The 144,179-nt window shown below is 42.9% G+C and overlaps 1 protein-coding gene across 1 annotated transcript; it reads right to left on the bottom strand.

Annotated features, from left to right (window-relative positions):
- Positions 1-55,421: 55,421 nt before the first annotated feature.
- Positions 55,422-111,939, bottom strand: UBE2H (ubiquitin conjugating enzyme E2 H). Its single transcript, XM_075857532.1, has 7 exons — positions 111,496-111,939; positions 76,495-76,571; positions 74,028-74,102; positions 69,412-69,451; positions 66,786-66,838; positions 61,686-61,814; positions 55,422-56,445 (listed from the first exon to the last, which is right to left on the bottom strand). The coding sequence occupies exons 1-7, from the start codon at positions 111,546-111,548 to the stop codon at positions 56,321-56,323; spliced, it is 552 nt and encodes a 183-aa protein (XP_075713647.1). The 5' UTR covers positions 111,549-111,939; the 3' UTR covers positions 55,422-56,320.
- Positions 111,940-144,179: the final 32,240 nt, after the last annotated feature.

Genomic DNA, 144,179 nt, shown 5'->3' with positions numbered 1-144,179 from the left:
TGTCATACCGTCAAGATATATTCAGCAGACTTATCCTCCTCCTGGTAAGCTTCTTATTGGAGCATGAACGGAGGTTAGGGTTTTGATTTTGTCTTATTATGAGCAACACCTGGGTTCACATAGTGGTGATTATAAGTTTACTCTTTTTTTGTCATGTATATTTCTATGTATATTTATGGAATTCTTGAGATCATTTTACTCGTTATTTCTTCCTTTTTTTTAAATGTATAGTAAAAGTGATCTGTCATATAGCGTCAGGAAATATTGTCATGGGGAAAGGCGCAGAAGTTTCCCTTACAGGAGGCTTTTCACTTCAACCACAGATAGCACAGGAATAAGATGTTTTCTTTTAAGCTATGAGTTTATAGTTGTCCTTTACATAACGGAGCACATGTAGTACTTTCATTTAGTAATATATGTGGTAATAAAATTCAATCCCTAAGAGAATCTCATGTAGACCTTCATGTTCAGAGAGGTTCCCTTTGTTTGCATAAAGTTTGTATAATGTCGGTTAGTCTTATAATGAAAGGGAGTACAATGTGTAATAGCAGTACCAAAGGAATCTGCTATGAATGCAATTTCCTGGTATTAAGCGAAAAGTGTATCTGAAAAGTGTATGTGATGTACAGAAACCCTTTAAGCACCAAGGTAGGTCAAATTTACGCAATATAATTTATGTGCACGTTTTGTTTTGCTGTTTTTACACATAGCATCTCACTTAACGTTCTTATCTCCGCCAAACCACAACATTGACATCTTAGAATACATCCTTTCTTTGTCTTTTACATATCTATTGATTAAGTCCATATTTTATAATGGAGTAATGTGCACAACAATATGCAATATGGCAGATTTGGTAATTTTATTCTTCACCATAAACTATATTTTCAGTATCCAACTCATCTTCTTTCATACCTGAACCTTAATTTTAACCATATGTGGCCCAAAGGATATCTCCAGTTTGGACGACCGGATCCAATACGACCTTGCTGCAGAGAAAACCGGGTTTGCATCGCTCCAGACATTTACATTATTGTTCAACTCCAAGTCATTTAGTATTTGGCCTTTTTTTGTGTATACTGTATAAAAGTTACGTCATTAGTTCATGATTAAACTACTGCACTATAGGCAGGCTCGGATCTTTCCATTTTGTTTGGAATTGCCTTACTCCTTATCTGCTGCTTGACTGTGTTGCTTTTTTTACGTTCGGTTCAAGCTAATTTTTTTTAATTTATTTTTTAAACATTGAATTTTTATTGAAAAAGTATTTGATATAAATATACATTCTAATTAGAAATGTATTAAAAACATATCTATTCGTTATACACATTTAGTTTGCATATAGTATAAGATACACAAGAAATAAAAGGAAGAAAAGAAAATCTAAAAAGGGGAAAGAACAAAATACAATATTTCAAATGACTTTTTTTTTTGTGCTGCATTATTTCATGTGCAGACAATGCATACCTAGACTACAATTGGTGGTACAATCATATTCCGTTATACACTATCAACTGTATGTTGGTACACCACATATACTTTATACATCCTACTGTATTTCCATGATAAAGAGAAGCCTCAGTGGTGAAGTCACTGTGTATATGGTTCTTTTATAAAATGCCATCCCTACATATTTTCATTGATGACATCATTAGTGTTGATAATGTCACTACAATAAAGTGAGTTCTACTGTCCCCAAATGTGTGTTAAAATAAGGAAGGTCTAGCTAGGTATTGAATTTGGTCTATACAAGTGGCAATATTGTAGATCATAGTGATGTGGCATTATATAGCATTACAAAAGTGCCATCTAGAGTCGGATTATGTGCATTTCTTTAAATATCAAAGTTAGGTAGACCTTAACTAGTACTGAGGCCCAGCATGGAAGATTCATAGATATAGCTAAGAGATATTTTGATAAGTGCCTTGTAGCTTATGTGATACAAGTGAAGTGCAAGCAGTAGTTCTAACATGGGTTGAAGCTTATCCTTGATGCTTTTATATTTGGTATAGGCCTTCAATCTGTCAGATATGTTTGAGTATACATTTTCTATACCTCACAGACTTCCATGAAAAATGTTTTATTTTTACTAGTTACAAATTACTATGTACTGAGGAGATAAGAAAACCAACAAAAAAATGATAACCAACAATGTGTCAAAGTTTTGATTCGTCATGTTTTGAACAGTAGATGTCCACGAGTTTATGGTGTAGTTGGATGATCTTACCTAATAAAGGAGGTGAGTAATGTGAGAATGGATCTCTGACTGTGTAATTGTAAATGTTTCTGATGCTATTGGTCAAAATTACAGCCCAACGACCAATTATCTGTGCATCTGCCGATTGAAATGTCATGTCTATGGCCATCTGCTTTTCAGAAAGCTAACCTTCCACCTGCATTACCTGAGCTCAGCTCAACATTCACGGATGTCTGTCACCAGCTGTTGGTCTGTCTTTCAAAAGAAATATGGCTTTTTAGTCACAGCTAGAGCAAAATATTTTAAAATATCTGGAAAATGCATTTATGTAAGGTTAGACCTGGTTTACTGCTGGTGCTTGTTTTAAAACATGAGACGTATTAAACAATATTTTGAAGACCACTCAAAATCAAAAGATTTTTGGTGGCTTTACACAATGCAATTTTTCCTACAATACGGAGATTTTCAATGACATCATACAATCATCATAGTGTGTAAATGTGCTCCTGCTACTGGTAATTATTGTTGTGATCTCAACTGAAAGTGATCGTACATGCTATAAAAATGGGCTCATTAGGCCCCCTCACATAATATATGGAGCCTTCTGTCGGAGGTACATGTCCAGAAGACACCGGACGTACACTTTAGATGAAAAGCTGCGATGTATCTCACTGTACAGGCATACAGTGAGATACATCGCTATACAGCACCGCCTGCCTCTCTTAGCACGATTAAGGGAACCTGGGGAAGATGCTTACGTCACTGTGCATACATGGGCAGTGACGTCAGGAGCTTCCCCTGGGCTATAGTACCCTGGGCAGAGAGGACACTGCGTGCTGCACTCACCCACAGGCTGTACGTTTCCCCAGTGAAGAATGGACGCTTGGATTCATCTGCTGCAGGTGGGCTGGGGCACCCGGTTGTATGCTCCTGCTGAGCTTGGCTGCTTTCACTCTGTCCTGGGCCCTGGGGAATCTACTGAAGTCACTGTCCATATATGGGCAGTAACGTCATAGCTTCCTCATGGGCGGAGACCTCCAGGCAGAGCAACAGGATTCAGAGGGGGAAGCTCTTTGAATCATGATGCAGGAACGAGAGCTGCTTTAAAGCCCTGTTTGAATTAGGCAGTGTGTCACTGGAGCTTCCCAACGCATATGTTAAATATACGGCTGTGTCGTATGTTATACAATTCCGTACGTCACCCATAGGCTCCTATGTTAAAAAATGCACACTGCTCGGTATACTTTTTTGCGGGATTCTGCAAGATGGAATAGTTTAGTCTAGTATGCTGTTCAATTCTTTAAAAAAAAAAAAGGTATACCGACGTATACCAGTTTAGCACTCTTGGCCTCCGTCAGGCTAATGGAAAAGGTACTCTTTTCACATCCTTCAGGCTAATGTAACCCTATGGACTCGTTTATTGTGGTCAGGAGCTTTCCCCGACGTACATGACAAATGTAGTGAAAAAACGTGCTCTGAAGGGGGCCTTAGTTGAGACAGTTATTATGTGTAAACATGATTGGATCGTAGTTGAGATGTATTTTTAGTGCCAACAAGCTGCAATTTCAAAAATATTATAACATGTAAAGCCACCCTTATATGGTGCCAAAATTACACCCAGTGACATTATTGATATTTGAGCCTCCATGTATCTAGAAAATAGGAACTCATTATGAAACAGGTCTGAAATATGAGAAGAGTAATGACAAAGTACGGATTGACAAAAGCATAGAAATAAGGAACCGTTAGGATTTACTTTCTTCCATTCTTTTATTTCAGCAAACTACTTTTTGTTGTACAAGAAATATCTCAGATAAAGGCAAAGGTAGTACAAGGATAGCTATTGCTTGTGTGGAACAAGGGCAGCATCTAGTGGTTGTAGAATATGTTGCATCTTGCTGAAGAATTAAAGGGAAGCTGACAATTGCAAGCCCCATAGTGTAACTACATTTTCATGAAATCTTTTACATGTGATAGTAACGTCAAAAGTTTTTTAGGTGAGTGCTGTGCCCCTTAGTTTCTGATTGGCTCTCCACGGAAAGCAGAGCAAGCGGTGTACAGGCTTAATAGAAAGTCTATTAGTCCTTAGCTTTTCAAAGAGAGCCAAGCAGAGCAAATCATAAACTAAGGGGCACAGCACTCACCTGAGCACTTATGTTCCTCCATTTTAGCGATCAGTGGGGGTCTCAGCACTCAGAACCCCACTGATCAAAACTTTTGACATGTCACTATGGTATGTCAAAGGTTTCATGAAAGTTTAGTTACCCTTTATGATTCACCGCCTGAAAGAACGATTAAAAGTAGTTTATTGTTTATATAAATAAAATTGTGGCTCAACCAGCCACTGATACCAGACCAGGCATAAGCAAGTGATTTGCGAGAAAGAGAAGTGGTATAGAGTGAAACAAGTCTCTCTCACACCCACATACCAACTCTCCTGCTTATGGTATAAATTCCGCTATCGTCTTGCCATTAAATTACTATCTATCTATATCCTACGCGTTTCATCATCACACTCCAGGTGATGCTTCCTCAGGGATTCATAGATATGAATTGTTTAATTGTTGTTCAATTTTTGTTACATTTTAAAGTGATTATATAGTTGCAATGTTAGAGCACTGGATAGCACTGTTCGTGTGCTGATTAATAGCCTCCAGACGCATGCACGGCTCTGATACACTGGCCGTACACGCGCCGAGGAGACTAGAGGCTTAAAAGGCTGAGAGCCCGCCCTCCAAAGGTCATCCCCGGGGCGAACCACCAATCCGCACAGTACACGACAACCTATGACGTGCCGGAGGCGGCGCCCCGCAGATCTAGTAACCAATGAGGGTTCCTGGACGACGAACGCGTCCATGGTAACAGGGGGACGCTAAACGCGGCTCCTGAACTGTCAGTCGACAGCAATACACCATATGGATGTTGTTGATGTAACCCACGGCATTGTCAAAGAACAAGGCCGTGTAGGTACAGAGGGAAACGAGTCGTATCGAGAGCCGTCTCTGACAGAGATTAGACTCCCGGACGTGACACAAGCGGTGTCCCTATCGTCCCATGCCTCAACAAGGGGTAACAGACATAAACAAACAGCGTCCCATAGTATAGCACATAAGGTCAGTAGGATAGAAAGTACAGGGACAACAGTAATATTCTTCCTGTCACCAACTACCCCTTCAAAGGGTCGCACACAACGGCTAAGATAGCGCCTAATGACGAGTAGTCCCACAATGGACATCTAGTGGACTATAGCACGGAGAACACATGCCATAGATAGACTAAAGGGTAAAGATGGTACAAGGCAAACCGCGATATACATCGCGAAAAACGCGATAAGAAACGCAATGAAAAACGCATGGTGTGTACAGAGGTAGATATTACTCAAATAATCAAAAATCACCAGGAGTGGCAATATTAACATAATGTAAAGGGAGGACACAAAGATCCCTACATAGATGCCACACCACGCCATAAAGTCACAGGTGTGACTAAAGGAAACAAGAATAAGAGATTTGTTCGTTAATGCCATGGGGGTTGATGGTCTGCATTCTAAATATCCATTCTGCCTCTTTTTGTAGTATTTTCTTATCCAGGTCCCCACCTCTCAGGTGAGGTCTCATGTGTTCTATTCCCTGGAATACAAGGGCAGTAGCATCCCCATCATGGCAAGTCCACACATGTCTTGATACAGGGGTGTCCACTTTCCTTCTGACATCCCCAATGTGGTCACGAATCCTTCTCCTAAATTCCCTTTTAGTCTTACCCACATACTGTAGACCACATTTACAGGTCATCAGATAAACAATGCCCTTTGTTTTACAGTTTATGAATGACCTGTTATCAAAAGTTTTTCCAGTTTGGGTGCTCATGAAATTTTTGCTACATAGTATGGACACGCATGCTTTACATGTTCCACATCTGTATGTCCCTTTAACACTATTGCCCAGCCAAGTGCTACATGGTGTTACCGGTTGTAGATGGCTGTGGACCAGTCGGTCTCTAAGATTACGTCCTCTCCTATAGGTAATGAGTGGGGTGTCCCCAACCAGGGCCCCCACATCCGGAACCGCCTTAAGAATGCCCCAAAAGCGTTTGAGGACTTCCCTAACCTCTCTATTGGCCGAGTCAAAAGTACCTATGACCCTAATTTGTTCTTCATTCGTTTCCTTCGGTTTGGGGTTAAGCAATTCATCTCTATTGCGCCCCAGAGCATTCTGGTACGCCCCTCTCAACACATCCCTAGGGTATCCCCTATGTCTGAATCTGTTCTCAAGGTCACGTGCGGATACCCTAAAGTCCGTAATGGTGGAACAATTCCTCCGTGCCCTGAGATATTGGCCCTTCGGTATCCCTCTCTTCAGGTTTATTGGGTGCCAACTTTCCCACCGAAGTAGGCTATTGGTCGCCGTCTCCTTGCGATACATATTGGTCTCCAACACCCCTGTATCCGTCTTCGAGATCGTAAAGTCCAGGAAGGTGATCCTCATATCTTGAATCTCCGATGTAAAAAAGAGACCTAATTCATTGGCATTCAGGATCTCCACAAATTCCTTAAATTCCTCCCTGGTCCCTGTCCACAGGATCAAGACATCATCTATAAATCTCAGCCAAAGAAGGATATACGATGACCATTTATCCATCAGGTCACTGAACACAACCTCTTTTTCCCACCAACCCAGATATAGGTTGGCAAAAGTGGGTGCACATGGACTACCCATAGCCACTCCTCTGAGTTGATGGTAGATCTTTTGATCAAATAAAAAGAAGTTGTGTTCAAGGACAAACCTTAGTAGTTCAATAACGAATTGATTGTGGGCCTGGTATTGTACCCCTTTATCCATCAGGAAGTATTCAATAGCTCTACATCCCTGACTATGTGGAATGGAGCTATATAAGGACTCAACGTCTAAAGATGCCAACAAAGTCTCACCATCGCAGCGTATACCCTCAAGTCTTCTCAGCACATCCATTGTGTCCCTCACATATGATGGCAGGGACACCACGAATGGCCTAAGGACCTGATCCAGATATAGGCTAGCATTTTGCGTAAGACTATCAATTCCAGATACGATGGGGCGACCCTTCAAAGGGTTCACCCCCTTATGCACCTTGGGTAGACTATAGAACGTTGCCGTTAGTGGGTACTCCTTCAATATGAAGTTCATTTCCCTATCATTAATAAGGTTCTCTGATTTTGCTGGACCAAGGATATTCTTTAGTTTCTCTTTGAAGGTGGTCACCGGGTTACTGGCAAGGACCCCATAGCAGTCACGATCATCCAGGATGTCGTAACACATCCTGCTGTATTGTGATCGATTCATCACCACTATATTCCCCCCTTTGTCAGAGGGTTTAATAATGATATTATCATCCCTCTCTAGAGATAACAAAGCTGCCATCTCTCTACTGGAAAAGTTAGACCCATGTTCTTTTAGATTAATCAATTTAAGCTGGTCCTCCACTACCTTTACAAAAACATCAATGGGGGTATGGTCACTAAGGGGTGCATATTTAGTTGATGGGACCCTTAGCTCCGTAAATGGGCCCTTGCCCTCCTCCCTGTGACCCTCCTCCCATAAGTCCTCTAGTAGTCTAAAGTGTGGGAGATCTTCTTCCATCATACCCAATTCAAGGCATTGCCGTTTATTATGCATCTTAAAAAACTTTTTCCACTTGAGTTTTCTCGCAAAGAGGTTGAGATCCTTCACCCACGTGAAAAGGTTAAATTTATTGGTCGGGACAAATGAGAGACCCTTGCTTAGTACCTCCACCTCCTCTCCTGTAAGATTACGTGTGGAGAGGTTAACTATCTGAAGTCTATCACTGCTCCCTAATGGGGTACCTATAGCTCCCTTCTGTCTCGCAGAAGGTACTCTGAGATCGGGTGGTTCTTAGCTAAAAAACCACCACGATGCTGACTCTTACCTCTACCTCTAAAGTTTTGACGAGTCTGGTACCTAACAGTCTCGTTCCCTCCCTGACCTCTTCTGGGTGGATTTCTACCAAACTCTGAGTCCGATTGTTCCTGCTCCGATGAGGAAGGATCGGTGTCAGGCTCATGAGAAATACCAGTCCTGGCACTATAGTCAAAGATTCTTCCTTCTTTGAAGTCCACCGTGTCACGTACAAATTGGAAATGTTTCCTTTCTTTTATGTGACACGTGAACTTCTCTACTGTTTGTTGTAAAACAGCCTCTTTTCTTTCGTATTCTGAATTGTTGTTAAATTTATTAGCTGCAGTAATACACTCTTTAAGTTCTTGACTACTACGTGCCAGGTTGATATGTTCTTCCTCTAACAGAATTCCCATGAATCTCAATGAGGATTCGATCGATTCTTTCTCCCACTTTTTTAAAACTCAGGGGAGCGAACCCTCGCTGCAGGGATAAGGGAAATTCTCAGTCCCCTTGGAACAATTTTGTTTTTAATGTATGTCTCTAGAGTTTGGATTTCCCACCAGGATCTAATGTGGTCTTTATATACTTTAGTTAGTTGTCGGAAAGAGGCAGTGATGCTTAGATTATGGGACTGCGATATAAGTTCTTTGTCTGAAAAAACCTCCCTAGCGTCTGTAAACCATTTATCGGTATTGATGTCACTCGTCAGGAATCCTGCCATCCCCACTAGATGATCAAGTTAATTAGTAAATTCACTGAAATATGATGATAAATGTCGTTCCAATATTATTATTCTAATATATGATTCACCGCCTGAAAGAACGATTAAAAGTAGTTTATTGTTTATATAAATAAAATTGTGGCTCAACCAGCCACTGATACCAGACCAGGCATAAGCAAGTGATTTGCGAGAAAGAGAAGTGTATAGAGTGAAACAAGTCTCTCTCACACCCACATACCAACTCTCCTGCTTATGGTATAAATTCCGCTATCTTCTTGCCATTAAATTACTATCTATCTATATCCTACGCGTTTCATCATCACACTCCAGGTGATGCTTCCTCAGGGATTCATAGATATGAATTGTTTAATTGTTGTTAAATTTTTGTTACATTTTAAAGTGATTATATAGTTGCAATGTTAGAGCACTGGATAGCACTGTTCGTGTGCTGATTAATAGCCTCCAGACGCATGCACGGCTCTGATACACTGGCCGTACACGCGCCGAGGAGACTAGAGGCTTAAAAGGCTGAGAGCCCGCCCTCCAAAGGTCATCCCCGGGGCGAACCACCAATCCGCATAGTACACGACAACCTATGACGTGCCGGAGGCGGCGCCCCGCAGATCTAGTAACCAATGAGGGTTCCTGGACGACGAACGCGTCCATGGTAACAGGGGGACGCTAAACGCGGCTCCTGAACTGTCAGTCGACAGCAATACACCATATGGATGTTGTTGATGTAACCCACGGCATTGTCAAAGAACAAGGCCGTGTAGGTACCGAGGGAAACGAGTCGTATCGAGAGCCGTCTCTGACAGAGATTAGACTCCCGGACGTGACTAAATTATTATGAATTTTTTTCAAAATAAATCAATGTTTTAGGTGATTTATAGCAACTTTTAAATTTACTTTAAAGAGGCTTTGTCACCAGTTTATAACTTCCCTATCTCCTACCTGATCTAATAGGCGCTTTAATGTAGATAACCGTTTTTAAAAATAAAAAAATAAATATATATTTTTTTTATTATTAACCAAGTTATGAAAATGTTTCAATTTATGCAATTTTTTTCAAAATGCCCAACTGGGCGTTTTTTTTCTTTTCACTAAGTGGGCGTTGTATAGAAAAGTGTATGACGCTGATCAATCAGCATCATACAATTCTCTTCATTCCAGCCCAGCTTGATTCACAGCACAGGGTTATCTCGCGAGATCACGCTGTGACGTGACTTCCTCCAGGACCTTCACCGGAGCGATGGAAGACTGAACAGAGATCGCCTCCAGCAATGCTAGGACGTTTATCCGAATCTGCAGCAGATGGAGGCTGTGTCTGCTGGACCTGATCTCACCGGAGCCGTCAGTCCAGCTGACCTGACGGAATTGGCTTTGACTGAACGATACTGCTTCTTTATATACACAAGTAAAAACATTTTTTTATTAAAGTAAATTTAAAAGTTGCTTTAATCACCTAAAACATTTATTTAAAAGCAAATTTATATTATTAACCCCTTAATGACCAGGACTTTTTTTTTCCCATTGACAAGACTATGTAAGGCCTTGTTTTATGCGGGAGAATTAGTATTTTGTTCCTGTGCAGTTTGGGGGTACAAATAAATTACTGTGTACACAGTAAAAACAAATTTTTTTCAAAATTATTTGTTTTTGTGTCTCCATATTTGAAGAGTCATAACTTTTTTATTGTTCCGCTGATGCGGTTGTATGAGGGCTTTTTTTTTTGCGGGACGACCTGTAGTTTTTATTTGTACCATTTTCCAGTAGATGCGACTTTTTGATCACTTTTTATCACATTTTTTTAAAGTCAGGATTAACAGAAAACAGCAATTTTTCCATTGTTTTTTATTTTATTTTTGACGGCGTTCACTGTGTGGGTTTTTTTAATAGTAAAGCATTTTGTAAGGAGGAAAAAGTGGGTTTTTCATTTTTTTTTCACATTTATTTTTATTAACTTTATTCAACTTTTTTTTACTCTTTTACTAGTCCCACTAGGGGACTTTAATATGCGATCATCCGATCGCTTTTATAATACACTGCAATTCTTTTGTATTGCAGTGTATTACTGCCTGTCCGTTTAAAACGGACAGGGATCTGCTAGGACATGCCTCCGGCATGATCTAGCAGGCATTCACTACAGGCAGACCTGGGGGCCTTTATTAGGCCCCCGGCTGCCATCGGAGACACAGACACTCGGCGATCTTATCGCCGGGTGTCGGTGGGATGAGAGGGAGCTCCCTCCCTCTCTCCAAAACCACTCAGATGCGGCGCAGGCTATTGAGCGCTGTATCTGAGGGGTTAAACAGGTGGGATCGATACTAATATCGATCTCACCCGTCGGAGCAGGGACGCCCCCAGCCCTCAGCTACCTCTGGTAGCTGAGATCAGGGAGATTTATCGGCTCCCTGCTCTGTTTATTTATTCTGATGCAGCGTCGTGAACAGGCTATTGCATCAGAATAAAGCTAATTAGTGGCCACCGTGAAAAGGCTTATCGGCGGTCATTAACGGGTTAAATAACCTGTTTAATTAATTCTTCAGGTTATTACGGTCATGTAGATACCTAATTTGAGTAGGTTTTTAGTTTTCATGTAATGTATGGGCAATAGAATATATGTTATGCTAAATAATGAGTTTTTTATGTGGACATTTCTTTATTCTATTTTTTTTGTTAGATTATTTTTTTTTAATCCCATGAAGAGAATACTTTTTTAAAAACTTTATTTTTTACTTATAATGTACTCATGTATGCTAATATCTTATACTGTGTCACTTTGACACATACATCTGTAAAGGCAACACATAGAGTGCCCTAACAGCAGGCTTATACTGTAGGACTGCCTTGGTTTTTTTTCTAGGTCCCCAGGGCTGACTGCAGAGGGTTCCCCCAGTCTCTGATCATGTCACCATGTTGCCAGTGACACGATCAAAAAGAAAAGTCCCCTATGATCATGCTTCGGTCACAGATCGCGGCGATCAAAGGGTTAAACAGCTGGGGTCAGAGTTTTCTCCGATTCCAGCTGTATTCACCAGGCTTCTTTAAAGAGGCTCTGTCACCACATTATAAGTGGCCTATCTCCTACATAAGGAGATCGGCGCTATAATGTAGGTGACAGTAATGCTTTTTATTTAAATAAATTATCTATTTTTACCACTTTATTAGCGTTTTTAGATTTATGCTAATGACTTGCTTAATGCCCAACTGGGCATATTTTTACTTTAGACCAAGTGGGCGTTGTACAGGGGAGTGTATGACGCTGACCAATCAGCATCATGCACTCCTCTCCATTCATTTACACAGTGCATAGGGATCCTGCTAGATCCTTATGTGCTGTCCTATACTAACACATTAACAATACTGAAGTGTTTAGACAGTGAATAGACATTCCACGGGATGTCTATTCACAATCTCTGTACTTCATTACTGTTTCTATGGTAGTTACAGCCGAGGAAGCGTGATTTCGTTCTAACCTGTTATTTACTGCGTAATCTCGCGAGATTACGCGTCCTCTGCTGTAACTACCACAGACAGAGTAACGAAGTGCAGAGATTGTGAATAGACATTCCGGGGAATGTCTATTCACTGTCTAAACACTTCAGTATTGTGAATGTGTAAGGCTGGATTCGCACGAGGTCATTACGTCCGTAATTGACGGACGTATTTCGGCAGCAAATCCAGGACCGAACACAGTGCAGGGAGCCGGGCTCCTAGCATCATAGTTATGTACGATGCTAGGAGTCCCTGCCTCGCTGCCGGACAACTGTCCCGTACTGTAATCATGTTTTCAGTACGGGACAGTTGTCCGGCAGCGAGGCAGGGACTCCTAGCATCGTACATAAGTATGATGCTAGGAGCCCGGTTTCCTGCACTGTGTTCTGTCCGGGACTTGCGGCCGAAATACGTCCGTCAATTACGGACGTAATGACCTCGTGTGAATCCAGCCTTAGTATAAGACAGCACATAAGGATCTAACAGGATCCCTATGCGCTGTGTAAATGAATGGAGAGAAGCGCATGACGCTGATTGGTCAGCGTCATACACTCCCCTGTACAACGCCCACTTGGTCTAAAGTAAAAATACGCCCACTTGGGCATTAAGCAACTCATTAGCATAAATCTAAAAACGCTAATAAAGTGGTAAAAATAGATTGTTTTTTAAAATAAAAAGCATAGCTGTCACCTACATTATAGCGCCGATCTCCTTATCTAGGAGATAGGGCACTTATAATGTGGTGACAGAGCCTCTTTAAGTTCAGGAGCTGTTAGTAACAACTCCTGCTTAAAGAATAAGCACTCAGAACCCTTTTCTACAGCGACGCCAAAAAAATGTTGCTGTAGATTCTGGGCTTGCACTGCCCGCCGTCAAAAGACAGTGGGCGGTCGTTAAAGGGTTAATTGTGTAATGAAAAGTTATACAATTTTCCAATATGCTTTATATATCAATTCCACACGGTTTTGAGGATCTTTGCTTGAGATCATTCAATAGAAACTTTTATGGTTTACTAATAACAATCTATCCTAGTCATGTGATGATCACGCAGGGGCAGGACTGATTACAGTTAGGGGAGATTCACACGAACGTTGCGTTTTTGCGCGCGCAAACAACGCAGCGTTTTGCGAGCGCAAAAACCATTTGACAGCTGCGTGTGTCATGCGTGTCTGATGCGCGGCTGCGTGATTTTCGCGCAGCCGGCATCATAGAGATGAGGCTTGTCAACGCCCGTCACTGTCCAAGGTGCTGAAAGAGCTAAATCTTTCAGCACCCTCGACAGTGAATGCCGAACACAACAGCGAAAAACCTGTAAAAAAAAAAGATAAAGTTCCTACTTACCGAGAACTTCCCGGCCGTTGCCTTGGTGACGCGTCCTTGGTGACGCGTCCTTGGTGACGCGCCTCTCTTGACATCGGGCCCCACCTCCCTGGATGACGCAGCAGTCCAAGTGACCGCTGCAGCCTGTGATTGGCTGCAGCCTGTGCTTGGCCTGTGATTGGCTGGAGCTGTCACTTGAACTGAAGTGTCATCCCGGGAGGTCGGACTGCAGGAAGGAGACAGGAGTAATCGGTAAGTTAGAACTTCGTTTTTTTTTTACAGGTTAATGTATTTTGGGATCGCAAGTCACTGTCCATGGTGCTGAAACAGTTTAACTCTTTCAGCACCATGGACAGTGACTATCTCCTGACGTCGCGTACCGATAATTTTTTTGCCGGGATCGGCCAAAACGAGTTTGGCCGAACCCGGTGAAGTTCGGTACGCTTGTCCGGCTTCGCTCATCGCAAAGACACTCCGTTTGGATGTTCGGAAACAGAAAAGCACGTGGTGCTTTTCGGTTTTCATTCATCCTTTTCACTGCTGTTGCGCGAATCACGCTCGTCCCACGGAAGTGCTTCCGTGTGGTGCGCGTGATTTTCACGCACCCATTGACTTCAATGGGTGCGTGATGCGCGAAATACGCAGAGTTATTGAACCTGTCGCGCATTTTGCGCAGCAGACAAACGCTGCGCAAAAAGCACGGACTGTCTGTACTGCCCCATAGACTTGTATTGGTCCATGCGTGCCGCGTGAAAACCACGCGGCCCGCACGGACCGAATACACGCTCGTGTGAATCCCCCCTTACAGTATGTGTATCGGAGCTGTGTCTTCTAATGATTCCTGGACCTGTGTGTCCAACACATGACCATGGACAGAATTACTCACTGGAAGTAAACAATGAAAGTTGATATTGAATGACTGCAAGTAGAGATGGTACAACTGTGAGAAATTGATACAGAAAGTTATTTTCACTATACAAAGAATAACATTTAAAGGACTGTGTCATGATTATTTTTTTTTAAATTAATTTATGTGTTTTTATTTAATAAAATATTATATTGACTTTATTTAATTTTTCAGACACAACGTTTTTTTTTATTAACACTTTCTTACTTTACTTGGGGCTGCCATTTTTTATTTCATCTGTGTATGTGTCTCTTAACGACACATATACAGATGGAAAACGGCAGCTACAATGCATAGGGCACAATGAACGGCTTCCCTCCATTACCTCTGCCATCTGGCTCTGTACTGCGCAGCCGCAGTTCTGAGCCACACAGCAGAGAAGCTGGTTTGTAGGGAGATAGCAGGCGCCATTATGAAGACCAGCTGCACTGCAGGTAAGGTGTGTGTCTCTCTGTCTGTCCCTCTCTCTCACAGACCCCCGCTCTCGTGAACCCCTGCGCCCCCCCCTCACCCCCGGCGGCCCCTCCAACGCCTCCCCCACACCCGCTGTAACTGTGTGTGTGTGTGTGTCTGTATTTAGCAGTGCTGAGTGTGTATGTGTGTGTAGTAGTTTCTGTGTGTGTGTGTGTGTGTGTGTGTGTGTGTGTGTGTGTGCGTGCAGCAGAGCTGAGTGTGTGTCTGTATGTAGCAGAGCTGAGTGTGTGTCTGTATGTAGCAGTGCTGAGTGTGTGTCTGTGTGTAGCAGTGCTGAGTGTGTGTGTCTGTGTGTAGCAGTGCTGAATGTGTATGTGTGTGTAGCAGTGCTGTGTGTGTGTCTGTGTGCAACAGAGCTGAGTGTATGTCTGTATATAGCAGTGCTGAGTGTGTATGTGTGTGTAGCAGTGCTGAGTGCGTGTGTGTGTGTGTGTGTGTGTGTGTGTGTGTGTGTGTGTGTGTGCAGCAGAGCTGAATGTGTGTCTGTATGTAGCAGTGCTGAGTGTGTGTCTGTGTGTAGCAATACTGAGTGTGTATGTGTGTGTGTAGCAGTGCTGTTTGTGGGTCCGTGTGCAGCAGAAATAAGTGTGTGTCTGTATGTAGCAGTGCCGAGTGTGTGTGTGTGTGTGTGTAGCAGTGCTGAGTTTGTGTGTATATAGAAGTGTTTAGTGTGTTTGTGTGTAGCAGTGCTGAGTGTGTGTGCATAAGAGCTGAGTGTGTGTGTGTGTGTGTGTGTTTTTGGCACGTAAAATGCGCAAAAAAAACATGTCAAATACATGCCGTGTGAACCTGTCAACTGAAAAGTCATTCACTTCACTTTCATCATTCTAAGGGTATGTTCACACGCAGTGTTTTCAGCCATTTTTCGGGCCGTAAACGTCCCAAAAAACGACTCAAAAATCGGAAACAGAACGCCTACAAACATCTGCCCATTGGTTTCAATGGTAAATACGGCATTCTGTTCCAACGGAGAATTTTTTACGCGCCCGTTTTCCAAAAACGGCACGTAAAAAGACGCCCACCAAAAAGAAGTGCATATCACTTCTTGGGACGTTTTTGGAGCCGTTTTTCATTGACCCTATAGAAAAACAGCTAAAAAAAAGCCGTAAAAAACGCAGCCAAAAACGCGAGTTTGATAAAAAAAAAATGGCTGAAAATCAGGAGCAGGTTTCCCTTTGTTTAGTAAGCGTGTGAGCATACCCTTAGGCCCCATGCACACGAACGTGCTTTTGTGGCCGCAATTCCCCCGAAAATCCAAGGGAGAATTGCAGACCCATTCATTCCTATGGGACCATGCACACGACCGTGGTTTCCACGGTCCGTGCATCGCCCCGGAGCCCGGACGGCAGAAAGAACGGGCAAGCCTTATTATGGCCGTGTTCTGCGGTCCGGGCTTATTGAAAATAATGCACAGCCCGCGATTTGCGGGCGGCTCGCGGCTGACACTCCGTGGCCGGTCGACTCGAAAATCACGGCCGTGCACATGTGTACGGTCGTGTGCATGAGGCCTTAGCCTTGTGGTGTATCCTATCGTTCTGCCAGCTGTCATTTGTACAATCACACCCAAAATGGCAGCCGGACACTGCCTAGCAATTTGAAGACAACTTTTCCTGGCTTGTAGGAGGGGGGGTGAGATTCCCTCCCACATTTACGGCAGCTGTGAGTCAGGTTGCTTTGCCTTATTCACCTTGCTGTAATTCTGGGAAGTGCTCCCTCTGGTGGCCAACATAGGAAAACATGTAAAATTATTATTTAATTTTGAATTTTTAATACTTTCCACCATGTGGGAAAAAAAAAATACAGCAAAAAACCTAAAAAAATCTAATAGAAATAAGTAACTTACTTATAAAAAAAGTTTCATTTGCAACACATTCCCTTTAAGGGTAAACTAAACTTTCAAAAAACTTCTGACATGTCATAGTGATGTATGATTTTTATTAACATTTTCAGGTCAATTTATTAACATTTTCCTTGCATTTTTTTTCCGCAGCGTGTTCATGAGTTTTTTAAACTCTCACCTACTTGCTGCTACTGTAAATGCTGTGGAATTTCCACACAGAATTTCGTTGTGGAAATTCTGCAGCGTTTACGCTACTTGGGAACCTTGCCTTATGCAGTCCTTTTTGCGGGCAGCGTAAAGTAGTGACAGACACGCTGCTTTCAGGGGTCTGTCACCTATAATCAAAAACTGTAAGTACTAAAAAAAATAAAGCACATTGACACAAAATGGCTCATGCACACAACCGTGTTTTTCTTCAGTGTGCGGAAAGCACACTGACATATTCATTTCTATGGGGCCATGAACACATCAGTTTTTTTTTTGCTGATCCCTTGTTCCGTCCGGCAAATTATCGAATATTTCCTATCTCTGTCCGTGCCGCCATTGAAGTCTATGGGTGCATAAAAATAACTGATGGGACACGGAATCCATCCATATGCTGTCCGCTTTTTGCAGATTAAGTTCTAGGAAACGCCTGGGAAATCCATTCATGCGACCTTCCTATGGGCGCAGACCGTGAAATATGTATGACATACGGAAACAACACGACCGTAATATACGGACATAAGGAACGGTTGCGGAAGCAACTCGGAGGTATTACGGACCTGTGAAAGTGATTAGAATATGTTTAAAAGATAACATTTTGCATGGACTCCATCTTGTATGGTAGGCGTCCATTTTGGATCGTTGGAATCCAACTTTTGGCCTGAAGGAGCCATTTTGAGATTAATAAGTAAAAAGTAATATATTAATCTAAGCAAGAAGTTGCCTTGAAACAATTCTATGTTATGTTTTCTTGAATTGAATGTTTTTTGTAAGGAGCAGATCAATCATTCATGTGAGAATGGACAATGACTATGTTTACCATAGGTCAGCCTTGGAGAAGGGCTTTTGTTTAAAGGACAGGTGTTGCAAAAAAAAAATTTTTTATATAAATTTTCTTTTAGTGCGTTATTAAAATACATTTTATTTATTCGTGTTTTTGTGTTTTACTTTTTTCTTTCTTTTACTTCACTATGGGGGCTGCCATTTTTTTTTTCATCTCTGTATGTGTCGATTAACGACACATACAGAGATGGAATACGGCACATACATCCCCATAGAGAATGCGAACGGGAGCCGTTCCATTCACTATAGTGTACGCCATCTGTGTGGGAACGGCGCATGCGCCGCTTCCACACAGTCCAAAAGGAAGGTCTTCGGCCGAGCAACATCAGGCGCCATTTTCATGTGGACCGGAAGCCGCGGCCAGACAGTAAGATGACTACTTCCGGTCGCGGCTTCCGGACATATGTTCAGAAGCAAGGACTAGGAGCGGAGGGAGCGGACGGAGCGGCAAGTTATGTTTGTGTATGTTCGTGTTTTACTGTGTGATTACCACTGTATGTAAGCCTACTACACTGTGTATTCGCTCAAAAAATGGCCGCACACAGTGTAGGAGGTTTGAACATTCAACCCCCTCCTTTCTCCTGGCACTAGCCAGGATAAAGGAGTGGGATTGTTTGAGCACACTAGAACGAGTGTGTCTTCTTCAATTTTGCAGCATAAAGCAATGAGGTTGCTTTACCACATGCCAATGCTGCAATTTTGGGAATTGCTCCCTCTATTGACCAGTGAGCAGAGAAGGATTTTGAACATACAAGCATGGTCTCTTATGTCATCTTTTCTCTCAGATATATATATCTATCACCTATGATTTGGAAACTGGATAAATCACTGGAGGGCGGGTATCAGTTGACATACCCATTACAAATTTCAGTCTAATATATTTTGGCCCATGATTGCGTTAACAGTTTTTGGTGCCAGAAATGCGGGAGATTTCTCGTCTGATACGCTGTCGATGGAGGCCTGACGGCATGTGCATCAGTGAATATCAAATAATATTATGTACCGGCCGGTACATAAGAAGCTTATTCTTACAAACATGGTTCACTCATTCATTGCCGAGGCAGGATTTAGCGGTCATGACGTCACATCTCCTGAAACCCAGTATTTATCCAGCAGGTATGTTGAAAGCTTTTAATGTGATGAATGATTGCAGATACGTACGTTATCTTGATTTGTTGTACAGATGTGTGAATATATGAGAGAATTTTTTCCGGCATTGAACATTGAAATTTTTAAGATTGAGAACAGAAGGTGTAAGGAGTGAGTGTGTGACCCCCTCCTTTAGAATGTGATGACGTAGTAAAAAAAACTTGTGTAGAAGTAGTGTGAATCCATGGCGTACATCTGTCTGTGTAAGATGAGGAGACTGAATGCTGTGTAGTGAACCTGCAATGAACCGTGAATTGTTATAGGTTTGTTGAAAATGTTATTTATTATTTGACTGTTGTGTAGAAACTGTTAAGGATCAAAGGGGAATGTTATCCTGTTGCCTGCTTGCTCTACGATAGTCGAGTGTCGGGGACGCCTTGCTTGGCATGGTACTATGTGTCCGTAGGTGACACAATCTGTCCGAAGGTGACAGAAAGGTACTACAAACTGCCCGTAGGTGGCAGAATTTGTCCGTAGGTGACAAAGGTTGGTTGGATATTCGTAGGTAATATCCTGTAGTACTTTTAGTACCACAAGGACTTCTGCGGTTAAGTCCTGATAATGGAGAACTCAGAGAGCAGAGCTACAGGGGAAGCCCCGTAGTGTGATGTACAGCCAAAGATTATTGTGACAAACAGGGGAAGGAAAACGCTATAACAAGTAAAAAGGGTTCTGTAATAATGAGGTTCTGTCAGGATTGTAGTAGTCAAATGAATATATATGAAAGTGCATGTGAGAATTGTGATAAGGGTGTATGTACCATTACCCAGTGTGATAGGAAAATTTTGAATGTTACACAAATTACAGTGAAGGCTATTGGTATGGGCACACACCCGAGGCCCTTAAAGAAATAATCACCAACATAGCAAATCCCTGGACTACAACCCACAGAGTGAATGGCTGAGTGGGGAGGATGAGATATATGTGATCAAATGAGTTGATTGTTCAAAAATGTAGGTTGTGTGGATTTTAATAAATGGCTGTTTGTGAATAGACAGAGACAGAAAATGAATTGTGATTGTGACGGGGAGGGGTCTGTGTGATGTAACACGTGTGTTATATAACGTGTGCAGTGTGAAGTCTGAAAAGTAGACTGATATAAGCTTATATATATAGCATGGACTGATGAGACAAGTGATTACAATATTGCACTGATTTTAGATCTATATTGTATGTTCTCATTTTTAATAACAGTATTGTGTGAAATTTTTAGTGTTTTGTGTATAGGGTTAAATTGGAGTCATTCCAGAAAAGCATTGGTCTGAAGAAAAGGGGGCTTATGTGTGTGAGGAGACAGAAGGCTGTTCGCTGGTTGCAGTGATTAGGAATGTTTCTTATATTTGCGCACGCGCTGTTTTCCGTAAGTATACCGAGTGTGTAAAATATTACGTCTGAATTTGTCTGCATAAAAGATAAAAGTTTCGCTGCATATTTATGTGTTATGATGTGATAAGATTTAATGTCGTAATGTTTTGAACTTAATTCAAATGAATTAAAATACAGATACTGTGAGACAAGGGGTCTTGAAGATGTATGTACCCCTACTGTTCCCTACTCCAACATATAGTTTATTGGTTTGCAGTAATTAATATTAGCAGATATATTATTTTCTGTTTTATTGGATAAAGAATTATAGTTGTTCTTTTTGTTTTTACATGTGTATAGGAAGTGCTATAGTACTGCCTAAATGTAATTTTTGAAAATGTATGAGGTTTTAAAAGTAAATGGTTGCAAGGTATCTAGAACATAACATGCTGTTTTGTCAGGAGAAAGTCATTTTTGTTTCAGGCTATTGTGTATTATAGGGGGCCAAACGAGTGCCCCCCAGATAGAGTGCCCGCCCTTATTATGTTGAGATATGTAATTTTTAACCCTACATTAGGAGGGAGTAGTGATGGGACTGATCAGGTACAATTTTGTTTTGTTTTGAATTAATGAATTTGGTTCCAGGAGATCTACAAAATATGTAAAATATATGAGTAATCCAAATTAAATGTGTATGACAGTAACCTAAATTTTGAGGATTTTCTGTGTAGATGGTTCCAGATTTTTTTCAGAACGGTGAATATGGCACTGGGTATGCTGTGCTGTAGTCTCCACCCAATATGAGGTATGGTGTAAGAGACCATCCCCCTCCAGAAAATTACCTGAACATTATTAATTTTATGCAAGATTTTAATAATTTTTATTTGTTTTTGTATTAATCAAGTATTTACAGAACCTGATAAAAGTGAGATTTACAAATATTCTGGATTGTCAGATGAATGTGGAAAAATAATTTTGGTGACCCCGAAAACTCCACCCTTTTGAAATGGTCTATCTATATATGACGTGGGTTTCCAATGTAAATTTGTAATGTAGAGACACTTTATCGTATACAGTATGTACAAGACAGGATACGAGGCACGAGGTAAATCATCCAGAAACCACTCTCACCTTCTTGTTCATCTCAAGAAGCGGAGCTGGAGGTGCTCGCTGAGGCTTGTAACCTGGCAGAAGGTAAGACGGTCGACATTTACACTGATTCTAGGTACGCTTTTGGAATCGCCCACAATTGTGGGCCCATTGGTAGTAGGACTTTTGTTGGATTATCGGGTAAGCCAATTGAGAGAGCAAGAAATGACCCTCCTGGCAAAGAGAGTATGTGCAGCCAGGCAGTGGCGTAGTTATAGGGGTCGCAGGGGCCGCAGTTGCGACCGGGCCCACAAGCCTGGGGGACCCGCAGGGCCCCCGTTGCCACGCAGCGCGGGAATACAAACATACCTCCCAACCGTCCCGGATCCGGCGGGACAGTCCCAGTTTCTCACCGCTGTCCTGCCGTCCCGGGCGGTCTGCAAAATTTCCCGCTGGGCGCTGCAGCTGTATCAAAACAGTTGATTGCTGCTGACAGGCGCCCTGCATACCGGACGTCTGCAGCAGCGATCAGAAGAAGGCAGGAGTCTTGCGGCGGTGTTCTCACTGGAATCGATGCCGGCACGGAAGTGAAACAGTCCAGTCACCTGACCTGTCATCTGACCTCACCGGTCAGGTGACAGGTCAGTTGACTGGACTGGTCTACTCCCGGGCCAGCATCGACACCAGTGAGAACGCTTCCGCAAGACTCCTGCCTTCTTCTGACGGTGAGTGAAAGCAGAGCGGAGAGTGTCAGCAGTAGGGCCGGCTACCTCTTATAAGGGGGTTGTGTTGCACTACCTACAGGGAGCTATCTACCGGGGCGCTGTGTCTGGCGCTATGTACAGGGGGGCTGTGTGGAGAAATCTACAGGGGGGCTGTATCTGGAGCTATCTACTGGGGCTGTGTCTGGCGCTATGTACAGGGGGGCTGTATCTGGAGCTATCTACAGGGGGCTGTGTCTGGCGCTATGTACAGGGGGGCTGTGTGGACCAATCTACAGGGGGGCTGTATCTGGAGCTATCTACAGGGGGGCTGTATCTGGAGCCATCTACAGGGGGGCTGTATCTGGAGCCATTTACAGGGGGCTGTGTCTGGCGCTATGTACAGGGAGGCTGTGGGGAGCAATCTACAGGGGGGGCTGTGTGTGGCGCTATATACAGGGGGGCTGTGTGTGGAGCTATCTACAGGGGGCTGTGTGTGGCGCTATCTACATGGGGGCTGTGTGTGGAGCTATCTACAAGGGGGCTTTGTGTGGAGCTATCTACAAGGGGGCTTTGTGTGGAGCTATCTACAGGGGGGCTGTGTCTGGCGCTATCTACAGGGGGCTGTGTCTGGCGCTATGTACAGGGGGGCTGTGTGTGGCGCTATTTACAGGGGGGCTGTGTGTGGAGCTATCCACAGGGGGGCTGTGTGTGGCACTATCTACAGGGGGGCTGTGTGTGGAGCTATGTACAGGGGGGCTGTGTGTGGAGCTATGTACAGGGGGGCTGTATCTGGAGCTATCTACAGGGGGGCTGTATCTGGAGCTATCTACAGGGGGGCTGTATCTGGAGCTATCTACAGGGGGCTGTGTCTGGCGCTATGTACAGGGGGGCTGTGTGGAGCAATCTACAGGGGGCTGTATCTGGAGCTATCTACAGGGGGCTGTGTGTGGCGCTATCTACAGGGGGCTGTGCCTGGCGCTATCTACAGGGGGCTGTGCCTGGCGCTATCTACAGGGGGCTGTGTCTGGCGCTATCTACAGGGGGCTGTGTGTGTAGCTATCTACAGGGGCTGTGTGTGGAGCTATCTACAGGAGGGCTGTGTGTGGAGCTATCTACAGGTGGGCTGTATCTGGAGCTATCTACAGGTGGGCTGTATCTGGAGCTATCTACAGGTGGGCTGTATCTGGAGCTATGTATAGGGGGGCTGTATCTGGAGCTATCTACAGGGGGGCTGTGTCTGGCGCTATGTACAGTGGGGCTGTGTGTGGAGCAATCTACAGGGGGGCTCTGGTGGATGATTTTTCTATTGACCGGTAGCAGAGTTACACAACTGGAAAAAAAAATCCCCATCATGTAACTCTGCTACCTGTCAATTGAAAAGTCATCAACCACAGGGTCTCCCTCTTGACTTTCATTGTTCTCAGCCTTTTGGTTTGTCCTGCAGCTGCTGCCACCATTATGAGCAAATGTTATACCCAAGATAGGAAAAGTAACATAAAGACGATATAACCGGATCCATAATAACTGTGATATCCAGAAAGTCTAGGGATCCACAGTGAGAATGTGCGCTTGTAATTTGCAAAAGGATCTGGCCGTGATTTGATGTGCTGATGCGGGATATTGGGCGTGGTTAGGGGGCGTGGCTTAAAATGTCCCTCTTTTCCGAATTCGAATGTTGGGAGGTATGATACAAAGTTTTAATGTGCCGTGATGCCGGCACTTCCTGGTTACAGGCACGGTTTTATTTAGACGTCACAGTCACATGGTACACTCAGTGTACCATGTGACCGTGACGTCACAAGAGGGGGCGCTCCAGCCACTGTGGAAGAGCATGGAAGAGCCGATGCGGAAGAGCATGGAATACTGCAGGTGAGCTGCAGAGGGGGCCCGTAATGTATGTGTGTTGTATTGTATTGTATTGTATTGTACTGTCTGTGTTTGCGGTGGAGAGAGGGGCTTTAAATTACAGGGCCACCCTCTCCACCGCAAACACAAACTGCACGACACAATACATTACAAACTGTGGGTAGCACTCTCCCTGGCGGGTCGTGTGAAGACCTCCGGGGGGTCGCGAACCACTCACCGATGTCCTGCTTCCAACTGTATTCGCGTCCTCAGGACGCAGATCCAGTTGAATTTAATCCTGGAGCAAGGAGCTGAGGGCAAAGGAGGAGAAGGATCTCCTCCTCCACCCGTCGTGGGAATGGGGATAAGTAAGTAACTTTATTATTTTTCTATTATGCACATATGGAGGAATTATACTGTATAAGGAGGGGGGCTGATATAGTGTCAGCTATGAGGGGCATTATACTGTATCGGGGGCTGATATGGTGGCAACTATGGGGTCTTTATACTGTGTGCGGGCATCTAAATGGGGCATTATACTGTATGGGGTATTATACTGTGTGGGACAGCTAAGGAGGGCATTATACTGTGTGGGGGCAGCTATGAGGGGTATTATACTGTATGGGGCTGTTATGGGGGCATTATACTGTATGAGGGCATTTATCAGGGGCATTATACTGTATGGGGCAGCTATGGAGGCACTATACTGTATGGGGCCACTATGGGGGCATCATACTTTATGGGGGCATTATACTGTGTGGGGGCAGCTATGAGGGGCATTATACTGTATGGGGCTGCTATGGGGGCATTACACTGTATGGGGCTGCTATGGGGGCATTATACTGTATGGGGGAATTTATGAGGGGCATTATACTGTGTGTGGGGGGGTAGCTATGGGAGCATTATACTGTGTGTGGGGCAGCTACGGGGAGCATTATACTGTATAGGGGCAGTTATGGGGAGCATTATACTGTATGGGGACAGTTACAGGGAGCATTATAGTGTATAGGGGCAGCTACGGGGAGCATTATACTGTATGGGGCAGCTACGGGGGGATTATACTGTGTGGGGGCGGCTATGGGGAAAGTATACTGGCGGGGCTGTTGGGCAAGGCGGCTGGCCATAGGTGCGGCAAGGGGGGCCCAAGCTGAATTCTTGCACCAGGCCCCATGAGCCTTTAGCTACGCCCCTGCAGCCAGGTATCAGTAAATTAGCTTGTCCCTGAATACAACAATGCCACCACTAGGTTTGTAGCAGCCTGCATGATGTGCGCACGGCATGGCATAGGTAAAACAGCAAAGGTACCTATGAAAAGTGCAGCCCGGACAGATTACCCGTTCCAGCCACTGCAGAACATACAACTACCCGAGGTAGGAGTGTATGAAAGGTGCTCGTATATGTGGACCTGTTCTCAGGGTGGCCTGAAGCCTGGCCAGTATCTTCCCCACTGCAGAAGTTGTGTGTAGTGACAGGGGAATAGTGTTCTCCCAAGTAATGAACTGGTGTTTGTACAATGATAAGATATCAGCAGTTCTCCAGATGTTATTGCAAAGTTTGTTTGTTTGATAACTGTATTCAAGAAGTGTTGTGGGAATATTAAATACTGAGGTTAAGTTTTATGTAAAGTTCTGGATCAGCGTGCCTTAGCATTGGACTATTGGAGGCATGTGTCAGTATTATGCTTGTGTAAACTATAACTTCTCAGTGCAAGTATGATTTCATTTGAAAATATTTTTGTTTTGAAAGGAAAATTTTAGAGCAGAGAATTCTGTGCAAAATATATATATATATATATATATATATACAGGGCCGCCATCAGGGGGGTATTAGGGGTACTGATGTGAGGGGCCCGGCCAAACCTAATTGAAAGGGGGGGCCCGGCAACTGCCGCGACTTGCCTTTGGTAGAAAAAAACAGGCCCCTGCAAAGGGGCCCGTTTTTTTCACCAAAAGAATGTCGTGAGCTGCGGGCCCCCCCTCTCATGGGGGCCGTCAAACACCGCCGACCGATCGCGCGCACCCGCAAACTGCCGCGCGTGCGCACACTCGAGCGTCCGCGAGCGCGCACCTGCGAACGCCTGCACTCGCGACAGCCCGCGCACGCACCCGCGGAAGCACGCACCCGCGACAGCCCGGGCGCTCGCAGACGCAACAGCACGCACGCAGCCAAGAACGCCCGCACGCGCACCCGCGAACAAAGCGCGCGCAGCCGCGGACACACATGGACCCAACTTACCTGGAGCCTGGCTGGAGATGAAGGACTAGACGTCTGGACCGAAGGCATCGCCTGGAAGACATCACCTGACGAGGACTGGAGTGGGAGCAGCTCTTCTGACAGTGAGTAAAGTGTCTCAAAGTGCTGTTTAAGTATGGCCCTGTTCACACAGAGTATTTTGCAGGCAGAAAAATTCTGCCTCAAAATTCCTTAAAGAATTTTGAGGCAGATTTTGACCTGCCCACACTATCTTGCGCGTTTTTTTGCTGCGTTTTTTGCCCGCGGCGATTGAGGACAGCAGACAAAAAACGCAGCAAAAAATGCATTTTCTGCCTCCCATTGATTTCGATGGGAGGTCAGAAGCGGAACAACGGCAAGAAAGGACGTGCTGCTTTTCCTTTTTTCCGCGACTGACTCCCATTGATTTCAGATTAAATCAATGGGAGGCGGTTTTGGAAGTTGTTTGGTGCTGATTCTGACGCAGTGTCCGAGTCAATATCAAGGCCCAAAAACTCTGTGAACTGGGCCTTATTGTTAGGGCTTATTCAGATGAACGTGTAATACATCCGTGCAACGTGCGTGATTTTCACGCGCCTCGCACGGACCTATGTTAGTCTATGGGGCCGTGCAGACTGTCAGTGATTTTCACGCAGCGTGTGTCCGCTGCGTAAAACTCACGACATGTCCTATATTTGTGCGTTGTTCACGCATCACGCACCCATTGAAGTCAATGGGTGCGTGAAAATCACGCCCAGCACTTCCGCAGCAGTAAAAACTATGAATGAAAACAGAAAAGCACCACGTGCTTTTCTGTTTACAAACATACAGAGTGTCATAATGATGGCGGCTGCGCGAAAATCACGCAGCCACGCATCATACGCTGACACACGGAGCTGTTATGGAACTTTTGCATGCGCAAAACGCCACGTTTTTTGCGCGCACAAAAAGCACACGCTTGTGTAAATCCGGCCTTAGGGTAGGAACACACTAGGCATGAACACTGCGGATTTTATGCAACACATTTTATTGCGGAAAATCCGCAGCGTATTACAGTCGCAGCCGAATGGATGAGATTTGAACAAATCTCATCCACACGCTGCAAAAAAATGGACCTGCAGTGTGGCTTTTTAAGCCGCAGCCTGTCAATTTATGCTGCAGAATCGCTGCTCCTCTGTTGCGGAAATGCTGCGGTTCTGGCGCAAAAATCACAAATGAGAAAAAAAAGGTACTTTTTTAAATTGATAAAGTTTAGACTTGCCCCGGCCGTAGTCCTGGTGACGCGATCCTCTATTCTTAGCGCAGCCCGGCCTCCTGTCATGACGTTTCATCCCATGTGACTGCTGCAGCGGTCACATGTTCTACAGCGTCATCCCAGGAGGTGGGGCTACGTTCAGAAGAGAGAGACGCGTCACCAGGACTACGGCCGGGGCAAGTCTAAACTTTTTTATCCCTGCAGAATTCCCGCAGCGGACATGCCTCACGAAACCTGCGCCACTATTTGGTACGGTCGCGGGTGCGTGCGATCGCGGGTGCGTACTCGCAAACGCATGCGCGTGCGGTCGCGGGTGCGTGCTCGGGGGTGTGCACGCGCGAGAGTATGCGAGTGCGCACACGTGGGAGTTTGCGGGTGCGCGCAATCGGTGTTTGACGGCCCCCATGACGAGAGGGGGGCCCGGCCGCTCACAACATTCTTTTGGTGAAAAAAACGGGCCCCATTGCAGGGCCCTGTTTTTTTTCCTACCAAAGGCAAGTCGCGGCAGTTGCCGGGCCCCCCTTTCAATTAGGTTTGGCCGGGCCCCTCACATCAGTACCCCTAATACCCCCCTGATGGCGGCCCTGGGTAGCATGATATAGTGCTGGATGGAGTACCGTTAACAGGCGGTGCCATGGTAGGGGGGCCCAGAAAATTTAGCTGCATGGGGCCCCGAAATTCCTGATGGCGGCCCTGCATATATATATATATATATATATATATATATATATATATATATAAAAAGAAGAAGAGTCAGTTTGTATGCATCAGTTTTACTTACTGCCCAGTGTGAATGTTTAACCTAAATTAGTCATTGTTATTGTTTTTCTTCAACTGAATTATCTGATTAAGATTAATTAATGATTATGCGATGTAAGAGATTGTTCTCCAGAGGAAGTGTCCAACCAACTGGGAGCAGAAGGCGTGAGAACCAGATTCTAACAGAATGTGGATGGATAAGGAAGGTAAACCGGTAGCACCCAAGGCACTTTTGATGACATTGCATTGATGGTGCATGACCTCACACAGGGCCAGCTTAGGATGGATGGCGCCCTGTGTGGGATTCTCTATTGCTGCCCCCCACAAAACAAAAAAATGAACCATATATATATATACACATACAGGAACATATATACTATACATACATAGAGGCACATCTTTAATCTTTAGGCATACAGGCAAATATACATTATATATATATATATATATATATATATATACATACATACATATACACACACACACACACACACGAGGCATGCATACACACATAATGGGTCTTATACAAATACATATAGGTAAATATATGGACATACAGGCCCAAATATACCCACGCAGGCACATATATACACATAAGAGATAGTTACCTGCAGTCCTATGTAACACCACAGATAACAGTGATAACTCTCTGATTACAGATAATGTAGTAGATGTTACCTGCAGTCCTATGTAACACCACAGATAACACAGTGATAACTCTCTGAGTACAGATAATGTAGTAGTGTTACCTGCAGTCCTATGTAACGTCACAGATAACACACAGTGATAACTCTCTGATTACAGATAATGTAGTAGTGTTACCTGCAGTCCTATGTAACACCGCAGATAACACACAGTTATAACTCTGAGAACAGATAATGTAGTAGATGTTACCTGCAGTCCTATGTAACATCACAGATAACACACAGTGATAACTCTCTGATTACAGATAATGTATTAGTGTTACCTGCAGTCCTACGTAACACCACAGATAACACACAGTGGCACATGCAATATTGTTGGAATGCACATCCGCCATACATACACAGATAGTGTTAAGAGGTTAGAGGGATTGTCTGGGTTTAAACTTTTTATGTTGCAGCAGGAGAGGAGGGCGTCAAATAAAAAAGCAGCCCATAATTACCAGGGCCGGCGTCAGCACCCGGCGAACCCAAGCGAGTGCCGGGGCCCACTACCCTTGGGGGGCCCACTCGGCCGCCGGGTGCTGACGCTGCCGTCGTCACGGCATCATTGTCCATATATGGACAGTGATGTCAGGAGAAGAGCAGGAGTCCCGGAGCAGAGTGCTAGTAGTGCTCTGCACCGGGACTATGGCTCTGGGGCTGCCTCAGAAAACACTGTCCATATATGGACAGTGACGTGAGGGGCTGCTCCTGAAGCGAAATCCCCACCCAGAGTGTCGGCAATGCTCTGGCTGGGGATTCCACTCCTAGAGGGAACCTCAAAGGTGCAACTACAAGGGAGGGGGGCTGTGTGGAACTACCAGGGAGGGGGCTGTCAAAAAGTTGCATGTACCCCAAAATGGTGCCAATAATAACTACAGCTCGTCCCGCAAAAAAAAGCCCTCATACCACTACATCTATGAAAAAATAAAATTAGTTATGGCTGCAATAAGTCAAGAAATAAAAAAATATGCAGTTGTGCCAGCCCGAGGGGAACATTTCTTCTGTTTCAAGAGGCAATTTATCAAGGACCTAAATTAGGGAACCAGGAAGGGGAGGGCCCAAACATATCCGCTGGAAGCGACGGTGCCCGTATTATACCAGGACAACGCTTTCCCAGCAAAATTCCCCAAACTGCAAAGGTGCGGAGTGTGGACCAAAAGGGGCATAAGAAAGGACGCCATATATCAGTGCGACACTAGCCTGTGCAGAAAAGATTGCTTCATAGCGTAACATAGATCTATGGATCATTTTATTGTTTTTTTACCCCATTATTATACCACCTGACTATGCCCCTGATGTACTCTGCCCAGCTTACATGTACCCCCACATTATAAACGGAAACACCAGCAATACTCAAACAAAACTACTACCAAGCAAAATCCGCTCTCCAAAAGCCAAACGGCGCTCCCTCCGCTCTGAACCCTACAGTGTGCCCAAACAGCAGTTTCCTTCCACATATATGGCATCGTCATACCCGGGAGAACCCTTTTAACAATTTTTGGGGTGTGTGTCTCCAGTGGCATAAGCTGGGCATGACATATTTGCCACTGAAATTACATATCTAGGGAAAAATAGACATTTTTAATTTTCAACATCCGCAGCGCATTCTTTTATGGAAAAGACCTGTGGGGCGTTTTCATTGTTTTGTCCCCTCAGGGGCTTTGCAAATGCGACATTGCCTCCGCAGACCATTCCTGCTAAATGTGATCTCCAAAAGCCAAATAGCGCTCTTTCCCGTCTAAGCCCTGCCGTGTGTCCAAACAGCTGTTTATTACCACATGTGGGGTATTGTTTTACTCAGGAGAAATTGCTTTACAAATTTTGCACTGCTTTTTCTCCTTCAGTCCTTGTGGAAATGAGAAAAAATTTGCTAAACCTACATTTTCTTTGAAAAAAATTTAGATTTTTATTTTCAGGGCCTACTTCCAATAATTTCTGCAAAAAACCTGTGGGGTCAAAACGCTCACTATGCCCCTAGATAATTTCGTCAATGGGTGTAGTTTCCAAAATGGGGTGACTTGTGGGGGTTTTCCACTGTTTTGTCCCCTCAGGGGCTTTGTAAATGTGACATGACCACCGCAAACCATTCCTGCTAAATGTGAACTCCAAAAGCCAAATGGTGCTCCATCCCTCCTAAGCCTGCTGTGTGTCCAAACAGTCGTTTATTACCACATGTGGGGTATTGTTTTACTCGGGAGAAATTGCTTTACAAATTTTGCAGTGCTTTTTCTCCTTCAGTCCTTGTGGAAATGAGAAAAAATTAGCTAAACCTACATTTTCTTTGAAAAAAATTTAGATTTTTATTTTCAGGGCCTACTTCCAATAATTTCTGCAAAAAAACCTGTGGGGTCAAAACGCTCACTATTCCCCTAGATAATTTCCTTGAGGTGTGTAGTTTCCCAAATGGGGTCACTTTTGGGGGGTTTCCACTGTTTTGGCACCGCAAGAGCCCTTCAAACCGGACATGGTGCCTAAAATATATTGTAATAAAAATAAGGCCCCAAAATCCACTAGATGCTCCTTTGCTTCTGAGGCTGGTGCTTCAGTCCAGTAGCATGCTACGGCCCCATGTGGGATATTTCCTAAAACTGCAGAACCTGAGCAATAAGTATTGAGTTGCATTTCTCTGGTAAAACTTTCTGTGTTATAAAGAAAATTGGATTCAAAATTAATTTCTGCAAAAAAATATGAAATTTGTAAATTTCACCTCTACTTTGCTTTAATTCCTGTGAAAAGCCTAATGGGTTAAGAAATTTTCTAAATGCTATTTTGAATACTTTGAGGGGTGAAGTTTTTAAAATGGGGTGACTTTTTGGGGGTTTCTAATATATAAGGCCCTAAAGCCACTTCACAACTGAACTGGCCCCTGTAAAAATAGGCATTTGAAATTTTCTTGAAAATGTGAGAAATTTCTGCTAAAGTTCAAAGCCTTGTAACGTCCTAGAAAAATAAAAGGATGTTCAAAAAACGATGCCAATCTAAAGTAGACATATGGGGGATGTTATTTAGCAACAATTTTGTGAGTTATAACTGCCTGTCTTACAAGCAGATACATTTAAGTTGAGAAAAATGCTAATTTTTGAAATTTTTCGCTAAAATTTGGTGTTTTTCACAATTAAATTCTGAACATATCGAGCAAATTTTGCCAGTAACATAAAGTCCAATGTGTCACGAGAAAACAATCTCAGAATTGCTTGGATAGGTAAAAGCATTCCGACGTGTCAGAAACATGTCAGATTTGAAAAATGAGGCTCTGTCAGGAAGGTCAAAAGTGGCTAAAGAGGGAAGGGGTTAACATTAAAGAATGCTCATAATAAAGAGAAAGTGGGTGACGGATTGGACACTGTTACAGATTATGTGTTTGATGTTTTGAATGCTGCCCAAGGGGGGATGTGCATGTGCCAAGTAGTTGGCCAGGCCTGTTGCCAATATATAGACCAATTTGGCATTAAGCAGAACAAGTATGACTGTAGATAAAGCTGAGAAAATAAAGGAAGAGTTCAGGAAAGCCAATTCTAAAAGATGATTGGAACCTCGAGTGGCCGGATTGGTTGTCATGGCTCAATCCCTCTAACTGGTTTAAGAGTGTTGGGGGATGCATAATAGGGTTGTTTTATTACGTATTGCATTATATTTGCTTCTGAGGCTCATATTTTGAGGCCTGACAAAACTATTTAAATGCTTCGCAGCAAAGGCTAAAACGATTACCCCCCCATCCTGGATCTTTTGATCAAGTGTACCCTATGAGTGAAACAATTATGGGGAGGAATTTTGTTGACATGCCCAGGGGATTAGGTGAAAAGGTTAGGTAAGTCCTCAAGGGGGGATAAGCCCTCCTTTAAATGGAAGGTGTCATGAATTATTTTATTTTTTTATCCAATTGCTTTTAGTATGATATTAAACTAAATTTTATTTATTTGTGTTCTCATGTTCTACTTTTTTCTTACTTTTACTTCTCTACGGGGGCTGCCATTTTTTTTTTCATCTCTGTATGTGTCGATTAACGACACATACAGAGATGGAATACGGCACTTACAACCCCATAGAGAATGCGAACAGGAGCCGTTCCGTTCATACAGCGTACGCCGTCTGTGTGGGAACGGTCTTTGGCAGAGCGAAATCCGGCGCCATTTTCATGTGGATCGGAAGCCGTGTTTACCATAGGTCAGCCTTGGAGAAGGGCTTTTGTTTAAATGATTTAATGTTGTGCCATCTTATCTGCAGTTTCCATCCTCTAATGAGATAAGAAGTAGACACACATTAAAGAGGCTCTGTCACCACATTATAAGTGCCCTATCTCCTACATAAGGATATGGGCGCTGTAATGTAGATGACAGCAGTGCTTTTTATTTAATAAAACTATCTGTTTTCACCACTTTATTAGCGATTTTAGATTTATGCTAATGAGCTTCTTAATGCCCAAGTGGGCGTATTTTTACTTTAGACCAAGTGGGCGTTGTACAGAGGAGTGTATGACGCTGACCAATCAGCGTCATGCACTCCTCTCCATTCATTTAGTCAGCGCATAGGGATCCTTTTAGATCGCTATGTTCTGTCTTATACTAACACATTAATGATACTGAAGTGTTTAGACAGTGAATAGACATCCCACGGGATGTCTATTCACAATCTCTGCACTTCGTTAATGTGTCTGTGGTAGTTACAGCAGAGGAAGCGTAATCTCGTTGTAACCTGTCATCTACAGCGTAATCACTGTGTTATCTGTGGTGTTACATAGGGCTGCAGGTAACATCTACTACATTATACGTTTACCCTGGGTGAATAATCTAATATTCAGCAAAAGCTTCCGCATTTTCTTAGGTTTAAAATTTTGGTAAGTAGGTTTTAAAAAACACTTATTTTTTTTATAATATTTGTTACAAATACTTGTCATAATTCCTTTTGCTAGCAAACCTGTGTAACGGGTTTACTATACTAGTAAATATATATATTTATTCTGTTAGGCGGCGGTCTCTTGGGTCAAAATGGATGCAACTATGGCTGCCAAAAAGATATCTCAATTCTATATGCTCCATTTTCCAACCTGCCGGTCCCCTTTTTTGGAGATATGGTATTATTCATATCATATATTGTTTTTTGTATCTATTAATATATATTGTATTGTCATTTGTGCAACAAGTATTGTTAATAACAGTAAATGCTTTATCCATTGCAAATGCCGTTATTATCTTTAATAAGTTCTTCCGAATATTGGGTTATGAACGTTCTGTACTTCAGGCATAGGGTATGTTCACATATGTTTGAAAAACAGCCGCGTAAAAAAACGGCCGCGAAAAAGAGGTGCAGGACACTTCTTGGGGCGTTTTTGGAGCTGTTTTTCATAGACTCTATTGAAAAAAGTTCCAAAAACATCCGTAAAAACCTCCGCGAAAATCGCGAGTAGCTTCAAAAACATCTGAAAATCAGGAGCTGTTTTCCCTTGAAAACAGCTCCGTATTTTCAGACGTTTTTAGTCTAGCGCTTAAACATACCCTTATACTGCGCATGCTCGCACGCAAAGCCTTCAATAAGTTAATTTGTGTGAACCTTTTGCTTTCGGACACGCCCTGGTATCTAATGCATTTGCGCTTCACACTTCCCTCCATAGACTCTAGTCTATGGGGTATGCATGATAACGTGTCTCGCACGGGTTCATGTCGGACGTGAATAACAATAGTGGGAGTGGGAGAGTGAGAGTGAGAGAGAGAGCGAGCGAGCGAGAGATATACAACAAAGATAAGTATTACCCATTAACCCCTATCCGCACCAGGACGTAACTGTCCGTCGTCGCGGGAGGTTACTTCCCGCACGAGGACGTACAGTTACTGAGTTTTTCCCGGTGCACACTGTCGGCGACAGTGTGCACCAGGAACCGGGAGATCAGCTGTCGCCGAAAGCTGACACTCCACTCTTGCCGACCAGCGGTCCTTTGCCACTGGTTTCAGCGAATTAACCCCTTAAATTCGGCGATCAGGTGCAATCGCCGAATTTTGGGGGTTTCTAACATATCGGCAGACCCCGGTCCGAAATCGCGGGGTTTGCCGATAGTTACTATGGCAAACGGAAGCCAAACAATGGCTTCCGGGTCTGCTATGGACGGAAGCCCATCAGGACCAACCTTCGGCTGGTCCTGATAGGCTTCCTGTCAGAGTGACAGGAAGTCACTGTGTCGTTCCCGATGGCACAGTGTCGGCGACAGTGTGCATCGGGAACTTGGAGATCAGCTGTCCCCGACAGCTGACACTCCAGTGTTGCCGATCAGCAGCTCATCGCCGCAGATTTCGGCAATTAACCCGTTACATGCGGGGCTCGATTGCGATCTCCGCATGTAGCGGGTTTGTAGCGCATCAGCAGCCCCCATGCAATCGTGGGGGCTTCTGATGCTTGTGATGGCACCCGGGGGCCAGACAACGGCCCCAAAGTCTGCCATGTATGTCAGCCTATGAGGATCAGCCTCTGCTGATCCTCGTAGACCAACTGTCAAGAGTGACTGTGACGTCACACTGACAGTTGGAATACGTTACACTACCCAGGTAGTGTAATGTATTCTAGCAGCGATCAGAGCTGCAGGTAAAAAAAAGAAAGTGTAAAAAGTAAAAAAAAAGTTAATAAAAAGTGTTTTATAAAAGTGTCATTTATTATAGGGAAAAATGAAAACGTTAAAAAAAAAGTACACATATTTGGTATCACCGTGTTCGTAACGACCCAAACTATGAAACTATAATGTTCATTTTTCCGCACGGTGAACGGCGCAAACAAAATAAACGGAAAACTGTCAGCGTCGCTATTTTTTGGTCACCACCCCTCCCAAGATATAGAATAAAAAGTGATCAAAAAGTCGCATTTAACCCAAAATGGTACCAATAAAAACTACAACCCGTCCCGCAAAAAACAAGACCTCCCACAGCTTTTTTGACGAAAAAAATAAAAAAGTTACGGCTCAGAATAGCGTGTCTCAGAAAATAAATTATTTTATAGAAACGTAATTTTAGTGTGCAAACGCTACAAAACGTAAAAAAACTATACACATATGGTATCGGCGTAATCGTACCGACTGGCAGAATTAATTAAAACTTAATTTATTGCGCACGGTGAACGCTGTAATAAATAAAGAATTTAAAGCGCCAAAATCGCTGTTTTTTGGTCACCTTAGCTCTAAAAAAAGATCCTGAGGGGCCAAAATGCTCACTATACCCCTAGAAAAATTCCTTGAGGGGTGTAGATTCCAAAATAGGGTCACTTTTGGGGGGTTTCCACTGTTTTGGTCCCTCCGGGGCGTTGCAAACCCGACATGGCACTGAAAACCAATCCAGCAAAATCTGCGCTCCAAAATCCAAAAGGCGCTCCTTCCCTCCTGAGCTTTGCTGTGGGTCCAAACATCAGTTTACGACCACTTATGGGGTATTGCCGTAATTGGGAGAAATTGCTTTACAAATGTTAGGTGGCTTTTTCTCCTTTATTCCTTGTAAAAATGAAAAAATTCTATGTTTCCACAGAAAAATAGGTGATTTTCATGTTCACAGACTAATTCCACTAAATTCTGCAAAAAAACTGTGGGGTCAAAATGCGAACTATACCCCTAGAAAAATGCCTTGAGGGGTGTAGTTTCCAAAATGGGGTCACTTTTTGGGGGTTTCGACTGTTTAGGTACCACAAGACCTCCTCAAACCCGACATGGTGCCTAAAATATATTCCTAAAAAAAGGAGGCCCCAAAATCCACTAGGTGCTCCTTTGCTTCTGTGGCCTGTGTTTCAGTCCATTAGGACACATGGGCCACATGTTGGATATTTCTAAAATCTGCAGAATTTGGGCAATAAATATTGAGTTGCGTTTCTCTGGTAAAACCTTCTGTGTTACAGATTTTTTTTTTATTACAAATGAATTTCGGCAAAAAAATGAAATTTGTAAATTTCACCTCTACTTTGCCTTAATTCCTGTGAAACGCCTAAAGGGTTCAAATACTTTGTGAATGTGGTTTTGAATACCTTGAGGGGTGCAGTTTTCAAAATGGGGTGATTTATGGGGACTTTCTAATATATAAGGCCCTCAAAGCCACTTCAGAACTGAACTGGTCCGTGAAAAAATGGCCTATTGAAATTTTATTGAAAATATGAGAAATTGCTGCTAAAGTTCTAAGCCTCGTAACGTCCTAGAAAAATAAAAGTGCGTGAAAAAAAATGATGCAAACAAAGTAGACATATGGGGGATGTTAACTAGTAACTATTTTGTGTGGTATTACTATCTGTCTTACAAGCAAATACATTTAAATTTAGAAAAATGAAAATTTTTGCACATTTTTGCTAAAATTTGAAGTTTTTCACAAATAAATATTGAATTTAATCGACCACATTTTTTCACTAACATAAAATACAATATGTCACGAGAAAACAATCTCAGAATCGCTTGGATAGGTAAAAGCATTCCGGAGTTATTACCACATAAAGTGACACGTCAGATTTGAAAAAATCATCTGTGTCCACAAGGCCAAAACAGGCTGTGTCCTAAAGGGGTTAATACAAATATTTAACGAGCCAAACATGTGGCAGCAAATCAATGCAAATGTTTCTTAATTATTTAAGAGGAACAGAAAAGGAAACAAAGATCTTGTCAGTGTCAGTTCTGAGGGCGAAAAGTGAGAGAATAGCTTTAAAAAGGAAAAAATAATAATGAGTCACAGTTGTATGGTTAAGAGAATTTGCCAATGGACTACACGGACCACCCTGGCTTGTATTTTTTCAGCGAAGAACGGGATACGGAGGCTTCAGTAGGCACAGGCTCACCAGAACAGGAACGTTAAAGAAAACTTTGCCTGTTGTGATGAATCTTGATTCTGCAGCAAAGTACAGATGGTAGGTCATAGCTTGCTTGACTTCTACTTCAGCTTTTTTTTTTACATTAGCAAACCATGCTTTTTTTTTTTGCATAGCTTAGTTCCTAGAAGAATATAAATATTTGTGGAAGTCATTGATGTTTAGCCTTTGCTCTGAGAACTGTGGCATTACAAACAAAATAAAGGTCTCAATGTTTCCTTTCCAGTGTAGATAGGACTTGTAAGGGTTAACATATCACATAACCATAAGTGGAAATGAGGCCATGGCTTGTTTTACATTACAGTGTAGTAGCATTGCTGGAAGGGTGAGCACACAATGTCCTGACGTTGTATTTATATATCTGAGCTCAGTGTATCCTGGACACCAGCAACATGAGCCGAGCGAGCCGAGGGCCAGGGAAAAGAACTCTTCCTGGGAAGAAGATTTATTATTAAATGAACACAAGACAGGCAATTATTTCCTTAATATAATGGTCATTCCCCTTTATACAAAAGCATATTGTTCTCATTAATATGGCTGGGGCTACGATGTAACGGGAGAGACCATATACTTTAACATGTGCATTGATGTTGTGTCGTGTTAGTTGTCTCACCATGTTTGAAAAAGACCCCTGCCTGGGTCGGCACATCGCTTGTCTATGTGGCGCCATTGCCTTTTACATAGTAGGGTCACCATGAGATTAAGGCCATTGTTATGCTTTCACTGTGTGATAAACCTTGTAGCTACATGGTCATGTCCATTGGACTACCCGTACCATAACAGCAGTGCCCATACACATGTTCTAGCCAGAGACATGGGCATACATCTGTGTCAGCTGTAGTGCCGTGCATTGTCCTGCACGGATTTACACTTCTTAGGCCTCATGCACGACCTTAGATTTTGTCCGTAATTACAGACCCATTCATTTCTATGGCCGACGGACATCTTCCTGTATATTTACGGGAATGTGTCCATGCCGTACACCCATACAGACCGGACACCCATACTTTATATTGGAGCACAGCCCACAAATGTGGGAAGCAGCCCACGGGCGAAAGCAAACGGCCATGTCCGTAATCACGGATCGCGATTACGAGCACGGTCTTGTGCAGGGGGCTTTAAACAAGAATGTACACAAAAGCAGCTGTACAGGAGCTATGTAAACACACCATCTCTTCCTGTGCTATGGATGCAGCCAAAGATCAGCAGAAAGCACTACAGCGTTGTATTCTGGAAAACCGCCAAGAATCCAGGTCTGTTTCACCAAATACTGGATAAGGGTAGATGCACATGCGGCAGATCAGAAATTTCTGCAACTGAAAACCAGTCCCATACAACTCAATGGGGTTGTTTCTGCAGCAAACACGTGTATTTCTGCAATTCTATTCAGATAAATGAGTCGCATGCATTTCTGCAACAGGTCTGCCGCTTGTGAATACACCAATATTGTTTGGCAGTGGGTAGGAGTTGCATGTCCCAAGAGCCACATTGTATGTCAGAAACTGAAGGCAGAAGCCTCACTCTTCTCAGGCTGGGTTCACACGACCACATTAACGTCCGTAATGGACGGACGTATTTCGGCCGGAAGTCCCGAACCGAACTCAGTGCAGGGAGCCGGGCTCCTAGCATCATAGTTATGTACGATGCTAGGAGTCCCTGCCTCTCTGCAGGACAACTGTCCCGTACTGTAATCATGTTTTCAGTACGGGACAGTAGTTCCACGGAGAGGCAGGGACTCCTAGCATCGTACATAACTATGATGATAGGAGCCGGGCTCCCTGCACTGAGTTCGGTCCGGGACTTCCGGCCGAAATACGTCCGTCCATTACGGACGTTAATGTGGTCGTGTGTACCCAGCCTAAAGCTGCACTGTTCTACTACACCAGTGCACACCATCCAACACTTGACTCCCAAGGTGAGTGACTTTTAAAGAGAGCCTTTCACCTGCCTATACATGTGCAGCTGAGTGAGGCATGTAATGGGCAAGGCTGCACAATCCCTGGGGCATTTGAATTTTTTTTCCTATTCTCCTCCGTTATTTCGATTACATTTGGCACCCAATATTTAAATAACCCCCTGAACAGTCAATGGGGCATGTAATTAGAAAGGGGACGTGTAACATCGCTGTGACACTGTCCAATCAGCTACTGCCACAGCAAGTGCTGGATAGAGGAGAGCGTGTGCACAAGCGCAGTCCGGAGCTGTGCGAGCATGCGCGTGCGCACGCTTTCACTCTTCAGCTTGGCAGACAAGCTGAAAAAGACTGTGTGATCTCTCGTGAGATATCACAGTCTTGTCCTTGTCTGCCGAGAGCTGAAGAGTGAGTGAGAGCTTGCGCGCGCACAGCTCTGATGCTGCTGCCGAAGATACTCCTGCCGCCATGGTACAGAAGAATTCACATTCTTCTTCTCCTCTTCTGTTCCGTGGGGGCGGCGGACCTGCACGCGCACACGCTCTCCTCTCTCGTGCTGTGGCACTATCCACAGCAGATTGGACAGTGTCACAGCAATGTAATTGCCATTACACGCCGCATTGAGAGTTCAGGGTGTTATTTAACCCTTTCATGCCGAGAATCTGTAGATACACGTCCTTTTCGCACATACCCCGTGCTGCCAGGACGTGTATATACAGATCTCTGTTCCAGTCGGCATAGCGCTGTGAAAAGCACTCGGACGCCGGCTGTGTCAGTGTCCCCGGCTCCCCAGCAACCTGTTCTCTGACAGCCGAACGGATTGGTTCGGCTACAGAGAATATGATCACCGTTATTAACTGCTTCCTGACCGCCCACAGTAAATTCATGTTGGCGCTTGCTGGGCTCTGTGCAGTGCCGACGTGAATTCACAGTGGGTGTTAAAAGCGTGATCTGGGTGTCTTAGAGTAGTGCGGACAGCCGGATCGCGCTGTTAACCCCTGCCTCTGGTCTACAACAAACTTTCCCGAGGACCGATTGCGGGTGCTGCCATCGGTTGCAAGGCAAAACCGGAGGCCATACAACGGCCTCCGGTCTGCCATTCACGGAAGCCTATGAGGACCAGCTGATCCTCATAGGCTTCCTGTCAGTGTGACTGTCAATGTCACACTGACAGTTTATAACACATTACACTACCTAGGTAGTGTAATGTATTATAGCAGCAATCAGTACTGCAGGTCTTAAAGTAAGGCTTTTTTTCAGACGAACGGGAAAAACGTCCGTGCAACGCGCGTGATTTGCACGCGCGTTGCACGGACCTATATGTGTCTATGGGGCCGTGCAGACATGTCCGTGATTTTTCATCAGCGTGAGTCCGCTGAAAAAAAGTCACATGTCCGTTCTTTCGGCGTTTTGCACGCATCACGCACCCATTGAAGTCAATGGGTGCGTGAAAACCACGCATGCCGCACGGAAGCACTTCCGTGCGAACTGCGTGATTCGCGCAAGAGCTGTCAAAAGGATGAATGTAAACAGAAAAGCACCACGTGCGTTTCTGTTTACAAACATCCAAACGTAGTGTCTTTGAGATGAGCGAACCCGGACAACCGAACCGAACTTCACCAGGTTCGGCCGAACTCGTTTTGGCCGAACCCGGCAAAAAAATTTCCGGTACGCGACGTCAGGAGATAGTCACTGTCCAGGGTGCTGAAATAATTAAACTGTTTCAGCACCCTGGACAGTGACTTCCGATCCCAATATACATGAACGTGTAAAAAAAAAAAAGAAGTTCTGACTTACCGATAACTCCCGACTTCTTCCTCCAGTCTGACCTCCCGGGATGACAATTCAGTCCAAGTGACAGCTCCAGCCAATCACAGGCCAAGCACAGGCTGCAGTGGTCACATGGACTGCGGCGTCATCCAGGGAGGTGGGGCCAGATGTCAAGAGAGGCACGTCACCAAGGACGCGTCACCAAGGCAATGGCCGGGAGGAAAGTCCTCGGTAAGTACGAACTTTTTCTTTTTTTTTTTTAACAGGTTTCTCGATATTGTGATCGGCATTCACTGTCGAGGGTGCTGAAAGAGTTAACTGCCGATCAGTTAACTCTTTCAGCACCCTGGACAGTGACGGACGTCGCCTAGACTCATCTCTATGATGGAGACTGTGCGAAAATCACGCAGCCGCGCATCATACACGGATGAAACACGGAGCTGTCAAGTGGTTTTTGCGCGCGCAAAACGCCGCGTTTTTGCATCCGTGTGAATCCAGCCTAAAACAAGTAAAAAAAAAAAGTTATAAAAAATGTTTTATAAAAGTGTAAAAATAGGTTATAAGTTACAAAAACATAAAATGCTTTTTTAGTCTTATTATAGGGAAAAAAATAAACCGTTAAAAAAGTACACATATTTGGTATCACCGCGTTCGTAACGACCCCAACTATAAAACTATAATATAATTTTCCCCGAACGCCGCAAAAAAAATAATCAAAAAACAACACTAGCATCACTATTTTTTTGATGATCACCCCTCCCAAAATATAGAATAAAAAGTGATTAAAAATTTGCATGTACCCCAAAATAATACCAATAAGAACTACAACCCGTCCCGCAAAAAACAAGCCCTTACACAGCTTTTTTGACTGAAAAATAAAAAAAATTATGGCTCTCAGAATATGGTGACACAAAAAAGAAATAATTTTATAGAAAAGTGATTTTTTTTGCGCAAACGCCAGAAAACATAAAAAAAACTGTATACATCTGGTATCGCCGTAATCGTACCGACCCGCAGAATAAAAGTATAATATCATTTATACCGCATGGTGATTACTGTAAAAAAGACAAAAAACATTGTCACATGTATGTTTTTTTTGTCACTTTGCTTGCCAAAAAAACTAATAAAAAATGATCAAAAAAAAAATCACATGTACCCTAAAATGGTACCAATGAAAACCACAGATTGTAACATAACAAATAAGCCCTCGCACGACTCCGGTGGAGAAAAAATAAAAAAAAAGTTCTGGTGTTCAGAATATAGCGACAGAAATTGTGCAGTGTCAAAAAGCGGATAAGATTGGGCACAATTTATCAGTGCGACATCGGCCACACATCTATGAATTATTTATTTACCACATTATTATACCCTCTTATTATGCCCTGATGTACTCTGCCCAGCTTACATATGCCACCACATCATAAACTGAAATACCAGCAAAACCCCAAACAGAATTATTACTAAGCAAAATCTGCGCTCCAAAAGCCAAATGGCGCTCCCTCCCTTCAGAGCTCTGCCGTGGGTCCAAACAGCAGTTTATTACCACATATGAGGTATTGCCATAATCGTGAGAAATAGCGTTACAAGTTTTGGGGTGCTTTTTATTCTTTATTCCTTGTAAAAATTTAATTTTTTTATATTTTTTCAGAAAAAAAGATTTTCATTTTCACACATATTCCAATAAATCTAGCAAAAGACCTGTCGGGTCAAGAAGCTAACTAGACCCCTAGATAAACTCCTTGAGGTGTGTAGTTTCCAAAACCACTTTTTGGGGAGATTTCACTGTTTTGGCACCACAAGACCTCTTCAAACCTGACATGGTGCCTAAAATATATTCTAAAAAAAGGAGACCCCAAAATCCTCTAGGTGCTCCTTTGCTTCTGAGGCTGGTGCTTCATTCCATTATCACACTAGAGCCACATGTGGGATATTTCGAAAAACTTTCTCGGGTAAAACCTTGCGTTACAGAAAAAAATGTATTACAAATGAATTTCGGCAAAAAAAAAATGAAATTTGTAAATTTCACCTGTACTTTGATTTAATTCCTGTGAAATGCCTAAAGGGTTAATAAACTTTCTGAATGCTGTTTTGAATACTTTAAGAGGTGCCGTTTTTTAAATGGGGTGATTTATGGGGTCTATCTAGTACATAAGGCCCTCAAAGCCACTTCACAACTGAACTGGCTCCTGACAAAATAGCCTTTTGAAATTTTCTTGAAAATGTGAGAAATTGCTGCTAAAGTTCTAAGCCTTGTAACGTCCTAGAAAAATAAAATGTTAAAAAAATCAATGCAAATATTTTGTATGCTACTTTTCATATGCCACAGCTCTGGAATGTTGGCACACCTCATGACCTCTATTTTCCCCATAATTACACATTATGATTCATTTTCATTCGGTCCAGGAAATATGATCCGCAAAGTCCAAGAACAACTACATTAAAGAAAACCTACAGCCAAAAAATAAAACTTGAATACGTATGTGCACTTTATTTTCTAGCTCGGCTCTATTAAAAAATGGTTGTGCAGGATTAGGAAAAAAAATAAAAAAAATATCCTCACCCCCCCACCAAAAAAACAAACAAACCAGCACCACTTTTGGACACTGCAATATCAGATACAACCCTTAGGGTATGTTCACACGGCAGCCTCCGTTACGGCTGAAATTACAGAGCTGTTTTCAGGAGAAAACAGCTCCGGCATTTCAGATGTAATGGCAAGTGCAGGAGGTTTTTCGCTGCGTCCATTACGGACGAAACTGGAGCTGTTTTTCCATGGTGTCAATGGAAAACGGCTCCAATTACGTCTCAAGAAGTGACAGGCACTTCTTTGACGCTGGCGTCTTTTTTACGCGCCGTCTTTTGAAAGCGGTGCGTAAAAAAATTGACCGTCGGCACAGAACATCGTAAAGCCCATTCAAATGAATGGGCAGATGTTTGCCGACGCTTTGGTGCCGTATTTTCGGACGTAATTCGGGGCTAAAACGCTCGAATTACGTCCGTAAATAGGGTGTGTGAACCCAGCCTCAGGGTATGTTCACACAGAGTGTTTTCGGCCCGTAAATGCCTGAAAAATTGGCAGCAGAACGCCTCCAAACATCTGCCCATTGATTTCAATGGGAAAAACATTGTTCTGTTCCGATGGGCCGTCTTTTTACGCGGCCGTTTTGAAAAACGGCCGCAAAAAAGAAGCGCAGGACACTTCTTGGGACGTTTTTTGGAGCGGTTTTTCATTGACTATAGAAAACAGCTCCAAAAATGGTCGCGAAAATCGTGAGTGGCTCAAAAAAAGTCTGAAAATCAGGAGCAGTTTTCCCTTGAAAACAGCTCCGTATTTTCAGACTTTTTTACGAAGCGTGTGAACATACCCTTAAAGGAGTTGTCCAGTTACTGAGAACCTAGCCACAGGATAGGTCATCAGTAGATGATCGGCGGAGGTCTGACACACAGACCCCGTGCCGATCAGCTGCTACGGCTGCCTCTGCGCGCCAGATATTATGCGTTGTATGCAAAGTTCAGTGCCGGAAGAAGATGGCTCCGTACATTGCGTAGCGGCCGTGCTGTAGTATTGCAGCTCTGCTCCTATTCACTTGAATAGGCGCAGAGCTGCTGCTTAGCAGCTATTCTGGACCGGAGCTATCTGCTTCCGGGATCTGGGGGCAGCTGGTAGGTCGTCATTTGTCCATGTCCGGATAACCCAGTTAAACCAAAAGTGGCACGGTTTCTGGGGGGGGCGGGGGGATCTCACAATACAGATGTTGTCTAGGAATAGCAAGAGAGCTCTTCAAAAAGGGATTGTCCGTTTTTTAACTAATGAACATTAAGCAATATTACACTATACTTTCTGAATTAATTTCTCAAGGTTTTCAAGACCTCTGCTTGTTGTTATTCAGTAGGAACATTCGTTGTTTAGATCCAGTGGATAAAATTCTGTCCATGGTCATGTGATGGACACACAGGAATCATTTGAAGATACAGCTCTTATACACATACTGTAACGAATGAGTCATGCGCCTGTGTGTTCATCACATGACCATGGACAGAATTTTATCCTGCTGAAGAACAAGCAGACATCTTAAAAACCATGAGGAATTAATATAGAAAGAATATTGGAAAAGATAAATTTTTCATTATACAAAATATAACATTAAATTTGCCGAAACTGGACAACCCCTTTAAATGAACGTGCTCCCACTAGCGACGAAAGGCAATGTAAAAACCTATAAAGAGACACTATTAGGGTGGGAACACACCAGGCGTAAAAACTGCAGATTTTCTGCAATGGATTTAATTGCAGAAAATCCTCAGCGTAAGGGTATGTGCACACGAGAACTGGCCCGTAATCTTGAGCTGCTCTTCATTGACTTCAATGGAGAACGGCTCAAATTACGTTGCAAAGTGTCCTGCACTTCTTTCCCGAGGCAATTTACGCGTCGTCATTTGACAACTGTCAAACGACGACGCGTAAATGACAGGTTGTCTGCACAGTACGTCGGCAAACCATTCAAATGAATGGGCAGATGTTTGCCGACGTATTGTAGCCCTATTTTCAGACGTAAAACGAGGCATAATACGCCTCGTTTACGTCTGAAAATAGGTCGTGTGAACCCAGCCTTATACAGTAGCAGCCGTATGGCTAAGATTTGAACACATCTCAGCCACACACAGAGGAAAAATGTTCATAAATTGACCTCCGGAGCGGTCCTTTAAGCCGCCGCATGTCAATTTATACTGCGGAATCACCTCTTCTGTTGCAAGTAAAACCTGCAAGAAAGAGCTGTGTTGCGACGGAAAGGTATTTTTAATTCGAAATAAAAATAAAAAAAAAGCAAAAAAAAGCTCATACTTAGGGGGGATTCACACGAGCGTGTATTCGGTCCGTGCGGGCCGCGTGGTTTTCACGCGGCACGCATGGACCAATACAAGTCTATGGGGCAGTACAGACAGTCCGTGCTTTTTGCGCAGCGTTTGTCTGCTGCGCAAAAAGCGCGACAGGTTCAATAACTCTGCGTATTTCGCGCATCACGCACCCATTGAAGTCAATGGGTGCGTGAAAATCACGCGCACCACACGGAAGCACTTCCGTGGGACGAGCGTGATTCGCGCAACAGCAGTGAAAAGGATGAATGAAAACCGAAAAGCACCACGTGCTTTTCTGTTTCCGAACATCCAAACGGAGTGTCTTTGCGATGAGCGAAGCCGGACAAGCGTACCGAACTTCACCGGGTTCGGCCAAACTCGTTTTGGCCGATCCCGGCAAAAAAATTATCGGTACGCGACGTCAGGAGATAGTCACTGTCCATGGTGCTGAAAGAGTTAAACTGTTTCAGCACCATGGACAGTGACTTGCGATCCCAAAATACATTAACCTGTAAAAAAAAAACGAAGTTCTAACTTACCGATTACTCCTGTCTCCTTCCTGCAGTCCGACCTCCCGGGATGACACTTCAGTTCAAGTGACAGCTCCAGCCAATCACAGGCCAAGCACAGGCTGCAGCCAATCACAGGCTGCAGCGGTCACTTGGACTGCTGCGTCATCCAGGGAGGTGGGGCCCGATGTCAAGAGAGGCGCGTCACCAAGGACGCGTCACCAAGGACGCGTCACCAAGGCAACGGCCGGGAAGTTCTCGGTAAGTAGGAACTTTATCTTTTTTTTTTACAGGTTTTTCGCTGTTGTGTTCGGCATTCACTGTCGAGGGTGCTGAAAGATTTAGCTCTTTCAGCACCTTGGACAGTGACGGGCGTTGACAAGCCTCATCTCTATGATGCCGGCTGCGCGAAAATCACGCAGCCGCGCATCAGACACGCATGACACACGCAGCTGTCAAATGGTTTTTGCGCTCGCAAAACGCTGCGTTGTTTGCGCGCGCAAAAACGCAACGTTCGTGTGAATCTGCCCTTACCCACAGTCTAGCGATGCGATCCTCTTCTGAGCGCAGCCCGGCCTCCTGCTGCAGCGGTCACATGGACTACAGAGTCATCCCTGGAAGCCGGGCTACGCTCAGAAGAGAAGGACGAGGTGCCATTACTATGGCCAGGGTAATTCTAAACTTTTTTTTTTCCCTGCAGGATTTCCGCAGAAGACACGCCACCCGAAAAACTGCACCATTATTCGGTGCGGTTTTTTTAGCGGAATTCCCTGCAGCCTCCAGTGCGGATACACTGTGTGGTTTTACTCAGAATATCCGCCACTCGGTAGGGGGAAAAGGGGTCCTAACAAGAAAAATTATTTTTATCATGCCAAAAAATAAATAAAATAAAGTCCTATTCCCCTTAGTGGGATTTTCATATTATATCTGCAGCAATAATTGTAAGAAATAAAAAAAAGCAAATCGAAATATTTTGAAGGTCGGTAATTTTCTCCATTACATGCTCCATTTAATCAGATCACGTGGAAAAATTACTTCGGAGGGTAACAAGATTATACAAGAGCGGTCCTACTGCCCTATAGTGAGTGACACCACTAGATCTGGCAGTGCAACCCACTTATGGGCACATAAGCCCCCACAGCCCCTTGCAAAATGACAACATAGACTTCAAGGAACTTTGTTGAATTAGGTTGGTTTCACACACAGCATTTTTTTTGCCATTTTTGGTGGGCTAAAATGTGGCTTGCAAAAAACAGCAAAATAAAAGGCAAGGTGTTTTTCTTTACATGCGTTTCAGAGCGCTGGAAAATAGCACCGGCATAGACGCACACATTTTAATTAGAAGGGAGGCCATTTCCACACATTGCACATGGGGCATTTCCAGTGCAGAAAAATCAACAAAAAAACTAAATGAGTGCTTTTGCACATTATTTTGATATCAATGGATCATGTCTTCCATATGTGTCAAACCTAGCCCAAACCGTAAATTCTTACATAAAATATGAAGTGCTACTATTCATGTGGTAAAACACCAATTTACCACTTCTTGGCACCAGTGGGTGGCTAGTGGGCACCAAACGAGCCTAGACCAAATAAATCTCAACACGTTTGTACAACCCCATCTCAAGGATTAAGATTTCTTTACTTTTTAACCAGTTGAGGACCGCCCACTGTATATACGCAGCACAGGCTTAAAGAGGCTCTGTCACCAGATTCTCAAATCCCTATCTCCTATTGCATGTGATCGGCGCTGCAATGTAGATAACAGTAAAAAAAAAAAAAAAATTTTAAATGATCATTTTTGGCCAAGTTATGAGCAATTTTATATTTATGCAAATGAGCCTAATAGACAACTGGGCGTGTTTTCTCTTATTTCCAACTGGGCGTGTATTGTGTTTGTAACATCTGGGCGTGTTTACTTGTTTTACTATCTGGGCGTTGTGAATAGAAGTGGATGATGCTGACATATGATGCTGACAAACACTTCTATTCACAACGCCCAGCTAGTAAAACAAGTAAACACGCCCAGATGTTACAAACAATACACGCCCAGTTGGAAATAAGAGAAAACACGACCAGTTGTCTATAAGAAAGGCTCATTTGCATAAATATAAAATTGCTCATAACTTGGCCAAAAATGATCGTTTTTAATTAAAAAAAAAACACGTTACTGTTATCTACATTGCAGCGCCAATCACATGCAATAGGAGATAGGGATTTGATAATCTGGTGACAGAGCCTCTTTAAAGAGGCTCTGTCACCAGATTATAAGTGCCCTGTCTCCTACATAATCTGATCGGCACTGTAATGTAGATAACGGCAGTGGTTTTTATTTTAAAAAAACGATCATTTTTGAGCAAGTTATGAGCAATTTTAGATTTATGCTAATTAGTTTCTTAAAGACCAACTGGGCGTGTTTTTACTTTTGACCAAGTGGGCGTTGTAAAGAAGTGTCTGATGCTGACCAATCAGTGACCCCCAATCAGTGTCATACACTTGTTCCAGCCCAGCTTCTTTCACTGCACAATCACACTGTAACAATGGGCTGGAACAATGAGAAGTGTATGAGGCTGATTGGTCAGCCTCATACACTTCTCTGTACAACGCCCAGTTTGTAAAAAGTAAAAACACACCCAGTTGGTCTGTGACCAGCCCATTTTAGGCCCTAATGACCAAGCTATTTTATTAGTTTTTCTATAGTCGCATTCAAAGAGCTATAACTTTTTTATTTTTTCGTCTACATAGCTGTATGAGGACTTGTTTTTTGCGGGATTAGTTGTACTTTTTAATAGCACCATTTTAGGGTACATATAACTTTTTTATTAACTTTTATTAACTTTTTTTGGGGGATTATAAAAAAAACCTGAAATTCCACCATTGTTATATGCGTTTTTTAAATTGACGCCGTTTACTGTGCGGCGTAAATAACATGTTACCTTTATTCTATGGGTCGGTACGATTATGGCGATACCAGATATGTAGAGGTTTTTTATGTTTTACGACTTTTGCACAATAAAAACACTTTTGAACTAAAATTATTTGTTTTTGCATCGTCGCTTTCCAAGAGCCGTAATTTTTTTATTTTTCCATCAATGTAGTGATTTTTTGGGCTTGTTTTCTGCGAGACGAGACGTAGTTTTGATTGGTACTGTTTTGGGGTGTATGGGACTTACTGATTCATTTTTATGACTTTTTTGGGGGGCAATGGAAAAAAATTGCAATTTCGCCAGTTTTTTGCGTTTTTTTTTTACGGTGTTTACCTTGCGGTTTAAATTACATATTAACTTTATTAATTGAGTCATTACGGTCGCGGCGAAACCATATATGTGTACTTTTATTTATTTTTTACACTTGGTCACTAAGGGGTTTAGAAGCTAATTAGCATAAATCTAAAATTGCTCATAACTTGCTAAAAAATGATCGTTTTTCAAGATAAAAAACCACTGCTGTTATCAACATTACAGCGCCGATCAGATTATGTAGGAGATAGGGCATTTATAATTTGGTGACAGAGCCTCTTTAAGCTTGCTGCCCAAGAGATTGGGCAGCTGAATGTTGGGTATCCAGCAGTCAGAGACTGCCAGAGAAGACAGAAGCAGTGAATACAGTCCACAATTGGTGCAGGTGGTCATGTGACTGTCCATAGGATCACTGGAATTCCAATAGTAGGGGGCTGCTGATGGACTCAGACTAGACTCCGCACAGCCCTAAGGGTATGTGCACACACACTAATTACGTCCGTAATTGACAGACGTATTTTGGCCGCAAGTACCGGACCGAACACAGTGCAGGGAGCCGGGCTCCTAGCATCATAGTTATATACGATGCTAGGAGTCCCTGCCTCTCTGCAGGACAACTGTCCCGTACTGTAATCATGTTTTCAGTACGGGACAGTAGTTCCACGGAGAGGCAGGGACTCCTAGCATCGTACATAAGTATGATGCTAGGAGCCCGGCTCCTTGCACTGTGTTCGGTCCGGGACTTGCGGCCGAAATACGTCTGTCAATTACGGACGTAATTAGTGTGTGCACATACCCTAACAGTGACAATAGGCACGATGACAGGCAGAGTTCCCCTGTAACTGGGGTTGCTGTGATTTATTAAATACAAATAATAATAGCCCCCTAAAGCCCCCTTTTCTGACCCTTGAGAGACAGACCATTATAGGAAAAAAAAATTGCCTTTCGCTTCATTGGAGCAGCGCGCGATTTGAAATGTAAAAATCAAAGCTACATTTGGGGAAATGCTTTCCTTATGTTAAGATCTACGGGATTGTCTGTTCCTCCCCTCACCCATTATATATATTCTTTTTAATTTGCAATATGTTTAAGCTGGTTTCAGACACATTTTAACATGCGTATCTCAGTCATCCCCTCCCAACCTCCCCCCGTTCTACTGAACCAATCATAGATCACCTAAGAAACCTTTAGAGATCTCCGTAGAACGCGTAGCCCCGTTGTGTCGCAGCCCAGTAATACTGGCTTTACATGAAAGCATTCTACTAGAATATGGCAAAAGGGATTTGAATCATTGGGTGATAATGCCCAGCTCAGCACTCCTATTCACCCCAACTGACACACTGTAGACCATGCCGGTCGAGAAAGGAAGATGCCTTCACAAGAATAATCACAGTTAGAAGTACACAAGTCCACAGACACATAACCAAGATTTCCCTTCACTGGACTAAAAGCTCCAAGACAAGCATTCCTTTTCCACCAAGCTTTACAGTTGACAACACATTTCAGCAGAAATTTTTCCCTGCCATTCACTGTACCCAGGTTAGGGGGGAAAAAAGATGCATCCCTAAAAAGAATACCCTTCTACTGTTACTGAACTGAACGATGGCGTGCTTTTCATTTAGGAAGCGGACTTTCACATGGCAACCTCACACACAAAGATGCCAACAGAGAGTTAGCGGTTTCCAGATTAGTAGATATTACAAACAAGGACTGCCGGTTCTCCGCACTGTACCCTTTTTAGCACTCGGAGGTCCCATCGTGTGACCTACAACTTTGAAGCAGAGCCACTGTTTTTGCTAGACGTTTTAATCCCAGAATATCAGTGCTTGCAGTTGCAAAAATCTAACTTTTTGGAAAAGTGGCTTAGGACAGTACCCAGTGGAATGTCACTGTGCTCTTCAGTATGAACCAATGCTATTGCTAATGTTTTTCTAGGACGATCGTGTGACTGCATACCAATTTTCTTAGGTATTAGTCTCAGCAAATAAAGGTTATTCCTGGCATAGTAAAAAGTTGTAAAATTTTCAAATAGACCCTCTGTAGGCATTTATTATGGTTTGCAAGACCTCTGCTGGCTGGCATTCAATAGGAGGCTTCATAGTTCAGTTCCAGTGGATGAAAATCTGTCCTGGTTATGTAACGTACACACAGCTGCAGGGCTGGTTACAGTTAATATATCAACACTGAGTAACCAGCCCTGCCCCTGTGTGTCCGTTACATTATCAGTACAGATTTTTATCCACTGGAACTAAACAATAAAAGGGCCTTTTACACTGCCCGATACAGCTGAGCGCCGATCAACGAGACACACTGTCACACTCCGATCGCTCGTCCCGATCCATTATTATCACCTCGGCAGTGCGTCTGCCTGTTTACACAGGGAGATGAGCTGCCGACAACGAGAATATTTTACTTTTTTAAAACGATACGACCAGCAGATCAAAGCGTTTGCTCGTTCATCTGCTGATCTTTCCTGTTTACACAAGGCAATTATCGGCAATGAGCGTTATATGAACGCTTGTCTGCCCGATAATCGTCCTGTATAAGACCCCCTAAAGTCTCCTGTTGAACAGCAGCAAGCAGAGAAAACTGAAATTGATGCAGAAAGCATATTGGAAAAGTGTATCAATAGAATAACATTCGCTGAAATTGTAATGCCTATTTCATATTTGACTAGACCCACTTAGCAAAAAAAAATAGAAAGACACCCCTTTTGTATATGTAATGTAGCTGCACTTAGCAGAAATACCAACAAGCAGTGAAACATTATCATGCACTTTAAAGTAAGCCTTGTGATCTTGACAGGTCAGCTATCAAGGCCTTTAAAGGGAAGGTGTAATTATTTTTTTCTAGCATATTGCTTATAATATAATCTTTTCCCCAAAATTTTTTAATTGTGTTCTCATGTTTTACTTTTTAATGTATTCTTACTTCTGCCATTTTTTTTTTCATCTCTGTATGTGTCGATTAACGACACATAGAGATGGAATACGGCACATACAACCCCATAGAGAATGCGAACGGGAGCCTTTCCATTCTCAGTTGCGTGTGCCGTCTTTGTGGGAACGGCGCACGTGCTGCTCCCACACAGACCAATACAAAGCTCGTTCGTAGAGCGAAATCCGGAGCCATTTTCATGTGGACCGGAAGCCGCTGCCGGACAGTAAGATGACGACTTCCGATCGTGGCTTCCGGCCATATGTTCAACAAAGCGAAGACGCAAGGAAGAGGAGCGGAGGCGGCAGGAGCAGGTAATTTATGTTTGTGTATGATGTGTGTATTATGTTTGTGTGATGCTGTCTGCTGAGCCCTGTATCTAATCCTTCTAGAACTGTGCAGTCGCTCAGAAAATGGCAGTAATCCTCCTAGAACTGTGCAGTCGCTCAGAAAATGGCAGCACACGGTGTAGGAGGTTTGAAGACATTGAAACCCTTCCTTCTCCTGGCACTAGCCAGAAGAAGGGAGGGGGGATTGTGTGAGGACACTAGAGGAGAGTGTCCACCCCAAATTTGCAGCATAAATCAATGAGGTTGATTTACCACAGTGACAATGCTGCAATTTTGGGAACTGCTCCGTCTAGTGGCCAGCACATGGAAATATTATAAGTTAGAATCTAATTTATAATATTTCCAGACTTGTGAAAAAATTAAAACAATGTGTAATCACTTAAATACTAATGGTTTAACTGAAAAAAATAAAAATAATCTCTAGCGACACATTCCCTTTAAAGTGCACCACACCATACCTGTTTAACACGGTCTACAACCATCCTTTTTAATGTGGCTTATTTCAAACAAGAGGATCACATTTAAATAAACTGCCCAACTGAAACAGACCTAAACACCTAACACATCATTTGGTAAATTTTGACATGATGCTATATTTGATTTGCTCAGAAATGGTCTATAGAACCATGTGCGGAACAAAATTGCATTTAGCTGGAATATATCAACATTGTTGATGACTTTGTTCTACAATTTTATAGGACTGCCGAGTAGATTAATTCGGAGCAATAATTCTATAGAAAAACATTTCTCAATAGAAAAACCGCTCCAAAAATGTCTGTAAAAAACGCATCAAAAAACCACCTGATGCATAAAAACAGCTGTAAATAAGAGGAGGTTTTCCCTTTAAAACAGCTCAGTATTTTACAGCCGTTTTGTTAAGCGTGTGAACATTAGAGGGAAAAAGTGTGAAACGTGAGCTTGGAGGCTTGCAGACAGAGTGACTGGGACAGAGCTGCATCACCAATGTATCTGTTGCTGACAATTACTTCCGGTTTGTGAATTAGGCAGACAGAGAGGGATGTAGCACAAATAGCGGAGCTTTGAAGGGAAAGGCTCCACAATAGGTAATGTCCATGAGAATCTAAGGTATTTATTTTTCACTGGAGTCATGCTTTAACTGGTAATTCCCAGTGACCACAAGAAAGAACAGACAGTTCTAAGGCCTTTTTCACACAGTGCAGGTTTAAAGAAGTTGTTTCAGTTTTTTTTTTTAAGACAAAACCAGGAACGAAACCTTAAAGTGTAGCTAAATGTTTAACAAACTTCTGACATGTCATAGTGACATGTCAGAAGTTTTGATTGTTGGGGGTCCAAGCACTGAGACCCCCAACAATCGCTAGAATGAAGGAGCTGAAGCGCTCATGCGAGCGCTCAGCCACTTCGTGTCTGTTCGGCTTTTTCCGGAAATAAATGTATCGGTGTACAGACTCAATAGAAAGTCTATGGGCCCGTACTCCGATACATCGGCTTTACAAAAAAAACAGAACGGACACGAGCGCTTCAGCTGCTTCGTTCTAGTGATCGGTGGGGGTCTCAGTGCTCAGACCCCCACCAATTCCTACTTCTGACATGTCACTATGACATGTCAGAACTTTGTCAAAAGTTTAGCTACACTTTAAGGCATTCATTTATAAATTTCTTTTGTTAGAGTCTCTCCGCTTCTGGATTTGGCAAAATCTGCACTGTGTGAATAAGGCCTAAAAGGTGGACTCACATGCAGCAGATTTTGTTGCAGAAATTTCTGCAACTGAAAATCAGTTACATTCACCTGAATAGGGATGCTTCTGCAGCAGGAGTATCTGCAAGTTCTATTCAGATGAAATATCTGCAACAAAGCATGCCACATGTGAATCCACCCTAAAGTTGCCCATAAATATCTAGATTGAATAATGGGACAAACTTACTTTAAAAGCTAAATTCCAAGATGAAATTCTGTGTAATTAGAAAAATATGTCATGTATTTGGGAATGTGAGCATATATTTCTTTATTGTGGGCTTAACTGAATGGTAGACCTTAAAAGCATACTAAATTGCAGAGGAATTACTTTAATATGATGAATGGAAGGGAACGTAAAAATCCTTTAGCTACACCAGTACAAACGCCAGCTGAAAAACCATGAATAATATGACACATATTTGAAGTTGTCTCTATATTTGAAAGTAAATTAAGTCATACAATTCACCACCCTCTTTTCTCTAAAGGGAAACAATAGCAATGGGTCACTTCACCACTGGTTCTGCACACCCCCAAACCCTATCTCCAAATGAATAAATTCCTTCAAGATGGAGCACGTCACCATACTAGCAAATTAAACATTGTCATATTCTCAACCCTCTTGGCATTGAAGGGTGATAAATCAACATTAAAAAGGAAAAACTGTAATTAAAAACTGACACGGGCATGTATGAAACCCATTAATAAGGGCTATTTTAAGTTTTTGGTTTTTAAACTAAATTTGAATTAAAAAAAAAAAAAAAGGGGGGGGGGGCAAGGGCAACACCAACTGGTGCCCCCAAAAGCACACATTCCATGGAAGTTTGTAATCTCAAGGTTTTTTTTTCCCCTTGTGCACAATTTGCCTCAATGTACACCATACGGTTTTGGAGAATGTACTATTCCAGCAGAGTCCGAGGCATGATCCACTTGGCAGGGCGTTGATAAAAAGGACAACACTACTTGAAAACTATGTATCACAGCAGTCAGAATTGTTATTTGTTGCTTTTTGCTATATTTGTGGTCTTTTTCCTCAGTTCAAGTAGCGTACAACGTTGGACTGCTCAACTCATGCACACAGCTACCAAAATGGAATGTGGGGAAAGGGGCATACGCTATGCACATTGGGTTGGGTTGCAAAATGATCAGGAAAATCAAGACCTAAAGGGTGATGATATATCAATGCTATTATTCATAAAAACCTTGTTTAGTAATAAAAAAAATTGCTTTGTTTAAATATGAATATTATAGTCTGCTTCTCAGGGTTAGGAAATAAGTCTTTGTATTTGATTTTCGCTTCCGAAAAGCAGATTGCGTTTACTACAACTCCATGTCCTGGGCTTCATCTTCTGAGAAGTCAGACATTGAGCTTTCAGATGAGCTATCTCCCGTGCGCTCTTCTTGTTCTTTAAGCGCCTCTTCTGTTGCATATTTCTGGATGTACTCTAGACATTTAAAAGAAAAAAAAAAAGAAAAAAATACAGCATCAATATAGTACATGCTTGCCGGTTTCCTACATTCTAAAGAAATTTGTCATTTCAATAACACAAAAACAATAATTGCAGGACCTGTTCTGAAGAGAAGACCTCATTACAACACATGTGCATGCCAAATACAAAACTGGATGATAGCGATATACATAATATGGTCAAAAGGATGTGGACACCTGACCCTCACACCTATATGAGCTTGTTGAACCTCCCATTCAAAAAACATGGTAGTTAATCTAAACTTGGGGCCCCTATTCCGGCTAGAACAGCCCCCACTCTCCTGGTAAGGCTTTCCACAAGATTTTAGCGTGTCTGCGGGAGTACGTGCCCTTTCAGCGAAACGCATTTGTGAAGTCAAACACTGATGTTGGATGAGAAGATCTGGCTCGTAGATAGATTTTCCAAGGTGTTCTATGTGGTAGAGGTCAGGGCCACTGTGCAGGCCACGCAAATTCCTCAACACCCAATTCATCAATCCATGCCTTTATGGACCTTGCTTTGTGTAGCATTAACTTAACACTTCACTGAAAATATGGGGCCTAGACAAAACCCTGAAAAAGAACACCACAAAAAGCCTCAGACCATTATCCCTTCTCCACTGAATTTTATTTTGGGCACGATGCGTTTGGTCAGGTAGCGTTTTCCTGGCATCCGACTGCCAGTTCGTGAAACATGATTAATCAATTTAGAGAACACATTTCCACTGCTCCGGAGTCCAGTTGCAGCATCCAGGCATGTGTGAAGCTGCTCAAAACCCATTTCATGAAGATCCTGGGAAACAGTTCTTGTGCGGAGGTCACTTCCAGAAAAAGTTTGATACTGCAACAAAGGAAAGGAGATCTTGACACACCACGTGCTTCAGAACTCGGCAGGCCCTTGCTGTGAGTTGCATGGTCTACCGCTTCATTGCTAAGTGGTTACTTCTACATGCTTCCACTTAAGGTTGGGTTCCAACAGTGCAGATTTGCTGCAGATTTTGCATGCGTTTAAGTCAAAACCAGGAAGGGATCCTAAATATATAAATTAGGCCTTATAGGTCTGCTCCCCTGGATCCAATTCTGGTTTTGGCTTGCAAAATCTGCACTGTGGGAACCCAACCTAAGAATTATTAAGCTTACCGTTGAATGGGGCAGACCTAGCAGATCAGAAATTTCACATTGACTTGAGACAAAGGGGGCATTCTACGACAGTACCACATTTAAAGTCGCTGAGCCCTTCACGATGACCCATGCTATTAGAAAAGGGTGTGCCTGAAACACCAGAACTCAATTAGGAAGGGTGTCCACATACATTTGGCCATATAGTTTATGTGAAGGATCAAAATATAGAATGCATCTAAAATAATAAAATGAAGAAACTTTGTAATCAGTTGCTTGTAAACCGGAATATCTTATAATACAGCTACTATACAAACATGAAAAAGCTGATGGCGAAAACGCGTGTCGGGGTGTCTGTATGTGGTTTGTCTTTTGGGGGATCAATATGCAAAACACGGGTTGGTACTTGACCTAAATTGAATCTTTGATCCTGGTCACTTATACATCTGTACCCCTTGTCTAGTGATTATGTATTTACATACTAGTAATTCACGAGGTGTATTTTTGTAGTGCTCTTGAGTATTCATGGACCATATTGTGTCTATATATGTTTCTATTTCTAGTGTTGATATATATGGACGGTTATTGTTGAAACGGTTTTGTTCGGCTTGGAATTTATTTGTATTGCTTTGTGCACTACGTTAAGGCAATTGTTGCACGTATCAACATTCTACAAACAAAGCCGTACGTAGTCTGATCCTGTACTTACTTATTACCCCCCACTAGCTAACCTAACTCCTGGGGACTGTAGAGACATCTGTGGTCAGTGCACGTTAGTGTTAAAGGGGTCATACCAGAATCAACACTCATCACCTATCCACAGGACAGGTGATCGTCAAATTGTTGAAGGTCCCACTGCTGGGACTCTCACCGATCGAGAGAACGAGCATCCCGAACCCACATTCCTCCTCTATGCCCTCCCCCCCCCCCCCGAGGAGGAACTTAAATGGAGCGGTGGTTAAGCTTGAACCCATTAAATATCTATGGGACTGACAGCAGAGAGATGCACTTCACAGTTTCAGTCATTCCCATAGACTTTGGAGTGGCAGCACGCATGATCATCAATTCTGGTACAACCCTTTTAAAGGATGGTTTTACACAGGCAGGTTTCTGCCAATAAGTCGATCTGCGCTTATGTAAAGGCCCTTTACACTGGCCGATGCAAACTGTATGGGGAATAATGATTGCTAATACGATTGTTCGGTCCCCTTACAGCATTTTCGGTCCCCTTACAGCAGCACATTCCCTGCTTATACAGGAAGATGTGCTGCCAACAACGATGATTTTATAGGCTGCATAGAAGATAAGATCATTGGTCCGTGTAAATGGGCCTTTTGCGTACACATTGCATGTTATACATTCTGAAAACTTCCGAACTGTATTTTGCCAGGGATTACTGGTTGCACACTCATGTCAATGTGACAAGGAGGCACACAGGGCAAAGCATTAAGAGAAGGAAGGGAGGGAATGAATATGCTACACAGAGTTCTAAACTTGCATCTGCACAATCATGCATGTCAAAGATGATCAATCTGCGAGATCTTATAATTTTAAAGACATATCATCCAACAATAATCTAAATTGAACCTTTCCAGTTGCAGAGACATGTTTTTATGCAAGGAAGGACAAAAAGGTGCACGTACCCTTTAAAAAGTGTACCTTCTGTTATTAATAACTTTGCATAAAATAGTAGTAGAAGCGAATGTAAAAAAAACTTGTAATAGATCTTATAAGAGAAAAATGCCTCTCTCCACTTATCGGTCTCCTTTCCTCCTAGCTGTTTTCTGAACTGTTCACTAATAGAATCCGTAGAGCAGTGATGCAGAGAGAATAAGGTTACTAAGCTCCAATGAGATCAAGTTACAGCTGCCAATACAAGTCTCTGGAGAGGGGAGGGGGGCCAAAGTGAGAGAAACACAGACACTGCAGCTTCCAGTAAGTACCTGTCAACCGCAGTGCTGGATTTACAGATACACTGCTACTGGCTGTGTAATGGCCTCTATGCTGCTTCTAGTAAGTGTTTTACTACCTCACCCCAGTGCTGGATTCTCAGCTGGAGTGCTGCTTTCTGCTGTATAATGAGTCTTGTCTGTATGTTGCATATAGGAGAGACTGTTAGCAGCTAATCTCCTGTTTCCTTCTCCCCCTCCCCTCTCCATAGACTTCCATGGGCAGCTGTAACCTGAACAGTTAAGAAAATAGGGGGTGGGGAATAGCCTAAGTGGAGAAAGAAGCATTTTTTCTCTAATAAGATATATTACAAAGTTTTTTTTATCTTCGCTTGTACTATTGATTTATGGAAAATTTATAATCGGAGGTACGCTGGTTTACATAGATCTGACCAATGTGCATTGGACATGAAACTATATATATATATATATATATATATATATATATATATATATATATATATATAATCTATGATAATATAGACATTGCTGTAGATAAACTGAATATGACTTATGTTTTTGTATTAAAAACTAAACCTAGAACAATTGTTTTGTATATTTTTAGTACTATGATCACAAGGTTCGAACAGTTGTGGCTATGCAATGACTTGCGGGGAGGGGGTCCGAGGTTGACAACTCCCATCACGGAAATAAAAACAAAAGAAGAGGGCTTCCTTTGACTCCAAGAAAACACAAAGAAGAAAACAGAAAAGTTAAAAAACAAAAAAAGGATGCGACTCTCAGAATGCAAAAATTAAAAAAAATATGTCCTAAAAGGCTAAAAACGGTGACGTCCTCAAGAGGACGAAGATCACCTGCTTTTGGTAAATAAATTAAAAGCTGCAACGGATTTCCAATGAATAAAACGTTATCTTTAAATAACCTCTTCTCGCCCCATGTAAGTTTACATGCTGCCTTTGATGGCATTGTGCGGTCCTGCAAGTAGTGCCATTGGCAGAATTGGGCTGTCCCCCTGACCGTGCGATCCTGTACTGTGGCAGGGAAGTGAAATCAGTTCCCAGTCATAGAAGACCCCTGAATACAGAAGTAGCAGCTGGTTTCTTGGGGGAATGAAGAGAGCACACGTTACCTGCCTCTTTGCAGGTCTCGATGTACAGTTAATGTAAAAGTGATCTAATATAGACTTACCATTAGATCACTAATCAGTGATCTGTACATGGGGACAGCCGGAAATACACAAATCATGTGTTCCCTGCTAACTTCAGTCCCAGTAGTAAACAATAAATACATAATACACCAAAAATCTGCCACAATTCTGCCACATTACTAATTAGTAATCATAGCTACATAATGACAATATACACATTATAGCATGTTATATACATCCCCATTATAATCTATAACATTTATTCTATAAAAAGTCCATATTCAGACCTCTATCGTGCATCAAAGTCCACATACCGTACACCATGGGCCGACCATCTCCTTAATAAAAGGTTTATTTGAGCTTTGTAATTCCATATAAGTGTCTTCACTCCATTTGTAAAAGTCAGTGCATGTGGAAGCCAGCCACACAGGTCACATCCTCCCCGTTGCCGTCTTGGTTCCATGCGTACAGCACATGCACCTAAAGTGAAGCAACATTCTCTCCAACCTCTCGTAGGTACAGCCCACAGCATATTCTTCACGTGGAAGTGGGAGAGCGGAGAAGCACATCCCACCTGGAAACGCCAACCATCATCAAAACCCATAGGAAAAGCGACTGATCAGAACGCCTTGCTCAATCCCTGACACTATTTGCAGTACCTGGACTTCGTATAGATCAACACTCCTATACGACACAAACCCAGTTAGCATCCCCAGTGACCGCCCTTGATCAATATCCCATTCCTTGGTCATTGAGCGATATGCTTCTAACCTCCTCTTTGATTGAGGATTTTTATAGTCAAAACCACGAAACAAAACCCTATACAAACTTACCGGGAAAAAATCTGTGAAGAAATCAGAGCATGCTCATTCTTTTGTGAAATGCTGTAAATTTTCACAGCAGATTTCATCCTTTGCAATACATAGAGTAAACTCTGTGGCAAAACAGCACCAAAATCTGTATGTGACGCATGCATATTTTGCTGCAGATTCCCATGGAGATACACTACTACTATCATATTACTTATAAATGCAAACTTACCTTTAATTTTCTGTTTGTACTCCTCTGGTCGATGCAGGTACATAGCTGCAGCATCTCCATTAAGTGGATCTATTGGATTAGGGTAGGCCAGCAGCTGGGGCAAAAAGGACTCAAATATATTGGTAAGATCTGAAATAAAAAGAGAAAAAAAGTATTTCAGATATATCTGTCAGTATGATTCCCAACAATTTCAGTGGTGCTTTGTATCAAACATGGTGTTGGAGGTTTCTCCTGAGAAGAGGGTTTGGGGGTCTCAAAATAATGCCAGGAGACATGGAATTCACCTTTAAATATATGTGCAGGACAAAGAAAAATGGGTGAGGTCAATAGCATACCAAGTTAGGGATGTCCAGATACCAGAATTTGGACTTCGCAATACTGCACAAAGTATCGGTATCGATTTCGATACCAAAACGATACTTTGCCAACAGTAATAAAAAAATAAAAATAAAAAAAAAGTTCTTCCATTTTCTGTTGAGACGCGTGGTGCAATGAATTGTAAATGTGCCTCACATTGATAGTAGTTAACCACATCATGTTTCTCAGTCATAATGGGTTAATGTGTAAGGTAAATGAAGGGGTTAATTACTATTAATGCAAGTCACATGCAGGTTAAATTCATCACACCTCGTGCCTCACATTAAGTGAACGATAGACTTTATTTTATTTTTTTACAGCGTAATCATCATAAAATGTCGCTAGAAAATTGTTGTGCAGGTTATTACGGCCGCGCCAATACCGAATGTGTATATTTTATGCTTTCAGACTTATTTTAATGTTTATTGTAAAAAAAAGTTATGTGTATTTGTTTAATTTAATATTACTTTTTGTTTTTACATGATTTTTAAACTAATGTACTGGCATATATCTATATGGCAGTACATTAGCCTGCGTACGGATAGTACACAGGCAGTAGTTAGGACATACCTCAGTATGCCCTAACAGGAAAAATGGTAAGAAAGTCCTGGGGTCCTTCAATGGACCCTGGGCTGTCTGGCCATATATGGTATGTCCCTCAATCGCGTCACAGGGATTCCTGTGATGCGCATCCCCCATTCTCATTTTCCCTTGAATGCTGCAGACCGCTTTGATAGCATAATTCAGGAGAATAGCGGCGGAGATGAGAGGTTTCTCTGATCTCTGCCGTTATAGAGTGGGGCTGCGGCTGTGCAATACAGCCATTGCCCCACTCCTGACAGGAAGTGCGCACGTGGTCAGCAGGAGGTGATGCGGCCGGCGCTGCAGTAATGAGCGGCGGCGCAGGCACTGAAGACAGAACATGGGGGTGTTTTGCAGTGTTCTGTCTTGAGTGCCGCCGCTCATTAGTGCCGCTGGCCGCATCGCATCATCCTGACAGCGCGCACTTGTCAGGACTCAGGAGCGGGGCAATGGCTGTATTACACAGTCGCAGCCCCGCTCTCATAAAATCATGTGTTACTATACTTAGCTGTGCGGCCGCACAGCTTAGTATCGAAATAAATGAAATAAGGGTATTGAACCGTTTGGGGGTGCACGGTATCGAAACAGTATAGAAGTTTCGATGCATTGTGCATCCCTATACCAAATGCAATACTAACAACTCGGAGGTTTAAAAAAAAAAAAAAAAAGGAAAATTAAAACACCACAAGTCCCATTACTTTACGAATTAGATTTTATTGAGAGTTTTTTTTCTTCAAATAACCTTTCGACAATCCAGATCATATAAATAAATGATCACACGATTTGGCAACTTCAATTACCACCCATGGTTACATAGTTAGTACGGTTGAAAAAAAAAAAAAAAGACATGTCCATAAAGTTCAACCAAGGTATGGGAAATGGGAAGGGAAACATTTCTGCACATAGGAGCTAATATTATTTTGTTCTAGGAAATTATCTAAGGGCCTGTTCACATCAGCGCTGGCTTTCCGTTCCAGGGTTCCGTCGGAAGTTTCCGTCGAGTGAATCCCGCAACGGAAAGTCAAACTGAAACCACAGCTTCCACGTTTCAGTCACCATTGATATCAATGGTGACGGAAACATTGCTAATGGTTTCCGTTCGTCACCATTCCGGCAGGTTTTAGTTTTAACGACGGAATCAATAACGCAGTCGACTGCTGTCACTTGTAATACTATTTTTTGTCACATAATCCTGTATATAGTCCCTCAAACATTTTACGCACGATAGATGTTAAGCTTACTGGTCTATAATTACCCAGGGAAGACCTAGAGCCCTTTTTGAAAATAGGCACCACATTTGCCTTGTGCCAGTCTCTTGGCACTATACCAGTCACTAGAGAATCTCTAAATATTATGAAAAGGGGGACAGAAATAACTGAACTAAGCTCTTCAAGAATTCTATAGTGTAAACTATATGGTCTCGGGGCCTTGTGTACATTTATTTTATTTAACTTGGCTTGGACCATCTCTACATTCATCCAATTCCGTATATCAACTGATATATTAACAGCACTGGCACCGGCTACATCAGCTGCTCTTTCTTCCCTTGTATATGCAGAGCTAAAGAACCCATTTAGTAACTCTGCCTTCTCTTGATCCGATGTGAACAGAGGCGTAGCTAGGTTCTCCTGCAACCGGGCAATGATTCAGATTGGCGGCGCCCCCCCCCCCCCAACTTATTTCCCGACATCTCCCTCAACCTCGCCATGTTTGCTTTCTCCACCAATCAATGAGGTGTAATTTTTTTTTTCACAATTTTTTTTTTTTGTGTAACTGGTGCATAAAAGCATTTCTACATTTTACAAGCGAGTTATATAACGTAGTTAATACAAAAATTAAATTAAAGAGGCCACACACAGCCTCTTGTAGATAGTGCCACACACATGCCCCCCTGTAGATCACCCCACACAGCCCCCCTTGTAGATCGCTCCACACAGCCCCCCTTGTAGATCGCTCCACACAGCCCCCCTTGTAGATCGCTCCACACAGCCCCCCTTGTAGATCGCTCCACACAGCCCCCCTTGTAGATCGCTCCACACAGCCCCCCTTGTAGATCGCTCCACACAGCCCCCCTTGTAGATCGCTCCACACAGCCCCCCTTGTAGATCGCTCCACACAGCCCCCCTTGTAGATCGCTCCACACAGCCCCCCTTGTAGATCGCTCCACACAGCCCCCCTTGTAGATCGCTCCACACAGCCCCCCTTGTAGATCGCTCCACACAGCCCCCCTTGTAGATCGCTCCACACAGCCCCCCTTGTAGATCGCTCCACACAGCCCCCCTTGTAGATCGCTCCACACAGCCCCCCTTGTAGATCGCTCCACACAGCCCCCCTTGTAGATCGCTCCACACAGCCCCCCTTGTAGATCGCTCCACACAGCCCCCCTTGTAGATCGCTCCACACAGCCCCCCTTGTAGATCGCTCCACACAGCCCCCCTTGTAGATCGCTCCACACAGCCCCCCTTGTAGATCGCTCCACACAGCCCCCCTTGTAGATCGCTCCACACAGCCCCCCTTGTAGATCGCTCCACACAGCCCCCCTTGTAGATCGCTCCACACAGCCCCCCTTGTAGATCGCTCCACACAGCCCCCCTTGTAGATCGCTCCACACAGCCCCCCTTGTAGATCGCTCCACACAGCCCCCCTTGTAGATCGCTCCACACAGCCCCCCTTGTAGATCGCTCCACACAGCCCCCCTTGTAGATCGCTCCACACAGCCCCCCTTGTAGATAGCTCCACACAGCCCCCCTTGTAGATAGCTCCACACAGCCCCCCTTGTAGATAGCTCCACACAGCCCCCTTGTAGATAGCTCCACACAGCCCCCTTGTAGATAGCTCCACACAGCCCCCTTGTAGATAGCCCCACACAGCCCCCTTGTAGATAGCTCCACACAGCCCCCTTGTAGATAGCTCCACACAGCCCCCTTGTAGATCGTACCACACAGCCCCCTTGTAAATAGCGACACTCCCCCCCCTTGTAAATAGCGCCACATTCCCCCCCCTTGTAAATAGCGCCACATTCCCCACTCCTTGTAAATAGCGCCACACTCCCCACCCCTTGTAAATAGCGCCACACTCCCCCCCCCCCCATGTAAATAGCGGCACATTCTCCCCCCCCCCCCTTGTAAATAGCGCCACACTGTAAACAGAGCAGCGAGCAGTAGTCTACCGCTACCACTCTCTGCTCTGCCTGACGTGACTTACCGGAGGAGCCGAGGAGGTCAAGCGGCGAAGGTCCTTCTGACTAGGGTCGGTGACAGCCCGGGAGTGGACCAGTTCAGTCACCTGACCTCATGTCACTGGCGTGAGGTCAGGTGACTGGACTGGTCCACTCCCTGGCCGTCACAGACCCCAGTCAGAACTCCGCTGCATGAACTCCTGGCTCTTCCTAAAGCGATCAGCTGCTTTACGGCGCCCCCCCCCCCCTCCCTACCACCTAGTTGTGCCCAGGGCCCTGCCTGCCCCCGCTAGCTACACCCCTGCCTGTGACCAACACCCCATTACCACTATTTAGGGGTCCTACATGTTCAGATCTTGGCTTTTTGCATTTACATACTTGAAGAATTTTTGGGGATTTGTTTTACTATCCTTGGCCACCCGTCTTTCATTTTGTATTTTTGCAGATTTTATTAGCTCTTTATAATTTACAAAGGCTACAGCTGTACCCTCAGATTTGTATTTTTCAAATGCCCTTTTTTGCCATGTATTGCCCTTTTTACAGAAGGTGTAAGCCATGTGGGATTTCATTTTAGTCGTTTATACTGGTTACCTATAGGAATAAATTTTGCACTATAATTACCCAAAGTCTATTTTAAAATCTCACATTTATCATTTGTACCGTTATTTGACATTAGTTCTTCCCAGAAATTGACCACCTTAAAATTAAGTGTTTTTGCCCTCCCAGCCTGTGTTTGTTTTTTATAGTATAGGTAAAATATAACTATATTGTGATCATTGTTACCAAGGCTTTTACGAACATTGACCAGATCGAACAGAGCTTCACCTCTAGTCGGGTCAATTAGTAGTTATGCAATACAAATGTGTAACTACCAAGAGGTCCCCCTATATTTTTCTTTCTGGATTGAAAATAAATAGTTTTAAAGGACGCATGAAGCAGAGAATGTTTGTTATTTTAGCACAATTTCTTACAAAGAAACTCACCGTATAGAGCTGTCCAGGTTTGATTGATAACATCTAGACACACCGTACCTGATCTGTGGAGAGAACAACATTGCAAAAGTGGAAAATCCAATTCACACTATGCAGTTGAGGACTGTATTGTTTTGTTTTTTGTCAAACCACAATTCATTAGATTCTTGTGGATTTTATGTAACATTTTCCCCCTACTGACATGAACAGATTACGCTCGTACGATAGAAACAGCTTAAAGGGTAACTAAACGTTCAAACTTCCGACATGTCAGAAGTTATGATTGGTGGAGGTCCGTGCACCGAGACCCCCACCAATTGCTAAAACGAAGTGGCAGAAGAGCTAGGGTGAGCGCTCAGCTGCTTAAAATCTGTTAATTTTTTATGAGTCTATGAGCCCATACTCCAATACATCGGCTATCCGGAAAACAACGAATAGAAACGAAGCGGCTCAGCGCTCACACGAGCACATCTGCCGCTTCGTTTTAGCGATTGGTGGGGGTCTATGTGCTCTGACCCCCACCCATCAAAACTTCATACAGGTCACTATGACATGTCAGAAGTTTGTTGAATGTTTAGTTACCCTTTAAAGAGGTTTTCCAGGGACACTTTCTCAGGCCGTGCAGCGCACGAGCAATGAGGAGTTCCATTAATAAGAGGCAAATGGGGCGGGCATTGAGGCGTAATCAAAGAATTCAATGGGGCGGTCATTGAGACTGGACCAATAGGAAGCCTCAAACCCGGGACTTCTGACGTACACCCAGGTTTGAGGCATCCTATTGCTCCTCGGCCTCAATGTCCGGTTCGCTCATTATTTGCTTGTACTTCAATGGCAGCACAATTTTCTTTGCGTGCATGAGATTCCTCAATTTTCACTGAGTAATAGCATTCACACAAAGAAAATCGTACCTTTTTTCAAGTACAAGCAAATGAACATTGAGGCCGTGGACCAATAGGATGCCTCAAACCCGGGTGTACGTCAGTAGTCCCTGGTTTGAGGCATCCTATTTGTCCACAGCCTACTCAGTGTCCGCTCCATTCATTCTTTGATTGCAATTCAATAGCATTAATATATATATATATATATATATATATACACACACACACACACACGGGGTACATATATTTAGGTATGATGGAGATCACAAAATATCTGAGGTGCGGTCATAGGATTCTGTGACCGCACCTCAGATAAAGCAGGTGGGCGGGATAAACTAAAGGGGAAGGGAGGATTAGTGGGGAGGGCCAATACACACAGAGGGGGCGGAATAATTAGTAAAGAACAGCCCTGTGTCGTTACGTAGGTCAGTGAGGCATAGACACAGGGCTGTGTGTATTCTAAGGGTATGTTCACACGGCAGCGTCCGTTACAGCTGAAATTACGGGGCTGTTTTCAGGAGAAAACAGCTCCGTAATTTCAGCCGTCATGGCATGTTGAGGCGCTTTTTCGCTGCATCAATTACGGACGTAAATGGAGCCGTTTTTCCATGGAGTCAATGGAAAACGGCTCCATTTAACGTCTGAAGAAGTGACAGCCACTTCTTTGACGCGGGCGTATATTTACGCCCCGCCTTTTGACAGCGGGGCGTAAAAAAAATGACCCTCGGAACAGAACATCGTAAGACCCATTCAAATGAATGGGCAGATGTTTGCCGACGCTATCGAGCCGCATTTTCGGACGTAAATCGAGGCGGAAAACGCCCGAATTACGTCCGTAAATAAGCCGTGTGAACATACTTTAACTCTCGTGCACAAGCCTGCGTCGAGAAGAAAAAAAAAAAAAAAAAAGGACAGATGAAAATCAGAATTTCCGGCAGGGCAGAGGTAGGGAGAATAGGAAGAAATCTGTTCAGATTTAATACAGACTCTATATTAGGAACTTTATTAAATAGTTACAAAGAATATTAGGTCAAAAATGTTGTGCCCCTGGAAAACCCCTTTAAAGGACCAATTTAGCATATACCACCTATTTCATGGACCGGTGATCAATTTTAATGATTGGAATACCCCTTTAAAAGGGTTTAAGTTTCAAAAATTCCCAGCAATCAATAGTCATCCATCAGGCAAGCTGCAGCCAACCACACATTTCCCCTGCAGAGGCAAGAAATTCTCTGAGATTTCAGCTCTAAAGTCTGAAGAATTGTGAATGAACCTCTGGGCTATAATAAGGCATGTATATAATCTGAAAGCCACAAAACCCAGGAATCCATATAATGAAGTTATGTAGTATATGCATATAGTCACAAACTGCACTTTAAATACTTAAAACTGCCAAGAAAAACCAAGGTAGTGGGTTATTAAAAAAAAAAAAAAAAAAAAAAGGTCAAAATATGTGCAAAAAGTATCTCCCCAATAGTGACAAAATGTGATAGTACACATCAAATAAATCCTGGATTAGGAGGAGTGTTTATTGTACATATATTACAAGCTTTTAAATCCTCAATACAGACCACTAGACATTGCCGGAAGAGCACAATACTCCAAAAAAGTGATGAAGGTAGACTTATTATTGGTTATGAACAGCCTTTAGTTGACACCAGCAATGCATAGTGATAGAAAACCTGTATACACACACACACCAATTAAAATTATTCTGCAAATACTTTGTCAGAATTTACAGAATTCCAAAGGTAACTTACGCTTCATCGATGTTGGGGTGAAATATTTTGTTCATAAATCCTAAAAAGAAAAGTAAAACTATTTTAGAAGCTTAGATTTGACAAATAAAGGGTTCTCCGGCACTATAACATTGATGCCCTATACTATGTAATATGGTGGGGGTAACCAACAGAGGCTCATCCTTGTGAGTGGGTGTGCATGATACTGCAATTTGTCCCCCTTATTGTGCTGATCATGGGGGTTCCAAAAGTCGGACCCCCACCGAACATTGGTAGCCTATCCTAAGGCAAGGCCATAAATGTTAACTGCACTGCCTAAACAATATGATAATGTATTTGGGAACACAAAGTCTGATAAATGCATATTATATTGATGATTAGAATTTTTCTGCGTATATTTCACATTTATTTCACTTTGTTATGAGGGGCTGACTAACTAGTGTGCATTGTACATTTGGTGTTGATAACTGTCCCCTTTTATGTGGTGTGCTCCTCCCATGTGACCCAGTATACTTATAAAACAAGAGGCACAGCGGAGACTAAAATGTGAGGCATTGGGGCTAAATGGTCTGAATGATCATAATGATTTAAGCTTAATCTGTCACCCTATTTCAATGATCTTTACAAACCATGTTTTATTGCGTTTATGCATTGGCGCAACCATATGAAATAATAAAGGTAGTATCTATTACTTAAGAATCCCAAAAACATGACTGGCATCTACAGGATAAATGCAAGCATCAATATAGGATGCATTCAATACATTCAAGAACGTCCTCACTGCGAGGGGTGCAAGTAAGAAGGTACTGCAATGTAATGAATATGTATCTGTATGACGTAGAGTAGGTAGGTGCATGTATATATATATATATATATATATATATATATATATATATATATATATATAAATAAATAAAAAGCCCCACCGTGTGTATAAAAACGTATTAAATAATAAACACTGAGTTCTAATTCAATTGTGAACCTCCTATACCTCAGTGTTCAACAAGAATATCAATACGGAATCAGCATTTGAAAAATGGGCATAACAATAGTCTTGACCCTAATTCACACTAGAGTCCGTGATAACCGCACCGGAAGCCCCTAGTGTTGAGGTATACAAACAATGCTAGTGTTCCCAATGCTAAAAAATTCCTATTCACAACCGACCCTACGCGTTTCAATACTCATCATCAGGGGTCTGTAGCTTGGTCACTCTGGCCAGGGATGCCAGCGATATTTAGTTCAGCAGCAGGTATTCTGCTGTACTCCACGGAAGCATGCTCGCATAGATGTCAGCGGCATGCTTCATTCTGGGACTCTGAGTTATTTAAAGCATCTGGATATGGCAATCTACTTAAGAGGAAAGAGTTCCCTCGTCTTCTATATGTTTTCCATACCCTTCCAATATATCTCACCCCTAAAGATGAAAAACGCATTAACTATTTATACAGGGGGTGTGTGTGTGTAAGGGGGGGGGGGGGGGGGGGGAGATCCCATATAGCCTACCGGATCTTACAACAACCAAGAGCCAATGGGGGCATTCATTTCCCCGACATTAGGCAGTACAACCTGGCGACCTTGTTCCGTTATGTCTCGGACTGGCTTGGGAGCACGTCTCATTATACTTCGTACAATCTGGATTCCAGACTATTTTCTGGACGGGCTTTGTCGGGACTTCTGCACGGGCTTTGTCGGGACTTCTGCACCTCCCATATGAGGGTTTATCTGTAGAGACCAGAGCTAACCCGCTACTTTTTGCCACTTGGAAAGCCTGGCAGAAAATCCGTCGCCATTACACCAGCTTTCTCCTATGTTGTTATCTCTCCACTTGCCACTAATCTGTAATAATCATTTTCAGGATGGTAATCCACGGGCAATTTTCCATAGGTGGCACATGTTAGGAATCACCTACCTAAAACAGCTTGTACACAAGGACGAACATAGGGCACTTACACTTTCAGAACTCCGCTCTAAATATCCCGAGTTACCCATCGATCATTTTAGTTTTCTTCAGACTCTAACCCCTACCACGATACTGGCGGCTCTAGAGCAGGCACATAATCTTCTTCCCTCTGCCCGTTTTCTGGAAATGTGACTTAAGATTGCCCATAGGTCGTATTTGACTCCAAGATTGGTATCTATGAATCGTCGTGTTGCTTCAAATGTCAGGCACCTGCAGCCAATCTCTACCATTGTTTGTGGTCGTGCCCGCACATTCGTACATTTTGGTCTCGCATACGCACATTCACTACTACTCACCTCACTAATTTTGTCCCTGATAGGATACTGTGGGCGGTGTTTGGGTACATGGACCCTGAAGTTCACGGGTGTTCCCTCGGGGCACACAAATTGTTGCATTATGTGGCAGCGGCGGGGATGAAAGCCATATTACAAACTGGGCTTGCTAATCAGCCCCTACCTTTCAAATTATTCTTGGATAAATTATCCTATCTCTTGAAAATGGACTGGGTAGAGGCCTCTCTCCATAAGGAATTGCAGGTCAAACAGTTTTTTTGAAACATGGGAAACATTCATTGCATTACTCCCACAAAACATTCAAATGCGGAAATGCTTTGAACCAATGGTCTGGTTCCACGAACAGGTGCTCCTGGGGAACGCACCCGTGTAAGATATTGTCAGGATCCTGGTGTTTGTCTGGTGTGGGCTAGAGCCATGCTCCTTCATGTCCTCACTATTTCTCCCCTGTCCCCGCATAGATACGATGGGTTCTGTTGGGGTGGATGTGTGCGGTGGACTGGTTCCCGCAGACGCCTCCATCCCTGATTCAGGTTTGTCTTTTTCAAGTTCACTGGGGTGGGGAATTGCTTATAACTTACAGCAAATGTGAGTGTTTCATCTGCATTGTTTCCTTTATAAGCACAGCAAGATAAAAGATTGAAAGTTATTTTGATTTCCTTCCCCCCCCCCCCACTCTCTATTTATCCTGCTTGGCCAGTTACATCAATTTCTTGATGGTGTAATTTGTGCTTACTAGAAATCTAACTGATCCTCTGGACTGCTGATTGTATTACATTGTTCCTCCTCCCTTCTTTCCTTCTGTTTTCCCCACAAACTTAATTGTTTGGAAAAAATGTTCAATAAAAAGAAGTTTAAAAAATAAATAGAAAATAAGGAATTGTATATACACTATATGGGAAAAAAATAAGTATTGGGACACCTACACATTACACCTACAGGAGCTTTTATGACATCCTATTCTAAGGCCATAGGCATTATTATAGAGTTGGTCCCCCCTTTGCAGCTAAAACCTCTCTCGCTCTTCGGCATTTGTGAAGTCAGACACTGATGTTGGATGAGAGGGCCTGGCTCACAATTTCCGTTCTAGTTCATCCCAAAGATGTTTGATGGGGTTGAGGTCAGGGCTCTCTGCGGGCCAGTGAAGTGCTTCCCCACCAAACTTACTAAACCATGTTCTTATGGACCTTGCCTTGTGCACTGGAGCAGTCATACTGGAACAGAAAAGGGCCCTCCTCAAACTGTTCCACAAAGTTGGAAGCATAGAATTGTCCAAAATGTCTTAGTATGCTGACAGATTAAGATTGATTTTTCTTCAGTGGAACTAAGTGCCCTAGGTCAACCCCTGAAAAAGAACCACACAGCATTATCCCTCCACCAAACTTTACAGTTGGCACAATGCAGACAGGCAGGTAACGTTCTCCTGGCATTCGACAAACCCGGACTCGTCCATCAGACTGCCAGATAGAGAAGCGTGATTCATCACTCCACACAACACGTTTCCACTGCTCCAGAGCCCAGTGGTGGCATGTTTACACCACTCCATCCGATGCTTGGCATTGTAATTGGTGACGTAAGGCTTGCATGTAGCTGCTTGGCCATAGAAACCCATGCCATGAAGCTCTTGAACAGTTTTTGCACGGATGTTAATGCCAGAGGAGGAACTCTGCAGGTATTGAGTCAGCAGAGCGTTGGCGACATTTATGCACTATGTGCCTCAGCTTTATGTGGTCTGACACTTTGTGGCTGAGTTCCTGTGGTACCTAAACGATTCCACTTTGCAATACCACCACTCAGTTAATCATAAAACATCTAGGAGAGAAGAAATTTCAGGAACTGACTTGTTGCAACGGTGGCATCCTATAGTACCACGCTGAAATTCAGTGATCTCTTTAGAAAGACCCATTCTTTCACAAAGGTTTGTAAAGGCAAGGGGCTTGATTTTATACGCCTGTGGCTAAGGGACTGAATGAAACTCCTGAATTCAATGATTAAGAGTTGTGTCCCAAATACTTTTGTCCATATAGTGTATTGTTGAGTGCTAGTTTTTCTTTTTACTGCGTATTGAACTTGACTTTGCTAATCTGCAGAGCACGTCCGACATAGGTCCCAGGCGTCTTGAAGTTAAAGCTTGATGGCAGGGCGAGTCTCATTTCTGAACTATGAGGTTTTGTTTGTTTTCTTCAAAGTGAATTGGGGTCTGTAGGACTCCAAAAAGGCAAGTCACTTGTAGAACAGGTATAAAATGTTAATGTAGAGACCCATGTGAATAAAGTGGCCTTGGTAGGGTGAAATGTCTGCATTTTGTCCGATTTAGTGAGATCTTAGATGACCAAACCAGAACATTTTTAGCAAGCTTAAAAGAAATGAGTAGTACTCACCTATAGAAGGAGACTTGAAAGGATATTTATCTGGAAGGTCCACTCTAACTTTCCACACTCCACCTTCATATGGTGCTGCCATAAAGCAGAAAAAAAAGTAAGTAGGACTAAAGCTTCCCAGACACATTAGGAGGAATGTGGCACATGTGTAAGTTAATAAACAATCTGTGGAAATGTTGGGTATTTTTGGTTCTTTGTTTGATATACAAAACTAATTCACGGGGGATGTTAGATGTCCGATATTGTGAACAAATTTTCATATACTTCCTAACTTCCATCAGCAATTATGGCCCATTTCCTGCTACTGTGTTGTGTGTGGTCAAACATAGGCCCTGCTCACACAGCTTTTTGCAGGCAAAAAAAAAAAAAAAAAGTCTGCCTCAAAATCCCTTCATAAATTTTGAGGCAGATTTTGACCTGCTTGCGCTTTTTTGCTGCTGTTATCGCTGCATTTTTCGCTTGAGGCCATTGAGGACTGCTAGCAAAACACGCCACAAAAAATGCTCAGAAACTAGCGCAGCAGGGTTTTTCTGCCTCCCATTGATGTCAATGAGAGGTCAGAGTCGGAAGCTGCGGCAAGAAAGGACACGCCGCTTTTTTTTCCCTGCAAGCGGCTAAAGGCCGCCCGGGAAAAAAAATTAGTCATTCCAGGATAAACTGCAGGCCTGATGCAGAAAAGTTTAACAATGACAAACCTCACACACTCTTTTATATGCATGTGACCTGCAAAGACTTTTTTTTGTTTTGTTTTTCTATTTCAAGTGTACCCACAGTAAGGCCTTCTGCATACGTGGCAGATTTTGTGCTTGCTGCAGAAATAACTAAATATGGGAGTACTTCGTAATTCTAAATGTAGATGCGTTAACTGGAAAAAGCCTTCTAAGGGTAAGTTCACATGTTGCGTATTTCGTTGCAGAATATGGGCAGCATAATACAGTAGCAGCAGAGTGGATGAGATTTGAGCAAATCTCATCCACACGCTGCATAAATGCTGAGCGGAAGAAATGCTCAGAAATTGGTCTGCGCTGCGTTTTCTTAATCCGCAGTATGTCAATTGTATTTGCGTGATCGCTGCTCATTTGTTACAGGTTTTCCCCATTAAATTCAATGGGGACGTAAAACCCGCAACAAATACATGTTGCGGTTTTTTCAGCAGAAAAGTAGCGATTCTGCTGCAAAAAATGCAACTCGGGAATAAAAAAAATCTTATGCTTACCCAGAAATCTGTTTCTTCGTCCAGACCGGCCTCCTGGGAAGACGTTTCATCGCATGTGACCGCAGGAGCCAATCACAGGCTGCAGTGGTCATATGGGACGACAGGTCATACCAGGAGGCCGGCCTGCAGGACGACAGAGGGACGTTTTGTCATGGCTACATAAGCAAACTTTTTTTCTTCTACGTGCAGTTTTCCACAGTGGACATTCCGGACGAAAAACGGCACCACAATTTGCGGTTATTCTACCAGAATTCCCTGCGGAGCCCAGGACGGATAAGCAGGGTATCCGCTCTGTGTGAACATGGCCTAAAAGCCAGAAACAGACAACATTTTAGTGCTGATCAAGTAAAGCGGGTAGTGTGTTGAAAAATCCCAAACTTAGATTACAGCAACCTTGTCTTGTTGGCAATGCTGTAAAGATCCAGCAATGCTAACCAGTACAGACTATTGTAGGTTTTGACCCCAGAAAACTCTTTGGACTTTAGAATCCAGATAACACAAGGCTTCTGTTTTTATACTTTAGTAGTGACTCCGTAGTTAGAATTACTATGTTTTCACGTATCGAGGAGCGGTCACTGGCTTTTGCGTTATACATTAATTTTCTCTGTCTAGGCCATAGGATACAATATATATATATAGCTGGAGTCCATTATAAATACAAGACGTGGCATGTCAGTAACCTCTATAGCAACTGAGCATGTGCAGAATTGAATGAGCACAGACAGCACTATTGCAAAAGGCTTATAACAATGTTGACCTAATGAGGGAGAATTATCAATAGTGTTAAAGGGTGCATGAATTTACATGTTGGCTAAAATTTTAAAATGGTTTCAACTGGCATAACTTTAAAACAGCACGTTAAATAAAAAAAAATTCTTACAGCTACACATATACACCAATGTTGTGCGCCAAAACAGTGCACATCTTTAATAAACTTGGCAAATTTTAGAACTATCGTGCCCAACTGCCACTATGACATTTATTATAAAACAATCACATTGCGAAGCTGAAAAAAAAAAAAGTTCCATCAAAATGCAAAAACTATACTTTTCCCTGTAATCTCCAGTTCTGCCTTTGGCTAACAGAATAAAATGATGCACCGTGTGACTGAACAACGAGTAGCAGCATCCGATCACTAAACCGCATCATCTTCTGTAACAGTCTTAGCAAATTTTTCATTTTTTTTTTTCTTTAAAGTGAACAGCCAAGACCATAGCTGGAAGAGGAGTTAATAGCAGTAGTAATACTTACTTCCTTGTGGTCCATAAAACTTCACTATAAATTCATTGAGACCTCCCAGGATTGTGACTTCATGTTTGCTTTCAATACTAAAGCAGCAGGTTAAGGGTGAAAATCGCTGTAGTGGTTGATATTCTACAGTGCAAGGTATACATAAAATACACTTTTCATAATCATATTACAGTTTAGGAAACGGTCTACAACTGCTTATTTTTTTCTTCAAAAGTACGCCTTCTGTATAGATCAACCTAATTCTAGAAATCTAAGTGAAGCAACTATGTGACAGCTGCTGTTGGACTTCAATCCACTTAGCAGCCATAAACAATACTTAGTGGCCCTGGAATGTGCTTCGTATGTAGATTCATTTTAATCCAGCCCCCTCTTTATAAAAAAGAAGAAAGTTTTACATGTCCTATGCCCCCCCCCCCCCCAACCAAAACAGGACTTGGAGCACAGGTAGTGAGTTATACATTACAAAGCATCACTAGGACAACATCCCGCCCAGACAATGCTTCAAAACTTTCCTTTTTACGGAGGTTTGCTATATGCTCCATAGTAACCGCTAAAGCGATCTAGATTTCTGTAATAGTTACTCGGGTATTCCCAACCAGCATTTATGGCATATTGACCGATATGCCATAAATGTCTGATAGATGCAGGTCCCACCTCTGAATGGGAGTATGATATCTATCAGATATTTATTGGATATGTGGACATGCCATAAATATTTTAGTTGGGAATACCCTATTAATTTTATCAAAGAGGAAGTTTACAATCTGTTGTAAAGAATGACGGAACTTTAAAAAATAAAATAAATAAATAATATATTTTTTTTAAACAGGTGACTAGGCCGATATTACCTTGAGGGTGTATGTAGTGGTCATGTGAATGGTTCTTCTTCAGTGTAGAAGTCTCTTCCTCTACCATTATAAGCAGGAATAGCATACACCCTTTGTTAGAAGAATTCCCCATTGAGCAGTATATTGTGTAGTGGAGAGAGGTCTCTGCTGACAACTGTGTAGCTAGAGTTCATAACCTATGCATTGTCATATGGCACCCAATGAACGGAATAGGCCATTATGTGCTTCAGAGCGAGAGCGATAGAGAGAGCGCGATAGAGAGAGAGCGCGATAGAGAGAGAGAGAGCGCGATAGAGAGAGAGAGAGAGAGCGCGATAGAGAGAGAGAGAGAGAGCGCGATAGAGAGAGAGAGAGAGAGCGCGATAGAGAGAGAGAGAGAGAGCGCGATAGAGAGAGAGAGAGAGAGCGCGATAGAGAGAGAGAGAGAGCGCGATAGAGAGAGAGAGAGAGCGCGATAGAGAGAGAGAGAGAGCGCGATAGAGAGAGAGAGAGAGCGCGATAGAGCGAGAGAGAGAGAGCGCGATAGAGCGAGAGAGAGAGAGCGCGATAGAGCGAGAGAGAGAGAGCGCGATAGAGCGAGAGAGAGAGCGCGATAGAGCGAGAGAGAGAGCGCGATAGAGCGAGAGAGAGCGCGATAGAGCGAGAGAGAGCGCGATAGAGCGAGAGAGAGCGCGATAGAGCGAGAGAGAGCGCGATAGAGCGAGAGAGAGCGCGATAGAGCGAGAGAGAGCGCGATAGAGAGCGCGATAGAGAGAGAGCGCGATAGAGAGAGAGAGCGCGATAGAGAGAGAGAGCGCGATAGAGAGAGAGAGCGCGATAGAGAGAGAGAGAGCGCGATAGAGAGAGAGAGAGCGCGATAGAGAGAGAGAGCGAGCGCGATAGAGAGAGAGAGCGAGCGCGATAGAGAGAGAGAGCGAGCGCGATAGAGAGAGAGAGAGAGCGAGCGCGATAGAGAGAGAGAGAGAGCGAGCGCGATAGAGAGAGAGAGAGAGCGAGCGCGATAGAGAGAGAGAGAGAGCGAGCGCGATAGAGAGAGAGAGAGAGCGAGCGCGATAGAGAGAGAGAGAGCGAGCGCGATAGAGAGAGAGAGAGAGCGAGCGCGATAGAGAGAGAGAGAGAGAGAGCGCGATAGAGAGAGAGAGAGAGAGCGCGATAGAGAGAGAGAGAGAGAGCGCGATAGAGAGAGAGAGAGAGAGCGCGATAGAGAGAGAGAGAGCGCGAGAGAGAGAGCGCGCGAGAGAGAGAGCGCGCGAGAGAGAGAGCGCGCGAGAGAGAGAGCGCGCGAGAGAGAGAGAGAGCGCGAGAGAGAGAGAGAGCGCGAGAGAGAGAGAGAGAGAGAGAGAGAGAGCGAGAGCGAGAGCGAGAGCGAGAGAGCGAGAGAGAGAGAGAGAGCGAGAGAGAGAGAGAGAGAGAGAGCGAGAGAGAGAGCGAGAGAGAGAGCGAGAGAGAGAGCGAGAGAGAGAGAGAGAGAGAGAGAGAGAGAGAGAGAGAGAGAGAGAGAGAGCGATAGATAGAGAGATAGACAAAACATGAAATGGGCTGCACAGGAGTAGCCCATGTACAAATAGCTTTTGGAAAATCGGAAGCTATAAGTATCTACCTACAAAAATGAAACATGCAAACGTATAGTCTGTAGTATAACTGGGAACAAAAAGCTTCAGAAAGAAATAAAATCCCTTTATCCAGTAAAGCAATTAATTCTATCATAAACAAGTGACGTCAAACAAATACACACAAATAATGACCTCTAGGCTTTGATCGCAGGGCCACCATCAGGGCAGTCCTACTAGTACTGCCGTCAGGGGACCAATCACAATGATTAAAAAATAGGGGCCCGCCCGCATCTCAGCTGCTTTAAAGATTTGAATGAGGGCCCCAGCGTTAGTCAATTGGAGAAAGGAACAGATCCTGCAATGTAATAGGGCCTGTTCCTTCTCTGAAGTAACGCTGGGGCCCTGAGAGGACTTACAGAAGAGGAAGATGCAGAATGAGAAGCAGAAGCTCCGTGTGGAGAGAGCCGCCCACCAGACACATCCTTCTCTACAGAGCCGACTGGACCTGCAGGCTGGAGAGTGTCCTCCCCTCTCCATCCTGCTTCCCATTCCTCCTGACCTCACTTGAAGAATATATAAGTATGTTAAAAAAATATATATATTTTCCCTAGCTTTTTGTGCCACGATTGTCGCAATTGTGGCAAAAATGGCGCTGTGTGGCCCTGATTATATAAAAATCATGGCAAAACCGTGCGATTTGGGCCTGGATTACGAAAATTGCATAAGAAAAATAAAAGGATAGAAAACATGAAAAAATTGTGCTATTATAGGCTATATTCTCACAGTGCGGTCAAATCACGTTTTTGCTACGATTTAGCAAAAATTGTGGCAGAAAAAATGGGATTTGACCGCACTGTGTAACTAGACTAAGGCCTTATTCAGATGGCCGTGTTCGGTCCGTGATATACAGAGCGTGTATCAGCCGTATTTCCCAGGCTGACCACAATTCCGGGAGCCGGACTCCTAGCAACATAGTGATGTATAATTATAGGAGTCACAGTCTCTCCACGGGAATACTGCCCCATACTGTAATTATGTTTTCAGTACAGGACAGGGAACAGTATTCCCACGGAAAGGGAGGGACTCCTTTGATTATAGATAACTGTGATGCTAGAAACCCGTCTCCCTGAACTGTGGTTGCGTCGGGAAATATGGCCGATACACGGTCCGTATATCACAGACCTAACATGGGCGTCTAAATAAGGCCACAAGTCGCCTATTTTTGGTGCGGATTGCGCTCTGAAAATTCACTACAAATTACAATATAAGGCTATATTCAGACGAACGTGTGTGAAATCAACAGTGGATAACATCCGTTTTGCACCCGTGCGGGACCGTTTTCACAGATCCCTTATAGACTAGTCTATTGAGGGATCTGTGAAAACGGACAAAAATAGGACATGTCCTATTTATTTATTTTTTACAGGCCCTTCACACGGTCCATTAAAGCAAAAGCCGTGTGAATAACCCCATAGAAATACACGCAGCCGTGTGACAGCCATTAAAAAAAGTCCTTCACACGGACGATTAACACGTTAGTCTGAATAAGCCCCAACTCATGTGAATGGGGTTTGTCAGAACGTCATGCACGTGCAGCAGAAAAAAAAAACTGCAAGTAATTTAGGACGTGCTGCTGATTGTTAAATCAGCAGCATGCCTATTATGTTGCAGAATAGTAACGTATTTCATCCTTTACACTGTAAAGGGTTAATTTGCTGTAAATCCCTAGTAAAATCTGTAAGGCTACACGCACACATTGAGGAATATGGTATGGTGCACAAAACATTTTCCGATACGTTTTTAGGTGTGGTTTTTACATTTTGATGCAGATATAGGTTTTATGCTGCAGATTTTTTTAATTTTTTATAAACGCAAGATAAATTGACATGTAGCATATTGTCAAATAAGCACCGCAGGTCAATTTTTGTGCAGAAAATGCAACATTTAGATGATTTCTTGATCTCATTTACTTTGCCCGTCCTGGTTTACACTGCGGTTTTGCCGGTCGACAAATTTGCACGTAATAAGTATCGTGTGCATTTGGCCTAAGTTTTTTTTTTTTAACTCACCCTAAGGCCCCCTTCACACATGTTGGTTTTGATACGGATTCCGACGACATGCCGATGATTCTGCATCCCATGCATGAGGTTTCCGCAACTCAGTTCACATGCTATGAAAAATTTTCCACATGTATTTTTGTCTGTACCATGAAAAGAAATCCAACACAGCAATAAGTATAGCATGGGACTTATATTACATGGAAAAGCCAAGGATAAGCAACTCTGAATGACAATGGGACTCAGGGCCTGTTCACACAGTTTTTTGCAGGCAGAAAAATCTGCCTCGAAATTCCTTCAGGCTTTCTCTGCCTCCCATTGATGTTGATGGGAGGTCAGAGACAGAAATTCCCAAAGAAAGGGCATGTCAATTTTTCCCGCAATAGTTCCATACAGTGGGATACAATATGTCTAAATAGATCAAAATCTAGTGCATTAACCTGCTCCATGGTGTTATTCACTGTAATTGACATCCACACCAAAATCAGTTCATGCGTATAACGTACAATCGTGAGTGCCACACTTTCTGTTGCCCACCCCCGGTAATGGAGGGGGGCCCAGACATCTTGGCTGTATGGCGCCCAGAAATTCCTGATGGTGGCCCTGTATGATCGCATATTAAAGATTTGAAGGGAACGGCTAAACGGACCCAAAAGTTTATGCCAACATTCAGGAATCAAAGCCAGGCACAAGATTTACTTTTACACACATAGAAATCGCTCTCCCCAAAATGAAATATCTGTTCCAGGAATCTGCCCTGCTGTCATTACATGACAGCTTGTATTTTCTGCTAGAAGACATACATCAGCTAAAAATACAACATCAGCAAGACAGAGAATTAACCCCTTACTCAGCTGCCAGATGCCCTAATGTACAAACTTGATCATAAAAGGCAGTTTGGCTTCATATAGAAATTAAAGTGAAAACAAGCCGAGTAGACAAATTACAGTATCAGATGTCAATGTTCACTTCATTTGTGGAAGAAACGACCATCCATTGGGAATTCATGTCTATGAATTAAAAGCTGCAGTCTTCACATCGAGTGGAGAATCAACCCCTTCAGAACGCAACTATTGTTTTCATCACTGTATTTTGAGGGCCATAACTTAATTTTTCCATTGAAGTCATCGAATGAGGGCTTGTTTTTTGCAGGACGAGGTTTTTTTTTTTATTGGCACCATTTTGGGGTAGATAGTATGTATTAAATTTTTATATTTATTAGTAAAAAACATTTGTAATTAACGTTTATTCAAAATTGTGCGTACTTTTAAAGATGCAGCTTCTATGCATTGACTATACATAGAAGATTTTTAGGGTGCTTTCAGCCACATCAGTCAGCGAACTGCGCTGACTGCTCAGTTACAGTGTCCCTCCGATGCCTTCTCTAACCCTATTGCCAATCATATATAATTTGATGCCTTTTATAACCCTATTACAGATCATATTAAAGTTGATCAACTTATATATGATTGGTAATAGGGTTATAGAAGGTATCGGAGGGACACCGTAAGCGCTGAAAGCCAAACAGTCAGTGCAGTTCACAGACTGATTCGCCTGTTATTGCGGAGATGTACCTTTTTCCAGTATGCCAGGAAACCAAAGCATTATTGCCTGTCAGTGTAAAACTGACAGGCACTCTATTAGGCTGTGCTATATAGACACATAGAGGAAAGCCCGGGGACCTTTGTTAGGATCTCCTTCCTTCTGTAGCCACTTAGATGCCACGATTGCCATTGACAACAGCATCTAAGAGGTTAAACGCCTGGGATCGGAGGGGACTCCGATAACGGCAATTGCAGCGTGATGTCAACGGCTGTGCCATCCACTGGGTGTATCATTGCATCCTATTGCAGTCAATAGACAGTAGTTAGGACGTAATGGTATGCCCTTTTGCGAGAAAGCAGGAATTAGTTTGGTTGGTAAAAGAATCGGCACAATTTTTCCCTGGAATTACACCTGTGTGTTACACTTCTCATTTACGGCAGAGATTTTGTTTCTATAGGTTCTAGCCATCTTCAGGACAAGTAGTGCTTATTTACCAGCATTGAAAGGTATTCCGGCTTCAGCAAATAAACATTAACCAGTGCATAATAAAAAGTTCTTCAATTTTCGAATATCAATTCCTCATGATTTTTAAGAATTTAGCTTAGAGTCGCAGACTAAAAACCTTTATAGAGAATGAAAATCTGTCCTGGTCAAGAGATCACACAGATGCACAGCTTATTACAAATAAGGCCTCATGCACACAGCAGGGCTGTATCCACGGAGGCTGTAGAGACGCACACAGAGTGCCTATGGCTAAAGAGCCACAGGCACTCCATATGCCGCCACATAGTGCTCTGCGCAGAATTGTTATACACAGTATTGAATAACTTTACATTACATAATCATTAAAGAGCACCGGTCACCTCTCCCGACATGTCTGTTTTACTAAATAATTGTATTCCCCATGAAATAATCTTTTCTTAGAGCTCTGCATTGTGCCCTTCCTCTGTTATTCCTCTTAGAAATGCATGAATAATTGGACAATTCGGTGTTACCAGCTGTGGGCGTGTCCTTACACAGACTGACACGGTCCAATCAGTAAGGACAGACTGTGCAGGGACACGCCCTTTCCTATCAGAAAGAACAGTTCCAAGGGCTCATGCACACGACCGTAAATTATAGAGCATGTCCGATCCCTGTCCTATTTTGCAAACCCACGTCACCATTCAGGTGCATTGGTCCGCAATAACAACGCACATCACATGAAAACTATTCATGTGCTGGCCGCATTTTGTGAATACGTTGCTAGGAAATACCTGGGAAATCCGATCACATGACCTTTCTATGGCACCCGGACTACAGACGACAGGCGGAAACACGGTCATAATATATGACCATGCAAAACTGCTGCGGAAGAAACCCTGAGGTGAAAAAATCAGCTAGTGGGAAAAAGAAGCGTCCGCCTTCCATTAAAATGTGAGGTAGAATTTTGCGGCGTAATCCTCCGCTAAAAATCAGCGGTATGAACATGGCCTTACAAGGATTTATATATTTTTTTTTTAATTCAGCAGCATGAAAATCCACCCCATATGAGCTACACAGCGTATTTCCTATTAAAATAGATAGGAAACGGTTTGCCGGCGTATTTCAAGATTACTTTGAAGCGTAATACTAGCATTTTATGCTCCAAAATACGCCTGAAAACATCCCATGTAAACTCAGCTTTAGGCCCCATGCACACAAACGTATTTTTGCAAATCTGCGGGTGAATTGCGGCCCCATTCATTTCAATGGGCCCATGCACTCAACCATTGTTTCCACGGTCCGTGCATGGCCCAGGAGCCTGGACCGCAAAAAGAACGGACATGTTTTATTACGGCAGTGTTTTGCGGTCCAGGCTCATAGAAATTAATGCACGCGGCCATGTGCACGGCCTGCGATTTTCTATTGAGACAATGAAAAACTGCACTTTTTCACGGGGCATTATTTTTAAGCGCCGTTTTTACAAACTGCCGCGTAAAAAACTGCCCCGTAGGTGCAAAACGCCATTTTTTCCATTGAAATCAATGGCCAGATGTTAGGAGGAGTTCAGCCTCCGTATTTCTAGCCGTTTTTCGGGGCATCTACGGCCCGAAAGACGGCTGAAAATAAGCCGTGTGAACATACCCTGTACATGTTCCCGTAGGTAGAATATGCTGCGGATTTGCTGCAATGGAATATTATAAAAACGCAGGTAAATCAGCCACAGTAATCCACAGAAAATAGTGCGTTTATTGCAGCGCATATCGCTGCAAATTTTACCGTAGCAGTTCTACCAACAGATTTAGTGTAAAGCACGGATTATAGGCAACTATGTGCACCTGCAGAGTTACAGCAGTTTTTACAGTGTTTCCGCTGTGTAAGCGCTGAACAAACCGCGACAAAACTCAACTTGCGTGTTTTAATCTTGAATTTATGCTCCCTGTTCAGTCTCCACACAAACCCCTAGCATAAATTGACAAAGTCACACTGCAAAACACATTCTGCACAACTCTTTTTGCGTTTTTTCTTCCGCAGCGTGTGGCAGAGATTTGCAGAAACCTCATCTACTTTGCTGCTACTGTAAATGTGACGGCAGTTCCGCACCAAACTGTAGCGGAAATTCCAGCGCTTATTCTGTGTGGGAACACAGCCTAAGGCCTGTTTCCCACGTAGTATAAACGCTGCGGAATTCTGTGCGGAAATTCCACAGAATTCACAGTAGCCGCAAAGTGGATTATGTTTTGAAAATCTCAAACCCACACTGCGGGAAAAAATGCAGCGAAAAAGTTAATAAATTGACCTGCGTTGCGGAATTTAAATCAATTTATGCTGCGTTTTCGTTGATTTTCAGTTGCGGGTTTTCCTCATTTAATTCAATGGGTATGCAAAACCTGCAACAGAGACAAGTATTGCGACATTTGTAGTGGAATCACAGCGATTCCACCGCAAAAGTCACAACTCAGAAAAAAAAATGGTTTATACCCAGAAATCCCTGTTTCTTCCTCCATTCCAGCCTCCTGGGATGACGTTTCACCGCAGACAATCACAGGCTTCAGCGGTCACATGGGCTGCAGTGTCATCCAGGGAGGCCAGACTGGACATCAAAGGAGGGACGCGTCGCCATGACAACAGCCTGGGGGTAAGTGAGCTTTTTTTGTTTTTTTTACTGCTGCTTTCTGCAGTGGAAATTTCACCCGAAAACTGCACCACAATGTCGTGCGGTTTATCGGATGGCATGTGCTGCAGGTTCCAGCTCGGATACGCAGCATATCAGTGTTTTTCACGCAGCGTGTTGCCGCTGCGTGAAATTCACTGCATGTCCTATACTTGTGCGGTTTTTGAGCATCACGCACCCATTGAAGTCAATGGGTGCGTGAAAATCACGGAAAGCACACGGACGTCATCTGTGTGCTGTTCGTGATTCAAGCAACAGTTGCTAAAGACATGAGAAAAAGAAAACCACCTCCTTCAGGTTTTTTTGCGGACGTAAAAAACGCATGACATACACTCGTAAAAAAAACGCAGACGTGCACCGTACACTGATGCCACACAGAACTGCAACACGCGCAAAATGTTGCATTTTTTAAACGCGCAAAACGGACACGCTTGTGTAAATAAGGCCATAGGGTGCAGTCACAGGCCGCATATATTATTACAGCCGTTTCGGCTAATAAATATCAGTTCCAATCACCTGAAAGTGGTTGTTTCTGCAGCAGGTTCATGGATTTCTGCAAGTTCCATTCAGATGAATGGAACAGATTTTCAGTGACAAATTTCTGTAACAAATTGAGCTGCGTGTGACTGCACTCCGGGTGCAAATTTGCAAGTATTTTTTAGGAACGAAACCTAAACAGAAGAAATATATAAAAAGGAAGGCCTTCTAGGTCTTATCTCCTGGATGTATTCTGGTTTTGACTTTAAGGCTAAATGCATACGTTGCATAATTTGATCTGGAAAATCTGTATAAAAACCGCAGGTATACGCACGGAATTCTGCAGCTAAAACTGCACCTAATGGTGCGTCTTTTGATGCAGTTTTAGGTGAGTCTTCACATTTTGATGTGGATAGATGTGCTGTTTTATGCTGTTTTTCTTTCTGTAAAACTAGTCAGAATTCGCAAAAAGAAAAAGCAGGATAAATTGACATGCTGCATATTTTAAAATACACACCGCAGGTCAATTTAATGAGATTTCTTGAAATTACTTTGCTGATACTGTATTACAATGCAGATCTACCGCATGAAAATATGCGTGGCAAATCCGCACGTAATATACAAGGTGTGCATTAAGCCTAAGGCTACATGCATACGTTGCATATTTTGCTGTGGAAAATACACAGCAAAACCACAAGACATTTACAGGAAAAAAAACGCACCTGAAGGTTTTGATGCGTTTTTAAAAACCTTTTTTCGCCGTGTTTTCATGCTGTGGATTTTGGTGCGATTTTCCTCTGCACTAGGCAGATAGAATTCACAAGCCGAAACGCAAGATAACTTGATAAAATGCTGCGGATTCTAAAAACCGCACCACAGGTCAATTTCAGTCCTGAAAAATACTGCAGCGTGTGCATGAGATTTCCTGGAATCTCATGGACTATGCTGGTAGTGTAATATGCTGCAGATTTGCCACACGCAAAACCGCACGTAATCTGCATCTTGTGGATCCTGTGATTGTCTGCAGTGGTCACATGGGATGAAAAGTCATCCGAGGGGGCTGGCCTGGACAAAAACACAGAATTCTGGGTAAGTAGAAGTTGTTGTTTTTTTCTGAGTTAACCCGCAACATCGTTTTACCTCCCCATTGAATTCAATGGGGAAAACCCACAACAAATAAGCAGCAATTACGGAAATACAATTGACATACTGCAGATTTAAAAAAACAAAAAGTTTTTCCACACAGCATTTACGCAGCATGTGGACGGGATTTGTTTAAACCTCATCCACTTTGCTGCTACTGTATTCTGCTGCGGATTTTCCGCAAAGACATCTGCAAAAATACGCCGTATTTGCGCTACGTCTGAACTTACCCTAAAAATGCATGTAAAATCTGCATCAAATCTGCACTCCATGAACAATACCCAAGGGTGGGCTTCAGACACCATGTTTTTGGAAAAACAGTACAGTTTTTGTGGCAGTCTTTAGTGGATTCAGCAGGAAGTAGTATAAGGGTGCGTACACGCGTGGCAGAAAAATACGCTGCAGAAAACTACAATGTATGCCGATAGGAAAAATATTCTGCAATGCAAGAACTAGAGAAATCTGTTTGCTTTGCAGTATATTTTTCCCATAGGCATACGTACACTGTAGTTTGCGGAAATACAATGCAAGTATGCCACGTGTGAGCATAAGTCTTTCATTTATATTTCCCATTCCAATTTTAATGAACTCCAAAAACGGCATAAAAAAACGCAACAAAAAGTGCGCTATTTTGGAATCGCACATTAAGTATTTGGTGCAAATTTCTTTGGTCAAAGCCAAGAATGGATTCAGAAGAAAGAAAATGTATAAAATAAATCCTTTTACTCCTGTTCTTGTTTGTATCCACGCCAGTGTTTGACTTTGCAAACGGCATGTGTGAATCTAGTTTTAGGGAAGATAGGCTGAAGTTGTCACAAGGTGCACCCTGGGTATTAATGAAATTGGAACGCTGGGATTACAAGCTCTGCATGCCTGCACATAAAAGACAATGTAAATGCGGAGTTTCAGTATACTTCATAAAGGCACCTGTATGGCACTGCTCTCCTATATGCCCATCTGCACTTGCAACCATATGCTAGCCTAAAACTAGAATCAAATAATTCTGCTAAATTAAAAAAAATAAAAAATAAAAAATTGCCCTGTCAAACAGTGGTTTTCATGTAGAATTCATTTTTGCATACTGAGCTTCTAAAGAAAAAATATTTAGTAAATTAGGTTATTTATTCTGAAAAGTCATAGCTTTCAAAACTAAAAATGATTGCGGTATCTATCTATTGTCAAAAAAATTACCTATTGTTTACATTTAGAACAAATGTAAAGATACACTTTAATTTTTAGTTTTTTTTTACGAAAAATAAAATCCTGCAGTTGTCACACTGACCCTCATAATAAGCCAACACTACCCGATTTGCAGCGATAACTTGATGGGCATGATTAAAATGAAGGGTAAAGGCCAGTTTACACTGGGCAAATATCATTAGTGTGCTGGTTTCCAAGTGTTCGTAACAATAACTGGCCAGTGTAAAATGCACAAAAACAATCTAACAGCATCAGACCATTGACAATGGGTAATGGACACAGATAACTGCCTCCTTCCTACACAATGACCTACGTACATGCAGAGATGTGCAAAAAAAAAAAAATAAATATTTTAAAAAAATGCATTCCTCTACAACATTATAGAACTACCCTGCCAGCCATAAATATGGGAGCATCCGTATACAAATAAGAGGCTGCATGTAACATGATCCTGAAGAAGACTGGGAAAGTTGAACTGGGAGTGCAGGCAGTTACTATTTCGATGCACAGCGCTAACCTGATCTAAGTTCCAGAAACACTTGTCAAGACATTCTACCAAACAATTTCCATGCAAATTGTTTTAAAAATATACTACGGAAATCAAAATATTAACAAGCCACCCAAAAGGGTTGGGCCCAGAGCCAATATGATTTAATATTATGCAATTTAATTGATTTTATGTAATGGACCTAAGCAAATAGTCAAAATTGTTACAGCGGAATGGAAAAAGATTGATTACTTAACGGTAATCGGTTTTTCATGAACCTATGACAGCACCCCTGGAGAGACATCCCATTCGCTGGACAGGAAGCCTGACGATATAAAAAAAGGACACACCTCTCCACACACCCAGTCTTTAGAAAGAACTCAGAATGAGAATTCGTTATCTTTTATTCATACATACACCGTGTGCGTATAGACACACACCCGCATTTATTTATTATATCTTTTTTTTTTTTGCCCCACCTTTGTGAAAAGCCACCCCACAACATAAAAATAAATTATATATATATATATATATATATATATATATATATATATATATATATATATACATACATATACACACACACACACACTATATACAAGAGATATCAAGGAAGTTTACTGAAGGTTGGGTTGCGGACAACTTCCTCAGCCAGGTGAACCACGGCCTCTTTGGCTAAAATGGAGCAATCAGGATTACCGAGGCTCTGTCTTCTCTAAACTTTTTTAAAACTCTCAGAAGTAGAGAGAGGGAAAGGCATAACCCTGTTCCAGGCTCCCCAATTTTTTCCTGGGACCCTCACTGACCTAGGAAAGATGCAATATACAAGGAAGGACAAAATTAATAATTTGAAAAAAAAGGTCTGTCCTACCATGCTTCCTAGAAGATCCCATGCCGTCTAAAGTACTGGACTGGAGGATCTTCCTGGGCCTGATCGCTCAGGTCGTTCCACATGTCCTGCTGCTTCTCCTGGAGCTTCCATGCTGGTTGTTTTGCTGGAGAAGGAGTCGTTCTGGTTCAGGTCTAGAAATAGGCCTAGGATTGGCTGGGGAGGATCCCAGGCCACGATGCGCTGTAGCCCCTCCTCCCCACATGGGCCGCTTCCTGGGACATCCGCGCGTCATTCCCACCCGAAGTGCCGTGCACTATGACCGGAAGTGGTCACTGTAGTGCGCTGGTAGCGGCCGAACGCAGGCTCAGGAGTCCTGGCTCTCTGCCAGTAACCCGGAGCCAGGCCTGACCACAGGAGAGAGTCGTCCCCCAGAGGAGACCCCACCCGCGTCGGGAATCTATCACTAGAGGGAAGCGGTGACCGGGAGAGGAGGGAGATACCAGTCCCCGACTACGGGTTGCTCCCTAAGAGGCTTATACCCTCAGAAAACCTCCAGAAACACAGATGATGAGTACCTGCTGGAGTGTCTGCAATACTGGAGAGAGTGTCTTGCCACAGGACAATCCCATTCAGAGGACAGGAAACCTGGGTGTGTGGAGAGGTGTGTCCTTTTTTATATCCTCAGGCTTCCTGTCCAGCGAATGGGATGTCTCTCCAGGGGTGCTGTCATAGGTGAAAGAGTAAACAAAAAAAAACAAAAACTAATAACGTAAGTGCACATGTATTTACCGCGTTTGCTATGAAACGCATAAATAGGGTCTGATAAAACCAATTAACTTCAGAACTCACATCATTAGCTAGGTCCACCTGTGGGCAATAAAAGTGTCACATGACGTTCTGAAAGAACCCCCCCCCCCCCAGTCTGCAACACTACTAAGCTCTCCAAACAGGCCAGAGAAAGTTTGAACAACTCCCGAAGCACCATTATATCCATTATAACATGAAAAGAATATGGCACAACTACAAACCTGACAAGAGAATCCCACCAACAAAAAAACTCAGACCGGGCAAGGAGGGCATTAATCCGAGATTCAACAAAGACACCAATGATAACACTGAAGGAGCTCCAAAGATCCACAGCAGAGATGGAAGTATCTGTCCATTGGACTACTATAAGCCATACACTCCACAGTGAATAGTAGCCAAAAAAAAAACATTGTTTAACCCTTTCCCGCAAAATGACATGCCAGGTACGTCCTAGTGCGTAGGGTGATGAATGGAGCGGGCAGGGCTTAACAGAAGCCTGTAAAAATGACAATATACTGCAAAACATTAGTATTGCAGTGTATTGTACTAGCGATCTGACGATCGCTGGTTCAAGTTCCCAGGGGGGACTAATAAAAAGTATTAAAAGTAAAAACAACAAAAAACACTCATTTTTCCCCTAAAGTAAACATAACTGGTATCGCCGCATCCGTAAAAGTTCAAACTATAACAAAATGTTATTGAACCCACTTGGTGAACACTGCAAAAAAAATAATTTTAAAAACGCCCAAATTGCTGTTTTTTCGTCACCTTAGCTCCCTGAAAAAATGGAGTAAAAAGTGATCAAAAAGTCACATGTACCCCAAAATAGTACTAATAAAAACTAAAGCTCACCCCGCAAAGAATAAGCCCTCACACTGCTCAATCAATGGAAAAATAAAAAAAGTTATGGCTCTCAGAATATAGCGACACAAAGCAATTTTATTTAACAAATAGTTTTTTATTTATAAAAGTGGTAAAACATAAAACGCAATAGTATCAACACATAGAATAAAGTGAACATGACATTCTTACCGTACAATGAACGCCATAAAAACGAAACACCCCCCCCTCCCCAAATGGTGCAATCACTGTTTTTTGCCCATTTGACCCCAAAAAGAAATGGTAACATGAAAAACTATAACTTGTCCCACAAAAACAAGCCCTCATGTGGCTATGTCAATGAAAAAAAATTAGTTATGGATTTTGGAAGGCGGGGAGGAAAAAACAAAAATGGAAAACATTTCAATTGGCTGCAGGGAACACGTTTTAAGTTTGCTAAACCGGATGTGGTAGACTCCCCAAACACATGGAAGAAGGTTCTCTGGTCAGATGAGACAAAAATTTAACTTTTTGGCCATCATGAGAAGTGCCATGTGTGGTACAAACCAAAGAACACCGTTCCCACAGTGAAGCATGGTGGTGGCAGCGTCAGGATGTGGGGATACTATTACTATTCATCCACGGGGACTGGAAGACTGGTCAGGATTGAAGGAAAGATGGAGGCAGTAAATACAGGGCAATTCTTGAGGAAAACTTGTCAGTCCGCTAGAGATTTGAGACGGAGGGTCATCTGCCAGAAGGACAATGACCCTAAACATACGGCTAATGCTACACCAGTGTGGTATAAGGGGAAGCAAAGAAATATCTTGGCTTTGACTGGGCCATTCTCAGACCGCAATCCAATTGAGAATCTGTGGCATGATTTGAAGACTGCTGTAGACCAACACAACCCATTTAAGGCCTGATTCACACGAGCGCTGCGCATCTCGGACGTGAAAAAATGCAGTTTTTCATGTCGTAAGTGCATCCGTACTCAGAGCTGCGGGACGCGATGTCACGCATCCACCATAGTTGAGAGTCTATGGAGGGATGCGTGACGCGTGAAAAGAATGGACATGTCCTATTTTCGCACGGACCCTTCACACAGTCCGTTGAAACAACGGCTGTGTGAACGGCCACATTGAATTACATAGGTCCGTGGGACGGCTGCTGTTTCAACGACTGTCCCACGGATGTTTAACACGTTGGTGTAAATAAGGCCTAACTTGAAGGAGTTGGAGCAGTTTTGCCTGGAAGAATGGACAACAACCCCAGGGTCTAGATGAGCTAAACTAAGAGACCTACATCTGTAATTGCAGCAAAAAGTGGCTCCACAAACTATTGACTTTCCAGGGGAGGGGAAGGGGGGGGGACGGACTTATGCACATTAAAGTTCTGTATTTTTTGTCTTAATTATCGTTTGTGCTACAGTAAAAGATATTTTGTTAGGAATATTGTGTGAATCAAATGCTACAAACCCCCCCCCCCCAATCTATTTTAATTCAAGGTTGTAATGCAACAAAACAGGAAAAGCACCAAAGGGGTGAATGCTTTCGCAAGGCACTTCCATAATCCTACACACAAAAATATATGCGTGTATAAACACACCGAAGAATTCAAGAACCGGGACAATTTTACACCTTTGACAATAGAAAATAGTTCACCACATGTATGCAATGTATAAGGTCAGCAAAACTAACAATGAACGTTGAGCATAGGGTCTTTTGCTGACATTTAAAACCAAGAGCCTGAAAGCTTTAACAAGAAGTCAATGCTGAAAACAAATGAAAAGTATAACTGCCCTCAGAGGTTTCTAAAATGACAGAAAGCAACGATAACAATATATTTGCCAACAGCAAACATGTATTCAAGACGGAGGACTTAAAACTGTCAAACGCATTTATTTGCCAAGAATCCAACAACATTTTTGGTTGGACAAAACGGTCACATGTATGTGTTGCGTGATCAGGAAAATATTAAGTCCTATTCACACAGTGCGTTTTTTTGTGTACTTTAGATTTTAGTGGCAATGGCAGCATGCTCTAAGTATGGCTTACCTCCCCTTCCACATAGATGTTTGAGCCGTGCGGACAGAGCCTCTACTGTGGCACATGAAATTCCTACAGCTTCAGAGCGTGCCACCGTATGGCGCCTCAGTGAGAGATGGAGGCCTAAAAAGGACTACACATTACATCGGCAGAATCTGTACAGCAGGTTTCATTTCATCCATCCAGGGTAACACACCTGCTTGTTTCACTACACCAATACATAAACCTAACTTCTCTCCACCCTAACCATTTTATCATCTGCAATATAGAATAGCACAGAGAGCTACTGTATCCCGAACGTGAAAGCTGCAGAAAAAGCGTAGTTTGATGTGCCACTTTTTTGGGAGTTGCGGAAACCGTGTAGCTTCGTGAGCTCAGCTGTATCCGTACTCCAGGCCACTGTTTCTCAGTAACCAGAGACAGCGGGACAAGGGAGGATGGGGTCAGGGGGCCACGTTCTAGAGATAGGTGCAAGGACCAGAGGTGGGATCCATATCTATAGGATATTTATTGCATTCCCTATGGATATGCCATATATATGCCCAATAAGAGAATACCTCTAAATGTTTCTTTGCATTTCCAATTCTATGGCTGCAGTCACATTTTTTTTCCAGAATGCTTTGTACAGTCAGCAGTTTGTAATAGTTTTTAAAATGATTCTAATAAATCAAAAAAAGCCCCTTAGAGCCATTTGCATGTAAGATATATATGGAAAAAAAATAAAAATGGGGTGACATAAGTGTACCTCCACTTTCAGCGAAATATGATTATAGTGCAGGAGTGTGCTTTATAATAGTTTTTCTAAATCACTTGTTTCACCGATTTTGTTTTGAGCAGCAGCGCGGACTGTGTAAAGTCTGTGCTGGTGGCTGCTTATACCTATGCAGTAGGTGACAGAGCGTCCTGCTAGTCTCCATGGCTCCTGTAACTAGAGCGTCCGCCAGCGCTATAGAATATATCTAAAATTGGTAAAACCGTAATCGTATCGACCTGCAGAAGATAGATAACATGTCAATTATATAGCACGATGAATGCTGTAAAAAAAAAAAACAATGTCAGAATTTCGGATTATCTCACCTTTCAAAAACATGGAAAATAAGTTATGGCTCTTCCAATACGGCAACAAAAACCATTAAAAAAAATATATAAAAATGTGAAAAATAAATCAAAAAAATTATACATCCTTGGCATCACCATAGTTGTACTCACCCATAGAATAAATTTTAACTTGTCTTTTATATTGAACGAATAAGGCCTCATACACACGACCGTACTGCTGTGCACGGCTGATTTTCAGCTCGGACGGCCGCGGAGTGCCACCCGCAAATCTCAGGCCGTGCACAAATTCATTTCTATGAGCCTGGACCGCAAAACATGGCCATAATAAGACATGTCCTATCTTTCTGCTGTCCAGGCTCCTGAGTAATGAACAGACCGTGGAAACCACGGTCGTGTGCATGGGCCCATAGAAATGAATGGGACCGCAATTAGCCTGCAGATTTGCGGGTGATTTGCGGCCGTAAAAAACACGCCCGTGTGCATGGGGCCTAATACTGTAAAAACAAAACCCAAAAATCTATTGCAGAATTGCAGTTTTTTTCCCCTTACCCAACCTAAAAAAAATATGCAAAAATATTTTAATAATTATATGTACCCCGAGATGCCATTAAAAATTACAACCTGTTCCGCAAAAAACATTATTTTGATGGAAAAACGTGTTACAAAAAAGGAAGATCAGAATGGACACCATTTATCAGTGCAACATCTGCCCTGAAAATCCTGGCCTGTGCTTAAAGGATTTCTGTAAAGTGTATAACACATCAATGGATAATTGGATTTATTTACTCCATTATTATACGACCTACCTGGGCAAAGTTTACATATGCACCAACATTATAAGCTTAAATACTAGTAAAACACCAAACCCTACCAAGAAAAATCTGCACTCCAAAAGCCAAATGGTGCTCCTTCTGAGCCTGGTAGTGCGCCCAAAATACAGTTTGTGACCACATATGGGGTATTACTGTACTTGTGCGTAACCATTTATGGGGTGTTTATCTGCAGTGGCCCAAGCTGGGCACATCATATTTGCCACTTAATTGGCATATTTGTGGGAAAACTGCACTTTTTAGGGTATGTTCACACGGCGGGGGTCCGTAACGGCTGAAATTACGGGGATGTTTCAGCCTGAAAACATCCCCGTAATTTCAGCCGTACCGGCATGTGCAGGCGCTTGAACGCCGCGTCAATTACGGCCGTAATTAGCGCTGCTATTCATTGGAGTCAATGAATAGCGGCTCCAATTACGGCCAAAGAAGTGACAGGTCACTTCTTCTACGCGGGCGTCTATTTACGCGCCGTCATTTGACAGCGGCGCGTAAATATACGCCTCGTGTGAACAGACAAACGTCTGCCCATTGCTTTCAATGGGCAGATGTTTGTCAGCGCTATTGAGGCGCTATTTTCAGACGTAATTCGGGGCAAAAACGCCCGAATTACGTCCGTAAATAGGCCGTGTGAACATACCCTTACTCTGCAACATCCTTTGAGCATTAAGTTTTGGAAGTCACCTGCAGAGTGAAAATTTTTACTATACCCCTACTATGCTTTGAGGAGTGAAGTTCACTTATTATTTCACCTCAGACCCTCTGCAATTGTGAAGCAATCGTGTGCTAAGTAAATCACTAAATTAGGCTTCAAATGCACGTGGAGCTTTTTCACTATTGAGCCCCGTCATATGTCCAGTTAAAAGATTAGGGCCACATGTAAGGTGTTTCTAAAGTCAGGAAACAGCATAATAATCAGAGAGCTTTCTTTTCACAGTGGCACAAGCTGGGCAAAAACATAATGGGCCATGATATGGCATATCTGTGAGAAAATTGCAAATTTACCTCTACAACATCAATTTTGCATTAATTTCTGCAAAACACCATTGGGGGTCAAATTGCTGACTACACACCCCAGGAGAAATTCTTGAGGGGTAGTGTTTTCAAATATGACATGGCATCCCAAATGCATTCCAGCAAAATCTACTTTAAATACCAAATTGTAGTCTACTCCTCTTCTGAGCCCTGCCATGCGTCCAAATAGCAGTTTTTGACCACATAGGAGGTATTGCCGTGCTCAGGAGAAATTGACTTACAATTCTTGGGGTTCTTTTTCTCCTGAATTCTTTGGAAAATGGAAAAAATGTTGTCAAAACTACATATTGGAAAAAAAAAAACATCAATTTTTCATTTTCATAACTAAATTCTAATAAATTCTATGAAACACCTGTGGGGTCAAACGGCTCACACCACTAGATTAATTCCTTAGGGGTGTAGTTTCCAAATGGTGCGTTTTTTAGTATGTTTCCTATGTTTTAGTACCTAAGGCCTCTTCAAACATGAAATGGTGCCTGGAGAACATCCTAATAAAAAGGAGACCCCAAAATCCACTAAACTTATATGCCTGAGGGTGTGTTCACACGGCCTATTTTCGGGCCAAAAAATCAGAAGCAGAACGCCTCCGACCATCTGCCTATTGATTTCAATGAGAAAAACAGCTCCGTATGAACATACCCTTAAAACATCCTAAAAAAAAACAAATTGAAATAAAAAGATGATGCCTCTATAAAGAAGACATATGGTAAACCTTATTTACTTGTGTGGTATCATTATCTATTTTAGAAGCAAAGTATTTCAAATTTAGGAAAATGCAAAATTTTGCCAAAATTTTTTTAAATATCAGATTTTTTAAGAACTAAGCAGAAACCATAGTGACTGAAACTTACCACAATATTAAAGTATAATATGTCCTGAAAAAAATAAATCTCATAATCACTTGGATAATTGACAGCATTCCAAAGTTATTACCACATACGTGATGAGCTATTGTTGGGGCTGCTGCAGGGGAAATTTAACATCAGATGTCAGCCATTCAAATGATTGACCGACCATGTAATGTATGGATATGACAATACGCTCTTAGAGTCTCTGAGGGGGTGCCCCCAAGCAGGACCAAAGAACAGAGGTTGTCCTTGTAAAATACCCCCTTTAAGGCCATAGTCACTGAATGTAATGTATTCTACTGTACTTTATTGTGGATTTTGGGTATAGAATCTGCATTGAGAACCATTTGTAAATGTGGCCTAAGAACAAAAAGTGTTAAAACAGAAGAAGATTCTTAAAATTCAACGTTTGATTATGACTTTGATACGTCATGAAAAATAAGAACAATGATCTTCTGTGCCACGTAATGTGGCACAAATGCGTTTATTAGATCCGTGTGTGCACTCATGGGATGTAACCGAGAACACTTCCGGGATACTATCCATGCTAGCTTTCTATCCAGGGCGCTTTGTGTGGATTACAGTTTATGTTTTGATTATATAAACAAAGCTAATATTTTATGTTCGTCATTGTGACTAAGTATTTATTTTTAACACCATTATTTATATTCCATAAGTGTCAATAGGTGGCACTTTTTCTCCATGTTTGGCAATTTCATATGAAAAGGTATAGAGGGGAAAAATATTTTCAGCTATATGTTGGGATTGCTACCACATTAACAATGTCCTGGTTATCGGATACTATTTGTGGATTCAGTTGGTTCCATTATAAAATTGTGACATATACACAGAAAATCAATAGTCCAAAACACCACCTTAAATGGGTTGTCCGGGCACAGGGCGGTTTTTCATACTGATGACCTATCCACAGGATAGGTCATCAGTATATGATCGGTGGGGGTCTGACACCCTGACAACGCACCATTTAGCTGTTCCGGCAGCCTGCGGGCGCCGGAAGCTATGCAGAGTCCATGCTGGAAGCAGACGGCCCTGACCACCATATAGCGGCCGTGCTGGGTTACTGCAGCTCTGCTCCTATTCAGTTGAATTGGAGCAGAGCTGCAGCACGGCCGCTATAAGCTGACCGGAGAAATCTGCTATCGGCACAAACCACTGCATAGCTTTTGGTGCCCGGAGGCAGCCGGAGCAGCTGATCAGTGCAGGGTCCGAGTGTCAGACCCCCACGATTATATATTAATGACATCCTGTGGATAGGTCATCAGTATTAAAAACCGTCCCCTGCCTGGACAACCCCTTTAAGTGCTCACAATAGGCATTCTAGGCACATAAAAAACAATCTTCATAGGAGCAAGCATATTATTGTTGAACGCACAGGGCCTTGGAGGAATGAATAGATAATATCTAAGATCTGTATTAGAGCTAGATATTAATAGAAATAAATAGTGAACCAAGTTTTTCCTTTTGCTTTAGGTAAGAACATTGATAGTTTTATTAGCTACCTATGATTGTACTTTCCAGAAAAAGGATTACAAAATAGCAGTTCTATGTAAATTATTTCCTGGATTTACTGGTGTACTATTTGGTGGAAATATATGCAAGTTTACCACCAGCGTTCCGACAATACATTTAATTTTGGGCAACAGCAACAATCACAACAAGAGCAAGCTTGTGATTGGATTAAAAGCTTCATATGACAACTACCGACCTCCTTCGAGCATAATCAACATAGAAAGCAGGAAAATTTCCGAGCAGAGATCTCACCTGTACAGCAATTTCTAAAATGTGAAGACCTGTATACTCCCATGTTTATTTCATGGTGATTAAAGTGGGCTACAGGTTCTTTTCAAAGCAGATTTGTCACCATATTGTTCTACCATGTTTAAAGGGCAGCATACTAGGAGGACAGGTCTGTATATTGTGCGGTTTGGATAACAAATTTCAGCAGGCTCATAGTTATGAATCTGTATTCATAAAGGGAGTCTTCCCTTTGGCCTTCTCACCAGTGACTAACTGCTGCCATGTATCTGCATGTATATGCGGCAGCCATTAATCACTGACGAAGAGGAAGAGGAGCGCCCCCCCTGTATTTTTTGTAAGCTTGTAAGCTGCTATTAGCCAAACGGCACAATATTCTTTGTGCCATTTGGGCTAACAGTAGAGCAGACTTGTCCCCTTAAAGAGGACCCGTCACTAAGTCATAAGTTGAACTGTTTTAATGACCTAAATAGCGCTCTCCTACTGATTCCAGCGCTGTGCCCCCCCCCCCCCCCTGCTTCCAGAGACATGGACCACTGTCATGTTGGCTGCCTATATGCTAATTTGCTGTAGTTAGCCAATGGAGTGGAGCTAGCTTTCCTGCCTCTAAGGGTAGATTTACACGAGCGTGTGCGTTTTGCGCGCGAAAAGGTACTTAACAGCTCCGTTTGTCATCACCATATGATGCGTGGCTGCGTGATTTTCGTGCAGCCGCCATCATTATGACACTCTGTTTGTATGTTTATAAACAGAAAAGAATGTGGTGCTTTTCTGTTTTCATTCATACTTCTTACTGCTGTTGCGTGAATCACGCGCGTCACACAGAAGTGCTTCAGTGTGGTGCGTGTGATTTTCACACACCCATTGACTTCAATGGGTGCGTGATGCGCAAACAGCGCAGAAATATAGGACATGTCGTGAGTTTTACGCAGCGGACACACGCTGCGTGAAAATCACAGACTGTCTGCACGGCCCCAGAGGCTAACATAGGTCCGTGCGACGCGCGTGAAAATCACGCGCGTTGCACGGACGTATTACACGTTCGTGTAAATCCTCCCTAATACTGACCAATCAGCGCAAGGCAGCTGGAGGGTTGTTCACGCCCTGTTGGCTAACTGCAGCAAATTAGCATATATGGATCCAATACAACAGTGGGCTATATCTCTGGAATGGGAGAGGGGTGGTTCCAGGGAAAAAATAAATAAATAACCGCTGAAATCAGGGAGACCGCACTATTTCGGTCAGTAAACCAATTCAACAGGTCTTCTTTAACTCCTTAATGACCGCCTATACGTGTTTTCACGGCAGCCCCTAAGGGTACTTATGCCAGAGTGCCACCTTTTCACGGCGGTGCTTTGGCATAAGATAGCGCCCCCGGGAGGCGCTTAAACTCCGTGTACTCAGCTGAAGCCTCGGAGCACAGACTGAGGACCGTTTTGTCCTGTCCCCGGTCACGTGATCGCCGTTATTCACCGAATAACGGTGATCGCTGTAAAAACAGCGGCGGTTAGTTCTCTCTCTTAGAACATATTCTGTGGAAGAAGAGAGAAATGGTCAAAATAAGGGCCGGCACCCCCTATTAGACCCCCGCTGTCCACTGACTGTCACGTCACAATGACAGAACACATTACACTACGTAGGTAGTGTAATGTGTTCTAGCAGAAATCAGCGCTGCAAGTCTAAATGTCCCATAGTGGGACAAGTAAAAAAAAAAAAAAAATGTTTTAAAAAAGTGTAAAAATAAAAGTTATAAGTTACATAAACAAAAAATTATTTTTATCCTATAAGTCTTTTATTATAGGGAAAAATGTAACACATTAAAACAAGTACACATATTTGATATCACCGCGTTCATAACAACTCAAACTATAAAACGACAATATTTTTGATGCAAAAACACCGCAAAAAAATTAAATATAAAAACAATGGTAGAATCACTATTTTTTGGTCACCAACCCTCTCAAAATATACAATAAAAAGTGATCAAAAAGTCAAAAATGGTACCAATAAAAACTACAACCCGTCACGCAAAAAACAAGCCCTTGCACAGCTCTTTTGACAAAAATAAAAAAGTTATGGCTCTCAAAATATGGTGACAAAAATAAATTATTTTATAAATAAGATTTTATTGCGCAAACGCTGCAAAACATAAAAAAAACTGTATACATATGGTATCGCTGTCATCGTATAGACCCGCATGTGCCCCAAAATGGTACCAATAAAAAAAAGCCCTCATACCTCTCTATTGACTGGAAAAAAAAAAGTTATGGCTCTTGGAAAGTGGGGAGGGAAAAACGAAAAAGAAAAAAAAAAAATCGATCAGTCCAGAAAGGTTAATTACTTTCTAATGATAAAACATTTATGACCACTTGTGGGGTATCGCAGTACTCGGGAGAAATTGCTTTCCAAATGTTGGGGTGCTTTTTCCCCCTTTATCCTTTCACTATACCCCTAGATCGATTCCTTAAAGGGGTTGTCCGAGATTTAATGACTGGAAAAGGTAAGTATATTACAAATGTATTTACATTTATAAATTACAAGCATTAACACAAAGTGGCCCCGTTTCCAGATCTTGCTGTGGGGTACTTGACGGGTGACATCACTCTATGCACTGGCTCTGGCCGCTTTGTTGATCTTTAATTACTTTCCGGGTATATCGGCTTGTTCTGTTGTAACGCGCATGCGCGGCCCCTGTAGTTATCTCGAGAACAGCAAGGACCGCGAGAACAGCAGTGACAGCGCATGCGCGTTACGGGCTGTGAAGCAGAACAAGCCGATATACACCACGTCACAAGTGACGTGTCGTATACCCGGCAAAGAATTCAAAATCAACCAAGCGGCCAGAGCCAGTGCAGAGGGACATCACCTGTCAAGTACCCCACGGCAAGATCTGGAAACGGGGCCACTTTGGAAAAGGCAAGTATATTACAAATGTATTTACATTTATAAATTACAAGCATTAACACAAAGTCATTAAATCTCGGACAACCCCTTTAAGTGGTGTAGTTTGCCAAATGTGGTCACTTGTGTGGTTTCCACTGTTTTGGTCTCTCAGGGGCTTCGCAAATTCTACATGGCACCCGTAAACCATTTCAGCTAAATTTGAGCTCCAAAAGCCAAATAGTGCTCTTTCCCTTCTAAGCCCTGCTGTGGGTCCAAACAGCAGTTTATTACCACATATGGCGTATGTATGTAATCGGGAGAAATTGTTTTACAAATGTTGGGGTGCTTTTTCTCCTTTATTCCTTATAAAAATGTCTACGTTTTTTTCTGAAAAAAAAGTCGATTTTTACCTTTACAGACTAATTCTAATGAATTAAAGAGGCTCTGTCACCAGATTTTGCAGCCCCTATCTGCTATTGCAGCAGATCGGCGCTGCAATGTAGATTACAGTAACGTTTTTATTTTTAAAAAACGAGCATTTTTGGCCAAGTTATGACCATTTTCGTATTTATGCAAATGAGGCTTGCAAAAGTACAACTGGGCGTGTTGAAAAGTAAAAGTACAACTGGGCGTGTATTATGTGTGTACATCGGGGCGTGTTTACTACTTTTACTAGCTGGGCTTTCTGATGAGAAGTATCATCCACTTCTCTTCAGAACGCCCAGCTTCTGGCAGTGCAGATCTGTGACGTCACTCACAGGTCCTGCATCGTGTCGGCACCAGAGGCTACAGTTGATTCTGCAGCAGCATCAGCATTTGCAGGTAAGTAGCTACATCGACTTACCTGCAAACGCCGATGCTGCTGCAGAATCATCTGTAGCCTCTGGTGCCGATGTGTCCTCGCTCGTCTGACACGATGCAGGACCTGTGAGTGACGTCACAGCGTGATCTCTGGAGAACACGGCTGTGTCTGCACTGCCAGAAGCTGGGCGTTGTGAAGAGAAGTGGATGATACTTCTATACACAACGCCCAGCTAGTAAAAGTAGTAAACACGCCCCGATGTACGCACATAATACACGCCCAGTTGTACTTTTACTTTTCAACACGCCCAGTTGTACTTTTGCAAGCCTCATTTGCATAAATACGAAAATGGTCATAACTTGGCCAAAAATGCTCGTTTTTTAAAAATAAAAACGTTACTGTAATCTACATTGCAGCGCCTATCTGCTGCAATAGCAGATAGGGGCTGCAAAATCTGGTGACAGAGCCTCTTTAAGCAAAACTGTTCAGTCAAAATGCTAACTTTACCTCTAGAAAAATTCCTTGAGGGGTGGTTTCCAAAATGGGGTCACTTTTGGGGGGTTTCCACTGTTTTGGTCCCTCCAGTGCATTGCAAACGTGACACTGCACTGAAAACTATTCCAGCAAAATCAGAAATCCAAATGGTGCTCCTTCTCTTCTGAGCCCTGCTGTGGGTCCGAACATCAGTTTATTACCATATATGGGGTAATGCTATAATCGGGAGAAATTGCTTTACATATGTTGTGGTGTTTTTTCTCCTTTATTCCTTGTAAAAATTAAAAGAATTTATGGGGTTTTTTTTCAGAAAAAAAAAAGTAGATTTTCATCTTCACATACGAATTCAAATAAATTTAGCAAAAAACAGTGGGTTCAAAATGCTAACTATACCCCTAGATAAATTCCTTGAGGGGTGTAGTTTCCAAAATGGGGTCACTTTTTGGGTGTCTTTACTGTTTTGGCACCACAAGACCTCTTCAAACCTGACATGGTGCCTAAAATATATTCTACAAAAAGGAGGCCCCAAAATCCACTAGGTCCTCCTTTGCTTCTGAGGCCGGTGTTTCAGTATATTAGCACACTAGGGCCACATGTGGGATATTCCTAAAAACGACAGAATCTGGGCAATAAATATTGAGTTGTATTTCTAGGGTAAAACCTTCTGTGGTACAGAAAAAAAAATGTATTACAAATGAATTTTGGCAAAAAAAATTAATGTCATTTGTAAATTTCACCCCTACTTTGCGTTAATTCCTGTGAAACGCCTAAAGGGTTACAACTCTTTCTGAATTCCGTTTTGAATTCTTTGAGGGACTTTCTAATATATAAGGCCCTCAATGCCACTTCAGAACTGAACTGGTTCCTAAAAAAATTGCCTTTTGAAATTTTCTTGAAAATGAGAAATTGCTGCTAAAGTTCAAAGCCGTGTAACGTCCTAGAAAAATAAAAGGACGTTCAAAAAACGATCCAAACAAAGTAGACATATGGGAAATGGAAACTAGTAACCATTTTGTGTGGTATTACTATCTGTTTTAGAAGCCGATACATTTAAATTTCGAAAAACGCAAATTTTCTCCAAACCTTGGTGTTTTTTACAAATAAATATTGAATTTATCGACCAAATTTTTTCACTAACAAAGTACAATATGTCACGAGAAAACAATCTCAGAATCACTTGGATAGGTAAAAGCAAATTAGAAGTTATTATAAAAAACGGCTTCATCCTGAAGGCCAAAACAGGCTCAGTCCTGAAGGGGGTTAAAAAAAAAAAAAGTCTCTAAACAAAGAGGGGAATTTTTAAGACTGGCATTTCATACGCACACCTCTTATTAAATTAAGTGCATCTCTGAGCTGGCGTAGACCTCCGCTATAATATATACACCAGTTTCTGGTGTAAATAGCACGTGTCGGGCTGTTGGTGGCTCCGTCCCTTCTGTTAAGCTTTTTAAAGAAAGTATCAAGAGCCGCAAAAAGGCCAAAAAGTCTAAATTTGTGTGACTTGTGAAGTTTAAGGGGGAGTTCACAGTTTTATGACGAGTTTTTTTACGCGGAAACCGTGACGGAAAATGCACCAAAAAATGCTCGAAAACGCCTCCCATTGATTTAAATGGGAGGCGGAGGCGTTTTTTCCCGTGAGTGGAAAAACCGGCTCGCAGGAAAAAGGGACATGCCCTATCTTTGGGCGTTTAGGCCTCTGACCTCCCATTGACATCAATAAGAGGCAGAGAAAGCGTATTTCACTGCGTTTTATGGGCGCTCAGCGAAAATCGACGTGCAGGCAGAGGAAAAAGATTTTCCTCCTGCAAAAAACTGTGAACCCAGACTAAGACTTTCCTGGCGAAGAAAAGTTGATAAAACTACGCACCATACTATTGTTTTCTAAATATTGGCTACAAAAATAGTCGCATGCCTTAACTGTACGGTCAAAAACATGGTGTGAACAGAGCCTTAATCCAATACAATATTTCAGTATCGTATCTCCAATAAAGGATTACCGTTCCCTTCCTTCACACGTGGCACATTTGCCTTTTATTTCCGCAGTGTATATAACTTTACAATGTAAGCCTATGAGAAAAACAAAATAAATTTTTTTCCGCCTCCCATTAGGGTGCAACGCTTTATTTTTTTTTTTTTACCCGCAATCTGTCAAGCGCCTGCCAAAAAAGAAAATTCTCTACCTTCCATTGAACTCAATGGAGGGAGATTTAGGGCATTCTTTGACACTGATTCAGACAGGATTCCGCATCAAAATCAGCGTAAAAAAAAGGCTATGTGCTTTCGTGCAACTCTCCAGGAACTGTTGCTTTTACCTACTTATATTACCTACTCCAGAAACTCCTATATTATTTCAAGACACTTCCTGTGGTGGTCCCTTTTGAAAAGGAATCCTTGCAAGCTACTATCCCAAAACTTATTTGGGCGTCTAAACGTCACATGATTTCAAAGCATGTCCTAGTTTCCAGTAGAGTTCAGGGGGGCCTAAAAGATTACTGAACAGGGATTCTGCCGTATTCCTTTGTTGTCGTCCCACCTTGTATATAAATGTACTGAAATTTAAAAACTTTAGACTGCCCCAGTCCATCCTTATTCCCACCTATGGGTAAGCTCCTCACATGTTGGAACTCCATGTGTGAGACTATTTACAGAACGTTACCACCACCTACAGAGCCATCATTTTACGATTTCTCTTTGGTGCCTCACGAGTCCCAACGCCAATTAAATTTGAAAATCTCTGTTGGAGCGAGCCCCCTTGCGAAAGTGGTGACCTGCATGATTTTGAACACCCCACCCAATGATAAGACCCTACGGTATCCCTACATGGCCAAATGGGAAAATTTCCTAGGCAGGGAGCTCTCCCCAACTGTTTGGCAGATCATTTGGGGGAGGGACGCCAAGACCTCTCTCCATACATCATATAAAGAAAACCAAATACAATTTGGTATCATTGGCCTGACGTTTTACATCCACAGGGACCCGAACCCTATTTTTGTGGGATTGTCTCTGAAAATGTTACCTTTTGGATTGAGGTCCAATCTTTGATACACTCGGCCCTCTACTACCTAATCTACTTGCTTAGTATGCCGCGTTGAGGCAGGGGGTAAACAGTCCTCCAGGCTGCTCATTGGGTGACTAAACTTTAAAAAAACTTTTGGTATGTCATCTTGACATGTCAGAAGTTTTGATAGGTGGGGATCCGAGCACTAAGACCACCACCAATCTCTAAAACAAAGTGTCAGGAGCTCAGGTGAGAGCTGTGCCACATAGTTTCTGATAGTCTTTCCTCGTAAAGCCGACCGATTAGTGCAGAGACTCAGACTTCCTATGAGCCCGTACACCGCTCTGAGGAAAGCCGATCAGAAACTAAGTGGCAGTGTTCACATGAGCGCTTCTGCCGATTTGTTCCAGCGATCAGTGGGGGTCTCAGTGCTCTAACCCCCACCGATCCAAACTTCGGACATGTCAACAGCTTTTTAAAAGTTGTTACACTAACTGTATCCCACTGCCAGCTACTGGAAACAGAACTCCCTCCCATGAAGACCTCCTGCTTCAGATATGTGAAATATGAGGTCTTGAACACCTGACTGCCACGCTCCATAACCTCATTGGATGCAATGTGGGAGCCGTGGGATTATTTCTGAGGTCTTCCACCTCCCTTTCTCCCCATATACACGTTTATGTCTAGTATTTGCATTGTGCTTCCAGATGAGGAATTTTTTATACCTGGCGGATGTCCAGGCTGTATCAGAGCACACATACACTTATTTAATTTTGTATTTCACGGTGTGTGTCACAGGGTTTTTGGATGCGGCACCCTTTTGGGACCCTTCCAAGGTCTAGTGGGAAAATGTGGGGCCCTCTGGTTCAGTTTTCCCCTGCAACCCGGCCTCCCTTCTTCGGAATGGAGGTGCAACCAGATGCAGGCTCCAAGGTGGACATTGAGGTGGCAGCCCAGGTAGAAGCCCAGGTAGAAGCCTTGGAGTGTTGTTGGGTCTCACTAAGCTTCAGCAAGGGGGATCAAGCATTGATCCTCGATCCTCTAGGCCTTAGGTTTGGAGGGTCGGGGAATGGTTATGCGGGGCCTCTCTTAAGAGAAGGCCTGCGATAGACCGCATCCTTACGCACTATTTATGCACATGGGTGAGAGAAAGCACGACTCGGACTTTCAAAAAAACAACAACATTTGCATTATGCTTCCAGACCTCAAAGTGGGGGAACTAAATGTATACCCTTTTTATTAGCACAATAACTCCTCTAGATTCTTATGTAATTATTTTGCATATGGTTCCTAGATGTGCTCATTGACGTGGATGTAGCAGACAGCCTCTTGTTACTTTGCAATTCGTTATATCTTCACATTGTATCTATTAAAAGCGTTGTCCTTTTACAATGCTCTACCTTTACTTTGCTGGAAAACCTTTAAAAATTACAGCTCTATACAACCAAAAAGTTGCAAAAAGATCCATCCACACATTGCAGTTGAGGTGCGGTTAAAAGGTTATTCCATGCGGTTGTGTTTACCACACCTCAACATGGGAATAAACCCTAAATCTAATTTTATGCAAGTTGCTTGGATGTGTTATTAATACTGCTCGCTTTGTCCAACAGGTGTCACACAGCTGAACACACTGTAGACCTGGCCTTAACCACTCAGCTTTCCCAGCATGTTGGAGGTGGCAATTAACCTTGTAGTAGCCAGTAGTAGAATGGTGGTATTCTGTTCATCTCCAGTTAGGGTTTACAATTTAGTGTGCGATACGACGCAACTGCAACAATCGCTTAGACACAGTTGGAGATTAAATGATTTGCGCCAGTTTTCTGGTGGAAAAAAAGATGCCAACAATAGTGCCCGTTTTACAAACGTGCCACTTATGTCTATCTCGCCACTTCTAAAAATAAAGGGGTGGGGCTTAGAGAGGGCCGGCACTACACATTGGCTGACAGATTTTTCTATCACTTACACTAGAAATTGGCATAAATTATGTCCGAAACCTACACCTGTTCATAGCTAGCGCAGATTTCAGTTTGTTGCGCATTGACAGACTCTTAATAAATTTAGCGCACCTTACTCCAGCGGGCTTCTGTTTAAGACTGGCTTATGAAACGCCAGTCTTTGTAAATCCCCCCCCCCTAGGGTACCCCACACACACACACGACGCATTTGTTGCAGATTTTTCCGCAGCACAAGTCTGCATGTGCCGGCTTTGCTGTGGATTCATGCCAGATTTCACCCCTTCTACATTGAAAAAGGTGAAATCCACTGAACACTGCAAACAGAATGAGGATGCTGTGGATTTGAAATACTGCCGCATGCCCTGGTCACCATGAGGAAAACGTTCTGCAGAATCTGGATGAGATTTGCTCAAAACTCCTCGACATGGCTGCTATTGTAATCCGCTGTGAATTTTCTGTGTGCAAATCTGCAGCATTTCCGTCCTGTGTCCAGGGGCCCTAAAGCTGCCCATACACAAGATTAATGTCAGCAGATCTTACCGACAGTCTAATACAATGTGGATGCTGGCACCCGGACTGACCCTTTATGGAGGTCAGGGTATGCGAAGGTTGAGCATGATGGCTTTTAATAAACCAGCTACTGACAGTGGTGTCTTATTTCCCCCATTGAAATCTAAAGCAGACCCAATCGTGCAGGTTTATAGGAAGGCTGAGTGACATCGCACTCATTTAAATAAGCAAGAACCTAGAATTACCGAACCAAAGATTGGTATAAAAACCCTCACAAAAATAAGTTCAAACGCACTTCGAAAAAGGTTTACGGATATAACATAGCTTCAATTCAGCCATTACATTAGACAAAAATGCCCACAAACCTTTTGTTAGAATCTGTAATCGAACCAAATAATAAATGTGCTAGAACGCCTCGTCTCCTGTGTTTAAATTGAAATGGTAAGAAATAAATGAAGTTAACTTAAGGTCATCACTTGGCAACACCAAAATGAGTTTACAACTATGTACACATATCCTGCATGGCTAGTCTGCCTCTATACACAAAACAGCTTCCTTTGTCAGTAGATCAGCTGTTTGCTTGGCCCATCCTCTCTCCCTGCTTCCGGGTAGTAACAGAGCAGCCAATAATATGACAGCAAGCTGACAAAACAAGCAGCTCAGCACTGCCTGCTCTGCTCTAGTAACATGCAACAGTTTAACAAGGAAGTTACAGAAGGGGGTAGGGGAGGCATATTCACATCAGATACCTTGCAGGTCCTTTAAAAGCGAAATACGTGACCTTTTCCCTACATTGTAGGCTGCAGTTGGAGAAACTTTTTCCCAGCCACATATGAGGGGGTCACAATATGTACCCTTCCTTGCTAACTAAATCACAACATAAAACAAGGAAGCCCAAACAAATACTTTACAGCAGCAAACACATAGTATCAAACGCAACGCTGCATACATCATGAAGAATTTCATAAGCAATAGGCATAAAAATAGGCCGACTGAAAGGGAGGGGGAACTAAAACAGCTCAGTGACTCAGAATTTCTGCAGGCTGGTTGTCATTACCAAGCCCTAAACATTTCCACCCCAGCATTAAACAGATCTTTAGCTTTAAAAAAAAAAAATTTAAAAAAATAATGAGTGTTAACAATACATTAACCATCTCCTCGCCGGTCAGGTTTGAGGTTATTATTTTAAGTTTATATGTCAGAGTACACCCTTAGTGTAATTCAGAGCTCAATACGGTGACTCAGTTTAGGCCTGTCTTAAGCGATGACTTGGGAGACTAAAGGGTCACATTCCTCCTCTGCCTCATACATCTTCAACAAGACTCCCTTTCACAGCAAGCCCACCACCTTCATCTTCAACAAATCTATAGTGTCCTCTTCCGCTTAATACACTTGGGTAAATGGGCTTGCAGCAAAAATAGAAGGGTGGAGAGGAATAACATTCATACAAACACAGCCACTGAGCCAAGACACCCCCACCCCCTCTTAGCACAGCCCCCTTAAAGCCATTGGTGCCAGACAGACCCCTAAAAAGCACACAAGGACTGCAATCTAGATACCAAAGTTAACTTCGCACACCCAGGTGGGGGTTGTGGACAGGCTACTCAATGCAGGCCCACACCTCTTTATAACACACAAAAACAGTAGAAGAAGTGCAGCGCAATAAGAAAGATATGTAATCGCCATTACTAATATATACTTTGAGCGATCCAGCTCTCCGAGACAGGGGACCCTTTCCTTACTGGAGACTCCTGCATTGCAGACCTGAAAAGTCCAATAGGATTCTGTGTGTTCATTTAATGCAATGACACTTTCAGAAATCATTGTGTCTGAAGCTAGAAACAAAGAAGGAGCCACGTATTTAAAGCCTCCAGTCCAAACCGTACATGAACACACTATGTACCCTGTGGTTAGGGATCGAATGTAACCTCTGAGATCCCTGCAGCACATCGCACACATCACGCTCCAGCGACAAATCGGCTTTAATAATCTAAAGAGAGACTAGGAAAAAAGGATCAGCACTGGGGCCGAGCAGTTTCTGATGTGACAACCCAACATTACAGCCTTTTGTGTTGCCTTACAATAAAAACAAGTCATTTCAGGGTTAAATGATAGATATTACAGGCACAGAAATAAATAGGGCCAGTGTATTCAAGCCCTGATGACACAACCATGACTGATACAACAGATTATTAATAAACTAGGACACAGAATGCAGTGACATGCCACACCAACAAGTAGGTCTTGACAGCTTTTAAAGGTACAAAGCAAAGTATCGGAAATACAAAGAAGCAATAGATCGTCTTGTTACATAAATAGACTCCAAGGATCACAAAACATCAAATTAGGAAAAAAAACAAAAAAAAACACCAAAAGGTAAACAAGCAAAGTCTCCATGTCCCCCCCAATAAAATGGGCCTTGCAGCCCTGTCTGCCTTGGGACTCAGAAAACTACTTGTACACAGGACCCCCTGAGAATAGTAAGACACCATTAACAGTCATGCTAGGACTAATAATAAATATATATATATTCTCAGCTTTTAGACAGGACACATGTAGTCACCTCAGACAGTATGAAGTGTTTCTTACCCCCCTCCACAGTTGCAGTATAAGCTACTTAGGAGTATATAATACACAGAGGGCCACGTAACCAGGCTGTGCAGCAGGACTATACACCGGGGTTATAGAAGATTCCAGCTTCTTACCCCATTACTGTGGTGTCCACCAGCCATGACAAGGTAAAATGGCAGACACAATGAAGGCTTTTCTAGCTGCAGCCCTCACCCCCTATGGACACAACCTTAACGTTACAGCGCTCCCCCACCCCCAGTACCCCATTAGCAGAACCCCGAGAAGGATACAGTTTGACAACATCCGTGTCCATCCGCCTCTTGCCCGGGCTGGGAGATGACATGGCTTCAGCTCCCCCCCGGGATCTCCCACTCCGTTGGATGCAGTGCAGAGGGCTGTAAAATAGGGTTGTCGTTGACACAAAGCGGGAGTTATTTTTTTTTCTCCCCGGGGCTTTAGTCACAATCGGTATTTATATATGTGACTGAGGGGCCGGGCCTCACTGTCGCCTTCCCCTGGACCCCGCAGTCGGTGTTGTCACTGCCGCCACCGATGTCTTCGCTCGCCGGGGACTCCCCTTCAACACATAAATAATACAACCGACTACGAACACCGCCGTCACGTGACCTCGCCAAATAGTGACGCGCCGGTCGCGGAGGAAGACTTAAAACCAGAGAGGAGAGGGGAGGAGTCAGACTAGATGGGTGGAGTGATATATGTGCTTTCCAAGCCTCGCTCCGAGAAGAGTCTACCTGTTCTCGTCTGCTCTTCTGTGAGGAAGTTAGGAGGCCTTTATCGAAGATGGCGTTATGGAGAGAGCCACGAAGCCTTCTGGGAGTTGTAGTCAAGCTGTATGTGACAAAGTGTTACTGCATATAATAGCGAGCTGGTAGTCCGTTTTATCTTTTCCACACTTCAGCATTGAATTTTCATTTTGGTTATAAGCTTCCAGTGAAAGCAAAACAGGGCTGCACTACTAGGGCTCCAATTTTTCATGATAAATAAATATATATGGAAGTAGTACACTAAGTGTACAAATGTCATGGGGAAAAAATATATTCTTTGAACATTTTCAGATATGTATCTGCACTAGTGTCACTATGTTGCTGGTGGATTTGTCTGTTGCTTCATATATTTTCGAGACTTGCTTTCCTGAAGGTGTATGCTTGTGGAGTTGCAAGTTCAGAGTTTAGTGGGCCTTCCCTGTTGATCATGTGCCCTCTCAATGCACCGACCTCTGTGTCCCCCATTCCCTCTTCCAAGCTGTGATTTATGTGGGAAAGTTTCCTCAGCTATTTATTCTGACTACATACTTTAACCCCTTCCTGCTTTGGCCACTTTTGAACTTCCTGACAGAGCTCCATTTTTAAATTCTGACATGTTTTAATTTATGTGGTAATAACTCCGGAATGCTTTTACCTATCCAAGTGATTCTGAGATTATTTTCTTGAGACACATTGGACTTTGTTACTGGCAAAATTTGCTCAATACATTCGGTATTTAATAGTGAAAAACACCGAAATTTTGCGAAAAATACTAAAAATTTGCATTTTTCTAAATTTAAATGTATCTGCTTGTAAGACAGGCAGTTATCCACACAAAATAGTCGCTTATTAACATCCCCCATATGTCTACCTTAGATTGGCATCGTTTTTTGAACATCCTTTTATTTTTCTAGGCCGTTACAAGGATTAGAACTTTAGCAGCAATTTCTCACATTTTCAAGAAAATTTCAAAAGGCCATTTTTACAGGGGGCAGTTCAGTTGTGAAGTGGCTTTGAGGGCCTTCTATATTAGAATCCCCCCATAAGTCACCCAATTTTAAAAACTTCACCCCTCAAATTATTCAAAACCGCATTTAGAAAGTCTCTTAACCCTTTAGACGTTTCACGGGAATTAAACCAAAGTAGAGGTGAAATTTACAAATGAAAATTTTTTTTGTAGAAATTCATATTTAATCCATTTTTTTTTTTTTTTTGCAACACAGAAAGTTTTACCAGAGAAATGCAACTCTATTTATTGCCCAGGTTCTGCGGTTTTTAGAAATATCCCACATGTGGTCCTAGTGTGGTAATGGACTGAAGCACAGGCCTCAGAAGCAAAGGAGCGCCTAGAGGATTTTGGGGCCTCTTTTTTTATTAGAAAATATTTTAGGCACCATGTCCGGTTTGAAGGGCTCTTGCGGTGCCAAAACAGTGGAAATCCCCCCAAAAGTGACCCCATTTGGGAAACTACACACCTCAAGGAAATTATCTAGGGGTATAGTGAGCATTTTGACCCCACAGGTTCATTGCAGAAATTATTGGAAGTAGGCCGTGAAAATTAAAATCTAAATTTTTTTCAAAGAACATGTAGGTTTAGCGAATTTTTTTTTTTTCATTTCCACAAGGACTAAAGGAGAAAAAGCACCGCAAAATTTGTAAAGCAATTTCTCCCGAGTAAAACAATACCCCACATGTGGTCATAAACGGTTGTTTGGAGACACGGCGTGGCTGAGAAGGGAAAGAGCGCTATTTGGCTTTTGGTGCTCAAATTTAGCAGGAATGGTTTGTGGAGGCCATGTCACATTTACAAAGCCCCTGAGGGGACAAAACAGTGGAATCCCCCAAAAAGTGACCCCATTTTGGAAACTACACCAATTGAAGAAATTATCTACATGTATAGTGCGTATTTTCACCCTACAGGTTTTTTTGCAGAAATTATTGGAATTAGGGTGTAAAAATTAAAATCTACATCTTTTCAAAGAAAATGTAGGTTTAGCTATTTTTTTTCTTTAAATTCCACAAGGACTAAAGGAGAAAAAGCACGGCAAGGTTTAGAAGGGAAAGAGCGCCGTTTGGCTTTTGGAGATCACATTTAGCAAGAATGGTTTGCGGCGGCCATGTCGCATTCGCAAAGCCCCTGAGTGGTCAAAACTATGAAAACGCCCAAAAAGTGACTCCATTTAGGAAACTACACCCCTTGAGGAATTCATCTAGGGGTGTAGTGAGCATTTTGACCCCACAAGTATTTCATAGAATTTATTAGAATTGGGCAGTGAAAATAAAAACAATCCATTTTCTTCAATAAGACGTAGTTTTAGCTCAAAATTCTTTTTCTCAACAAATAAAGGGAAAAAAAAGGACCTCAACATTTGTAAAGCAATTTCTCCCGAGTACGGCAATACCCCATATGTGGTCATAAACTGCTGTTTGGGCACACCGTAGGGCTCAGATGGAAGGAGTGCCATTTGGCTTTTGGAGTGCAGATTTTACTGGATTGCTTTATGGGCGCTATGTCGCATTTGCAAAGCCCCTGTTGGACCAAAGCAGTGGAAACCCCCCAAAAGTGACCATATTTTGGAAACTACACCCCTCAAGGTATTCACCTAGGGGTGTTGTGGGCATGTTAACCCCGCAGGTGTTTTGCAGAAATTAGTGTGCACTCGATGTTGCAGAGTGAAAATGGCAATATGTGGTGCCCAGCTTGCTCCACCATAACAAGACAGCTCTCTAATTATTATGCTGTGTTTCCCGCTTTTAGAAACACCCTACATGTGGCCCTAATCTTTTGCCTGGATATTTGACAGGGCTCAGGAGTGAAAGAGTACCATGTAAAGTTGAGGCCTAATTTGGCGATTTACAAAGTATTGGTTCACAATTTCAGGGCTCAGATGTGAAGTAATAAAAGAAACCCCTGATAAGTGACCCCATTTTGGAAACTGCACCCCTCAAGGCATTTATTAAGAGGTGTAGTCAGCATTTTAACACCCATAGGTCTTTTCCATAAATGAGTGCGCTGCGGATGGTGCAAAGTAAAAATTACAATTTTTCCCTAGATATGCTATTTCAGTGGTAAGTATGTCGTGCCGAGCTTGTGGCACTGGAGACACACACCTCAAAAATTGGTAAACTGGTTCTCCCGGGTATGACATTGCCATATATGTGGAAGTAAACTGCTGTTTGGGCACACTAGGGTTCAGAGGGGAGGGAGCGCCATTTGGCTTTTGGAGCGTGGACTTTGCTTGGTAGTAGTTTTGTTTGAGTATTGCTGAATTTTACGTTTATAATGTGTGGGTACATGTAAGCTGTGCGGAGTACATCAGGGGCATAGTCAGGTGGTATAATTGGGTTAAAAAAAACTGTAAAATAATCCATAGATGTGTGTTACGCTGTGACACAATCCTTTCTGCACTGTCTCTCTTATAAATGTCCTTCCTTATCCCCCTTTTGGTCCACACTCCGCACCTTTGCAGTTTGGGGAATTTTGCTGGGAAGTGTTGTCCTGGTATATTACGGGCACTGTCACTTCCAGCGGATATGTTTGGACCCTCCCCTTCCTGGTGTTCTAATTTTAGGGCCTTGATAAATCGCCTCTTGAAACAGAAGAAATGTTCCCGTCGGGCCGGCACAACTACATATTTTTTATTTCCTGACTTATGGAAGCCTTAACTAGTTTTATTTTTTGCGGGACGAGCTGTAGTTATTATTCGTACGTGCGACTTTTTGATCACTTTTTATCCTATTTTTTGGGAGGCAAGGTGACCAAAAAACAGCAATTCTGGCATAGTTTTCTAGGTTTGTTTTTTTTATACAGCGTTCGCCATGCGTTAGAAACTACATGTTATCTTTATTCTGCGGGTCAGTACGATTCCAGCAATACCAAATTTATAGCACGTTTTTACAACTTTTTGCACAATAAAATTACTTTTGTAAAAAGAATGTATTTTTTCTGTCGCCAAGTTGTGAGAACTTTAATTGACGGAGCTGTATGAGGACTTGTTTTTTGCGAGACGAGCTATAGTTTTTAAAGGTACCATTTTTGGATAAATGCGACTTTTCGATCACTTTTTATTGAAGGTCCAACTGAGATTTTTTTTTTTTTCTAATACATTGCACTTCCTATTAGGGATGTCACAATACTAGAATTTGGACTTCGATACCGATACTTTGTGTAGTATTGTGATTTCTATTCCAAAACGATACTTTGCCAACAGTAATAATAAAAAAAAAAGTTCTTCCATTTTCTGACTTGAGGTGTGATGATGAATTTAACCTCCATGTGCCTCACATTAATAGTAATTAACCCCATTATGTTTCTCCGTCATAATGGGTTAATGTGTGAGGTACATGATGGGGTTAATTACTATTAATGTGAGGCACATGGAGGTTAAATTCATCACACCTCGTGCATCACAATAAGGGCGGATTTACACGAGCGTGTGCGTTTTTGCGCACGCAAAAAATGCGGTGTTTTGCGTGCGCAAAAGGCACTTAACAGCTCCGTGTGCCATCACATAGGATGTGCGGCTGCGTGATTTTCGTGCAGCCGCCATCATTATGACACTCTGTTTGGATGTTTGTAAACAGAAAAGCATGTGGTGCTTTTCTGTTTTCATTCATACTTTTGACTGCTGTTGCGCGAATCACACGCGTCCCACGGAAGTGCTTCCGTGTGGGGCGCGTGATTTTCACGCACCCATTGACTTCAATACGCAGAAATATAGGACATGTCGTGAGTTTTACGCAGCGGATTCACACTGCGCAAAAATCACTGACTGTCTGCACTGTCCCATAGACTAGCATAGGTCCGTGCGACGCGCGTGAAAAACACGGGCGTTGCAGGGACGTATTACACGTTTGTAAATCCGTCCTTAGTGAGAGAAGTTTTTATTTCATAAAATGACGCAAAAAAATGTTGTGCAGGTTATTACGGCCGCGCCAACACCGAATATGTGTATGTTTTATGTATTGAGACTTATTTTAATGTTTATTGTAAAAAAAAGGTGTATGTGTATTTTTTTTTAATTTAATGTTACTTTGTTTTTACTTTATATTTAAACTTTAATGTACTGACATATATCAGATATATGCCAGTACATTAGCCTGTGTACGCTTAGTACACAAGCAGTTGTTAGGACATACCTAAGTATGCCTTAACAGAAAATATGTTAAGACAGCCCTGGGGTCCTTCAATAGACCCTGGGCTGTCTTGCCATATATGGTATGGCTCTCGATCGCGTCACAGGAATTCCCTCCGACGCAATCCAGGGGCATCCCCTATTCTCATATTTTCCTGAATGCTGCAGTCAGCTTTGATCGCAGCATTCAGGGGAATAGCGGCTTGAGATGAGGTTTCTCTGGGAATAGCGGCGGAGATCAGGTATCTCTGATCTCCGCCGTTATAGAGCGGGGCTGCGGCTGTGTAATACAGCAATTGCCCCGCCCCTGACATAAGTTTGTGCGCCGTCAGCATGAGGAGATGCGGCTGGCGCTGCACTAATGAGCGCAGGCACTGAGGACAGAACATGGGGGTGTTTTGCACAGCGCCCGCCATGTTCTGTCTTCAGTGCTGCCGCTCATTAGTGCAGCGCTGGCTACATCGCATCATCCTGGCGGTGCGCACTTGTCAGGACGCAGGAGCGGGGCAATGGCTGTATTACACAGCAAGCAGCCCCGCTCTCATACATTCATGTATTACAATACTGAGCTGTGCGGCCACGCAGCTTAGTATCGAAATACATGAAACAATGGTATCGAACCGTTGGGGGATGCACAGTATCAAAACCGTATTGAAGTTTCGATGCATCGTGCATCCCTACTTCCTATGTAGTGCAATGTATTAGATCTGTCAGTCATTCACTGAGAGCAAGCCGATTAGTCTTCGCCTCCCGGCGGGGCCTAATCAGCTTCCGTAATGGCAGAGCAGGAGGCCAGGCCATTGTTAGGTCTCCTGTTGCCATATCAGCAGTCGCCAGCCACTTCTAAGATCGCTGCATCTAAGGGGTTTATGGCAGGGATCGGAGCTAGCTCTGGTTCCTGCCATTACAGGTGGATGTCAACATAAAGCTGACATCCACCGCTGATGACGCCGGCTCAGCTCCTGAGCCGGCGCCGTCGGCTACGGAAGCCTTTCAGGCTGCGCCGTATGGCAGGTCCTGGAAGGCTTCCGTGCTAGGCAGACTGGGAGGCCAGTATTAGGCCTCCGGTTGCCATTGCAGCCACCGGAACCCCAGCAATTTCATTGCTGGGGTTCCGATGAGCTGCAAACCGCTTAAATGCAGTGATTGCGTTTGAGCGCTGCATATAAGGGGTTAATGTTGAGGATCGAAGCTAATTTCAGTTCCTGCCATTACAGCCAGATGTCAGCTGTAAGATACCGCTGACATCTGGCGATGGTGGCACTGACTCAGCTTCTGAGCCGGTGTCCACCATTTGTCATATCGATACGGCAAAATGTGGGAAGCTCCAGCTTTCCATGACGTATCCATACGACAAATGTCGGGAAGGGGTTAAGGGTTTGTCTTATCAACACAATCTTTTTCCATATGTTCGGTTAGGGCACATGGACACTTTGTAGAGGAGGGTCCCCTGCTTGGGACCGTTCTCGCTCTGATGGACCCTGCTAGTCTATGTAATACATTTGAATGGCTAAGGCCCCATGCACACGATCGTAGATGTCATCCGTAATTACCGACCCATTAATTTCTATGTATATTTACGGGAAGGTGTCCGGGCCATAGAAACCCTCCGTAAAAAATAGGTCATGTCCTATTTTCTTATTTTACAGACCGTGCTGTCTGCGGCCGTAGCCGTAATCACGGACCGGGATAATGGGCACGATCGTGTGCATGTGGCCTTAGTCTGACCTGGTGCTGTTTTCAGACCAAAAATCTGTTGCACACTGCACTGGGTGAGACCAGGGCTGGATTATCATTGGTGCTCTTGGAGCTCCAGCTCCGGGCCCCGCGTTCCCCCTCGCTCAGGGGAGGCCCCGGCTACTTCCTTATTCAATTGCACCTGTATTCTCAGGATGCAGGTACAAACAGTGGCATAACTGCGACCGGGCCCAGAAGCTCCTCCACTCCACATCAATGAAAAGTTACTATAGTAACTGGGGCCTATGTACGGGCCCCTTACAAGACAGCTGATTGGCGGGGGTCCCGGGAGTCTGACCCCCGACCCATCATCTATTGATGGCCTATACTGAGGATAGGCCATCAATGTTTAGGGACTGGACAACCTTTAAAGCCTACCGTGTGTTAGGCTTAGATACAGGGCCCCAGCTTATACTGCATAAGAATACTGTCTGCTGGACCCTGTATCTAAGCCTACATGATTATTTTTTTTTTAGTCCAGCAAGCTCTGGTTAGCATTACTGCACATGCTGTTTTTTGTACCCATCTGAATGAGGCCGCATTGTCGGGGCAGGTGGGCTCACACAATTTTATCATATTTGATTAAACTGTGTGGCAAGAACCTCACTGTTATTTGCTTATAAAAAATATTGCAGTAATTAAATGGGTTTTTGAATCTCATCTCATAAAGTCATGGTATATCCCCATGATATGCTATAAATGTCTGATGGATGCAGGAACCACTTTTGGGACCTACACCCATCTCGAGATCGCAGGTCTCCTCACACCGGTCATGTCTTCTAAAGTGGAGGGGAGGTACAGAAATAGCCAAGCGGGCTGTTTTCATAACTCCAATAGAAGTCTATTGGATAAAAACAAATAGCATAGCGAGCTATTCTGTTTAATATACCATAAATGTATGAGATAATATATAAGACTCCAGAGTTACGCAAACAGTGTACTCGCTGTGTAAATGTATGAGATGAGAAAACTTTTATTTATACATATTTTATATATAATGTATATTTTACTTTTGGTCACTGGTGTCTTGGTGACCTCGAGAACAGCGTGTCCTTTTTAAGACCCCTGATTTAATCATGCTTATGTTTCATGAGAGCAACCGGCCTAGCCAGCAATGAGTGTAATGTTATCTGCATTTCTTTTTATCACTTAGCAAAGACGAACCTACACTCACAACATGCCACCCACCATCTATGGGTACAGAGGGAAGAATGATGGGCATCAAATGTAAGTCACTGCTTTTAATGTTTAACTTTTTTTTTTAAATCAGATAATTTTTTTATTGAAGTTTCAAAATTATATAGTACAAAACATACTAAACAAACCCTATCCCAAACCCTCCCCCCAGGCACCGTCACAAAATTCCAAATTAGATAGTATATAAAATAGAAATTGTACCAAATATCGAATACATTATTCACAAAATACAAGGTACATGGGACAGATCATTTTCCAAATGTCAAGTAGCTTAATCATGTACAAGCATGTATAATACAAAACAGATATAATATATGGCAGATATTTAATCCTCTCTATTTCCCCCCTTCTCCTTATCCCACATCTATATACATAACCCCAATACCGTGTAAAGGCTGGCGGTCATACAGAGTCCCTGAATAAATTTTATAATACAGATTCCATTACCCCTACCCATGGTCCCCATATGGATTCAAATTTTTTAAGCGTTTTGCGCTTTACATAGACAACCTTTTCCAATACAATAATTTTATTCACTTTTGCAATGAATTCGCTGCTAGTCGGCGGGGCGCCTTGTATCCAATGTAGGGCAATTAGTTTTCTAGCTATATATAGCAACCTTACAATAGCCAACCGCTCCAAAGTAGAGGGTGGGGTGTCCATAATACATCCCAAAACGCACTCCATAGGAGTCCCTTGCAACACAGGTCCATAGGCCTCCTGAATCACCTTCAGTACATCCATCCAGTACGTGGTTAACTGTGGGCAGGACCACAACATATGCATATGGTCAGCCTCCTCTTCCGCGCATCTGGGGCATTTCGAGTCACTCCTTACCCCAATATGAAAAAGAAATTTAGGAGTCCTGTATACTCTATGGATAATATATAATTGAGAAAGGCGCCCAGCCTCACTAAGAGAAGTATTCGGAACTGCTTTCATAATATCTATCCATTGTTCTTCAGAGATGGGACCCATATCTCTTTCCCATTTTTTAGAAGCCATCAGGGGGTATTTATCAAAAAATGTACTGATTAACAACTGATAAATATGTGAAATAACCCCCGATGTAACACTCACGGTATGTAAAACAGACAAAACCCCATCTGCGTGTATTGCCAAATCCACCGCCTTCTTCTGGGCATCAAAAGCATGTCTTATCTGTAAGTATTGATAGAGGGAATTTCGAGGTATTTCAAACTCCTCTTGGATCTGTTGATAAGTTTTAAATACATCCTCCTGGAGCAACTGGGAGACATAAAGGATGCCTCTTGCTTTCCAACCCTCAAATCCTTCAAGAGAGAAGAATTCCGGAAGTGCCTTATTCCCCCATAAAGGTTTAAAAATTGTGCAAACCCCCATATCTCTAATAGCTCGGACTTTAACCCATGCTTTACGCATTAGTGTATATGTGGGCGTATTCCTGCCCACCAACATAGTGACCTGCCTCCAATACTGAGAATAAAACAGATGGTCCAAACTGTGCCTGTAGAATCGATCCATTGGATCCCTTTGATATAATTTTCCCCCACCCCTTAAAATGCTGACATTGGGAGGCAAGAAAATATATCCAAGGGTTGGGTAGGGCCAGACCGCCGTCATGCTTTGCGCGCTGTAGAATTTCTAATCTAATTCTTGAGCGACGCTTCCGCCATATTAGGTCCCTAAAAAGTGCATTAATATAATAAAAATTGCGTAATGAGATCCATACAGGGGAGTTATGTAAAATATACAATAATTGTGGCATTAAGATCATCTTAATAAGATTGACCCTACCCACAACTGTCAGATGTAATTTACACCAAGCCATTATTTTCATTTTAAATTTGACCAGAAGGGGTTGCAAATTGAGAGCAACATATTCAGAAGGGGAGGTCGAGATCTTGATCCCTAAATATTTAAGATGTTTAACGCATCCTACAGGTACCCCATGCACCCCTGGTATAGAGCACATTGAATCCACAGGGAGCAGATGGGATTTATCCCAATTTATTTTAAACCCAGACAATGCCCCAAATTTCTCAATTAGGGATATTGTTTCTGCCAGAGAGCTACCCATATCCCCCAAGTATAGAAGCATATCATCTGCATAAAGCGCTACCTTTTCTTGCACCGAGCCATACAAGAAGCCCTTAATATCATCAGACAGACGTATGCGCGCTGCCAAGGGCTCTACTGCCACGGCAAACAGGAGGGGCGATAATGGGCATCCCTGTCTAGTCCCTCTTTCAAGAGCAAACCGGGGAGACAATCCTCCATTTGCCTGTATTCTGGCTGTAGGGCAAGAATACAGGACCTTAATCCATGCTATAAAAGATGGTCCAAAACCCATAGCCTCCAAGGTGCACCAAAGATATTGCCATTCCACACTGTCAAACGCTTTGGCAGCGTCCAGTGAAAAAATGGCTCTTTCACCTACATTGTCTGCCCTCAGCTGAAGATTTAAAAATAAACGTCTCAAATTAATGTTTAACTTAGTGGACTTTTAATATCTCAAGCACTCTGGCTTCTATTTTGTGGGGCACAGTTTACAGTAGGTTGTACTAAGCTTCAAATGCCTAGAAGCATTGCTGTGGGGAACCCTGTGTTAGTTGGGTGGGGGGCCCCATCATAAATAACTGCTCCATACTGCTGGCAGCCGAAGGGTATGTGCACACACACTAATTACGTCCGTAATTGACGGACGTATTTCGGCCGCAAGTCCCGGACCGAACACCGTGCAGGGAGCCGGGCTCCTACCATCTTACTTATGTACGATGCTAGGAGTCCCTGCCTCGCTGCAGGACAACTGTCCCGTACTATAATCATGTTTTCAGTACGGGACAGTTGTCCTGCAGCGAGGCAGGGACTCCTAGCATCGTACATAAGTATGATGCTAGGAGCCCGGCTCCCTGCACTGTGTTCGGTCCGGGACTTGCGGCCGAAATACGTCCGTCAAATACGGACGTAATTAGTGTGTGTGCACATACCCTTAATCTGGCCCTGGGTGAGACACTGTTCTCCGGCATTGATAAATCTTACCTATGTTTCTTAAATTCACTTTTTTACCAATATCGCTTCAAATGAATTTTGTTTTTTGTGCAGATCATGCTCCCATGAATTCTAAAACCAGATTCTCATATATTCCCTCCTGCATGATGGTGGGTATTTTTGTTCAAAGAATACATTTCAAAATATTATTTCATATTCATCCAGAATGCTACAACCTCATCCTGTCTTTGTCCGTGATTGTTATCGAACTGCTTCCTTGAGTCTGCCAACAAGGGATTCCACTGACACAATCCGTCTAATCTCTAACCTCCATAATCATGTCCTGGAAAAATTAAACTATTCAGTGATGCTTATCAGATTTTAAACTACACTGATATCTGATATTAAAGTCCTGAGTTTACCTTTAGGTAACCAAATCAGCTGTAAACTATAACTGCCCTTCACAATGTATTTAACCTTCTTCTACAACAATCGCACTACATTGTTCTTCTGCTTTATTGTACCCAACTATATCTGCTACATAACACTTCTAATGTATATACTTGTGTTAAAAAGGTCTACAAAGATTAATCACCTGTTTGGTACAAAACAATCAACTCCTTTGTCTCCTTTAGGCCTCATGCACACATCCGTTGCCCGTCATATGGGCGCTAATGATGGATCCGTGAAACACGGACTGCACACGGATGGCTTCCGTGTGCAGTCGGTTGTTTCAACAGACCAAATGAATGGAATGGCAGAGACTGTTCCGTCAAAAATGGACAGGAGTAGGACCTGTTCTATTTTTGGCGAAACGGCCACACGGTTCGGTTAAAACAACGGAAGTGTGCATGGTCCCATAGAAATGAATGTGTCAGTGCTATCTGTAAAAAAACAAATAAACGCATAGCACCCTGAAGAAAATGCCTGAAGTGGGCATGAGGCCTTAGGCACATGTTGCATATTTTGCTGTGGAAAATATGCACCAAAACTGCAGGAATTTCGCAGGTAAATACCGCACCTAATCGTGCGGTTTTTACATTTTGATGCGCTTTTTGGCGCGTTTTTATTCTGCGGGTTTTGGTGCGATTTTACACAGCACTAGGCAGATACAATTCGCAAGCGGAAACGCAAGATAAATTGTCATTGCGGATTTTAATATACGCCACGGAGGTCAATTTCCATCCCGCATGCAAATCCACGTGGCAAAACCGCATGTGATATGCATTGTGTGTATTGAGCCTTAGGCCAAATTCACACAATGTGTATTCCGTGTGGACTTTCGTGCGGGAAATCCGCAGCGTATTACAGTACCAGCAAAGTGAATGAGATTTCAAGAAATCTTATCTAGACATTGCAGAACTTTTCTACACGTAAATTGACTTGCGGTGCATATTTTAAAATCCGTAGCATATCACTTTATCTTGCGTTTCTGCAAAATGATTTGTCTCCGACAAGTTTATAAATAAACACAACAAAATCTGCAGCATAAAATCTGCACCAATTTCCGCATTAAAAAAAACGCACTATTAGGTGCGGATTTTACCTGCGTTTATCTGCGGTTTTGATGCACATTTTCTGTCCTTCTATTCCCAGTCTTTAAAGGGACAGTGTCATGATTTTTTTATTAATTTATTTGTTTTTATTTATTCAAATATTATATTGACTTTATTTATTTTTCACACACAATGTTTTTGTCGTCTCTTAACGACGCATAAACAGATGGAATACAGCAGCTACAGTGCATAGGACACAATGAACGTCTCCCATTCATTGCATCGGCTGTCTGCCTCTGTACTGCGCAAGCGCAGTTCAGAGCGACCCAGCAGAGAAGCTGGTTTGTAGGGAGATCGCATGCGCCATTATGAAGACCGGCCACACTGCAGGTAAGGTGTGTGTGTCTCTCTGTCCCGCTCTCTCTCGCAGCCCCCACTCTTGCGACCCCCCCCCCCTCGCGACGGTGTGTGTGTGTGCGCGCTCGCGCAGCAGGGCTGTGCATGCGTGCGTGTAGTGTGCACAGCAGAGCTGTGTCCTATTTTTGTGAAGCCGAGTATGCACGGGCGCCGCTGATCCTTCATAGCCAGTTATTAGCTGTTTTGAAAAATCAGCGGCTAGCAACCCCCCCCCCACATGCACACAAATCCCCCCCAAACATGCAACTGCGCCCCACACAACCCAACCCCACTGTTCTTTTTTACGCAACGCATTTTTAAAAAATGCTTGCGTAAAAAACTAACGGCTCTCTTTCCCATTGATGTAAATGGGAAGCTTAAAGAGGCTCTGTCACCAGATTTTGCAACCCCTATCTCCTATTGCAGCAGATCGGTGCTGCAATGTAGATAAGAGTAACGTTTTTGTTTTTTGTTTTTAAAACGAGCATTTTTGGCCAAGTTATGACCATTTTTATATTTATGTAAATGAGGCTTTCTAAAGTACAACTGGGCGTGTTTAAAGTAAAAGTACAAGTGGGCGTGTATTGTGTTCGTTACATCGGGGCGTTTTTACTTCTTTTACTAGCTGGGCGTTGTGTATAGAAGTATCATCCACTTCTCTTCACAACGCCCAGCTTCTGGCAGTGCAGACACACAGCGTGTTCTCGAGAGATCACGCTGTGACGTCACTCACTTCCTGCTCCAGGTCCTGCATCGTGTCGGACGAGCGAGGACACTTCGGCACCAGAGGCTACATTTGATTCTGCAGCAGCATCAGCGTTTGCAGGTAAGTAGCTACATCGACTTACCTGCAAACGCCGATGCTGCTGCAGAATCAAATGTAGCCTCTGGTGCCGAAGTGTCCTCGCTGGTCCGACACGATGCAGGACCTGGGGCAGGAAGTGAGTGACGTCACAGCGTGATCTCTCGAACACGCTGTGTCTTTGCACTGCCAGAAGCTGGGCGTTGTGAAGAGAAGTGGATGATACTTCTATACACAACGCCCAGCTAGTAAAAGAAGTAAAAACGCCCAGATGTAACGAACACAATACACGCCCAGTTGTACTTTTACTTTAAACACGCCCAGTTGTACTTTAGAAAGCCTCATTTACATAAATATAAAAATGGTCATAACTTGGCCAAAAATGCTCGTTTTTAAAAAAAAAAAAAACTTTACTCTTATCTACATTGCAGCGCCGATCTGCTGCAATAGCAGATAGGGGTTGCAAAATCTGGTGACAGAGCCTCTTTAATCAAGCGTTTGACGCTTTTTTTCACGTGTTTTTTGACGCATTTTGTGTGTGCTTTTTGACGCATAATTAGGACTCCCATTGACTATGGGAACATTTGACACGTTTTACGTGCAAAGGAATTGACTCGACACGTCTTTATTTACACAACGCGGTTTTTAAAAAACGCGTGTGTAAAAAAGCGCGCTGTATGTACTAATAGCGCACTTTACCAATTATCTAAATGAAAAGCGTAATCAAGCGTATTTTGATTCGGTTTTTGGCACGTAAAATGCGCAAAAAAAACTGTGTCAAATACACACTGTGTCAACCTGTCAACTGAAAAGTCATTCACTTCACTTTCATCATTCTTGGGCTGGATTCACACGAGCACATTACGTCCGTAATGGACGGACATATTTCGGCCGGAAGTCCCGGACCGAACACACTGCAGGGAGCCGGGCTCCTAGCTTCATAGTTATGTACGATGCTAGGAGTCCCTGCCTCGCTGCCGGACAACTGTCCCGTACTGTAATCATGTTTTCAGTACGAGACAGTAGTTCCACGGAGAGGCAGGGACTCCTAGCATCGTACATAACTATGATGCTAGGGGCCCAGCTCCCTGCACTGAGTTCGGTCCGGGACTTGCAGCCGAAATACGTCCGTCCATTACGGGCGTAATGTGCTCGTGTGAATCCAGCCTTAGTGTATTGTGCACACACAAAATCAAAAACGTCTGCAAATACGGAGCTGGTTTCAAGGGAAAACTGCTCCTGATTTTCAGACTTTTTTTATTTAGCAACTCCACATCGGAACAGAACGCTGTATTTCCCATTGAAATCAATGGGCAGATGTAAATGTCCAAAAAACGGCTGAAAAATCGGAAGCAGAACACCTACAAACATCTGCCCATTTATTTCAATGGGAAATACAGCGTTCTGTTCTGACCGGGAGTTTTTTTACACCTCATTTTCAAAAAACGGAACGTAAAAAGACGGCTGCGAAAAAGTGCATGTCACTTCTTGGGACGTTTTTGGAGCCGTTTTTCATACACTCTATAGAAAAACGTCCGTAAATCGCGAGTGGCTTAAAAAACGTCTGAAAATCAGGCGCTGTTTTCCCTTGAAAACAGCTCCGTATTTTCTGATGTTTTTTTAGTAAGCATGTGAACATAGCCTTAGCCTTTTGATGTGTCTTATAGCTTCTGCCAGCTGCATTTGTACAATTATTCCCAAAATGGCAGCTGGACAATGCTTAGCAATTTGAAGACATCTTTTCCTGGCTTGTAGCCAAAAATAGGGAGGGGGTTAGATTCCTTCCATCATTTACGACAGCTGTGAGTCAGGTTGCTTTGCCTTATTGACCTTGCTGTAATTCTTGGAAGTGCCCCCTCTGGTGGCCGACATAGGAAAACATGTCAAATTATTAAATTTTTAATACTTTCCACCATGTGGAAGAAAAGAAAAAATACAGCAAAAAAATTTAAATATAATAGAAATAAGTAACTTAAAAAAAAAAAGTTTAATTCGCGACACCTTCCCTTTAAGAGCTGCACAGTATTGATATTTGTGTGTATACTTCTATCCATGTTCATTTAAACTATTTTGATAGTGAGCAAATCATTTGCAGATAATATAGCAATAATAATAAACGTCAGAGTCTATCACACTGTAGGGGTCAGTTCACATGTTGCGTAAATACTGCAGATTTTCCGCAAAGGAATAAGTTGTGGAAAATCCGCAACATAATACAGTAGCAGAAAAGTGTATGAGATAGAACAAATCTCATCTACATGATGCTGCGTAAGTACTGAACGGCAAAACGCTCAGAAATTGACATGCAGTGCAGAATTTTATTCCGCAGCATGTCAATTGTATTTGCGTAAGCGCTGCTTAATTGTTGCAGGTGTGCCCCATTGAATTCAAAGGGGACGTAAAACCCGCAACAAACAGCAGTTGTTGCATTTTTGGTGGCGGATTCGCAGTGATTCCGCCACAAAAAACGCAGCTCGGAATTCCTTGCGGCCACCGGGGCGGATACGCTGTGTAACTTTGAGCAGCGTATCCGCCCCTTGTGAACTCAGCCTCGAAAGGATATTGGAGAGTTGGAGAAGTTTAAAAAATTAACAATAAGCTTTATCAGTGGGATACAAGTTCAGAGGAAAAAAAGACGCTGTAGGCCAGTTTTTAGATGACCGTAATGGGGCCTGGTTTCACCGTCTTTATTATGGCCCCAATGGTCGAAGCTCCAACAGCGCTACCAAACAAAACTTGGATCACTATAAGGTTTTATGTATTTCCAAAAATCAGGCAGCACTCTAGAATTTGTAGCAAAAATAGAAAATGTGCTTTATTCCATCCGTCAAAAATTGCAACGTTTCAGCTCTTCAATAGAGCCGTTCTCAAGGTTCTTATAAGGTTTCATGGTGATCTAAGTTCAGTTCAACAGATCCTCATGAAGCACGGTAATGTTGCTGCAACACAGATACCATAGCAATACCAATGTCATAATACAGCCACATTATGGCAATCTGAAACCAACCCAAGGCCCTGTTCACATCACGTTTTTGCCCCTGATTTAGTGCGTACGTCGGTAAAGCTCCCAACATATATGTTAAAAGCGTCCATAGGGCTCCATTAGCCGGACGGAGGCCAAAAGTATATCCTTTTGGCCTCCACTGGGCTAGTATACGTCAGTATACCTTTTTTTGAAGGATGGAATAGCGTAGTTGACTACGCTATTCCATCCCACCGGATCCCGCAAAAAATCTTATACTGCACAGTATACTTTTTAATGTGGGAGCCTATGGGTGACGTATGCGACTGTATATATTCAGGAAAACCGCAGCATAGCCACAAAAAAATATATTCTTCAGAGTGAAAGGACAACTCTCCAAACATGGGTGGTGCACGCAGTAAAGAATCCCAGGTCCACGGGAGACAATCAATATGCAATCGAAGAAAGGAACTGCAGCACTCAAGATAATCCAAAAAAGTGTATTTGATTTATTCACCAAGCATAAAAACACTTTACAAAAACACACGCAACGTTTCAACCCATGAATGGGTCTTTATCAAGCATGCATGGGTTGAAACGTTGCAAGTGTTTTTATGCTTGGTGAATAAATCAAATACACTTTTTTGGATTATCTTGAATTCTGCAGTTCCTTTCTTCGATTGTATGCGACTGTATGGCATAGGTCACAGGTATACATTTGACGTATAAGTCATGGGCTTTTCAATAGCGATTCGTGACAAATACATTTAATGGATACCATTGTAGTCTATCGGCGACGGATATGTTAAACGGATGCCTAATAGTGACCTCAGTAGGCTATAATGGTGTCCATTTAACGAATATGTCATGAACTCTCGTGACCCCAGTTCAGAACGTATCAATTTAATGGATACAATTAAAGTATCTGTTAGGCCCTGTTCACACAGAGGTTTTTTTTGCAGGCAGAATATTCTGCCTGTAAAAATCAGCTGTTTTTTTTTAAAGAGGCTCTGTCACCAGATTTTGCAACCCCTATCTGCTATTGCAGCAGATAGGCGCTGCAATGTAGATTACAGTAACGTTTTTATTTTTAAAAAACGAGCATTTTTGGCCAAGTTATGACCATTTTCGTATTTATGCAAATGAGGCTTGCAAAAGTACAACTGGGCGTGTTGAAAAGTAAAAGTTCAACTGGGCGTGTATTATGTGCGTACATCGGGGTGTGTTTACTACTTTTACTAGCTGGGCGTTGTGTATAGAAGTATCATCCACTTCTCTTCAGAACGCCCAGCTTCTGGCAGTGCAGATCTGTGACGTCACTCACAGGTCCTGCATCGTGTCGGCACCAGAGGCTACAGTTGATTCTGCAGCAGCATCAGCATTTGCAGGTAAGTAGCTACATCGACTTACCTGCAAACGCCGATGCTGCTGCAGAATCATCTGTAGCCTCTGGTGCCGATGTGTCCTCGCTTGTCTGACACGATGCAGGACCTGTGAGTGACGTCACAGCGTGATCTCTCGAACACCGGCTGTGTCTGCACTGCCAGAAGCTGGGCGTTCTAAAGAGAAGTGGATGATACTTCTATACACAACGCCCAGCTAGTAAAAGAAGTAAACACGCCCCGATGTACGCACATAATAAACGCCCAGTTGAACTTATACTTTTCAACACGCCCAGTTGTACTTTTGCAAGCCTCATTTGCATAAATACGAAAATGGTCATAACTTGGCCAAAAATGCTCGTTTTTTTAAAATAAAAACGTTACTGTAATCTACATTGCAGCGCCTATCTGCTGCAATAGCAGATAGGGGTTGCAAAATCTGGTGACAGAGCCTCTTTAAGTGGTTTTCAAGGCATTTTTTGCCGCGTTTGTTTACCTTGGTCTTCAACAGGCAAAGGAAAAAACCACGAGCGGTTTTTGCCATAAGACACGTCAAAAGACGCTGCAGATTCCTGGAGATCTCTCCAGTACGGCTGCCGTTAAAGTCCAAACTATTACAATATATCATTATTAAGCGGCACGGTAAATCTTGTAAAAACAATTAACCATCAGAATTGCTATTTCTTGGCCACCTCGTCTCTCACAAAAAATGGAAAAAAATGTGGTGAAAAAGTTGCATGTGCCCTAAATTGGTACAAAAAATGACAGCTCATCCCGCAAAAAACAAGCCCTGATACAGCTCAATTGATGGAAAAATAAAGTTATAAGTCTCAATGTGTTTTCTGTCACCATATTCTTTGTTTTATATAATAATTTTTTTTCTTTGCAAAATGCTGCCTTGAAAAAGTCAACTTGTCCTGCAAAAAAAGTCTATGGCATAAGCAATCTAATGATTGCAGGTGCAAGCCCCCTAAGGGGGCTAAATAAAAGTTAAAAAAAAGTTTTAAAAAAAATATATAACATTTCAAATCACCCCCCATTCCCTAGATTACATACAAGAATAAACATAAGCACATTAGGTATCCCCGCATCCGGATATGGCCAAAATATAAAAACATTTATACAATACGGTGAACGTCGTAGCGGGGGAAAAAGGTAAAAATGTCAATCACAGTTTTTTTGCCATTTCAAACCCCACAAAAAAATTAATAAAAAGTGATTGAAATGCCAGACATTCCCCCAAATAGTATTAATAAAAACGACATCTTTGCACGTACAAAAAAAACGCCTTACACAGCTCTGTACACAGAAATATAAAAAAGTTATGGGGGTCACAATATTGCAATGCAAACATTTTTTTGTTTCTTTCAAATATTACATTTTTTTTAAAGGTACTAAATCATAACAAAAACTATATAAGTTTGGTATCACCGTGATCGTACTGACCCACAGGATAAAGGTAATATGTCATTTTTACCGTACATTGAACACCGTTAAAAAGAAACCCATAAGAAAATGGTGGAACTGCTGTTTTTTTTTTCATTTCCACCCCATTCTGAATTTTTTTTCTAGCTTCCCAGTATTTCGCACATAATATTAAACAGTACCATTAGAAAGTACAACTTGTCCCATAAAAATTAAGCCCCCATATGGCTGTGTCAACTAAAAAATAAGAGTCATGACTTATTGAAGGCGGGGAGGAAGAAACAAAAGCATAAAAAGGAAAATTAGTCTGGTCCTGAAAGGGTTAATGGGGCTGGAATTTCAACCGCTATGGATGTGTACGGCGTTGTGCCTGTAAACTAGGAAAATACTGCCGCCCCATAAATCAGCTGATCGGCAGGGGTGCTGGGAGTCGGCCGTTGATTAAGTGGTATGAGGGCTTATTTTTTTGCGGGAGAATTTGCAGTTTTTAATAATACATGCAACGGTTTGATCACTTTTTATTTAATTTTTTTGTGGGAGATTAGGTGACCAAAAAATAGAGATTCAGGCGTTTAAATTTTTTATTTTTTTTTACGGCGTTCACCATGCGGGTTAAATAATAATATATTATAATAGTTCAGACTTTTACGGACGCGGCGATAACAATTATGTTTATTTATTTTTTTACTATGCTCTACGGGGAAAATGGGAAAAGGATTTTTTTTTTAAACTTTTTAATTTTTTCAACCAGCGATCGTTAGATTGCTTGCACGATATACTGCAATACTAATGTATTGCAGTATATCGTGATTCTGACAGGCAACTATTAAGCCCCTTAATAGATGCACAAAGATGGCAGATCTGGGGGCCTTCATTAGGCACCCAGGCAGCCATAGCAACCATCGCCCCACACACCCCACGATTGCGTTGCGGGGGGCGCGATGAGCTGTTAGAGGGGATCGCCCCCCTCTTTCTAACGATTTAAATGCTGCGGTCGTTATTGACCGCAACATTTAATGAGTTAAACGAGCGGGATCGCGCTCGAGCGTGATGCCGCTCGTTACTCTGAAGTGTCGGCTGTAACAAACAGCCGACACCCGCATCGTATGGAGCGGGTTCACTCCGTGAGCCCGCTCCATACTTCCCCTACCCGACTTTGGCGTATGGATACGTCAAATGTCGGGAAGGGGTTAAACATTAATTAAACCCCATGGTGAATGCTGTACAAAAAACAATGGGCGATATTGTGGTGTTTTTTTTTTTTTTTCATTCCCCCTTAAAAAAAAAAATGTAAAATTGTTAATCAATTAATCTCATGTACCCCCAAAATAGCACCAATTGAAACCACAGTTCGTCCTGCAAAAAGCAAGCCTGCATATGCCTACATTGATGGAAAAACAAAAAAGTTATGGCTCCTGGAATATGGCGATGCAAAATCTAAATATTTTTGTTTAAAAGTGTATATTTGTGCAAAAGTAGTAAAACATAAAAAATCTTTACATATTTGGTATCGCTGTAATCATACCAACCCACAGAATAAAGGTAACATGTTATTTACGCTGCCTAGTGATGGTGTAAATTTAAAATGTGAAACATTGCTGCAATAGCAGTTTTTTTCAATCCCCCCCCCCCTCCCAAAAAAAAAAAGTTAATATAAGTTAATCAATATACTTTATACACCCAAAAAAATCCACCTGTCCAAAAGAAAACAAGCCCTCATACAACTATTTTGACGGAGAAATAAAAAAGTTATGATTCTTGAAATGCGAAGATGGAAAAAAAAAAGAAAAATAATGCTTGGTTTAAGGAGTCAAGGGGGTGTCATATGAACAATTTTTTATTTAAATGCTGTAGGTTGGGATGGATCTTATATAAATAGGCAGCGCATAAGGTAAAATAAAAAAAATGTTTACAATGATTTTCTAAATCTTACTGATTTCTATTCTCAAACGTTGTCAAGTATGGTGTAAACTAGTTGAAACCTACAGATTGAGCTGTGATATCAGTTGTCATGTTGTAAAACCGGTACCTTCTAGTTTAAAGCAGTTAAAGCCTAGTATTTTTGCCTAGAATGACTCAATCTATTAATTCAATTATTGTGTCAGGATTCTAACTTGAAACTCCTGTATTGTAGGCAGCTGCTCCTCTCATTGAGGCACTGGCGCTTTTGGACAGCTCCACTGTTGAATCTATTGTCTAGGTTCTGTCCATTCTTGCCTTTTCAGATTCCTTGCCTTGATTGGTTTAACCCTTTTGCTTGCTTGTTATAAAAGTTTGTCCCTTGCACTTTCTGATTGCCAGACTATTCAGCTTGCTGCCTTTAGTCTAGTTCCTTACTGCCTCCTTACAAACTTGCTGCTCATTTGTGTATGGAACTTGGACCACTTACTGACCACGTCTCATGCTAGAACATGTTCCCGCTTATCTGTGTACGGAACCTAGACTGTTACTTGACTAATCTTGCTATTATAACTCTCCTGCGTTTCAGCCACTGGACTCCAAATCTGCTGCAGACCGTGACATTTTGTTACTGAGATTTTAACTGATGATGAAACATAGTTATTTGATTGCATCCGGTTCTTCTAAAATAATTTTTACTGCTAGGTAAAGTGTTTTTTTGGAGTTTTTTAACCATATTTTTATTGGTTTTTCCAAAATAATGTTACATAAAGACATGTATCACATAATGTCATTTTTACTTGTTACATAGTAAATGATTGACACATTGTTTGCCAGTACAATTGAGTAAATAACTAAGCAAAATGTTTCCAAAACTATGTTTGTTCTATCTTTAACCCCTTTAGGACGCAGCCTGTTTTGGCCTTGTGGCACAGCCGATTTTTTCAAATCTGACATGTGTTACTTTATGTGGTAATAACTCCGGAATGCTTTTACCTATCCAAGCGATTCTGAGATTGTTTTCTCGTGACATATTGTACTTTATGATAGTGGAAAAATTTGGTTGATAAATTCAATATTTATTCGTGAAAAACACCAAAATTTAGAGAAAATTTGCAAAAATGTGCATTTTTCTAAATTTAAATGTATCTGCTTGTAAAACCGATAGTAATACCACACAAAATAGTCACTAGTTACCATTTCCCATATGTCTACTTTAGATTGGCATCGTTTTTTGAACATCCTTTTATTTTTCTAGGACGTTACAAGGCTTAGAACTTTAGCAGCAATTTCTCACATTTTCAAGAAAATTTCAAAAGGCTATTTTTACAGGGGCCAGTTCAGTTCTGAAGTGGTTTTGAGGGCCTTATATATTAGAATACCCCAATAATTTACCCCATTTTAAAAACTGCACCCCTCAAAGTATTCAAAACAGCATTCAGAAAGTATTTTAACTCTTTAGGGTATGTGCACACACACTAATTACGTCCGTAATTGACGGACGTATTTCGGCCGCAAGTACCGGACCGAACACAGTGCAGGGAGCCGGGCTCCTAGCATTATAGTTATGTACGATGCTAGGAGTCCATGCCTCTCCGTGGAACTACTGTCCCGTACTGTAATCATGTTTTCAGTACAGGACAGTTGTTCTGCAGCGAGGCAGGGACTCCTAGCATCGTACATAAGTATGATGCTAGGAGCCCGGCTCCCTGCACTGTATTCGGTCCGGTACTTGCGGCCGAAATACGTCCGTCAATTACGGACGTAATTAGTGTGTGTGCACATACCCTTAGGTGTTTCACAGGAAATAAAGCAAAGTAGAGGGGAAATTTTCAAATTTCTCTTTTTTTTGCCGAAATTAATTTGTAATAAAAAAAATTGTGTAACACAGAAGGTTTTACCAGAGAAATACAACTCAAAATTTATTGCCCAGGTCCTGCAGTTTTTAGGAATATCCCACATGTGGCCCTAGTGTCCTAATGGACCGAAACACCGGCCTCAGAAGCAAAGGAGCACCTAGTGGATTTTGGGGCCTGCTTATTTTTAGATTGTATTTTAGGCACCATGTCGAGTTTGAAAAGGTCTTGCGGTGCCAAAACAGTGGAAACGCCCCAAAAGTAACCCCATTTTGGAAACGAGACCCCTCAAGGAATTTATCTAGGGGTGTAGGGAGCACTTTGACCCCACAGGTATTTTGCTATATTTATTGGAGTTAGTCTGTGAAAATGAAAATCTACTTTTTTTCTGAAATAACATAGACCTTTTTAATATTTACAAGGAATAAAGAAGAAAATTCATCCCAACATTTGTAAAGCATCTTCTCCCGATTACGGAAATACCCCATATGTTGTAATAAACTGCTGTTTGGACCCACTGCAGCGCTCAGAAGGGAGGGAGCGCCATTAGGATTTTGGAGCACAGATTTTGCTGGATTGGTTTTCAGTGCCATGTCGCGATTGCAACCCCCTGGAGGGAACAAAATAGTGGAAACACCCCAAAAGTGACCCCATTTTGGAAACTAGACCCCTCAAGGAATTTTCTAGGGGTTTAGTAAGCATTTATACCACACAGGTCTTTTTCAGAATTTAGTAGAATTAGGCAGTGAAAATGAATATAAACATTTTTGTCCACTAAAATGTTGAATTTTTTCATTTTCACAAGGGATAAAGGAGAAAAAGTCGCCCTAAGGCCTGATTTACACGAGCGTGTGCGTTTTGCGCGCGCAAAAAACGCTGCGTTTTGCGCGCGCAAAAGGCACTTGGCAGCTCCGTGTGTCATCCGTGTATGATGCGCGGCTGCGTGATTTTCGCGCAGCCGCCATCATAGAGATGAGGCTAGTCCTAGGTGCTGAAAGAGCTAACTGATCGGCAGTAACTCTTTCAGCACCCTCGACAGTGAATGCCGAACACAATATACACCAACCTGTGAATAAAAAAAGACTTTCATACTTACCAAGAACTTCCTGCTTCCCCCAGTCCGGGCTCCCGGCCGTTGCCTTGGTGACGCGTCCCTCTCTTGTCATCCGGCCCCACCTCCCAGGATGACGCCGCAGTCCATGAGACCGCTGCAGCCTGTGATTGGCTGCAGCCTGTGCTTGGCCTGTGATTGGCTGCAGCTGTCACTTGGACTGAACGGTCATCCCGGGAGGTCGGACCGGAGTTATCGGTAAGTCAGAACGTTTTTTTTTTTTTACAGGTTCATGGATTTTCGGAGCGGAAGTCACTGTCCATGGTGCTGAACCAGTTTAACGCTTTCAGCACCGTGGACAGTGACTGTCTCCTGACGTCGCGTACCCGAACATTTTTTACCGGTTTCGGTCAAAACGAGTTTGGCCGAACCCGGTGAAGTTCGGTGCGCTCATCTCGAATTTGACACTCCGTTTGGATGTTTGTAAACAGAAAAGCACGTGGTGCTTTTCTGTTTACATTCAGGAGTTTGACAGCTCTTGCGCGAATCACGCAGTTCGCACGGAAATGCTTCCGTACGGCATGCGTGGTTTTCACGCACCCATTGACTTCAATGGGTGCGTGAGTGCGCGAAAAACGCACAATTATAGAACATGTCGTGAGTTTTTTTCTGCGCACACGCGCTGAGCGCATTTCACGCATCGTGTAAACTGCCCCATTGACTAATATAGGTGCGTACGACATGCGTGCAAAGCACGCGCGTCGCACGCGCGTATATTACGTTCGTGTAAATGAGGCCTAAATTTGTAAAGCAATCTCTCCCGAGTATAACAATAGCCCACATTTTTTCAGTCAAAAAAGCGTTGTAAGGGCTTGTTTTTTGCGGGATGGGTTGGAGTTTTTATTGGTACTATTTTCGGGTACATGCGACTTTTTGATCACTTATTATTCTATATTTTGGGAGGGGTGGTGACCAAAAAATAGTGATTCTGGCATTGTTTTTAGTTTGATTTTTTTTGCGGCATTCACCGTGCGGTAAAAAATAACATTATAGTTTTATAGATTGGGTTGTTACGAACGCGGTGATAGCAAATATGTGTACTGTTTTTTAACAGTTTCATTTTTTTCCTATAATAAGAGATTTATTATTGGAAAAAAAAAATCTTAATTTTTTCTTTACTTTTTACACTTTCTTTTTTTTATCTGCAGCTCTGATCGCTGCTAGAATACATTACACTACCTCATATGCTTGCATACATGGCAGACCCGGGGGCCGTTGTCTGGCCCCCGGGTGCCATCACAAGCATCAGCAGCCCCCACAATTGCATGGGGGCTGCTGATGTGCTACAAACCCTGTACATGCGGAGATCGCAATCGAGCCCCGCATGTAAGGGGTTAATTGCCGAAATCAGCGGCAATGAGCCGCTGATCGGCAACTAGTGGAGTGTCAGCTGTCAGGGACAGCTGACCTCCCGGTTCCCGATGCACACTGTCACCGACACTGTCACAGACACTGTCATCGACAGTGTGCATCGCGAACGGCAGTGACGTCCTCTCACTCTGACAGGAAGTCTATCAGGAGGCTGGTCCTGATAGGCTTCCGTACATGGCAGACACGGAGGCCATTACTTGGCCTCCGATCGCCATGCTAGCCATCTGCAAACCTCACGATTTCATCGTGAGGTCTGCCGATGAGCTAGAAACCCCTGAATGCGGTGATTGCAAACGATCACCGCAATCAAGGGGTTAATTGCCGGAATCAGCGGAAATAAGCCGCTGATCGGCATACAGTGGAGTGTCAGCTGTCAGGGACAGCTGGCCTCCCGGTTCCCGGTGCACACTGTCGCCGACAGTGTGCACTGGGAACCACGCAGTAACTGTACGCCCCTGTGCCTTAAGACACTGGCCACATGGACGTACAGTTGCGTCCTGGTGCGCCTAGGGGTTAAAGAATTAACCTTGTAAACCAAACCTTCTAGGCAGCATGGAGCAAAGCTAGTGAGATATTTCAGGAGGAGTTTGTAACACCAATAATTCTGGATGTGATAGGATAAGTTAGGAGTGACAAGCCTCCAAGAATTCTCCTTGTATCATCTAGTCAATCTTCAGTGCATCCAATGTCCCTTTAAGATTCTCAGTAACATACCACTGCAACATGGGAAATGGGCCCACAGCGTGTGCTATCACTCAAGCAGAGAAGTGGTGTGTAAGGAACAATTTTCACTTTCAAAAGAACTTTTTCGCTTGAAATTCATTATTTTATAAAACCTCAATCCTGTCCATGTAAAACAGCTTTCGTAATTGCTGGATTAACACTGACGGATCCTGTATATTTGCCATCAACCACTCCTTTAACAACATTTTTTGGCTAACGTTAATACAGCATAGGCTGTAGGAGGGCGATGCATCATTGCAGTGTCACTAGTGTAAAAATGCCTACGCGACAGCACTCGCGCGCTCCTGGGTCGGCCGGTGACGTCATATCACCGTGCCGACCCATGTTAACCGGGGCGAGCACCACCCACCCCCATCTTTCTGGAACAACAGTGCACCAGCACCAACAGAGGAAGCATCTACCTCTAATGAAAACTGTAGGGACACATCAGGGTGGTGAAGAATAGAGGCTGACGTGAAGGCTTTTTTTAAGGATTCAAATGCGGCTTCTGCCTCCGGAGTCCACACATTGGCATTCATGCCCTTTTTAGTGAGGGTAGAGATGGGAGCTGTCAAAGACGAGAAGTTGGGAATGAAAAGCCGGTAGAAGTTGGCGAATCCCAGGAAGCGTTGTATGGCCCTTAAGCCTTAGGGGCGTGGCCATTCTAGGACAGCCTTTACCTTCTCAGGGCCCATCTTGAGACCCTGATCAGATATGATATAGCCCAGGAAGGGAAGAGACTTTTTTTCAAACACGCACTTCTCCAGCTTGGCATAAAGATGATTCTCCCTTAGACGAAGCAACACCTGGCGGACATGACTCTGAGTTACTGGATCTGGGGAAAAAATCAATATGTCATCGAGATACACCACAACACAGACATAGAGGAGATCATGAAAAATGTCATTGACAAATTCCTGAAACACCGCGGGGGCGTTACATAGGCCGAAGAGCATAACTAGGTATTCATAGTGCCCATCACGTGTATTAAATGCAGTCTTCCACTCGTCACCTTGACGAATCCGGAACAGATTTTAGGCCCCCCGCAGGTCCAGTTTAGAAAAAAAAATTGCCCTCCCTTATGCGATCAAACAGTTCCAAAATCAAAGGCGACGGGTACCTGTTCTTCACTGTGATCTGGTTGAGGCCTCGGTAGTCAATGCAGGGTCGGAGGGATCCATCTTTCTTCTTGACAAAGAAAAACCCAGCTCCGGCCGGTGATTAGGATTTACGAATGAAGCCCCTCTCCAGATTCTCCTTAATGTAGGCAGACATGGACTGGGTCTCCGACAAGGAGAGAGAGGGTACACTCTACCGTGAGGAGGAGACAAATCGGGAACCAAGTAGATCGGACAATCATATGCTCAATGTGGCGGCAAAGTCTCTGCTTCCTTCTTATCGAAGACATCAGAGAACATAAAGTAACAAGAAGGCAACCCTGCCAATGACTGATGCGGAGAAGACTGTGGTGGATGGATATGACCCAGACAGCGGTCGAGACACTTGGGACCCCACTGGAGAACCTCTCCAGAGTTCCAATCCAGGACTGGGGCGTGCAAACGGAGCCAAGGCAAACCTAGCAGCACGGGGTTGACGGCCTTGGGCAGGACAAACGGAGATGAGCTCAGAGTGAAGAGCTCCCACTTGAAGTCTCAGTGCTCAGACAAAACTGGGTCAGGCAAAGACAGTCCATCTACCGAGGCAACGATCAACAGCCTTTGGCCTTTCCAGCACCAAAGTGGGCAACTGAAGAAGATCCACAAGGTCTTGGCAGATGAAATTGGCTGCAGAGACAGAGTCTAGGTAGGCAGAGACGGATGGGGCTTCTCGCCAGCAATGATGGTCACGGGAATGAACAGTTTGGAGGAGAGTTCTCTATTAAATGCAGTAGCGCACAGGGTTGTCTCTCCAACCAAACCTAGGCGTTGTTTTTTTTTGGCTTCAATATAAACAGAGTCCAGAGGTGCGCCTGCGCTGTTTCTCTTGAACGGACAATTTTAGCCGATCCACCTGCATAGGAACCTCGGGCAAAGCAGTAGGAGGCGGCAAGAGGGGTTGCTGGAAGTTGGGTGCCAGTCTAGGAAGCCGTCTCTCTTGTCGAACCTCTTGAGATCTGTCTTTGAGCCTTATGTCCACTCGAGTGGCAAGTAGACTCAGGTCGTCAAAGGCAGGTGGTAGATCTCGAGCAGCAAGTTCGTCCTTGATCTCGGGCGATAGACCATGCCAGATGGATACTACCAAGGCCTCATTTTTCCAGGACCGTTCTCCTGCCAGGGTCCAGAACTGGATGGTGTATTCGCCCACGGAGGTGTCCCCCTGGTGAAGGTTAAAGATAGCAGTGGCTGCTGACGAGACTCGTCCTGGCTCAAACAGTACGGAATAACCGCACGAACCACTGGAAGTCTTGGGTCTCGGGCCCCTGACGTTCCCAGATTGGGTTCGCCCATGCCAGGGCCTTGCCAGCAAGTAGAGACACGATGAAGGCGATCTTGGCTCCGTCCGACGGAAATGCTTGTGCGTGCAGGGTAAAATGGATATGGCATTGGATCATAAACCCTCTGCACGTACTTGCGTCTCAATGGAACCGATAAGGTAATGGCATCGAGAACCGAGGATCTGAACCGGAACTGCCAGGAGGTGTAGCAGGAAGGTCGAATGAAGGAGCTTGTATAGGAGCCGGAAGGGAAAACAGCTAGCGTCCCTAGCTGCTGTGCAATGGAGTGATTTTTAGACTTTTTTTAAGCCACTCGCGTTTTTCGTGCCGTTTTTACAGCCGTTTTTGGAGCTTTTTTTCTATAGAGTCAATGAAAAACTGCTCCAAAAATGTCCCAACAAGTGACCTGCATTTTTTTTGCAAAACGGGTGCGTAAAAAAACGGCCTGTCGGAACAGAACGCCATTTTTCCCATTTGAAACCAATGGGTAAATGTTTGGAGGCGTTCTGCTTCCGATTTTTCGGCCGTTTACGGCCTGAAAAACGGCCGAAAATAGGTTGTGTGAACACACCCTATTTTCGGCCGTTTACGGCCTGAAAAACGGCCGAAAATAGGTTGTGTGAACACACCCTAATAGGTCAATTCTGACTTAACATGGTTCTTGGGGGTAAAGCGTTTTGTCTTCTTTAGGTCACATTCAGATATGGCTGATTTGTCTCCGATTTTTGGTGTGGATTATCTTCAACAGTCCACAGTACAATACAAGTGGATGAGGTTTTCAAAACGTAGCAAACATAGACACACATAGCAAAATATATTTGGTGGTACATCAGACTGGGCAAATAGTGCATATTTAGAAAACACAATATTGGTAGGTTAAATAACTTTTTTTTATTCGTTATATTTATTAGAAACCGGGTTACCTCTTAAAGTGAATTAAATAAACAAATTTTGTCTGAAAATAATGCTATCGAACCTAAAACATATGTTGTAACTGATGGAATGATGTTGTGACTGGTTAGTGCCATCTGAAGTGAATATTTACAGATTAGTCATATACAGAAACTTCCAGTTGTAAAAACAGTTATTAATGTTTTATAAAGCTTTTCTTCTAGCCTATTACTATTTATATAATGTGTACACATTCAAATAAATACATGGGTTGAGCCAATCTTTATTAGCAACGCTTTGTTCTGCATAATAAAAGGGGGAGCCTTAACCCCTTAAGGACATGGCCTATTTTGGCCTTCAGGACGCAGCCCCATTTTTACATTTCTAACATGTGTCACTTTATGTGTGAAGAACTTTAGAATACTTTCACTTATCCAAGCGATTCTGAAATAGTATTTTGTAATACAATCTACTTTATGTTTGTGGTAAATTTTGGTAGATTTGTTTAATCTTTATTTATAAAAAATAAAAATAAAAATGAAAGAAAATTTGGAATAATTGGCTTTTCTCTAAATTTGAAATCCTAGGCTTCTAACATGGGTAATTGTACCATACAAATTAATTTAAAAAAAAGGTTTACCATATGTCTTCTTTATGTAGGCATAATTTTTTTATTTATTTTTTTAGGACGTTATAAGGCTTAGAATTTTACTAGCAGTTTTTTAAATTTTCCAAATTTTCATCCATTTAAAGTCCGTCTGACCGTATTTAATGCCAGTTTGCCATTCGATTTTCATGGTCGTTAAAGGATGTAGTTCATTTGTCAGGGTTTTTTGTCCCAACCCCCTGAAAACACCACAGGGCCCATGTAGATGGTGCCGCAATGCCCCTTTAGATAGTGCCACATTGTCCACTGTAGATAGTGCCCACATAGAGTCAGTGCGTGTAAAAGGGGGTGGAGTAATAGCGGGGTTGACTGGCTAGTGTCACCCACTATTACTACGTCCTTTATAATCCGGGTCACTAGGGTTATGCCTAGTTCCCCCACCTTTTCCTTAGGGGGGATTTACACGAGCGTGTGCGTTTTGCGCACGCAAAAAATGCGGCATTTTGCGCGCGCAAAAGGCACTTAACAGCTCCGTGTGTCATCACATAGGATGCGCGGCTGCATGATTTTCGCGCAGCCGCCATCATTATGACACTCTGTTTGGATGTTTGTAAACAGAAAAGCACGTGGTGCTTTTCTGTTTTCATTCATACTTTTGACTGCCGTTGCGCGAATGACACGCGTCCCACGGAAGTGCTTCCGTGTGGTGCGCGTGATTTTCATGCACCCATTGACTACAATGGGTGCGTGATGCGCGAAATACGCACAAACAACGGACATGTCGTGAGTTTTACGCAGCGGACTCACGCTGCGTAAAAATCACGGACTGTCTGCACGGCCCCATAGACTAATATAGGTCCGTGCGAAGCGCGTGAAAATCACACGCGTTGAACGCACGTATATCACGTTCGTCTGAATAAGCCCTAATACTAACGTCTATTTAATTGCTTTTGCTGCTACTCAAGGGAATAAGACCTTATAGTAAATAAAGATAATATTTAATAACATACAGTAATCACTCATAAAATACAGTAACTAATCACAGTACAGTATAAACACGGTATCACAATCCTAATTATACCGCCACCCACTTACCTAAACATACATAGAAGTTACATTACAATACAATACAATACACTTAAGTTACTTGTAATTCTCACATGCTCACTATCTCTGTCCCACTCCCTCCTAATATAACTGTCCCTGTACACAAGTGTTATTACAAGTGTTAATAATCAGGCAAAAGGGTCACCAGGGAATATGCAGGTAAATGGTGGTAAAGGGTTAATGTGGGGGTTCAAGTGTTAAACAGGGACTTAGGGGTACCCAGGGTTACTCAGGGAACTCAGGGCAGCAAGGTTTAACTTAGGGACTCAGGGGTTACTCGGGGACAGCAAGGGTTACTCAGGGACAGCAAGGGTTACAGCAAGAGTTCAAGGGTTAACTCAGGGATAGCAAGGGTTACTCAAGAATAGCAAGGGTTAACACAGGGCAGCAAGGGTCAACAGGGACTCAGGGGCACCAAGGGTTACTCAGGAACAGCAAGGGTTAACAGGGACAGACAGGGAGAGTTAAAAGTGTAGCCGTGGCTACACTATGATACTCAGCGTTTGGTGGGAGCAGAGGCAGGAGCCGGAGCAGGTCCGCAGGGCAGGAGACCGCAGGACAGGTGAGCTGACGGTGGTGTGGGAGGCAGGAGAGTCCCAGCTGTTCCTCATTGGTGGAGTGGTGAGGTAGTTTCCTGCCTCTGAGCATACCGACACAGGGCTATTTAACCCTGCCGGTACTCTCGCAGCGGGGGACAAGTGGCGCTCGC

This window comes from Rhinoderma darwinii, chromosome 3 (genome assembly GCF_050947455.1).
Source record: "Rhinoderma darwinii isolate aRhiDar2 chromosome 3, aRhiDar2.hap1, whole genome shotgun sequence".
Lineage (NCBI taxonomy): Eukaryota > Metazoa > Chordata > Amphibia > Anura > Rhinodermatidae > Rhinoderma > Rhinoderma darwinii.
This window is presented reverse-complemented; position numbering and strand designations above follow the sequence as displayed.

Bases quoted from the DNA above. Each gene is read 5' to 3' on its own strand.
- UBE2H (XM_075857532.1), bottom strand. From the start codon at position 111,548: ATGTCATCTCCCAGCCCGGGCAAGAGGCGGATGGACACGGATGTTGTC. The intron at 74,103-76,494 runs GTAAGTATTACT...GCTTTATGGCAG, and splicing joins GTTTTATGGACCACAAGGAA to CACCATATGAAGGTGGAGTG. The intron at 69,452-74,027 runs GTGAGTACTACT...TTTTCTTTTTAG, and splicing joins TTTCAAGTCTCCTTCTATAG to GATTTATGAACAAAATATTT.